At 47.2% G+C, this 106,872-nt stretch overlaps 2 protein-coding genes across 4 annotated transcripts; one reads left to right on the top strand and one right to left on the bottom strand.

The window, feature by feature from the left end:
• The first annotated feature begins 6,135 nt into the window (after positions 1-6,135).
• Positions 6,136-13,162, top strand: Cpxm1 (carboxypeptidase X, M14 family member 1). The gene is made up of 14 exons (XM_028878560.2): positions 6,136-6,378; positions 7,223-7,384; positions 7,498-7,607; positions 7,702-7,841; positions 7,957-8,047; positions 8,644-8,794; positions 8,891-8,979; positions 9,288-9,411; positions 9,493-9,689; positions 9,777-9,956; positions 10,036-10,333; positions 10,504-10,643; positions 12,373-12,475; positions 12,575-13,162. Exons 1-14 carry the CDS (start codon positions 6,231-6,233, stop codon positions 12,814-12,816), a joined length of 2,175 nt encoding a protein of 724 aa, XP_028734393.1. The 5' UTR covers positions 6,136-6,230; the 3' UTR covers positions 12,817-13,162.
• A 21,609-nt stretch (positions 13,163-34,771) lies between these two features.
• Ebf4 (EBF family member 4) lies at positions 34,772-105,328 on the bottom strand. 3 transcript variants are annotated; one of them, XM_028878558.1, is made up of 17 exons: positions 104,544-104,680; positions 93,536-93,692; positions 93,178-93,241; positions 92,989-93,044; positions 91,427-91,500; positions 90,435-90,503; positions 45,369-45,450; positions 44,523-44,640; positions 44,305-44,438; positions 44,086-44,212; positions 42,617-42,705; positions 42,426-42,491; positions 42,159-42,330; positions 41,886-42,071; positions 38,870-39,070; positions 35,762-35,837; positions 34,772-35,564 (listed from the first exon to the last, which is right to left on the bottom strand). In XM_028878558.1, the coding sequence occupies exons 1-16, from the start codon at positions 104,678-104,680 to the stop codon at positions 35,767-35,769; spliced, it is 1,803 nt and encodes a 600-aa protein (XP_028734391.1). In that variant the 3' UTR covers positions 34,772-35,564; positions 35,762-35,766. The 3 variants fall into 3 exon arrangements, with proteins under 3 accessions (XP_028734391.1, XP_028734390.1, XP_028734392.1); XM_028878557.2 differs by adding an exon at positions 105,127-105,328 and having other exon boundaries at positions 34,794-35,564; positions 44,305-44,640; positions 104,544-104,665; XM_028878559.2 differs by having other exon boundaries at positions 34,794-35,564; positions 44,305-44,640; positions 104,544-104,789.
• Positions 105,329-106,872: the final 1,544 nt, after the last annotated feature.

Genomic DNA, 106,872 nt, shown 5'->3' with positions numbered 1-106,872 from the left:
GTAAATGAGAAAATTAGAATTTAGCTGTTCAATTGCCAGTTTCGTGAGTCTGCTCATTTCTGATGCAGCCATTTGCAAGATTGCACCCCTGAACTATGGGATTGAGAGTCACTTCCTGACAGTTCTCCCGAGAGGAAGTCGCCACAACGTAAGGGGTTGGGAATAGGGTATGCGACTAATACTCCTTAAGATTTAGCGTGTGCAAGGTGCTCTGAATAATTTGTAGGGGAATTCTACTTGGCAGTTTTCCCTGTTTATTTTTCATTCAGTAATAATTTATAAAGTGATCCCTGTGTGCCAGGTTTTTCATCTAATGTTGGATTAGGACTCCTAAGACAGACCATGGGCTCTCATACAGATGTTCTCACTGAGAGTTTGGAGTTGTTTTCAGAAGGAAAAAAATTAGGAGATGAGGAAAGAGAAGGGCAGGGTAGAGGAAAGGGCTAACCTAGCATGTGGTCTTGTCTAGAGTCCAGTCTCAGTCTGACCTTGCAGATAGCTCTGAGAACAGTGAATTGTGCTATAGAGTTGATCTCATCATATCAATCAGTCATTGATGATACCTCTTTTGTGAAGGAAAGGGAAGAGGGAGATAGAAGTTGGAGAACTGTAACTTTCCTATCTGCTGAGGGCTTTTGTCTGTAGAAAATCAGACAGTTATGATTTATGAATGACAACACACTGTTGGTAAAGGGGACCTCAGTGGGGAATCAATAGCATCTGGCAGCCTATCTTGTAGTGAAGGACTCAGCAAATCTGGATGATCTATGTCATGTGCATTCATGAAAACAATTTGGCTTGGGGCTGGAGTAGAGCTTGGTGGTTAAGAGCTCTTCCCACTATTCCAGAGGACCAGAGTGCAGTTCCCAGCACCCACATCAGGTGGCTCACAACTGTATGCAACTCCAGTTCCAGGGGATCCAACACCTCCTTCTGGCAACCCTCATACACATGAGCATACATATATATTAAACCTCAAAACTGGTTGGCTCTTGCTGGGCTCTCTAAGGAGCTAGTCTCTAAGTCCTTGGAATATCCTGTTCAATCTAAGTGTCTCTGTTTACACGAAAGTCTTGGGCCACATCAAATAGTCTATGCCAACAATATGATTTTTGTTGGGGACTTAGACCAGAAACTAAGATTACCTTGGCCTCTAGAAGGTTTGGACTAACATCAACCAACATGAGCAGTCAACTGTACTTGTATAACTGATCTCCAAAAGCATTGTGGACACCGAAGCTGCAGTGACTATTTCTTACTAATAGCACTTGGTGCTGATGAGACATGATGTCTCACATACTGCTGGAAGGATTAAGTCCTGGCTACCTGATTCCATTGTCATACAAACAACTGGAAGCTCGTATCCAGCGTTTCCTGTATCCTGCCAAAGTACATGTTCTTATTGTTGGTTTTAATCTACCTGCAACCTTCCTTTGCCACAATCTGTGGCCATTAGTATAACCACTTAGGTAAATTCTCCTGATAAAACATTGAGTTCTAAGAGAATGGTCATGGGGACTCCAGAAAAACATTGGCATCTGAAGTAGGATTCACAAGGACAGCGCTGATTCACTAAAATAAGATGGAATCACGAGTTGAGAGAAAGGATAAGAGGGACAGTCTTTGATTCCCAGATGGCTACTTAGTCACCCACAGCTTGGAAATGAAGCAGCCTCATGATCAGGTTACTGGAGGTCAAAGTTATCAGTGGAATTTATTGATGACAGCTAAGTCCCGATGGAGTTCTTTAGGAAACTGTCCAGAATAACAGAATAATAACCAAATAGAACAATAACCAAACCCCAAAGAAACTAAAAAAAAAAAGTAAACAAAAATAGAGAAATAATATTTGAAAGTTAGTTTTAGAAACTTCAAATAGAAAAAAATCATATTTTTTTTTCTGGTGCAGTGAACTTTACCTATGTTATTCAAGGGAATAGGGCTTCTTAAGTGCCTCCCCCTTCTTCTGAAGGCCTGGGGTGAAAGCTGTGAGAGGAGATGCTAATAAGGTATTGGGGGATGTATGTTGGGGCTTGAGTTGGGAGAGGGAATCCCCAGCATCCAAGAGCCTCACACATCCTTTCATTTTCTTTCAGGTGGGTGGTTCAGGGCTCCTTACTCCTTGGAGGCCACGTGAACCATAAGCTCCACCACCCTGCAGTTGTAGCTGAATTCATTTGTCAGACCAGGAAATGAACTTGACAGAGTTGTTATTGAGAGCAATGCCACCCAGCATCAAAGATGAAAGAGTGGGGGTCACTGCTAAAATGACAGGAAACAGCCTGTTCCTCCCCATATAGCCCCAAATGCCTGCTACAGCTGGGTGCCTGCTTCACTACCTTTTAAAAACAATTTTAAATTTATTTTCTGTGTGTGGGTGTTTTGCCTGCATGTATGTCAGGGTACCAGGTGTGTGCCTGATGAATGAAGAGATCAGAAGAGGGTCCCAGATGCCCCGGAACTGGAGTCACAGATGGTTATGAGTCACTTTGTGGGTTCTGGGAATTTAATCCAGGTCTTCTGCTAGAGCAGCAAGTGCTCTCAACCAGAGTCATCTCTCCAGCTTCTTCACCGTCTTCTCGATGTCTTTGTGCTTGACAGCTTTCTCTGGTGGTAGATCAGATCTACAACACACACTGTGGGTAGGAACGTGGAAGGCCATGCCAGCGAGCTTCCTGCTCGGCTCGTCAAGACCTTGTCCACAGCATAGACGGTGCCAGTGGATGCAGAGTTCATGTTCTAGGTCCCACAACCATCACACCACACTTTCCCAGAGGGGCTATCCATGTTTTGTTTGTTTGTTTTTTGGATGGTGGTGATGTCGTGTGCTGTGGTCATGAGTCCCCCAATGATGCCAAAGTTGTCATGGATGACCTTGGTCAGGGAGGGTAAGCAACTGGTGGTGCAGGAAACATTGCTGAGAATCTTGAGTGAGTGTCATACTTCTTGTGGTTCATTCCCATCACAAGCATGGCAGCAACAGTAGAAGAGGCAGAGATGACGACCTTTGCCTCCACTCTTCAAGAGGGCCCCAGCCTTCTCCATGGTGGTGAAGACACCAGCTGACTCCATCTGTGTTTGGCACCAGATTCACCCTGTTTGATGTGGTCAGGATCCTGCTGCTGGAAGATGGACATTGTTTTCCCACTGATGACAAATTTCCTGTCTCAGCTGACTGTTCCAGGGAACTTGCCCTGGGTGGAATCATCCTGGAACATGTAAACCATGTAGTTGAGGTCTTTGATGGCAACAATATTCGCTTAACCAGAGTTGAAGGCAGCCCTAGTGACCATGTGCCAATATGTTTGACCAATATGGCCAAACAGGGAAGATCAGAGAGCCTAAATCACGCAACTTTTAATAAGCTAAGTGTGGTGGTGGATGCATACCTGTAATTCCAGCATTCTTTAGGCAGAGTCAGAAGGATCAGATGTCCAAGGTCATTCTCAGGTAGAGACCTGTGGTAGGTTGAATGTAATTGGCCCCTATAAGCTCATAGAGAGTGGCACTATAGGAGGTATGGCTTTGTTGGAGTAGGTGTGGCCTTGTTGGAGGAAGTGTGCCACTGTGGGGACAGGCTTTGAGGTCTCTTATGCTCAAGATATACCCAGTGTCTCAGTTCACTTCCTGTTGCCTGCAGTTTGAGATATCGAATTTTTCAGCTCCTTCTCTAACACCATGTTTATTTGCTCGCTGCCATGTTCCACCATGATGATAATGGACTGAACTTCTGAACTCTAAGCCACCCAATTTAACTCTTTTATAAGAGTTGCCGTGGTCATGGTGTGTCTTCACAGCAATGGAAAACCTAACTAAGACAAGACCAAACTGGGCTACATAGAGTCCATATAGTCCTATGACTCTAGTCACGTGAAGTTAAAATTACTGGTGCTTCCTGAACAGAAAAAGAAGACATACATATAAACAAAAAGGCAAAATGGCACCAGAATTTTGTTTATTAATTATATTCTTGGTTTTAATGTTTCATTTTGAGATCAAAGCTTGCTGTCCTGCTCATGCTGTCTTTGAACTCTTGATCCCAGCTTGTCCCTCAGACTAACATCTCCTTCGGATGGGTGCCCCATCCAACCTACAAGGTTGTTTCCTGAAACATATTCTTGTCCCTATGGCACCCAAAGATCTTACATGAGGCTCTTGGAGATAGAGACCAGGCTATATAGGTGACTGGGTAGAAACTTGCCATTGCATCCCTGGGGTCATCATCATTTGACTCTGTCTGGAGATCTCTTGCCTTTGCAACCCAGATACCCAGTGGCCAGGGCCAGAGGTGGTAGCCTAGTAAGAGAGGGCTGTGAGAAGATGCAAAGTGGTCCAGGAATCAAGATGGGCTCTGAGGAAGAGTATGGAAGGAGGGAGTAGGGGCTGAGTCTCAGATGGCCTGTTGTTGCTACTTCTCTCTCCCCTCCTCCCTTTTACAGCTCTCCGGGAAACTTGATTGAGCGCGAGGCTTCTGGTGGAAGCCCAGAAGCCCTCTGCCTTTTCAGATATTGGCCCGCAACTCAAGGAAGCTCTGCGTCCGCTGTCTTCAGATGTGCATTGGCCCTGTGTTCAGAAAGTCTTGTGCCTTAAAGCAATCCTGTTTAGCTTCTGTTGTCAACTTGATACATCAGAGGGGAAAACCTCAACTGAGGAACTGCAGAGATGAGACCGGCCTATGGGGGATTGTCTGGATGGTTCATAGATGGATGAGGGCCCAGCCCACTGTGGGCAGCACCATACCCTCCTGGACAGCTAGCTGGTCCCAGGCTGTATAAGAAAGCTAGCTAAGAATGGACCCGATAGCTAACCAGCAGGGGTTTCCTTCTGTTTCTATGTCAAGTTCCTGCTTGAGTTTTGCCTTGACTGCCCTGGATGAGCCTACACACAAAAATAAATCCCTTCTTTCCCTAAGTTGCTTCTGGCCTGTTTTACCAGAGAGGCTTCCTTAAACTTCTCTGTCTCTCTTTCAGAAATGACCTGGGCCTAGCATGCTGCTGAGGTGGGGGTGCCAAGAAGGGACTTGGTCCCGCATTGGTCCTCGGTGATCACTCCCTTCTCAGAGTTCTCTGCCCCTTTCCTTTGGAGTGTTACAGCTGGACCAGATGGCAGGGCTTACCGGAGGTGGCCTTAGTTCAGGAGCCCGCACGTGTGGCCTCATGCATTTCTACCAGACCCTGGTTCCGTTCATGCTGCCAGAAAGGTGCCACCTTGATGACACGGTTATTCGGTTTGTTTCCATAGACCATGGCTCCGTACCCTTTTCTTAGGGGTCCCAGCCACCGATGTGCGTCACTTCTTGTGGGAATGGAAGCAAAGGCAGAACAAGCACCAGAGTGCAGGCCTTCCTTTGGGGCGGGTGGCTCAGGGGCAGGGTAACCCAGAGGGGTCCTGGGAAAGACAGGGGTCTGAGAACTCCTGGAGGAGGAGAAGAGGGGAAGGAGGTGGAACAGGGAGAACTAGCCTCTCGTTCTTGACGCCAGCCCTCTGGTTATCAGCTCTGGCTGCCTTCCTCGAGTTATGTAACCCCCAAAACGTGGCATCCCAGGGAGGGAAAAAGAGAAGAGGCGGAACACAGGATGGTGGTGAAGAGGGGGAAGCGCCGCCTCTCTTTGCACCCCATGGGTTGTCTTTGGAATTAATGGAGGGCCCCTCATCCCTCACCACCACCACCCCCACGAACCCTGAGCCCTCACCCCCGCTGTATTCCAGCGGATTTTCCCGCTTTGTCCCACCCGCCCTAGCAAGGCACCCGAGGCTCTGGATGGAGTTTCCTCTCCAAATCTCACAGTCCTGCTACCTTGGCCACGTCTACTAACCGCCCCATCCGAGCCTCAGTTTACCAGTCTGTAACCTGAAGTTTGACTGATATTCAGACCACGTGCAAAGCCCCTGGCATAGGTGCCCGCAGTGGGATGGGCGCGCGCCGTCCGATGGACTGTGCGGTGGCTTTTGCAGGCGACAGTGGAGGGTCGGGCACCGGTGAGGCTCGGCCCACCCGAGTCCGCGGCCACAGGGGGACCTCGCGCCTCTCCCCAGCCCGCCCTCCCCTCTCCTGGGAGGTCGGATTCCGGCGAGTGGCTGTGGGCGGGCCGGAGGCTGCAGAGGGGCGTGGGGCGGAGGAGAGCGAGCGGGCGGGCGGGCAGGAAGGGGCGGGGGGCTCCGCGGGCGCCGGCAGGAAGACGGGGACCCACCGAGAGCCTCGGCACCGCGGGCCCGCCGACCCTCCCGCTATGTGGGGTCTCTTGCTCGCTGTGACTGCCTTTGTGCCTTCCGTCGGTCCGAGTCTGGGGGCGCCCAGCGCTTCAGTGCTGGGCCTGGCACCGGGCTCAACCCTGGCCCCACATAGCAGCCTTACACAGCCGTCCACGAAGGCAAATGGTGAGCTCTGGGACCCACGGTCGGTCGGCTGCTGAGCAGGTCAGACCCACTCCCCGAGCTGGGTCCTCCAGCTCGCCCTGTGAACAGGGACACACACTCAGCCCTGTGCAATGGCTGCTGACTCAGCAGCCCCATTCTGGTCAGACCTAGTCAGCAGTTCCAGGGCAGGCCCAGTGGGATGCTGGCCGCCCCAACTCCAGCCTTCTCTGTTCACAAATGAGGAAACTGAGGCCAGAATCTGGAGGAGCTCAAGCAAGGTGAAGAGACGCCAGACTAAAAGGGGCAGAGTGAGCCTGTGTAGGAGAGAGTTTACGGCCAAGGACTGGAGGGGGAAAGAAGGGGTGTTGAGGCTGCGTCGGAGAAAAGGGTCATGGACTCCTGATGGGTACAGGCAGGCTGTCTGGCCTCCCGGCTTCTTCCTGTGGGAAGTTGGAGCTCTGAGGCTAGCAGGTAGGCCAAGCACAGACTTCAGGACAAGCCCGGAGGCCTAGGCTGAAGCTGAGGATGGCTTGGAGGATGGTCGGGGGAGGTGTAAGGTCAGAGGTGGGCGGTAGTATTACTGCAGAGGGAGCAGCTGGGAGACGGTCCAGAGGTTAAAAACTAAACTCGGATCTTTAAAGTGACCAGTTCCTAATGGGTCGACATTGCTCCCCACTGGATCAGAGGCAGAGGGCACCAAGGACGTGACTAAGAAAGGCAGGCAGGGGGTAGGTGACAGGACTTGAAGGCCATGCTAAGTAATTGTAGTGAGAGTCCCAAATGATCCAATGCCTTCTTGGGCTCATTCCATTTGGGTTTTATGACATTCTTCCCTCCCCTGGTACATTGCCTCCCGGTACCCTAGAGACCTCAGAACAGCATGTCCGGCTGCGAGTCATCAAGAAGAAAAAGATCATCGTCAAGAAGCGAAAGAAGTTAAGACAACCCGGTCCTTCGGCGACTGCCAGGCCTTTGGTGACCACCAACCCATCGAAGACCCTCCCTGTCCCTGAGAAACAAGAACCAGGTATCGCCTTGCCCGGGGCCCTTCCTAGCATAGGGTCACACTCAGGCTCATCCCCTGAGCAGCTCCGGTCACTCTCTATCTAATCCCATCTCCTTGTTCTGTCCTTATGCCAGGATGTCCCCCTCTAGGCCTGGAGTCCTTGCGGGTTTCAGACAGCCAGCTTGAGGCCTCTAGCAGCCAGTCCTTTGGTCTCGGACCACACCGAGGACGGCTCAACATCCAGGTCAGCAGCCTTAGGACCTTCTCCTTCGCTTCCCTCGTCCTCGCCCTTGTCTGTCGGCCTACCTGGCTTCATCACCATGACCTTGTGTCCACAGTCAGGGCTGGAAGATGGTGATCTGTATGATGGGGCTTGGTGTGCCGAGCAACAAGACACCGAGCCTTGGTTTCAAGTGGATGCTAAGAATCCTGTCCGCTTCTCGGGAATTGTTACGCAGGGCAGAAATTCTGTGTGGAGGTGAGGCAGGCTAACTATTAGCCTGGAAGTGACTGGTGGACAGACACAGACGTCCTGCGATGGTACTACTTGGGCAGTATCTCTGTGTAATATTTCTCTTTATCGATGTGACCAGGTATGACTGGGTCACATCATACAAAGTGCAGTTCAGCAATGACAGCCAGACCTGGTGGAAGAGTAAGAATCACAGTAGTGGGATGGACATGGTAAGTGACTCCATAGTGACCAGGACCAGCCCATTAGGGTACTGGGCTAGGGTGAGAATTGTCTGCAAATAAAAAATAGATACACACTTAGGCTCCAGGAGAAAGTTGTTTTTTTGTTTTTGTTTTGTTTTTTGTTTTTTGTTTTTTTCCCTGCAGTGCTAAGGCTCAAATCCAGGACTTTGTGCATTCACAGGGCAATTATTTACCCAGCACAAGCTCCTTTAGGATATCCTCATTAACTCCACCACGGGGTGGGTGCTGCAGCCTCTTCCTGGGACACCCTTCTGACCTCTGGCTAATTTACTTCTTGTCTGTTCATGGCTCTGGTTTTCCATCTCATGGACCTCTTTTATACAAGGCTGCAGAATGGATATGTTACTCTAATGAGCGGAGACCATGTCAGAAAACACAGCTGCCCAAAGTTGCCCACCAGCAGGAGCTGTGGAAATGGGGGTCCATGTTTGATAGCGTGCATGTCTCCAGCTGAACCTGCCGGGGAGGCTTGGCTCGTGGGTGTGGGAACCTGAACACTCCTTCCCTGGATCCTGGGCCAGTGTCAGGTCTCAGCATCCTCAGCAAGGACTCCATATGCCCAGGTATTTCCTGCCAACTCAGACTTAGAGACCCCAGTGCTGAACCTCCTGCCAGAGCCTCAGGTGGCTCGCTTCATTCGCCTGCTGCCTCAGACCTGGTTCCAGGAAGGTGCGCCTTGCCTCCGGGCAGAGATCCTGGCCTGTCCAGTCTCAGGTGAGCAGCTGGGCAAAGGCTGGATGGGCAGGGTCTGGCTTCAGGGGCATCCTCCAGTATGAACTTAACTTTTACCTGGAGTTCACTTCCTACCAGATCCTAATGACCTATCTCCTGAGGCCCACACGCTGGGATCTTCTGACTCTCTGGACTTCCGGCATCACAATTATAAGGCTATGAGGAAGGTCAGATACAACCCCTGTGACCCAGGAAGGAGGCCTGCCTATCCCCTTCCTGCCAGGGCAAACTGGCTGTGACTACCCATGAGTTTCCTGGCCCTATGTCCCACTTTTCTCCATTTCTCTTGATTCCTAAGTTCTGTCCAATTACCCTTGCCTTGACACCACCCTTTCTGTCCCTTCCTCCTGGCCTGCTGTGCCTTCATACCACGTTGCTCACATCTGTGTGCACCTCTGACTCTGTAAGTCCTTCCACAGTTACTCATGCTCTGACTTCTATGTGTAACCGCCTCATGCTCCCCTCTGTCTCCCAGTTGATGAAACAGGTGAATGAACAGTGTCCCAACATCACTCGCATCTACAGCATCGGGAAGAGCCACCAGGGTCTGAAGCTGTATGTGATGGAGATGTCAGACCAGCCTGGGGAGCATGAGCTGGGTACTCTTTGACGGCATGGGAAGAGGTGGGCACAGCGCAGGCTACGGTGTGAGCTGGCGCTAAGCCTCCATGTATTTCCAGGAGAGCCTGAGGTCCGCTACGTGGCTGGAATGCATGGGAACGAGGCCCTGGGGCGGGAGTTACTTCTGCTTTTGATGCAGTTCTTATGTCACGAGTTCCTGCGAGGGGACCCACGAGTGACTCGGCTGCTTACTGAGACCCGTATTCACCTGCTGCCCTCCATGAATCCTGATGGCTATGAGACCGCCTACCACAGGGTAGGCCACCCAGCATGAGGGCCTCCCTGTCCCTTCTGCCATGGTACACAGAGCCTGTTTGACTTGAACAAGGACCTTTCTTGGCAGGGCTCAGAGCTGGTGGGCTGGGCAGAGGGTCGCTGGACCCACCAGGGCATTGACCTTAACCACAATTTTGCTGACCTCAACACACCACTGTGGTATGCAGAAGATGATGGACTGGTACCCCACACTGTCCCCAACCATCACCTGCCACTGCCTACTTACTATACCCTGCCCAATGCCACTGTGAGTATTTTGGGGGCAGTGGTGGAGGGCAAGGCTCCCGGTCTCTGTGTGCAGTCCATCTTCACCTACCCTTGTCTAGGTGGCTCCTGAAACGTGGGCAGTGATCAAATGGATGAAGCGTATTCCGTTTGTGCTGAGTGCCAACCTCCATGGGGGTGAACTTGTGGTGTCCTACCCTTTCGACATGACTCGGACGCCGTGGGCTGCTCGTGAACTCACCCCCACACCGGATGACGCTGTCTTTCGCTGGCTTAGCACGGTCTATGCTGGCACTAACAGGGCCATGCAAGACACAGATCGCCGACCTTGCCATAGCCAGGACTTCTCCTTGCATGGCAATGTCATTAATGGAGCCGACTGGCACACAGTTCCTGGGAGTATGTGCCTGAGAGTGGAATTTGTCCTGTCTCCATAACCACCTAGCCCATAATAGTCTTTTTGTAATGTATAGTACTTGTCAATCCCGACCCTGGGTGTCTCTCACGGGCACTGGGAGAGTGGCCTCCTATCCACCCACTTAACACTCCAGTGTCTTTGGTATCCCCAGGCATGAACGACTTCAGCTACCTACACACCAATTGCTTTGAGGTCACTGTGGAGCTGTCCTGTGACAAATTCCCTCATGAGAAGGAGCTGCCTCAGGAGTGGGAAAACAACAAAGATGCCCTTCTCACGTACCTGGAGCAGGTGGGATCTGAATCCCCAGTTCCTGGCCTCCCTCCCTGAGTTACCCCTGGCCAGTCTGCTGCCCAGGAGTTGTACCGTAAAGAACTGGGAAAACCAGCAGTCTTAACTGGCATCAGATTTCCACTACATTGTGGGCCACGTGTGATATCAGATTGCCTTGGAATGATCTAGGTGAGGAAGTGCAATTTGCTAGTAGGGTGGTTTCAGATATTGTAAGTCAGTGGAAATAGAAGCCAGAATCACCTGAGGCTAAACTGGCCCCTGGGATAGTCTCAAACCTGTCATTGTTAGGATAGCTTTTCTCAGAAAAGACATTAGTTAGATGTAAAAATGTTACATCCCTCTGGGACTAAGATCCCTGTGAATGGCTCTATAAGAATAGCATCCATGATTCTACAAAAGACATCTCCCCAGCATGAGATGGCCTGGAGGTAAAGTCACCTGCTGCTCAGCCTAACAGCCTGAGTTTAATCCATGCCATACACGTGGTGGGAGGAAGGAACTGACTCCTACAAGTCCTCTGACCTCCACACACTTGTCCTGGTGTGTATGTCCCCACATGCAAACATAGGCCCACACAACAGAAATAAATGTAAAAAAAAAATATATTTTTAAAAGAGGATTGAAGTTCAGATGCCAGCACCCATGTAACAAGCTGAGCATCCCCAGAAATTCCTGTAACCCTAGCTCTGAGTTGGGTGGACAAGAATTGCTGAGCCTTGCTGGCTTCCAGCCTAGCCAAGTGTGAGCTCCAGGTTCAAGGACAAACCCTGCCTTAAAGAAATAGGTGGAGAGAGATAGAGGACCTTGATGCCCTGTTCAGGAACGCCTGTACATACACAAAGATAAGCTTAATAACAGCCCTACCACACTTCGGAAAGCCCCAAAGTTATACCTTCTTACAAGACCAGGTATAAGTTATCAGTTAGGAGATAATTTTTTAAAAATAAATTTTTATTTATTTTTATATCCCAGCTGCAATTTCCCTTCCCCTTTCTCCTTTTTAATAGAAATTTTGTCACCTAGGATCATAGTAGATCTGGCACCTTATCAAGCTTGCAAGGCAACAGCCAGAAAGTTAAAAAAGTCACCTTTTTTTTTTTTTGAGACAGGGTTTCTCTGTGTGGCTTTTGGAGCCTTTCCTGGAACTCACTCTGTAGCCCAGGCTGGCCTCGAACTCACAGAGATCCGCCTGCCTCTGCCTCCCGAGTGCTGGGGTTAAAGGCATGTGCCACCACTGCCCAGCTCAAAGTCACGTTCTTATGCAAAGGGAAGGTGTCTTTAATTTTTTTGTTTATTTGTTTGATTTTAAGTCAGAGTCTCACTGTGTAGTCCAGGCTAGTCTTTAACTTGAAATCTTACATCTACCTCAAGGCTTTGATAAACTTTTATACAGGCTGAGGTGATTCACACCTGTAATTCCAAAACTTGGGAAGTGGAGGCAGGAGACTCAGGCTCAGGGGTAGCCTGGACTACATATCGAGACTTTACCTGAAAAGTCTTCCGCTGGGCAGTGGTGTCACATATCTTTAATCCCAGCGCTCGAGAGGCAAAGGTGGGTGGATCTCTGAGTTCGAGGCCAGCCTGGTTTCTAGAGTGAGTTCCAGGACAGCCATGGCTACATAGAGAAACCGTGTCTCGAAAACCACAAACAAACAAGCCCCACCAAAAACAAAACAATAAACAACAACAACAACAAAAAAAAACCCACTTAACTTCTGCTACACAGGTGCGCATGGGCATCGCAGGAATAGTGCGGGACAAAGACACAGAGCTGGGGATTGCGGATGCTGTCATTGCTGTGGAGGGCATTAACCACGATGTCACGACAGGTGTGTGTGTGGCCGAGGGAGGAGCTGGGGACTTTTCGACTGGTCAGGAGTTGAAGATCCTTGAACCCCATCTAACCTCCCGCCCTTCACTTCTACCAGCATGGGGCGGAGATTATTGGCGGTTGCTGACTCCTGGGGACTACGTGGTGACAGCCAGTGCTGAGGGCTACCATACAGTTAGACGGCACTGTCGGGTCACCTTTGAAGAGGGCCCTGTTCCCTGCAATTTCCTACTCACCAAGACTCCTAAGCAGAGGCTTCGAGAGCTGCTGGCAGCGGGGGCCAAGGTGCCCCCAGACCTTCGGAGGAAGCTAGAGCGGCTGAGGGGACAGAAAAAGTAATGTCTTCAGCTGAAGAGAGCCACATGCTTGGACAGGCTGGACCTGTCCGGAACTGAGGGAGGAGGATAAGAGGGGGAGGAGGGAGGCACAGGGTAGAAGAAGAAGAGGTGCTCTGCCTTATTAAAGCTTCCTGGTGCCTGGTATTCCTGCCATCTCTATGTCCCAGGTCCTTCTCCAGGCTAGGGCTCAGCCTGCCTCTGAGCTCCTATTCTGCGTGCACTTGTACACACTAGCGCATTATATACAAAGAAGATCCCACCTGAGCCCTGGTCCCAGGGGCGTGGCAGAGCAGCTCACTTCTGTCTGTGATTTTCTGCCACGAGTGCTATTACATTCCTTAAGCATCTGCTTGGTGTCCGGTGTGTGAGCAGTCAAGAGTCAACAGTGTCTGCACCCGGCCTTCTGGGTTCCGGTTAGGAGGGCACAGGCAATCCACTGTGAGGTGTGCCAAGGTGGAAGACAGTTGATTTTGTAGCGCAGACAGGGTGGTCATACACATGGGAAATGCAGGTCTGCAGGGACTCCAAACAGTCAAGGATGCAGTAGAGGTGGTTTTAGGATTTCAGATGAAGTCCACACCAGGCAAAGGATTATGGATAAGGGACTAAAGATCAGTAGAAAGCATCTGAATTTACTTCATCAGCTATTCAGTGAGTACCAATAAATAAATGATAGTTTCTTTCCTACTAAAGGAGGAATTGACTTGTGAACCTGTGTCTTGCCAAGAAAACAACCCATTACAATGATTCTAGACAGAAATTTTAATGCTAGAAATAGTATATAAAATTGAAATTGCTTCATGAGAAAAGGGGGAAAGGGAATTTCACCCAGAAAGCAGGAAGTTAATAACCTTTACTTACTGTTGTTGCTATTTAAAGTTTTATTTCTTTAATGTGGTGCCACATGCTCGTGGAGATCAGAGGACAACTTCTGGGAGTCAGTTCTCTCCTACTGTGTGGGCCTCAGGAATCAAAGGTCATCAAGCTGAACCCTCTTGCCTGTCCCAGCTTTGGTGTTTATATCCATATTTAGTTATGTTGATGATGAATCCAATTAACTTAGCTGTCAAGGAATTTGTAAAATGTAGGTAAGCTTTGGGCCCTTTACAATTCAGAGTAGCAGAGATTCCTCTCCACTGTGTTCCATTCGGTTTTTACTTCATTGGACATAACAGAATCTTAGTTGCAGACGATGGAATCCAATCAACAGCTTAAGTAAAAAGGGACTTGTTAAAAGGTCTTAGTTTATACAGCTTCCAAGAGAACTAGAGACCAGACTTCAGTGCTTCCTATTCTAAACAACACAGCCATTGTCAAGAAAGATCAGAGGAATGCCAAGCCATGTTATAGGAATATCTTATAGGAACCATTTGCTCTCTATTGGCAGCCAAGATACTAGAGACCATATGTTAGAAACTTCTCTATATGTACCAGAAGAACTGGACACTTCCACTACCATAGTCAGAAAATATGCCATCTCCTGTTGCCCAATTTTACACCCAAGTCTAGGGCTATAGCATCTCTTCAGTGGTATCTAGGTTATACGAGTAATATACGAGTAATCCCAGGTAAAAAGAAATCTGAGAGACTTAGCTCTTGGCCTTTTGCCTTTTACAATACAGGAAGTCAAGTTAAAACAAGCTTCAAATCAGTAAGTGAGCTCGTTTACATGTTGGAAACACTGAAGAGGATTTCTGAGCAAGATCACTGTATTGTGCAACATTAGGGAATTGTGTTTAAAGTAAGTCAGTATTAGGATTGGAGAAATATCTCAGCATTTACTTTTCTTGCAGAAGACCCAAGTTTCATTTCCAGTTCACACATGGCAGCTTACAACTTTCCTTAACTCCATTTCTGAGGTATCTGGCACCCTCATCTGGTCTCCAAGGGTACCATGTAGCACACAGTGCACATACATATGTTCAGGCAAAACCTTCACACATCTTTTCTTCAAAACTTAAAATGAGCCGGTAACCCAGAGGCCCACAGAACAACCAGACAATTGCTATTACTCTCGGTTACTCACCAGAAGTAGATGGTAAGGTCCTGTTGCTGAAGATACCACACACTTTGGTTGCAGGACATACAGAAATCAAGCAAACTGACTAGGAAACATCCCCCTCTGCTAGCTAGCTTTCACAGTGCTAAAAGGTGCTATGCAGGTCACTGGGAGAGAAAATACATCTCTAGTCTTTGAATAGGAATCATCTAGGAACTGAAGTTTCAGCACAAAACACTTCCTGGAAGAAAAGCTTTGGAGTCTTCTTTTCATTCTAAGTACCCCAGAACATGTCCTCCCTTTCTGTCATGTGGATTCTGGGTTGATTTCAGATGTTGCTTTTTTTTTTTTTGCTGCTGGGTCATGTCTTCAGCCCACAGGAACAGTTTTCAAAGAGATGTTAACCAAGCATTTTCTAGAACTGACAAAAGACAAAAATTCACAGGTAAAAGAATCTGGGGGCTAGGAGTGGGTGGCCACGCCCACCCTGCAAAGGCAGAAGCAGAGGCAGGAGTACAGCTGTGCATTTGAGGCCAACCTGATGTACAAATTGAGTTTCAGGCCAGCTAGGGCTCCATAGTGAGAGCCTGCCACCCTGCTTCAAAAAAGAAAGAGAGAAAGAAGAAAGAAGAAAGAAAGAAAGAAAGAAGAAAGAAAGAAAAAGAAAGGAAGGAAGGAAGGAAGGAAGGAAGAAGGAAAGAAAGAAAGAAAGAAAGAAAGAAAGAAAGAAAGAAAGAAAGAAGAAGAAAAAGAAAGAAAGAAGAGGTGGGAGAGAGAGAGAAAGAAGAGAAATATGCATCTCATAAAAGAAAGATTACTCAATTTTGGGGAAGGGGGTTGGGTTTTTTTGTTTTTTGTTTTTTTCTTTGTTGTTGGTTTCTCTCTTTTTTATTAAGGAATTTTTTTTATTCATTTTACATACCAATCACAGATCCCCCTCTCCTCCTTCCTCCCCCCCTTCCACCTTCCCCCCCAACCCATCCTCCATCCCCTCCTCCAACAAGGCAAAATCTCCCACGGGGAGTCCACAGAGCCTGGTACATTCAGTAGAGGCAGGCCTAAGCCCCTCTCTCTGAATCAAGGCTGTGTAAGGTGTCCCACCATAGGTAATATGCTTCAAAAAGCCAGCTCATGCACCAGGGATGGATCCTGATCCCACTGCAAGGGGCCCCTTAAGCAGACCAAGCTGTACAACTGTCTCACTTATGCAGAGGGCCTAGTCCAGTCCCATGGAGACTCCACAGCTGTTGGTCTAAAGTTCATGAGTTCCCATTAATTTGGTTTGGTTGTCTCTGTAGGTTTCCCCATCATGATCTTGATGTCCCTTTCTCATAGAATCCCTCTTCTCTCTCTTTGATTGGACTCCTGAAGCTCAGCCTGGTACTTGGCTGTGGATCTCTGCATCTGCTTTGGTTTTAGCCATGGCTGTCCTGGCACTAGCCCTGTAGATCAGGCTAGCCATAAGCTCATCAATCCACCTGCCTCTGTCTCCCAAATGCTGGGATTAAAAGCCTGCACTATCACCATCAAGCATTATCCAATCATTACTTGCAAATACTAACAATTTTTTTATAATTAAATTCATCTTGAAGAATTTTTTGATTATATTTTTTATATTTGAATGCATTCTAAATACTTCTCATTATATTCACTGGTAAGTGTAGATCTCACCTCTCATCAAAAAAGCTACTTTTATTTTTGCACCAGGTAAAGATCATTACAGAAGGCTACAATTAGTCAAAATGCATAGATCAACTGACCATGGGGTGCCCATCCCAAATTAGTACATTTGCAACACAACCCCTACATTTAAGGTTCAACAAACATCATGGAAAAAGGGGGATGAAGAACTGTAAGAGCCAGAGGACCAGGACATCTGCTTAGGGATAGTCTCTTCTAAACAAAGGACAAGAAGTGTTGTTGTTTTTGGTTCTTTGGGGGGCCCGCCACCCAGCTCCCAAATAATCAAACAGGGAGGCTTATTCTTAATTATAAATGCCTGGCCTTAGCTTGGCTTATTTCTTGCCAGCTTTTCTTAACTTTAAATTAACCCATCTGTCTTTTGCCTCTGGGCTTTTCCCTTTCTCTATTTCTGTATACCTTTCTTTCTTACCCCGTTGCTGGTTGTGTAGCTGGGTGGCTGACCCCCGGAGTTCTCCTTCTCTGGCGACTTCCTCTCTCTTCTATTTATTCTCTCTGCCTGCCAGCCTCGCCTATCCTTTCTCCTGCCTTGCTACTGGCTGTTCAGTTCTTTATTAGACCATCAGGTGTTTTACACAGTCACAGTAACACAGCTTCACAGAGTTAAACAAATGCAACATAAACAAAAGTAACACACTTTAAAATAATATTCTACGACAAAGAAATTTTGTGTGTGTGTGTGTGTGTGTGTGTCTGGGAGGATAAATATGATAAAGATACATTATGTGAAATTCTCTAAGAATCAATAAAAATATTATATTTTAAAGGAAGAAAATTCTGACCCACAGTACAGCACAGATAAACCTTGAAAACAATATGCTAAATGAAGTAAGTTATATGACAAATACAGAGCTGTGTGATTCCACTCACATGAGACAGTAAGTTAGATTAGTGGTTGCCAGGGCTGGGAAAGAAGAAACTAGGAATTATTTTTTAATGGCTGTATTAGTTACTTTTGACACAACTCAAAGGAGGGAGAATTTATTTGGGCTCGTGTTTTGAGGGTATGGCATGCAGGCAGCTCCTCTGTGGTGGGAGGCACAGCTGGGACTCTTCCCATCTCACATCCTGGTGGAACAGGAAGCAGGGGGCGGATAGAAAGCCAGGGCAGCTGCCAACCTAAAGCTCACCCCCAACAATCCCTTAATCTTCTGAAAAGTTCTATGACCTACCTCAACTTGATGACACCCATGGGAGGCCTGCCCCTTTCTGAACAGAAACAGGAGGAATGAATTGTGGGGGAGGGGTGGGGAGGGGTGGGGGGAATTCGAGGAGAAGAGGGAGGGGAAACTTCAGCTGGGCTGTAAAATAAATGAATAAATTTAATTTAAAAAAAAGTTCTACAACCTCCCAAAGCAGTGCCATCAACCGGAACCAGGTATTCAAACATATGAGCCAGTGACGGGACATTCCCCTTTAAATCACAGTGGGTACATAGAACTTGAATTTTGCAAGGTGAGAAGAATTCTAAAGATGGATAGTAGTGATATTTGCCTGACTATCTGAGCATATTCAATGTCACTGACCTGTGCCCTTAACAATGGCGATGATGAGCTAGGCATGACAACAGCACCTACAGTCTCAGCTATCCAGGGGACTAAGGAGGGATTGCAAGTTCAAAGCCAGAGCTTAGGGAGACCCTGTCCCCAAAATGAAAGACACACCGGGGAAGTAGTTCAGTGACATCGCACCTGCCCAGCTCACCCCAACGAGACACCATATTAAATTCCCACTACTTCGAGGAAGAGTGGTAAAATAAAGTTAAGATGACAAGTTCTATGGTAAGTATGCTTGGCCACAATTAATTTTTTAAGTGATTCATTTTTATGTGCTGGGTGTTTTACTGTGTGTGTGTGTGTGTGTGTGTGTGTGTGTGTGTGTGTGTGTGTGTGTGTCTGTGTGTGTGCTCCACATAGTGCCTGTAGAGGCCAGAGGGGCTTCTGGAGTCAGATTTCCTGGGACTAGCGCTGCAGATGGTTGTGAGGCACCATGCGGGCCCTGGGAATTGAACCTGGATCCTCTGGAAGAGCAGCCAGTGCCTTCTCTCTGCCCCCTGCAATTAATTTTAAAAAAGAAAACTGAATGGTTATATTTGAGAACAAAGGTTAAAGATGGAAAAAAGAATGAGGCGTGTGACCAGACACAGGACTGGGGGCTAATTTGGAGGTTTCTGTACTGAAGGGAAGAGCTTTTCTTTCTTTTCCTTCTTTTTATTTTTTTAATGATCTATTTTTTATTATTTTAAATTATGTGCGCAAGTGCGAGCATGTGTGTGTGTGTGTGTGTGTGTGTGTGTGTGTGTGTGTGTGTGTGTGCTTGTGAGTACAGGTGCCTGGTGCCTGAGGAGGCTAGAATTGACAGATTTTCCTGAAGCTGGTGTTCCAGGCAGCTGTGAGCTGTCCAACATGGATGCTGTCGACCCAGGTCCTCTGGAAAAGCAGTATGTGCTCCTAACCACTGGGCCTCCTCTCTGGCCCTCTTCCCATCTTCTTTCCTTCCTTCCTTCTTTTTTTTTTTCTTTTTTGGTTTGTATATTTTATTTTATGTGTATGAATGTGAATGGCCCCTATAGGCTCAAAGATTTGAATGTTTGAGCCCTAGTTAGCAAAACTGTTTTGAAGTGGGCAGGGTGTGTGGCCTTGCTGAAAGAGATGGGTCACTGGGAGCAGGCTTTGAGGTTTCAAAAGCTTTAGTTATTCAGTTATTCCCAGCATCTCTCTCTCTCTCTCTCTCTCTCTCTCTCTCTCTCTCTCTCTCTCTCTCTGTGTGTGTGTGTGTGTGTGTATATGTGTGTGTGTGTCCAACTTGTGGATCAAGATGTAAGCTCTCAGCTGTTTCTCTGCCCTTTCTCTGCCATCAAGGACTGTAACTCTCTGAAACTGTAAGCCCCAATTAAACACTTTCTTCTACAAGTTGCCTTGGACATAGAGTTTTATCACAGCAATAGGAAAGTAACTAAGACAATGAATATTTTGCCCACATGTATGTATGTGCACCAGTGTGCATGCATGTATCTGTGGATGTCTGAAGAAGGTATGGAACTGAAGTCCTGAAGTCCTGAATGGTTGTGAGCCACTATGTGGATGATGGGAATCAAACCCACATTCTCCACAAGAGCAACAAGTGCTTTTCACTGGGGAGCCATCTCTTCAGCCATTCTCTTTCTTTCTGACAGGATATGCTGCCCAGAGTGTCTTTTTTTTTTTTTTTTTTTTTTTTTTTTTTTTTTTTTTGGTTTTTCAAAACAGGGTTTCTCTGTATAGTTTTGCGCCTTTCCTGGAACTCACTTTGTAGACCAGGCTGGCCTCGAACTCACAGAGATCCGCTTGCCTCTGCCTCCCGAGTGCTGGTATTAAAGGCTGTGCCACCACTGCCCAGCACCCAGAGTGTCCTTTTAATCCCTGATCCTCCTGCCTCTACCTCCCAAGTGCTGAGATCACCAGCTTCACTACCACAGCTGGCCTTGTATGTTTCCTTTTGTGTGAAGTGTTCAGTGTAGGCAAATCAGTAGATACAGAAAACAAACTATTGTGTAGGGATGGGCACAATTGGGAAGGAGTCTTGAAACAAAAGAATAAGGTTTTGTGTTTGTTTTAGTGGCTACATTTTTGTCTTTCCAAGTTCTAAAACTGAATGTGTTGATAGTGATATATATATCTACAACTATATAGAAAACCACTAAAACTATATAGAAAAGTTTCCAAAAAGCTGGCTTATGCATTAGGAACAGGTCCCGATCCCACTGCCTGGTGGCCCTTAAATACTTTGTGCAGCTTTGGTGCAGGGAGGAGGGGCTTGGACCTGCCTCAGCTGAATGTACCAGGCTCTGCTGACTCCCCATGGGAGACCTTGCCTTGGAGGAGGCAGGAAAGGGGGGTGGGTTGGGGGGAATGCTGAGGGGTGGGAGGAGGGAGGACAGGGGAATCTGTGGTTGGTATGTAAAATGAATAGAAAATCTCTTAAGAAAAAAAAAGACATCTGATATTAAAAAAGAAAAGAAAAGAAAACCACTGAACTGCATTACTGAAATGAATGAATTGTAAAGTTGTGAATTTCATCTAGAAGCTGTTACAGAAAGTCTACACTGGCAGATATACAGTGTATCAAATACAGTTTGTTTGACAAAATCACATTGGAGATGCCGAGGAGTGGAGCGGAGGAGGAGCGGAGTTCCTGCACACTATGAAAGTTGGACAGATGCTGGGATACTGTTGAGTAGTATCACAGTCCCCATGGTAACCACTGAGAAAGTAACTCAAAGGAAATGGCAAAGGGAGAGATGGGAACTTAAGTGACACAAAAGAAAATGTTTTAACATACGAGAAGTTAAAGAAAATGAACAGCAAAGTGGTATGTGCAAATCTCACATCGGTTTAAGTGACTGAATCTCATCCTCTAATTACATAGCAAAGACTAACACAGTGAATTAAAAGACACATTGTGTAGCTGGAGAGATGGCCCAGTAGTTAAAAGCAATGGATGCTCTTCCAAAGGTCCTGGGTTTGGTTCCCAACACCCATGTGGCAGCTCGCAACAGTTTGTAACGTCAAGGGAATCCAATGTCCTCTTCTGGCCTTTGTGGACACACACATGGTGCACAGACACACATGCAGGCAAAAAATACCCTTATACATAAACAATTAAAAGAAACACATTGTGGGAGTGATTTTTCTAAGAAATGCTGTTAAAAGTTTGCCTTTACAAATCAAATGTTCACTCAACCTGTAACCAAGTTAATGCTGTGCTTTGAGGCCATTTAGAACCCTGCATTCTTCTGTTGACATACTGGGTACTTAGCCTGGTTAGAATTAAGTGACCTTTAAGAATAACAATGCAATCAATCTTATTATAATTTGGACTTCCAACATAATTAACTCCTACAAGCTCCACTAAATGCATAGCTTTGATTTTACTATATTCCCCATTTCTTTGTGATCTAGTCTTGCCCCTGATTCAGAACAATGCATGCTTGCTTAAGATGTGGTGCGGAGACCTAAGACCATTTGCTGGAAGCGGTGAGGAACCGAAAGCAACTTCTCCCAAAGATGTTGAAAGCACCAAGCGGGCACAGATTGATAACATCTGATTGTGGCTTTCTGCATCAATGGGTTTGGAAAAACAATTTCTCTCTTTAGGAGACTCCTGCAAAAGTTCCCCATTCTTTCTGTGTGCTTATCTGAAGTATTCATTCTCAAGAAATAAATATTAATGCATTTGGTTTTGCTTGAGGAAGGAATGTGTTTTTCTAAGTTGTATAGAGATTTCATATGCACTGTGCTCAAAATGAAGGCTATTTGAAATCACCAGAGAACATGACGAAGGCAGCGTAAGTCTGTGTTATATGCGTGTCTCAAGCTCGATACTTCCAAGTTAGCAAAGGCAATAAGACCAGGGGCTCCAACTTTAATGCGAAATTACTACCTACTAAAGTCTGCACGCAAGAAGGCTCGGGGAAGCCCAACCAAGACCCGGACCTGGCTCCCCAGGGTTTGGTGAAGGTGTCCTATCTTTATAAAAAATTCAAGTGTGTGGAAGTAGGTTGCTAGTTCAGGCCGAGCCAGAAGAGGCTGCTTTGCAAACAGTGTCCTGGTAGTTGGATAATGGAAGTTCTGGTCATTCCTGTTAGTTTGTTGAGCTCATTGATTTTTATTTTGCTTTGTTTATACCCTTCATTCCTTTGTTGAACCCATGATTATTATTAATTTTATTATTTTTTATTGTTGAACTTTTATCATAACTCGTTTTCAGTTCTAATGTTTTAATTAGCTTATTCATCTCTCTGCTCTCACTGCCTTTCCTTACTAAGGCTGTTCTCACTTTGCTTCAAGTGTATTCATACTCATTTGTCAATCACTTAAAAAACCGTCTCTGTTAGCTATATTAATTCTGTGTTGTATCCAAGGTCTTTTCTTATTCGAAATTCTTTTTTATTTTGAGACAGGGCCTTACTATGCCTGCCTGGCCTGGAACTTGATATATAAACCAGACTGGCCTCAAACTCACAGTGATGCACTTGCCTCTGCCTCCTGAGTGTTGGGATTAAAGACCTGTGTCACCATACCTGACAACTTTATAGGTAGCTTTTTACTGGTGCCTATCATCTGGGGTGGAGGGGCTGCTTTGTCAGATGGAGGTAGAAGATCTAGTTTCCCCAGATGATGAAGGTTGGTTCCTAAGGACCTGTTTCTTTTTACTGATAGGCAAGGGCAGGGTGTCTGGCCCTGTGATCTCCTGTGACACCATGGTGTCAGGGAAAGGCTAACTTTGGGCTATGGTCCTCACCCTTCACTCTAACATGAATCTTAAAAGGTTTTATTAATAGAGACAAACTCAGAGCCAGGTATTGGGGTCAATGCTGGAAGATCAGAGAAGCAGAACAAGCCACAGCTAACCTCGCCTCACCAATTCCTCAGCTGATCCTGTTTTCTCAGATTGGAAGCCTCTGAGTCCTCATCCAAATGGATCTCAGCTGAACTGCTGCTCAAAAGCCTAAAAGCTTAACCAGGCTCTAGTTCCTGGTCCTCATACCTTATATACCTTTCTGCCTCCTGCCATCACTTCCTGGGATTAAAGGTGTGTGTCACTATGCCTGGCTGTTTCCAGTGTGGCTTTGAACTCACAGAGATCCAGACGGATCTCTGCCTTCAGAATGTTAGGATTAAAGGTGTGTGTGCCATTATTTTCTGGCCTCTATATCTAGTGGCTGTTCTGTTCTCTGACCCCAGATAAGTTTATTAGGGTGCACAATATATTGGGGAACACAATGTCACCACACTTCACTAGGCTTTTGATGACGCCAGCCCCAAAGTAAGGCTGAGCAGCACCCATGGCTGCTGAGTAGGAGTGGAAATGCTGGCTTCTTTCTTTCTTTCTTTCTTTCTTTCTTTGTTTCTTTCTTTCTTTCTTTCTTTCTTTCTTTCTTTCTTCCTTCCTTCCTTCCTTCCTTTCTTTTTCTTTTTTTTTTCAAGACAGGGTTTCTCCATGTAGCTTTGGTGCCTGTCCTAGAGCTCGCTCTTTAGACCAGGCTGGCCTCGAACTCACAGAGATCCACCTGGCTCTACCTCCGGCTAAATGCTGGTTTCTTATGTGGTCTTCACTGAGAAGTGAGGACACAGTGTGGGTGGGAGGAGGCTTCACTGGCTGGCATGGACGAACATCACAGGTCTTTACTTAGTCTTACAGGACACTACTCCCTTCAACTTCAGGAGGTGAGAAATGATGCTTTCTACCTGGCCTTTGCTGGTGCAGCAGGAAACAGGACAGTTTTGCCTGTGGAGTTAGCCAGGAATACTGCTTAATTCTCTCTAGGGTTTTGTCTTAGAATCCTTCCTTTCCCATTAGCTCTTCTGCTCAGGACTTCTTTCTCAGCACTTACTCTCCCAGAGCATGCTGTCTTTGTTCTCTGGGCATTGTCCCATGTCTCCTGGGGTCCCCTTCACCTCCTTTCTGTCATTTATATCATCACCTCTATTAATCAGTGGTACCTAGAGCTGCCTAAGGGAGACTGCTAATTAAGACCGCTGTCCCAGCAGTAGAGAGGAAGAGACAGAGTGGGTTCCATTTTCTTGCTTCTGTTTGTTTTTGAGTATCCAAGGACTTGGAGATCAGGACTTGATGTCAAGAGACTCCAGTGAGACTAGGAGACAGTAAGATCACCAGCCCTCATCCTACCCCAGGGACTGGCAGAGGGTCACCTGACCTGGAAGGTACAGGAGAAGGGAAGGGGAACCCAACCTGTGGAAGTGTGATGGGGGACAAGGTTTTGGCCAGCTTTTAGTGATGTAGGTAGCAACAAAAGCTATGGTTCAACAGAACTCGTGTGGACACTGCTGGGTGGTTTTGCCAATTTGACACAAACCTAGATATGTCTGGGGTGAGGGAGTCTTAACTGAGAAAATGTTCTCTCTTTTTTTATTCTTCAGCTGAGACAGCAAGATGATTTATTGTACACAAGTTACACTTGGCCACAAGTGAGAACAGAACAAGTCCAGAATGCCTTGGGTCCAGGGCAGAGGGCCAACAGGACTGTATTGGTTGTAATGAAGTCTCTCAGGCGGTCTCTGCGAGCAGATGGTGATGTTCCAGGTCCATTGAGACTTATACCGACAGTAGCACACAATCCAACAACTTGTACCAGCGTCCAGGCCTACAGCATCCCTTGCTTCTGTCCTTCAGCCTTGTGGGTGCACAAGCTGGCTCACTTGGGCCTCTGCCTCATTTTTGTCTTGTTCTTCAAGCCTGCACATGCGCTTCTTCCTCCACTTGGCTCTCATGGCTCAGGAGTTTCAAGGAATATGGTGCTAAGGCCAAGCAAGAAAACGCTCTTATGAGATTGTCCGTGGGGCATTTTCTTGGTGATTGATATCAGTGTGGAAGGGTCCAGTGTGGGAGGGTGGGCAATGCCACCCCTGGGCTGATGGTCCTGAATGCTGAGAGAAAGCAGGCTAGGCAACAAGACATAGGGAGCAAGCCAGTAAGCAGAACTCCCCTTGCATCTGCTCTGCATCAGCTCCTGCCCTGTTTAAGTTCCTGCCTCAACTTCCCTGAGTTGTGGAATATTCCTTTACACTGTGTGAAGATATATCACTGTGATTAGTTTAATAAAAAGCTGAACAGCCAATAGCAGGCAGGATTTCTGGGCACAGAGAACACTGGGAAGAAGAAAGGCAGAGTCACCAGCCAGACGGAGAGGAAGCAGCATGGGCAGCACAGAGTAAAGGTAATAAAGCCACGAGACAAAAAAAAATAGATTGATAAAAAAAAGGGTTAATTTAAGCTGTAAGAACTAATTAGTAACAAGCCTAAGCTATTGGCCAAGCTTTCATAATCAATAAGACATCTCCATGTAGTTATTTGGGAGCTGCCTACACTTAGTGATGGAATTTGACCTAGGAATTGTAAGTCAAAGCTAACCCTTTCCTCCTCAAGTTGTATTTGATGACAGCAATAGAAACCCTAACTCAAGGGGCTTGAGATAGATGGCTGCTCTTCCAGAGGACCTGAGTTCAATCCCAGCAACCACATGGTGGCTCACAACCATCTGTCATGAGATCTGGTGCCCTCTTCTGGCTTGCAGGCATATGTGCAATCAGAATACTGTATACATAATAAATAAACAAATCTTTAAAACAGCAACAACAACTGACGATTCTTGAGTCAAGTGTTTACTTGCTATCTTTGTCCACTTCTGCGGCAGAGCTCTGCCAGGCTCCTTTGACCCTGCAGGAGGAAGAAGACTCTTTGCCTCTCAGTGGCCTAGGATACATCCTATAAGCTTCACCTGTAGTAGAAGTGGAGTCTTCACTACTCAAGAAGTGGAGATGGCATAAAGGAGGTCCTAACTCTTTTTCCTGGAGACACTGAGCAGATTGGCACAGTGTCTCCCCCAGATCCTCTTTAACAACTGTTTGGTTGGAGCTTCTGGTTAGTCCCTGTACAAGCTGGAAAACCCATCTGCCCTACTTCCTCTAACCCATGCTGCACTGAAAAAAACTCTAAAGAAAGGAATGGCACCCAAGGGCCCGCGCAGGGACCTAGCTTTTGCCCATACTTGGATGCAGTGCCAGCTCCTGGCTGGCAGGTCATCACCCCTTTCCTAATATCTATAAAACCTCCCTGCCTTAGCTCAGGGGTGCAGCTTCTCTGGCCTCATTCTCTGAGACCTGTGAACCCACCCAGGAGCTGCTTTGTTCTCAATAGCCCTGTTGTTATATTTTAATTTGGCTTGATCTGGCTTACTGGGTCAGTAGGGGAACATTATCTGGGGAAACTTATCATCTGGGAAAAAAAAAACATTTCATCTTGGTGCTGAAACCTGGGAGGATTTGAGCCCTCAGCACAGTGGGCCGACCTCCAGATGTGCGGGGAGGCTGCTCCTCTCTCTTTTTCCTTCTGCCTGACTTTCTACTTTTGGCTCTGGGTAAGTCACCCATTTCCCAGCCACCATCTAAGAGGCACCAGGTGCCTCATCCAGGGTCCAGGGCCCTAGGTCCCCTGCCAAGCCTCAGCCACACCAGGGCAAGCCTGTTCCAGAACAGACACAGTCTCTGTTTTGGGGAGCCTTTGGGTTCGGAGATGTCCTTCCCAAGGCTACCCCATGCCTACTGCTCAATTCCAGGCTATCAGAGGGGATGCCTTGCCCTAGTCATTAGTCTCCAGCACAAGCTTGGAAATGGGTGACACCAAATCTAAACCCGATCCTCAGTCATCCTTGGGGTATCTGCTGCAAAATTTATCCAAATTGGGACTATCTCAGACCATACACCAAAACATCTAATTTTTCTTTGTTTTGTGGGCTGGCCTCAGTACACTCTAGATAACCAGTCTAAATGGTCACCATAGGACATTCTTGACTTTAACATCCTCCATGATCCTAAAAAATTTCTATAGGTCCACGGGTAATTGGTCTGAACTACCTTATGTCCAGGCTTTTGGAAACTGCACTCACATTCCTCCCTCTATAGCCAAGGTTCCACAGCTCAGATCCTGCTAGCAAGGACAGTCACACTGGCACCCCTTGCCTCCAAGGACGGACCCCAAACCTGAGACATCTCCCTTGACTGAGCCTCTGGAAACTCTGGCTCCCCTGTTCTCTGTCCCTCCAACTCTCAATCACGCCCTCCCTACCAGCCTGTCTCCTCCCCTCCTTCCACTCCATCCCCTCCAATACCCCAGGCTCCCCTCTCCCTCCTCCCTCTTCCTGGTTTCCATCCTCTCACTGGCCTAAACCCCTTGAAGCATCGACTGTGGCCTCCACATCTAGATAATTGATCTAAATGGCTGCCTAACAGCTCTCTGGATCCTAACTTATTTAGGATCTTTACACCTTTTGTGAGAGCACAGGAAAATGGAAAGAGATCCCTAAGTCTCTGCTTTTTCCTTTCTCTGCTCCAAGCCCTCCCTGAATGCCTCCTGCTCACCATCCCACATCCTCCTTGCTCTCAAATCCTCAGCCCCTCCCCCTGACACTTCCATTTCTGAAACTGGAACTCTGGCCTTCAACCCAGCGGATGACCCTCCCCCTCCTCCCCTCCTTCTCCCCATCAGTTTCATTCCCAACAACCTCCTGCGTTCATCACCCTCCCCACTCCTCCATCCCCCCGGATTTCACCACAGCCAAACAGACTAGCCTCTGTGTCCTTGGCTCTCACTCATCCTACCCTACACTCCTTAATAACAGATCAGCCCTGTGTCCCTCTAGAGACTCACTTTCCTTTGGCTCATGTGTGTGTCCAGGATGGGCGTCCTGGCTCGGCCTCTTAGGGGTGTCCAACCTGAGCCACTGCTTCCTTTGTGCCAGCCACCTTGGGCCACCTTTTTTTTTTTATTTTATTTATTTATTGTGCATACAGTGTTCTGCCTGCATCCCTGCAGGCCGGAAGAGGGCACCAGATCTCATTACAGACGGGGCCACCTTTTACAGAACAAGTAAGGTCTATAAAACCTCCCTGCCTTACCTTGGGGGCACAACTTCTCTGGCTTTGTTCTCTGAGATCAGTGAACCCACCCGGGAGTTGCTTTGTTCCCTATAGGCTTATTGTGGTACTTGTATCTGGCTTGATCTGGCTTACTGATCCGTCCGCAGTTTCCCCAGAAACTTATTATCTGGGGAAAAAAAAAAAAATCACCAACTGCTATACTCACCCCTCCATCTTGGAGAGTGCTGGCTACTAACTTTGTGCACAGCTGTTTCCTTCTTCCAGGTGTTGCCCATGGCCAAATGGGAGCTGCTTTACCCAGGTTACCACTCTGGCAGTCAGCAGCCAATTACCAGGAGCACAGAAATACAGCTGTAGCTTTTCACCAGGGCGATCCTAGTGTGGTGCCCTGCAGCCTCCAGAGCTTGGACGGTGTCAGACTTCCATGGAGATGACATTATGCCAAATTGCCCCCTGCCCTTGCCTTTCTTCAGAGACAACTTTCACGCACATCTAAATCTCTTCAGGCTCTGCTTCCAGGGTCTCCTACCTCAGATTATAGTGCATGCTGAATAAATTATGGACTTAATGGCAATGTAGCACCATCACATTGGCTATGTGGAAGGAAGGGAAGGTCTTGCTGGCTCTTTCTCCTGCTGCGGCAAACCCATACCTGGCACAAGCCTCTCCCCACACCTTTGATGCTGAACTGCTTCAAGGGGAGCTGGATTTGGAGTTCTGTCAACCTTAAGTGGCAGTGATGGGCTCTTTGGTTTTCAGGTAAGACCAACAAACAATGCCTCACTCAACAGGGGCCCAGAGAGATGTCTGACAGCCTCTTCTGGCCTGGCCTGACTCTCCAGCGCTCCATCTGGGGAAGCCGTGGGAGACCAGCTAACAGTTCTGCCAAGTTTGGGCGTTTTCAGCAGCTGCTCCACCACATTTCACCAGTAACCAGTTTGTCTTGGCAAGGTGAACCCCTAGGCCCAGCTTCTTAAGAAGCGCTCCAGGAGTGGCCCAGAGAAACCAGTTTTTACCACAGAAGCCAAGGGTGGTCAGATTTGAATAAGTACCTGTTCAAAATGGCTGGGTCCTCCCCTAGCCACCTGAGAGTGGAGTCGGTTCTGGGTAAGGGCATGGATGCATGGCAGGGAGCAGGCTCATGGTAGCTACCAGGGCCCCATACAGCCAGGGGTTCCCCGCCACCCCCAGACAAGGATGCACTGGGACAGCTTCTATTCTCAGGCTGGCAGAAGACGGGAGAGGAAAGCCTTGGAGAACTAAGATGCTAAAATGCTGGGCCCTGGGGGGTGGAGAGATGGGTCAGTGTTAAGAATGAATACTGCTGTTTCAGAGGATCTGAGCTCAGTTTCCAGTACCCATGCTTCAGGTGGCCTGTAACTCCCTTTCTAGGGGCACCCAACACCTCCGGCTGCCTCAGGTACACACACACACACACACAACTTTCACACACAAGCACACAAGTTAAAAGTAAAATAAATGTTTTAAATACCTGCTATTTGATGACATTTCCCTTCCCCTTTTAAATGCTTGGCTCCTTTGCTCTCAAGGAACAAAATAATCAAAAGGAAAGAGGTCAAAAACAGTCTTGTTCTGTTACTTCCTGCTGGGAAGCCTCCTCTTTATCTTTGTAGTCATTTCCGTTCTATCGCCAGCTGGAACCTCTGCACTCAGAACCCCACTCATCCTCAGGTTCCTGAAGCTGCAAACCCAGAGGCCCTCCTCCCAGACCTTGGGTGCTGACACCCTATTAGGGTGAGCTGAGGACATCTTTGTGTATTGAGTAGATACAGGGGTTTCTAGGCAGGTCACCCACCAGGGCTCTTCTGGATCTCCACGAGTGGGGACCCAGAGCTGTGGCGTCTAGCTGGGCTGGAATCACACAGAATAGGACAGTAAAAGGATCAATCATAGGGAGCTAAATGACTGTAATTTGTTTGTTCTCATATTTTCTCCTTCCTGGATCTCAAGAGGTACCAGAAGCCAGCATGGAAAGAAAAATCGATATGGTATGTAGATTTCTGCATTTTGCTTCCCAGAAGTCATAGAAGCACAGATTTTTATGTGCTGAGAAGTAGAAAGGACAAGAGTAGGAGATGGAGAGGAAGAGAATGGGGCCACATATTAGTAATTAATACACCTGGGCAGAGGACATGTAACATTCCACCACTAAATATGTCGTTCAAGTTAATACAATGGTTTAAAATCAGATATGTAACTAATGTGATTTAGCACAGTAACAAAATAATGCAGAAAATCACTTGATTATCTTAAGAGATTCAGAAAAGTATTTTAAAAAATTTGGAATTCAGTCACAATTTTTAATTAAGAAATTAGATTTAATGATAACTATAAACCAGACAGGATACTTGGTGGTTCAGTGCTCAAAGTCTGCCATCCAGGATCAAGAACAAAGATGTCCACTATCACTACTTTTATTCACCATCAAACTGAAGATTCTAAGTAGTACATTTAGACATGAAATTGAAATTAAAGTAAAAACTGCAAGTGAAGATGTTTGTAGATGAAACAGCCATACACTTAAAAAGATACATACTTAAGACAATCTATTGATAAACTATTACTGATTGAAGTGTGTTGCTGGATATAAAGATATTATTTCTAAAAATCAGTTGTGCTTCTAATTGACATTCACTTAAGTATTTATAATAAATGCTTAAATAATGAAATGTACAATTATATAAAATTCTTAAAGTGAAAGATGTGCAAAACTATCATGAGAAGTCTCTAAAATATTATTTTTTTAATTTAGTTTTTATTTTTTGAGATTATAATAGAATTACATAATTTTCCCCTCCCTTTCCTCTCTCCAAACCCTCCGATATAATGTTCCTTTCTCTCCTTCAAATTCATGGCTTATTTTTCATTAATTGTTATTATGTACATATATGTATATGTATATATATTCCTAAACATATAAATACAGCCTGCTCTGCTGTGGGATGGTCTGTATGTCAAATTGCTCTGATTGGTCAATAAATAAAACACTGAATGGCCAGTGGCCAGGCAGGAAGTATAGGCAGAACTAACAGAGAGGATAATTGAGAGAACATGAAGGCGGAGGGAGTCACTGCCAGCCACTGCCATGACCAGCAGCATGTGAAGACGCCGGTAAGCCATGAGCCACATGGCAAGGTATAGATTTATGGAAATGGATTAATTTAAGCTATAAGGACAGTTAGCAAGAAGCCTGCCACGGCCATACAGTTTGTAAGCAATATAAGTCTCTGTGTTTACTTGGTTGGGTCTGAGCGGCTGTGGGACTGGCGGGTGAGAGAGATTTGTCCTGACTGTGGGCAAGGCAGGAAAACTCTAGCTACACTGCTCAGTCTATATGTTACTTGTATGTTTTTTCTAACTACATTCTAAATATCTGTCCTTATACCTGCAGATGACCGTAGTCTTTACCCTCAACAAGAAAACTTCTCTTTGCAACAGATGGAGACCATTACAGAAAACCACAACCAGTCAAAATGCAGAGTTGTGGACCACATTCCTAACAGATACATCTCCAGTACAACTCTTGCACCTAGTAACAGTTCAGAAGGGACAGAAAGATTAGCAGGAGGATCAGGGAGTTTGCTATGAGACTGTGTCTCCTGGGAATGTCAAAAGCTATGCCCCCATTGGTAAGTTTTAAAGGAGTGAAATCAATGGAGAGCTACAAAAACAATATTCCTAGATCAAAACACTTAAGTTGCTGGTTCTGCATTAATTAATTTAGAAATTTAATGTAACCTCAATGAGAGTCCAGCAGGTTTTCAAAATAGCAATAAACAAATTTTTTGTTTTGTTTTTTTTTTTCGAGACAGGGTTTCTCTGTGTAGTTTTAGTGCCTGTCCTGGATCTCACTCTGTAGACCAGGCTGGCCTCGAACTCACAGAGATCTGCCTGGCTCTGCATTCTGAGTGCTGGGAATAAAGTTGTGTGTAATAAACAAATTTTGAAATTAACATGGACTTGAATATGGCAACACACACACCTGTTACCCTAGAACTTGGGGAACTGAGGCAGAAATATCAGAAACTCAGGACCAGTCAGTAAATCTCTCAGATAGGAAACTAAGTTGGTACCTTGCTGTATGTGCTGACTAGTTTTATGCCAACTTAACACAAGCGATATTCATTTGGGAAGAGGTAACCTCAATTAGGAAAAAGCCACCATCAGACTGGCCTGTGAGGAAGCTGCAAATTTTCTTGACTGATGTGGGCAGCACCGAGCCTGGGATGGTGGTCCTGGGTGCATATAAGGAAGCAAGCTGAGCAAGTGTGGGAACAGGCCAGTAAGCATCACTCCTCCAGTTTCTGCATCAGGTCCTGCCTCTCAGGTTCCTCCCTTATGTTCCTACCCTGACTTCCCTGGATGATGGACTACAAGCTGTAAGATGAAATAAACCCTTTCCTCCCAAGTTGCTTTTGGTCATGGTGTTTATCATAGCAATAGAAATCCTAAGACACGGTAGTATACAGCAAAGCTTGCTATATATCTAAAGCTGTTAGGATACTGTGGTATTGGAGTGACAGATGAAATGACCAGCAGATCAGAACAGAGAATAGAGAACAGGCCGGTGTTGAGACAACTGCTTTGTGATTAATCTCCACTGCAGTGAGATGGAGGAAAGACAGAAAGCTTAACAAATAGAGCTGGGCGATGACTATTCATCTGAAAACAAGTACATTTGATCCTTGGTCACCACAACACAGAAGTTGATTCTAGCTGGGTGTGGTGGTGCACCTCTTTAATCCCAGGACTCAGTGGCAGGCAGATCTCTGTGAGTTTGAGGCCAGCCTGGAATACATAATGAGATTTAAAAAAAACAAACAAACTAAACAAACAAAAATCAAACACAACTAATAATGCTATCGAAGAGAAAGGGAGCGGCGGGATTGAATGGCAGAGTCTAGGGTCCACATTTGTGGTCCGAGCCTCGTACTCATCAGGCTCCCATAAGAACAGTCTTCTTGTAAACATCAGGCCTCTAGGCTCCTTCTGTTCCATCATCCACTGGTTGTGGTTGTCACCACTGAGGTGACAGCAGAAGGCAGAAGCTTGAAGGTAAAAGTGCAAAGGTGTGCAGGGATTGGAGGACAGTGTCTACTCCAGGCAAAGGAGATCAGGACTTCAGAGAGTCACGACCCGTGAAAAGTCTCTTTTCTAGGGGAGAAAGGTGCTGTAGACTGACTGCTTCCTATGTGGAAAAGTCATCTTGGAGCAGACAGGCTTCAGGCTTATGTGAACCACCTCAAACGTGTTTAATACTTGTGCCTTCACACACACACACACACACACACACACACACACACACACACACACACGCAAAGAGAGAGAGATAGAGACAAATAATAATAAAGTTTTTATTTTAAATTAAAAAATTGGTTGTGTCAGTGGGGAACAGACCTTGGAGGTCCCTCTGGCAGAAGGATGCTTATCTTTCCGCAGGGGAATGAGATGACTGTTTCAGATTTTTCGTTCTGATGTATAATCTACCCAGAACTGGTATGTATGTGTGTAAGAGAGGTCATGTAAACTCAAATGGTGCTTAAGTACTGTGATGGGACCACTGAGGGAAGACAGATATCGTATCTCATTTTATATTGAGTATGGCAACTGACCCATTTGGGGGCGGGGACCAGAATGTAACCTCCATCCAGTTACCAGTTGTCTCCAGTACTGAATAGAGTCTGTAGAGGCCGGGCCTTGGAAGGCTTGGCTCGGTAAGCAAGGCTTGTAGCTGAATGAAACAGGCTTGGGGGATAAGCTTTGCTGTAGATAAGCTAAGGGGGCTTCCGTCCGGGACAGCAGGGGAGGTCAGGCACTGAGGGCAGGGGGACACCAGTCATGCATCCCAAGTGAGAGGAATCCTAGATTCTGTCCAAAAACACTAGAGAACAAGTGGTGAGACCTCTAAGGACAAGGCCAGCCCACCTGCTGTGACAAGGATGCTTTCCCAGAAGGCTGCAGGGCATTGCTGTGTGGGGGCAGCAGGGGGTTGGTAAAGACTTGGTTTCCAAATGCCTGAGGTCCAGATTGGGCATTGGACTCACTGGGTAGTGGATTTAAAAAAAACAAAACGAAACAATGGCTTTCAGGAGAGAACCTGACCTTACCTAGGGAGTACAGCTCAGGGTCTGGGAGTCTTCTAGCACTCTGGGTGGATGAATAGGCCAAGGAAATTTTTCACTATGCTCCTTTTAAATTCTTAGATAAAGCCAAAAGGGGGTCTCAGTAAGAGGCAAGAGAGGTTGAAAGGTGATTCAAAGGGGGTCTCCTGGGACCCATAGGCTGCCAAGCCCAGGTAAGTCCTCTAGCCTCTGAAGCTGGATTTCACTTCTGGACTCCTACACATCTGAGTTAGTATGTTGCTTTTGTTTTTAGAGACAGGGTTTCTCTGTGTAACATCTCTGACTCTCCTAGAACTCACTCTGTAGACCAGGCTGGCTTTTAACTCACAGAGATCGCCTGCCTCTGCCTCCCAATTGCTGGGATTAAAGGCGTGCGCCACCACTGCCTGGCTCTAGGTTAGTATTTAACGTGCTCTGCTCTAGTTCCCGGCAATGTCTCAAAACCCTCATCTTGGTCTTGGCCAGATGGTCAGGAAAGCAAGTTCTAAGTTCCTGATCATGTCCCCAGACAACACTGTTGGGATCAAACCCATCTAGAAGGCATAAAGCAGGGGTAATTTCTCAGCTGATCCCTGGAGATGTCTTAAGAGCCTGAGACACAAAGTTGCCCAGGGGCATGGATCAAAGCCACCCTAGGAGAGCTGCAGGGCCGTTGAGAAAAGCAGACCAAGGAAGCAGGCCAGAGAGGCCACGGGGCCACCTGCATCTGGTTTATTGTTCCATTTTGTCCAAACTCAGCGGAGTGTGAGGCCACCAAGGGGCAGCCAGGCTGTTCTTTCTGGCCAGCTAGAGTTGGGTGTGTGGTGGTAGGGGGACAAAATTCACGAAACATCCATTGGGGTAAGAGTCAAATTTCAGGAGGCCCTTCTGTGCATCTTCCATGCCTACAACCCCCCCAGGGAGGTGTGATGGGATCCGCATGAATGTGCTACTCAAAGGACGTGGGGGCAGCCACTGGGGTCCAGTGGCTTGCGGGCAGCTCCATGGGAGCCTGAATGGGCCTCCTGAGACGGCTAGACACCACCTTGTTCACAAGAGAGAAGGTGGGCTGCTAGGTCAGGTGAGACTGCTAGATCACCTCTCCCTGAGATGTCCTCTTTCCCACGGTTCCTAATTCTTGCTCACCTCACCAACGTCTCTGGTCTTCACAAAATCCATCTCTTACAGAGGAACCAACCCAGTGGGTAAAGGCCCGACATCGCAACACCTCCCTCTGATGCTCTCTTGCCAAGAGCATCCTCACAGTGCTGGGCTTCTAATGTGCCCCCCCCAAAGGGAGGTAAGTATGAGGGTCTGTGGGTATGAGGGGGCCTTGAGCGCAGAGGTGAAGGCCTCTCCCTGTGTGTCCCAGGGATTGAGGTCGACCCACAGTCTTGACCCTACATCTGTTTGTGCTGCCACCCCGGGCCATGAATGTGAATCCAGAGGAAGCTCCAGTCCAGCCTCATTGGGGGCAGCACCTGCGGACCTGCGGTGGGGAGAGAAGGGAGAAGAAAGTCTTGGAGGAAGCTTGGCTGCAAGGGTATAGTAAGCCATTTTCTTTCCATGTACTTTAGTCAGCTGTCTAGACAAGCACAAGGAAGGAAGACCTGGACCCCAACTCCCCAACCCTGCCAAATCCATTCCAGGGCCAAATGAGAGAGGAAGACTGAGATGGATCCCTACCGTAATTAAGAGTATGCCAGGCCCTGGAGCCCCCGGGCTGCCGAGTGGAACTTGTCAGTATCTTCAAAAGGCTGGTCTGTGGTCACCAAGGAGAGAGGGAAATAAGCCTTCTGTGGCCTGCTGATCTTACCTGCCTGTTCTTCTCTGGGCTGAAGATAGAAGGCAGGGTATATAACGCTTCTTACAGGCTGTCAATCTATCTGGCACCCCTCTGGTGTCTCAGAATGTACAGCCACATCCTTGATTTCCTTACTTCCCTGACCTCTGGGCTTCTCTTCCAGGCTGATCTCTTCTTCCTCTTCTTCTCCCCATCCCTGTGTGTTACTGTGTATCCGTGTCTGTGGTGTATATATGTGCATGCAAGGGGGCTCACTTGAGCATGTGCGTGGTGAAGGCCAGAAGCTAGCCTTGGGTGTCTTCCTCCACTTTAGAGTCAGGGTCACTCACTGAAATTAGAACTTGCCATTATTTTCCAGGTAGACCCACTGGCCAGTGAGCGGTGGGTATCTGCCTGTCTGCCCCAGGGCTGGGGTTACAGGTGTGTTCCCCCACACTCCGCCCTTGTGTGGAAGTTAGGTATCTGACTCAGCTGCTCAAGTCATCTCCCAGGCCCAGACCCACCTTCTTCAGAGGGCCTGTGCCGAGGTGAGGAAGCAGATGGATGAGGACCAGGACAGTAATGAAGAGGCAGCTTCCAGGAGCGCTGATACACACAGCAGCATCCTGTCCGCCACCCACAGGTGGGAAAGCCATCATTTCACTAGCTCCCACCCCACCGACCCCTTTCCTTGAGCCGGCAGGAGAACTCTTGAGTCCTCTGTCTTCCCCATCTCTCACATTTTAAGCTGCACACGCATGTTAAGAAAAATTCCCCAAAAGTTGGAAATAAGACCAAGAAAAGGGGTGCTGTGTCTTTGGGGACAGGGGGTGGAAGTTGGGAACAGAGTCCTGCTATGTAACCCAAGCTGATTCTTTCTCAGCATCTTGAGTTCTGGGACCCCCAACTCCACCTTCCCGCCATTACAGGCAGGCTGCCAGGCCCACCCAGCATCTGTTTGTGTTCTGGGGATCAGAACTCTGGTCCTCATGTGTGAGAGCTTCAACCTCTGAGCTATCCCCCTCGGTCAGTCCCCATGAACTCTTTGTTGCTGGTTTTCTTTTGTTTTTGTTTGTTTGCTTGTTTTTCTGAGACATGGTTTTCTCTGTGTAGCCCTGGCTGTCCTAGAACTTGAACTGTAGACCAGGCTGGCCTCGAACTCAAAGAGGTCCACCTGCCTCTGCCTCCCTAGTGCTGGGATTAAAGGCGTGCGCCACCACTGCCTGGCCCTCATGCATTCTTTTTTTTTTTTTTTTTCTGAGACAGGGCTTCTCTGTGTAGCTGTGGTACCAGTCCTGGAACTCAGTCTGTAGCCCAGGCTGGCCTAGAACTCACAGAGATGTACCTGCCTCTGCCTCCCGAGTGCTGGGATTAAGATGTGTGCCACCCCCCACCCCCCCCCCCCCCGCTCCTCATGTATTCCTTAAGTCACTTTGTCTCTCTGCTAGCTGATTCATGAGTTAAGTTTTTTACATTTATCTATATGGCTTATCTTCTAAAACTTTGTATATGGGTCCCTATATCCCGACTTCCCCCTCTACACACCTTACTGAGGCCTCCTCCCCTAGAAAAGGAATTAATTCTTCAAACCCTGCTCAGGCAAGGCCTTTCTTGACAGCAGTCCATCCTGTGGATGGCATACCAACCAGTCTTCTAGTCCTCTTACCCTAGATAAAAGTTTGCAATTGGTTGAATCACCATCTCAGATCTGTCTGGAGTGTCCAGAGGAGCAGCCTCCAGAGGGAAAGAACTCATTCTATCTACAGAGTAGGGTAGAGCACAGCAGAGACTTTCCAGATTGCTGCACCACCCTCCACTACAGTCAGTTTTTTTGTGGTCAGGTGGATCTTCTGACTGCTGTGTGTGTTTGTCATCCTTAGTTGTCTTCTCGGACCTCAAGAATGCCACACACTCCTTCCAGTGTGCCCTGTCTCTCATGAAGAGAACCTTAGGGCTCAGAGGCCTTTCAGGGTACTGTCTACAGTTCTTCCAACAGTCACTGTGTGGGGCTGACGCATGACTGTGGGCCTCGTTACAGCAGCTTTACATCCATGACTTTATCTTGGCCTGAGCAAACCACTTCATATTTAGGAAACCACATGGGTGTCTCTACCTAAGCCCCAAAGATATTCCCAGGAACTAATGCCAAGATGATCTCTTTTTAAAATAAATTTTGTGCCAGGCATAGAGCTGCATTCCTTGTCCTGGCGGCAGCTCCAGGAGGTCTCCCTTTCCTTCCTCAGTTCTCCTCTCTCCTTGTCCCGCCTATACTTCCTGCCTGGTCACTGGCCGATCGGTGCTTTATTTATATAGCGCGATATCCACAGTCTGTGTGTTTATTTTATAAGTGGGCTCTGGGACTGGTGGGACTCGGCGGGCGAGCTGGAGAGAAATTCTCCAGCAACACTGTGACTTCTACCTCCTTCCCATAACTATTCTCTCCTCCTCTCTACCGAGTTTCCAGTGACTGTTTGGGTGGGGTAAGTTCTGTGGGCTAAAGTATCTGCTGCCTGTGTGTACAGTGACAGAACAAGCCTTTCGCTACTGAGACACAGGACAGGGACTTGCTCTTAATTCCTAACCTATACGCTGGGAAAGCGGAAGGTAGGCTAAACCTTATCCATGGTCAATGTCCTCTTGTTCATTAGATGACCCAGCATCAACTTGGTACGTCCCTCTCGTGGACACAGGAGAAAGACATGCAACCTGAATGGTTCCTTCAGTTCTTAGGGTTGGGTCTTTACTCTAGGCTCCATTGAACCGGGCTGGACTATTGAGACCTTTTCCAATTGGGATTTCAATCTTCTTGGTCAAGCGGTCAGCTGAGTGGGTCTAGACAAAGGCCTAGCTTTAAGTAAGGAAGTGCGGTCCAGATGGGTCTTCCTGGACCCCCACAGAACCTTTTGCTGGGCACCCTCCAAAAACCATTGGTCAACTGCATGGGACATGGGTGGTGATTAGATGGAGTAGGCCTCCCCTTGGGTCACTCCGAGACAGCCTTGGTTGCTCACCTGGAAGCCCCTCTCTGTGGGCTCTGGGGCAGGCCTGGGATGGGGAGCTGGGTGGACGCAGCACAGGGGCGAAGGCGCTCCTCTGTTTGACAGCGGAGATCATGTTGACAGGCGAGAAGGAGAAGACGCTGGTGGTGGGGGCAGCGGCCGCCGGGAGGGACATGGAGGAGGCAGCCGCCAGCGGGGGGCTAGAGGGCATGACTCCGGGGCGGAGCGAGGAAGGGACAGGTGCAGCAGGGAAGGCAGTGGGAGACACAACAGGGAGACAGCACCAGAGTGAGCAGCAAGACTGGGGTGCCGCACGGGCAGTGAGTCCCTTGTGGACTGTTGACCAGGCTGCGGGCTCAGACCTCCCTGGGGGCTATGACGGTCCTGAGACGGCCAGTACATGATAACGTCTAGAGGCAAAATGGGAGCTTCTGGGTCCTGGGCCAGTCCTTGCCTTTTGAGGAGTTCTGGACACCATTTTCAGGGTTGGGAGATGACAGGATCAGACCCAGTGAAAACAAAACAAACAACAAACAACAAATAAAAACAAACAGTGGGAAGTGCTCTCAACGATGGGAGATAGGAAAGAGATGAAAAGATTGGAATGCCTGCTGAATACCACTGGGATTCGGAAATGCTAAGAAAGTTTATGGGCCTGTGCTGCTGAGACTAAACTCAAGTCCCAGGGTCACAACAGTGCTGGAGGAAGCAGATAGGGAGGAGGTTTTGGTGGGTATGCAGCCTCCTGTGGAAAGCTGCTCTCCCAAGGATGACAGCTCACACATGAACCCTCACTTCCTCTCTAGGGAGCTTTCCTACCCAATGTGCCCTGTACTTCATTTGTCTACCTTCCAACCCTGGGCACCATTTCTTTCCACTTTAGTTCAAGGCCTCTTGTATCTGCTAGGGCTCCTGTGTAGGGCATCTCAGTCCCGTCTTTCTCCATCCTCATCTGAACCTTTTCCCTGCGTCTCTCTTCTAAAGACCAGCAAGCAGGATTTTTAATCTTCTCCAACCAGCAGGCAATGGACAGCAGACATCTTGGAAGATATCTGTGGCCTTTGACATCACAACACCCGTTCATCGACTTTTGGCACAAAAATGACTGCAATAGCTAACCTAGTCTCAATGTCCTTAGCCTGTGGTCACCATCTCCCCGGAGAAAATGCTCAGTGCTCAGGTAAAGCCATGGCCATTATGGAGTGCTTAACATCATGATTATATGTATATGGTATCTGCTGAGGCCCAGAGAAATAATAGCCACATTTTGCAGAGTTATGGAGTTCTAGACTTATCAATAACTAATACCATAGACCAAACAGAGACACAGGCAGCCCTAGACTCTCTGGCTAGGACAGTTCCGATGACATTTTAGGGACACCTTGGCAAACTCAGTGAGAATGACTCCCCGTGCAACTGTGTCACGAGGCATCCTGCACTCAGAGGAACAGTCTGGGTAGAGTCCCGAGTGTCCCTGCCGATGGTGAAGTAGGGTGTAAGTGACTCGGGAAGTTCTGATCTGGTTGACTAGGGTGACCCAGGATGGACTGTGCTTTGGGCAGCTTCTTTCACGGCTGACAGTACTGTTGTGTATCTGGGGAAGGGCGAGAGAGTCAAACCCAGGGGAACACAGGAAAAGGCTGTGAGGTCGCTGTCACTGAAGGAATGTGGAGCAGTGGAGCCCGGCTGAGCCAGGAGAGACTGGCCTTGGGAGGGACACAAGAAGGCCTGTGTGGACTCTGGCTTGGAGGGACGTTGGGTTCCACAAGTTAAGTCAAGGTCAAAGGAAAATGGCGGGCCAGATTTGCAGCCAGAAAGAACAGCGCCCCTGGTAAGGAAAGTTAGGCAGGTGGCTAGACAGTTAGGTAATGAAAAACTGAGGGAACTCCAGGTACAGCCAAAACAAGCTCCTTCGTGGGCAGATGTCACTATTTCTCAGACTCAGTAGTGCCCCGGGCCTTGAGGAACATGGTCTCTTGTGACTGGTAGAGAGGTTTTTGCTGGTGAGAAAGTGTGGACAGAGTCGCCCATACCTAGTTCATTCTCACCATGTGGATTCTAAGTACCTGCCAGGTAGCCATTGGTATTGCAAGGGCCTGACAGGCCGTTGTGAAATGATAAAGCACACAAATCCACACTGTCCATCCGCCAGGGAGCTGCCTTAACCCAAGGTGCCAAGCACTGGGCCTACAAAATCATACATTCTTTCTAAATTTTGTCTGGGTTTCTAGTGGCATATTCAGATAAGCGAGCTACCTGAGGCCGGGGTTGTACTGATCCTGTTTTACTGAAGGGACTTAAGTTCATAGGTGCAACTTGTTGAATGTCCGACAGCTCCTGGCTAAGACACTCAGTCGGGTTCTGATCAGAGGGAATTCTCTTGTTTTGTCTGAACCATCTGGGAGAACCTGAGAGACTGCGCAAGGTACTCCGAGGGACAGGACAGGAATAAGAGTGTCCTGTGGGTGAGAGGGAGCTCCTCCAGAGCCCCGCCACACCCCTAGGGGCCGCCCCACTCGGTCCCACTGTTACCCCGCCCTGCCCCAGGAAGTGCTGCTGAAACCCGGAGCCACACACATCCCCGGGGCAGCCGGGCGCTGGAAGCCCGAGTCTCTAGAGTTTCCTTAGGCTTCCAGCAGGGGCCGCCAGCCTCCTCCCGAAGTCCCGGCGAAGGACCAAAAGGTTGCTGTCCACCAGGTTTCAGCACAGGTCCCCCTAATTAAGGGCGGCTTCACAATCATGGGAGGGCTAGAAGCGATGTGTACAACTCGGGTCAGCAAAGAGGGCTTAAGGTGCAAGAAGTCGGGCCCCAGGATCCCGGGGCTCCCCAGGATTGAGGCTAAGGTCCAAAACCAGGGAGTGGCCGTATGAAAGGAGCACTGAGGGTTCTCCACGGCTAGGCCAAGCACCACCCACATAAGGCAGGAACTGGAAGCCCGCACCCCAGGGTGGGCTGAAGGCAGGGCTGAGTCCATTCTGCATTCCCAGGCTGGCCCCACCCCCTTTCCTGTGGGCTGGGGACACTCACTGGCGAAAGGTGAGGTTGCGGTGGAGCCATTGAGGAAGCTAGGGGACCCGGGCACGCCGAGGCCAGTCACACCCGGCGCCCCGTAGCTGCCGAGGCCAGCTCCAAGGCCACTGCCGTAGCTGCTCTGCTGAGAGCCGGGGCTGGGCGCGAACCGGGGCGACGCGCTGCCGCAGCTGCGGGCATAGCCTGCGGGAGAGGGGCGGTTAGCCCAGCTGGCGACGCTGGGCTCTCCTGGGGCACCGCAACGGAGGGGGCAGGGGTGGCGACACGCACCGGGCTCCGGTGTGGCATCCCCGACGGCGATGGCCAGGGGGCTGCTGAAGGCGTTGATGCCCACGACGGCGGGGTGTGGGTGGCTGGGGGCCAGGGGTCCGAGGGGTGCGGGTGCGCGCGGGGTGCTGTACAAAGCCTCGGCCACGTCCGCCGCACGCTTCAAGAGGAGCTCCTGCGAAGACAAGAACGGAGCACGGCCGGGGCAGCCGCAGGCGCGGGGTCAGAGCCCCGGCCCCTAGTGCTGGGAGGCGGGCGGAGGCACCATACCTGGTTACTGCTGGGCACTCCGTACAGGGCCTCCGCCAAGTCAGCCGCCCGTTTCAGCAGCACTTCCTAGGGCGAGGGAGGAGACAGAAGGACCGAGAGGCAGCCCCTGGGGGCGCAGCGGGACCCTGGAGGGGCTTCCTCATCCCCTAGCCCACTGGACATCCTTATTCCCGGCCCATCCCTCTGAGTACCTTGGGCAGCCTCTCCGGGTCCCCCGGGTGTCTGGGAATGACTTTTTGTAGCCTCTGGAATCCGTAGTCAATGGTAGGCTCATTCAAGGCTGGGGAGAATAGCAATGTTTGGAGGACACCCCTCCCAGAACAGAACTCACTTCCACCAAGCCCAGCCCCATGGTGGCCAAAAAACCCGTGCTTCAATATCAGTGAGCGTCAGAGAAGTATTTGGTCAGAATTAATTCAACAAATATTTACTGAGCCAGGCTCTGTACCGAGCTTGGTATCAACACACACACACACACACACACACACACACACACACACACACACACACTTCTATACTTCTAGGGGCAGGACTCGGGATTTTTTGCATTTGGTCATATCAGTTTGCCATTAAAAAAAAAAAAAAAACCTTAACAATCTTTATTGATCATGGATCAGGCGGCTTGTTGGCGTAACTATCAAGGTTTGCGCCTCAGGAAAGGGACCAGCCAAACCTTGGGCTCTCTGGGGCTCAGCCCCTGACTCTCTCCCCCTTGAGCTCCTTACTCCAGCCTGGTCTCAAAGTTCTACTTTCTTCTCTTTCAAAGCTAGGCTTAATTTCCTTTCCTTTCCCCAAAGCATAAAGTACGAACTTCCTGGGCTTTTTCTAGCCAGTCTTCTGCTACCAACGCCTACCTCCCTATCCCTCTGAGTTACAGCTTAGCCTAGTTCAGCACATACTTCGAGGTGTGGGCTTTCCTCAGGCAAGTCCTCTACCCTGTAACTCACCCACCCACCCAGCCTGTGTTTGCAGCTCAGCCTGCCCAAGTTATGAAGGAACTACCTGAGGCCATCCGGAGCCCCCATGCCTCAGTGAGTATGGGGAGAAGCCAGTGGCCAGATACGAAGACCGGTGAATGAGGATTTCCACCGGTGGTCAAAGTGAACCCAGTTTTCACTACATCCCTTTGAACCTTGGGCTAACTGTTCACCAAAGCGCTTGTACAAGGGTGTGTATGTGTTTGTGAGCTCTCTCTCTCTCACACACACACACACCAGTATGTGAATGTAGAATGCAGCCTGGAAGACCCAAGACACTCAGGAAAGACTTGGAGAGTCGTGAGCCAATTTGGAAGCACCTTTGAGATGAAAAAAAAAAAAAAAAAAAAAAAAAAAAAGCAAAACAAAAAAAAAGAAAACCCTCGAAGAGGTTCTCAACTCCTGAGTTCATGCAAGGAGGGAAAGACTTGAGGCAGAAGTTGTTTCCAAGGAGCCAGAAACTCAGGGCAAGAAACATAGGTCAAGAGGAAAAAAGGACTTTGAGAGATCGCTTAGCAGGCTGCGGGTGTGGGTGAAGGTGTGTGGGGGATGAGGAGCCACTGCTTAGGGCCTGTGGCCACCTGTAGATTTCTGTCTCGCCCTGCCACTGTGTTTGCGCCTTGAGCTCAGAGGGCTATTCTCTGTGGATCTCAGTCCCTGCTTCAGCTGCCCTCCTTCCTTACCTGTGTAGACGAAGCGGCCAGGGGCTCCTTTACAAAACTGCTTGGACTTGTAGGAGAGGGTCACTTCTACCACCCCAGGGATGTGTCGCGGCGGTGTCTGCACCCGGATAGCGTGGGGAGTGATGAGCTGTGAGAGGAGAGGGGGAGGCCTGCAGGTCTAGTCCTGTGGGCAGGGCCTGGCCCTGAGACTCAGAGGGAGACCGGCAGGGGTTGGCCCACCTCGCTCCACAGGAGCACGTTGCCAAACACGACCTGCAACCCGTCGAAGAAGTTGTCGCCGATGATAATGACGGTGGCGCCTCCCGTGGTCCAGCCCTCCCCGGGGCTGATGGCCTTGATGCAGGGGGTGGCAGCTGGGAGGTAGGAGAGGACCCAGGTCAGGGGACTGCACCAAGGTGGAGACTGAGGTTGGCCAGGGCCGGGCCGGGAGTCCTGACCTTCAGAAGGGTCCAGGCGTCGGGCTCTGCGGCCATGTTTGGAGTTGTTGTGTACAAACATGTTGTCAGACACGGCCAGCACGTGTCCGTCCACGCTCACTGTTGTGGACACCACCACCTGTGTGGACAGAGAAGACCAGTCTGGCTGGGGCCCTGGGACATCTGAACAGGCACTGTCAGGGAGAGCTAGCACCTTGAGTTGGGTGGCTGGGAGCTGGAATTCACAATGTCCTTAGGGGAGGGGAAGTTCGGCTGGGTGGGTGGGGCCTGTGCTGGTGGAGTTGAAGCCAGCTGAACCACGTGACACCCTCAGAGGGACTGACCTCTCAGGAGCTACGAAAATCAAAAGCCCAGAAAAAGTTGTAGCTCCTCAGGCAGAGGACCCTCCATTTTCGCACACCCGGGAACACTATTCAGGACCCATCAAATCTGGAGACAGTTTGCCTTCCTAAAGTTGGGCACAGCATCAGTTACAGAACCCATCAACAGGCGCCCCCACTTTATTCTGGGCAGGAAATTGGTGCTGCCTTCTCCCTACCCCCTGCTTTGGGAGGGGTGTGCAGGTTGGGGATGGTGCTAAGGGCAGCTGTTCTCAGCTTCACGCTATGCAAATTACCTGGGTCGTTAATCATGTAAAAATGTCACAATTAGCATCTTCTTAAGTGGGGCTCTAATGAAGCCTCCCTTGGCAGCCAGCATAAGTTGAGATGGAGCTGCCCCACCCCCAGCAGGCACCAGGCCGCGAGGCACTGGGCTAGGCAGAGAGCTGGCAGGGTCACAGCTTTCCCTTCACCTATCGGTAAAGGGTAGATTTGCAGGGGGTGAGAGGGCTTTTCCCAAGCCTACCTGGAAGCGGCGCATGTCTCGGGGATTCCCTGCGTTCTTCAAGCAGTTCTGGTTACATTTGAGAAAGAATTTGAGGAAGAACCTGAAACAGTGAGGTTGGAGGCTCAAGGGTCTGGGGGTTCTGTAAATAGATGAAGAGCATGCCTCCTCCCAGCACACTGACACCCCTTGTTTGCTTACACACAGGTGCACACTCCACATTCCTATCTCAAGCTGTGTACACACGGGGTGCCTGAGATGGACCAAACAGATCCATCACCGGGACTACCTTATTACACAGATGTACACAGTGCTTATTTGTCTATAAAGTGTCTGTCCCTGCACAATGTAGATCCATCACAGAATGTGCTAATAACCATAAGCTCTACGGTATATGTGTGTACCTATTACTCACAAATTATACTCATCACGATGTGTACTTATCACACAAACAACGCATATTCCACATGTAGCATAGACTTACATATACCAAATACCAAACGTAAGCTTTTCACCATGTATCTGTTACAGTCTGTGCCCACCACACACAATGAATCTGTCATACAGCACATCTCTCCCCCAGGTGATAACCACCACCTATACAATATGTACTCAGCATAAACTGTGTCAGTTATAGATGATACATAGGCTTTATTTATTATTACCCACAAGACACAGCCATACCACAAGCATATATTTCACATATGACCTATGCTCATCAAACATAAGGCCGGGTGGTGGTGGCACACACCTTTAATCCCAGCACTTGGGAGGCAGAGGCAGACAGATCTCTGTGAGTTTGAGGCCAGCCTGATCTACATAATGAGTTTAGATCAATCAAGACTATATAGAGAGATCCTGTCTCAAAACAACAAAAACCAAACCAAGCAAGAAACACAGATTATGAGTAGTACAATGCACATGTGAGTCTATGTCCATCATGTGTGTTATGTATCCATCCTACAGGGTATATGCATAGCAAGAATATAAAAAAATATACCTACTTGTATATGATTTAAAAAAAAAAAAACTGTCATTGACATCCCCTTCAGCAGATCCCTCTTCCACGGATTTTATATTCACTATACACAGAAAACTTGATAACACGGAACACATACTTACCATATACACACACACCATGCAGATATGCAGATTAGCTTCTTTGTTTTGTTTTGTTTTGTTTGTTTGTTTGTTTTTCAAGACACAGTTTCTCTGTGTAGTCTTGGCTATCTTGGAACTCTTTTGTAGACCAGGCTGGCCTCGAACTTGCAGATATTCACTTGCTTCTGCCTCCCAAATGCTGGGATTAAAGGCATACGTCACCACTACCCAGCTTTTTTTCCATATAATTGGTAAACAACAAACAACAACAACAACAACAAAAACACAGGATATGCCGTGAAGAGGCCAATCTTCCAGTCTTTCAAATTGGTGGGAAGCCCTGACACCATCAGTAAGGTAACCATGGACAAAACTCTAGCCATTGTAAATGCAAATACTATAATGTGTGCCTTAGCCCCGTGAGACTCTGGGAGCATCTTTGGACATGTCTTACACATAGAGGGCAGGGCTAGGTCCATGGAGGGTCTTGGCATATAACATGGCTTCCTGGGCATCTGGTGGGTTCTTCTAGTTAGTGTTCCCAATTTACTTCCACTTATTTGGGAGACATTTTTACCATGTTGTTTCTTATAATAAATAGCAGATAAGGGTCTAAAATTAGGGCAATACTCTAAAAGAGTACATATTGTAGCTATCTATATACTATTTATACACATTTCTCACTTGTTAAGACATTGTATGGTATAGATGCTCTAGACCCTCATTCATACATAGTCCTCATACATGTCCCACACTCATATGGATAGTGTATCAGCTCCCTAGGCAGAGTCCAGCCTAGTTCATTAATTTTCAGTATCCACCATACGTTATCAGGGGCTAAAAGGAGGGAAACATCTCAGACTGGGACACAGTCCATGTGCTGAGGGGGTTAATGCTAACTCTTAAATACCAACATGGTGGTGGTGGGATGACCCAAAAGGTATCCACACTGTACCTAACACCCAATCCTGTAGAGCTGAGAGGAAGGGTTCCTGGGATGTGGATGAGATGTGGGTACCATGAGCAAGCGCTACCCTGCACACACTCTGTCAGCGGGAGGAGTGTGAATGTAACAGTGGTTTTCAGAAAGCATCAGACCAGCAACACTGCATGGAAACTTGTTAGGAATGCAGAAGCTCAGGCTCTGCCCTAGACCTGCCGAATCTAAACAGTTTTGTCGGGGTCCAACATCTGTGTTCTCTTAAGTCCTCTATGGCATTGAACCTCTTGGAATGTGTGTAGTCTCAATCTGAGATGTACCACAAGTATGAAATACATACTTGGATTTCAAACACTTTGGAAAAAGATTATAAAATAACTCAGGAGTTAGCTAGGCATGGTGGTGCACACCTGTAATCTCAGTCGGTACTCAGTGGGTAGAGGCGGGAAGATCAGGAGTTCAAGGCTAACCTCAGCTACACAGTGAGTTTTAGGCTAGCCTGGGCTACATGAACCCCACTCCCCGAAAAATAAACTTTGGTAATTTTTGATCACGTTGGAACAATAATAGTTTAGATACATTGGATTAAAGAAAATACATTATCACCATTAATTTTGCCTATTCTTTTTTTAAAAGAATAAGTTGTTAACTAGAACATCTTACATGTGGCCTGCACTGTACTCATATTAGATAATACTGCTGTAGAGTGTTACGTCACTAACAATGCCCTGGAGGATCTGGTCCTACTCCTACTCCCAGTGAATCACACACACACACACACACCAAAAAACTGGTAAGATGTAAATGATGCTTGTTAGAAGAAGTAAATAATTTTTTGTTTGGTAGAGAAATTTTGCAATGTTTGTGTCCTGTGGACACTATCTAGCTTTGGATCTAACCTGTCATATTCCAGCCTTTTCACACACGTTCTGCCTTCCCTTTCCTCCCCTCCCTCCCCCTCTACTTCACAGAAATTTCCTCTGGGCCAGTCTGTTACCCCCCTGGTTACAGAGAACGTCAACAGATTCACAGTCATGGAGTTTCCACATTTGACGACTGAGCTTTGACATACTGACTGTGCCACCACCCAGTGTCCCCGCCGCCCAAGGCTGGAGTTGGGGGACTTCTGGTTGGGAGAAGGAGCGTGGTGAAGTAAGAGAATGGGAAGAGGGTGGCAAGGTCTCTAACCCACGTCTGTCGAGGTCAGATGTGGAGCCTGGGAGCTGGGGCAGGGAGGGCTCAGGAAGCCGTGGAGAGGACCGCGGCAGAGGGACCAAGGCACATGGGGAGATGGACCCAAGCATCTCCAACACCGTCAGGGACCCGAGGCAGGCATACTTGTGTTGTTGAGGATTTGTAATCCCTGCTCATCACAAAGGGAGTACACTTCGCCCCTAAAGTTGTGTGTTTTCTGTGCATCAATCCTTGTCCCTGGCTCCGCAGTGCTGGAAGGGAGCTCCGGGAAGCCCTTTTCTCTGACTGAGATGGCCACAGGCTGGGGGAACAGAAGATAAGGCCAAGCCATAGACCCCAGTAGAGTGAGTATGGGACTTTACTTAGTGCCATTCTCACTGGCGGCAACAGATATCTCTGGGGACACAATTTCATCTGGATCTCCAAGAAATCACTCTGAGAGAAAGGCCACACCCCAGGAGCTGCCCTTGGAATTAATGGGAGGAACTACTACACATACAAGTACGAGGTGAAAATAAAATGCTTCATAGAGGGAATGATACAGAACCCTGGGGCAAACCCATTCTAACTAATTATTAAGTGAATGCCTGGGACTCTGCTCAGTCCATCACTTATTATTGTCTCGTTTCATCCTCTCAAAACTCTGAGGCGGTGTGTACATCTGTAATTGTCCCCACTGCACAAACTAGAATCAAGGCTAAGCAAGAATAAGTTATACAGTATGTAAGTCTAAAGCTGGGATGTGAACTTTGGTCTCTTTGAACTTTGGCTGCTGACAAGAGTCCCTGTAGGTGGGGATGTCAGAATCCAGGGTTACCTAGCCACAGCGTGGTGTGGCAGGACTCTGCAGCCCTGAGAGGTGTCCTGTGCAGGGACCAGTAGATCCATTCTATGCTATTTCCTCAGGGTCTCCATTGGCCTGTAGTGTGGTGTGGGCCTTAGGATATTGTGACTGTGGCCTTCAAACGTGCTAGATTAAACATATCTGAACAAGATGAGATAAAATTAATGATTTTTGAAGCCCTCTGAGGCTCAGTATCTTTCTGCTTCTATGTTCAACTCTCTCCATACTAGAAAATGTAATTAAGGTGGGTGATGGTGGTGCATGCCTTTAATCCCAGCACTTAGGAGACAGAGGCAGATAAATCTCTGAGTTTGAGGTTAGCTTGGTCTACAGAGTAAGTTCCAGGAGAGAAACCCTATCTTGAAAAACAAAATTAAAAAAAAAAAAGGGGGGGGGGAGAAAAAAAGAAAATGTAACTGGAAAAAAAAAACAAAACAAAAACAAAACAGAGAAAAGCTGTGAACAGTACTCATGCACTTAATAAAGCATTTAAGGAAAATACCCACCAGGACACAGCTGCCTGTGATTTAAATGACAAGTTAAGAGCAGACATGGTGGCGCACACCTTTGATCCCAGCACTCGGGAGGCAGAGGCAGGTGGATCTCTGTGAGTTCTAGGCCAGCCTGGTCTACACAGAACTACACAGGGAGACCTTGTCTCAAAACAAAAGAAAGCAAACAGCAGAGTATCTCAGACACACCTACCTTCCTACATCTGAACTTAAGTCTGATCTTCCTAATCATTTCTCTTAGGACTTTTTATTCCTTTGAATAAACACAGCTCAAAATGAAATTAAACTGGCCCTTCTTCATCAATGGGTCATTCCAAAGAAGTAAGGCTGGGTTGAGAATGAGTCAAGCACAAACACTGGACTCACATATGGCCTCTTAGGAGGGCAGTGCTGATCAGGAACTCTAAGCCAGCACAGTCTTCATCCAAAGGAGACACTCAACAGAGAGGAAAATGTATGGGCAGTCAACGACTCCACTGTTAAATGTCAGCTTCACATGGGGGCAGAAAGCAGAGTGGGGTGAGCTGCTCTTGAGGCCAGAGTCCAAGGAGAGCACAGCTGGGCAGCACTTGCCTGAATCCCAGCCCCCCAAAGCTGCCCTAACTGTTGGCTGCCCTATTTGTGATTCATCCCCAACTGGAAGCATAGCCTCCATGTCATCAACTCACGGTGAATGAAGTGGATTGACAGTCACTAGACAGATCAATGCTGAGGTGTTCATACTTCAGACCACCCCAGGGCATTAGGAAGTTTGATTTCCTTGTCAAGTTCTTGCCCCTGCCCTACCAGGTCTCCTTTACTCTATTTTTCTTTTCAGCTATCTCTTCAAATAACTCACTTTCACAAAAGTCCCATCTCATGATAAGAAGTCAGGTCCCACAGCTAAGGCTTTCTTTTGGCTCTTCTTATCCTTGCCTCCTTCATCCCATTCTCAGACACTGAGGGCTGAAATTATGGTACCCACTTTCAAAGAGAAAGCTGTTAAGTAACTCAAAGACCTGGGCTCAGAGCCAAGTAGAATTCACCTACAGGACATCCAGGAGCACAGAAGAGTGTCTAGATTTCAGTGCCATCCCACTTCCTCCAGAATGACATCCACTAGCCACACACAGCTACTGAACCCTTGATGTACGGTGACTGGGGACTTCATATTTGAAACCTTATTTCACTTTCACTAACGTTGTTTTCCCATGCAGCTTATGGCTGCCATATTGGATTGTGCAGATCTAGAAAAAGAGAGCGTAATGAACGATGCACCCGTCGGGTCAAGGTGTTCAAAACAACAGTGGAACTCAGGAAAGTCTTGGGAAAAAAGGCAGATTTGGCACCAAAGACAGCATAGACCTGCAGATGTATTTCTAAGTACAAGATGCCACTACAACCTGGGGTGTGGATAGGGGCCCTCTGCTAATTTTTATCCTAAAAGCCTTATATTTGAAATCATGAACCTCAAAAGAAACAGAATAGCACCCAGAGCGATGTTGTACTTGTCCACCCCCAGCTCAAGTTCATACTACAGATGCCGAATAGCCTGACTGAACGTATTTTACACATCTGTCACAGGGGATCTAGAGGCCGACAAGAGTTCTTCCTTTGCTGCTGCCGTTGGATGTGCTGGGGATTGGATCTGGGGCCCCTTGCATACTGGGCAAGTGCTCTACCACTGAGCTCCAGCTCCAACCCCTCACTTAATTACTCAGGCTGGCCTTGAACTTGTAATCTTCTTGCCTCAATCTCCTGAGCAGCAGAGATTATAGGCCTGTGCCAATAGGTCTAGCTTCTGAACAATATTTTAAATAACTTACAGTACATTAACAAGGATAAGGAAACTCAAAGTAAGAGCAATGACTGGTACAAGCTGGTGGTGGGTGTGGCAGGACAGTTTGCCAAGTATTTCCTGCAAGAACCACTTGTTAAGCCTGCCAAGGGTACAAGAGTTTCTATAGTTCTTACCTGCTCTTGAGCATTGGGTCTCAGAGGACCTCGGAGAGAGGCACAAGGCAAAGAGATACAAAGATGATCTCTTCAAAGATCAGTGGCAAGAATGACACATTTGTCCAGTGGTATCTGAGCGCAGCTGTAGGTCAGAGCCCGGGACTGGCTTCAGTTCATGTGTGATGTGGATACTGTGGGCAAAGGAAAGTCCTCACGGGGTGCCTTACTGACTATGACACCTGGAAGAGCCAGTTTGGTTCCAGAGAGAAGCAGACACTGAAGAGATGAGGCCAGAGTGAACGAGGAGGTAGATGACATTAGTTGAGAAATACATGGAGGTGGCTCAGGCTTCTTCCTGAATTTGGTGTGCCATAGTGGCCAAGACAGAGTATCTCTAAGGCCATAGCCACCTGACAGGCCTGGACCTGGTCTCCCCACCAAGATCTCCAACTAGGGGAGAGGTGGCTGCTGTGCAGATGGGCTGCGGGACTATAAATAGCCAGGGCGCATACATTAGCATGCCAATGCACCCGCACCCCATCCTCTATGCTAATGGCCCACCATGCGCCTGAACACCTTCTGTTCCCCTGCATGCATTTGCATGCACAATTAGCATAATCTTGTATAATTAATGAACAGCGTCAATTTTAGCTCCTAAGTAATTTGATTAACATGTTGATGGGGCACTTACTAGGCTCTCCAAACCTCAGGGCTGGGCATGGGGCCTGAGGAGATGGGGAGAGGGGGTGGAAAGATTGCTAAGAGGTCCTCAGCTGTCCATGAAGAGTTGTGGGAACCCCACTTTTCCTGAATAGGGCCTGAGGTGAAAGGAAGTTGAGAGGTTGATAACTGAAGGCCTCTGGGTCCTTCATAGGGAGTTGGGGGACCAGTTGGAGTGCACTGACAGTGGCTGATCTGAACATTAAACTTATTTGTGCCCATATGGACACAGGCACAATCATACATCTCTTACGTGTTCCCCTAGCCTGGAGAATCTTATATGGATGCAAGGATATTGGACCTGCCTCAACTGAATCTACCAGGCTGGGCTGACTCCCCAGGGGAGACCTTGCCTTGGAGGAGGTGGGAGTGGGGGGTGGATTGGGGGGTAAGTCCTGGAGAGTGGGAGGAGGGAGGGTGGGGGAATCTGTGGCTGATACGTAAAATTAAATTAATGATAAAATAAAAGCATTTATAATGAAAAAAGATATTAGACTCTTAATTTCTCCTCACAGAGAAGGAGGGTGAATTTATGGGTAATGTGGGGATATGAAGAGGAAGGGAAGACTTAAGTGGCATGTTCCTCAGCCTTGAGGGTGGGAAGCTGGGCTCTTGAGGTACAAGACTGGCAACTCCTACTTATGAGTTAAGTGAGAGGTAGGTAGGCTGGCAAGTCCAGGCATCTTCTACAATGTACCAAGTAACCTAGGGTAGAAGGAACAGATAGAAGGCTATACATAGTTTCTCTATTTAGAGAGAGACACTCTTCCAGCCCAAGACACACCAAAGCCCTGAGCCAGAGCACATGCTAATGGTCACCATCCTTCTGCTCATCTAAGATCATGGTTAGTTAGAGTCAGGAAGGTCTTTCTTGGCTTTGACTGGATGTTCTTGCTGCTGTCTAGGCTCAGGTGCTTTCACTATCTAGGATGGTCACTAGAGAGAGGCTGGGCAGGAGGGACAACAGGTAAGAAGTGATACTGTGGCAGGCACTGTGTTGGGCACTGGCTGCATACATCTCACTTAACTTCACATGGCCTCTCCTTTTACATCATCGATAATCTCTCCTCCTCTTCCTCCTTAATGAGTATGTGTGTCTGTGTCTGTGTGTGCACACATGCTCGTGGAGGCCAAGGGACAACCTCAGTTTGTGCATCCACTTTGCTGATTGAGACAGGTTCTCTCGTTGATGTGAAGCTTAAGAAGTCGGCTAGGCTGGCTGGCCACTGAGCTCCAGGGATCTGCCTGCCTCTGCTTCTCCAGGATTGAGATTATAAACACATGTCTTCAAGCCTAGCTCTGCTGTGTGGGTTCTGGGGATTGAATTCAGGTCTTTGTGCTTGCACAGCAAGACTCTTACCAACTGAGGTATCTCTCCAGCCCTCCTTATTCTTAACATCCCTACCAAGTGAGCAATCAGTCAGATCTTTTTCACCAAGTAAGAGACTGAAGCTCAGACTAGAGAGGCAAGGCTCAAATCACATGGCCAGACATCTAAAGTAGTTTGAGCCCCAGCTACAAACAATCCTTCTGTGGTGGTTTGGATGAGAATGGCACCCATAGGCTCACATATTTGAAAGTCTGTTTTGCAAGGGCTGGATTATTCAGGAAGGATTAAGAGGTGTGGCCTTGTTGGAGGAAGTGTGTCACTGCAGGTAGGCTTTTCAGTTTCAAAAGCCCATGTCATGCCCAGTCTCTCTGCCACTAACTTGAGAATGAGGTGTGAGCACTCAGCCACAGCTCAGTGCCATGCCTGCCTACTTCCGCCTCGCTCCCCACCATGATGGCCATGGACTAACTTTCTGAAACTGTAAGCAAGCTCCCAATTAAATACTTTCTTCCATGGGTTGCTTTGGTCATGGTGTCTCTTCATAGCAATAGAACAACAGTAAATAAGACACCTTCATTTAAAACAAAACTTAATACTCAAGTTGTAGACAATCAATACTATAGATGTCTATCATGGATCTCTAGGCTTCCTGGGATTTCCAAGGGGAGAGTTGCTTCACGTCCTTATCATTATGACTGGCATTTCAGTCTATATATTCCCCAGGGCAGATAGGAGAAATTTCTCTCAAACTTCTTCTGTTTTTACCTCCCCCAAATAATCTGAGCTGTGAAAAGGATTAGGTGGGGAAAGGAGATGCAGGCTATTCAGGTGAGAGGAGGAAAAACTATCTAAAGGAATGGACAGAATGGGTCCAGACAGACACCCACATGTGCAGCATGACGTGAACAAAGGGGTCTGGCTGGCTGGGAGGGCAGAAGAAGATGGAAGCCACTGTGGGCTTAATTTGGGACCATGGGGCCAGGAGTGCTGCATTTACTACTGTATTAGGAATATGGCTGATTCTTCTGGGCCCTCCAAAGCCCAGGATGTGCTCAACTGAGGGGTTAGGACGTAAGTAGACGAGAGCTGACCTCTGCCAGGTGGCTGAGACACGACCTATCTTAACAGTGTCGATTATAACACTCATTGGGCAGCAGGCACAACCACACAGCAGGAGCCATCACAGCTAACAGGTAGAAGAAGGAAGGATGGCCTCCGGTGGGAAGGGATCTTCTTCTCCAGCCCAAGCCAGGATCGTCCTGGCCAATCACGCAATTGTTCAGTCTTAGAACTGTGATCTCTGATATAGCATCTGTATGTGCTTATTTAAATCTGACTGACGCAGGGCTGGAGAGATGGGTTCCCAGCCAAAATCACTTCCTTCTCTTGCAGAAGACTTGGGATCAGTTTCCAGGACCCACATAATAGCTCACAACCACCTGCGATTACAATTCAGGAGAGCTGATGCCCCCTTCTGACTCCACAGACACACACACAGACATACACACACACACACACACACACACACACACACATACACACACACAAAGTTAAATCTGACTTAGTTATAACCAAATATAATTAAAACTCAGTTATTGGTGCTGGAGAGATGACTCAGGGGTTAGGAGCACTGGCTGCTCTTCCGACCCAGGTTCAATTCCCAGCACCCGCATGGAAGCTCACAACCGTCTGTAACTCCCATTCCAGGAGATCTGACACCTTCACACAAATGCACATAAAATAAAATTAAATAAATTATTTTTAAAAAACTCAGTTATGTAGTCACAGAAACCAATTTCAATGTCTGTGTGTGGTGTTGGCTACTATGTTGGGTAGTGCAGTCTTAAGATCCTATATTGCTCTCTATTTCCTCTTTTAAATTTCATCTAGTTATTTGTTTGTTTGTTTGCTTATTTGTTTAATGTGCATGGGTGTTTTGCCTACATGTATGTCTGTGCACCATATCCCTAGAGGACCGAAGAGGGCATTGGACCCTCTGGAACTGTAGTTACCAACAGATATGAGCTGCTATGTGGGTGCTGGGATTTGAACCTGGGTCCTCTGGAAGAGCAATCAGAGCTCTTAGCCACTGAGCCACCTCTCCAGCCCCTCTCTATGTCCTACATTATGTAGTATATACAACTAACTTGGTTTTAAGTTCACTGATTGTCTTCATTATTACGAAATGTTTAACTAATTATATTTTGTCTCTTCAGCGGCTCTATTGGGGCTTTCTGGAGGCGTGGATCATTTGTTTAGATCTCCCCCCCCCCAAACACTTATCATAGTGTCTGCCTCACAGCAGGTGCTGGCTTATGATGGAATTAAAGAGTCAGAAATTAGCCAGGCAGTGGTGCCGCATGCCTTGGGAGGCAGAGGCAGGTGGATCTCTGTGAGTTGGAGAACAGACTGATCTACAGAGCGAGTTCCAATTCAGCCAAGGCTATACACAGTGAAACCCTGTCAAAAAAAAAGAGAAAAAAAAACAAAAAAGATTTTGGGGGCTGGAGAGATGGTGCAGCAGTTAAAAGCACTGGCTGCTCTTCCAGAGGACCCAGGCTCAATTCCCAGCACCCACATGGCAGCTCACAGCTGTCTGTAACTCCAAGATCTGACACCCTCACACAGAATATATGCAGGCAAAACACCAATGCACATAAAAAATAAAAATAAATTATTTTACCTCCCCTCCCCCCCCAAAAGAAGCAGAAATTGCTGTAATGGAGCCTGGGGAGATGGTTCAGTTGACAAAACTCTTGTGTAAGCATGAGGACCTGGGTTCAATCCCCAGAACCCACACTGAAAAAAAAAAAAACACCCCTAGTCTCAAAATAACAAGCGGAGGGGGGTCAGTTGGAGAGAGCACTTGCTGCTCTTACAGAGGACCCAGGCTCGATTCCTAGCACCTACATGGTAGCTCACTACCATCTGTAACTCAAGCTCCAGAGGATCCAATGTCCTTTTCTGATCTTTGCAGGCACCAGGCACACAGGGGATGCACATACAAACATACAGGGGAAAGTCATACACATAAAATAAATAAATATATAAAAAATGCCCGTGCCACTAATCCAGCATCAGCAGAGCCAGCGATCTCTTGATTGAGCACCGGTACCAATGACAAAACAAACTACACAGAAAATTCTCAAAAAAAAAAAAAAAAATAACAAGGTGAATTGCTCTTGAGGAAATGACCCTTGAGGTTGTCCTCTGTCTTCTCCATGTACACACCATACATACACAATCCCCCCACATACACACAACCCCCCCCCCCACAACTCTGATAAGATGAATGTTGGTCCAAAGTCCCCAGTCACTTTTAATAGGAAACACTGTAAAGTTGTATACTCAGGTTAAAGATGCCCACCACAAGGACAGGACTATTGAGAACCACAGAATGTTCCCACAAGTCAGTAAAAGCAGTGACAGAAATAACCACAATCAACTTTTTCAAAACTCTGGGTTTTGTTTGCTTCTTTTGTTGGGGTTGTTCTTTTTTTGAGACAGGGTCTTAAATAGCTCAGGTTAACCTTGAACTTACTATATAGCCAAGGATGACCTCGAACTCCTGATCCTCCCACCTCTGCCTCCTAAGTGCTGAGGTTATAGGTTGTGCAACATCCTGCACAGCTAACATTTTCACAACTCTGAAAAGTAGTACTTTTTGCAACATTTATTCAAGAAGAATGTCTGAATTTTATAAGAACAAAAAGTTTGGCAATGTTTAAATAGCCCTATTCAGAAGCCTCACAACTATGGCAACCAGAAGAGTGGCAGCCAGCCAGGAGCAGGTGGGCTAGCCTCTGACAAGCTGGCTTCCCCAGCAGTCGTCACTCTTTGACCAGTCTGGTGGCCCCTAACAGTCCTAACCATAGACCTTCACTCGATTCAGAACTTGTTCTGTGAGCAGCCCTCCCCTAACAGCTCTAACCATAGACCTTCACTCGAGACTGTATGTATATATGTTGGTCTGTGAGAAAAAAGGCAGGATGTTTGCACAATCAGCTGTCTGGGGAAAGCAAATTTAAAAAAAGAAAGTTTTTTAAAGGGAAAGGACAGGGAAAATAAGAGGTCTACGGGGGGCTCTGAAAAGTTCCAGCACATTCTGAAGGTCTTAGAAAGCCATGCCTGTTGTGGGAAAGGTATGGTCTGGGAGGGTCCTAGTCTCATCTCTGGCATCCTGCCCAAGCAAGAGGAGACATCTAAGGCCAGAGTGCCACTTGCTAGAGCAACAAAAGTGTGCCCTGGCGCACACGGAGCCTTTCAACAAAAGGCAGAAAACCTGCACACATTGAGTGTGATTTCATTGAGTGATCACCACACATCATAGAAAAATACAAGCTGGAGAACTGATCCAGAAAAGTTACAAAAAAACACCAAATAAGCAATCAGGATAACAAAACATTAGGGATGTGCTTTCCAGAGGTTCTACATTGTATGACCAAAATGACCAATATATGAACAAAGAATTATGATATTTGCAAAATGATAGGAAAGTGAGACTCATATGTAAATAGAACTGCCCCTGAGGAAGCCCATGTTAGACTTTCTAGACAAATAATTTAAAACATTACTATTAATGCATATAGAACTAAAGGAAATCATGTATAAAGAATTCAAGGAAAGTATGAGAAAGATGTTTCATTCCAAAAATATATCAACAAAGATAAACAAATGTTTTTTAAAATGTTAATTGTGGAGTTGAAAAGACATGATTGAAATGAGAAATTCAGGTGAAAGAAAGACTAGCAGTGAACTTGGCCAGTTGAGACTGTCTAGTTCAGGAGAAGAATAACAGGAAATGAACAAAGCCTTCGAGACTTACGGAGCATCATCAAGCACGGATAATATATACAGTGTATTCTCTCTGAGAGGAGAAAAGAAAGGGGAGGGTTAGAAAGAATGCGTGAATAAATAATGGCCTAAACATCCCAAATTTCATGAAAAACTTTATTGAGCACATCCAGGAAGCTCAATGAATTCCAAGCAATACTTACAGACCCCACAGATGCGTCAGATTCAAACCACCCCAAGGCAGAGATGGAGACAGAATCTGAGAAGTAAATAGAGAGAAATAACTCCCCCTGGGCAAAGGTTCCTAGAAAGATTAACATCTGACTTCTCAGCAGGCAAGTTAGCAGCCCATGGACACGGAGATGATATGTTATGCTGAAGGGAAACAGTTAACCAAAAATACAGGCAAAATTTCTACTTCAAATATGAGGAGAAGTTGAGGCATTTTCAGATAAACAAGAACTGAAGATTCATCATTAGCAAATTTGTCATGCAGAAAATATTAACAGGAGTCCTTCACTTTGAAATGAAAAGTCACAAGACAGTAGTAATTCAAATTTACATGAAGAAGAAAATAATAGATAAATACAAAAGACAGCACACATGTAACCATTTTGTTTTTTACCTAATTTAAAAGACTGGTATGGGGTCAGGGTTATAGTAATGCCTTGGTGTGCATACATGTGGGAGAAGGGGTTATAGGAACGTCCTGGAGTACCCTTGTAGAGAAGCAGGGTTATAGGAATGCCCTGTGTACCTTGTATAGAGCAGGGGTTATAGGAATGTCCTGTTGTACCTTCGTATAGAAGCAGGGGTTATAGGAATGCCCTACAGTGTCACTCCTCCTCCCCCTCCTCCTCCTGCTCCTCCCTCTCCTGCTCCTCCTCCTCTTCTTTTTCTTTTTCAGGAAATCTCAGGTCCAGATGCCCCTCCTGCCCCCACCTCCTGAGTGCAGAGAGTGCAGGCGTGTTCCACTACAGCTCTTTTATGTGATGCTGAGGATCAGACCCAGGGCTTCAGGCATGCTGCTGAACTACACCATCAGTTATGCAGTAACACTTTACTACAGCTGTTCTTAAAATAAGGTCAATTTTTTTTTTTTTTTTTTTTTTTTTTTTTCAAGACAGTTTTCTGTTACTTTGCCTTTCTGAACTCACTTGGTACCCAGTGCCTCGAACTCACAGAGATCCGCTGCTCTGCTCTTGAGTGGATTAAAGCGTGCGCCACCACCGCCCGGCAAAATAAGGTCAACTTTTAAATGAGATTTTATCTTACTGACAATGGGAGACTGAAAGAGGAGAGAGAGCATGAGACTATACCAGGACACTGCTATTAGTATTACAAACTGGTTTGCTTTATTTATCTGTTTGTTTTGTGGGTGTGCATGTGCAAAAGCCATTTCTCTGGTCTTGGAACTTTTTTTTGTATATTATTATTTTAGTGTATAAATTAAGTTGATTGTGGCTAAATTAGATTATTCTAAATTTAAGATATTTAATTATAAATCTTAGAGCAACTGTTAAGAAAATAACAGCAATAATAACTACAGCAGAATTAAAACAGTTCATTGGAAAAATATACATTTAATACAAAGAAAGCAAAAGTGGAGGAACAGAGAAATAAAAAAGATAGAAAACACATATCTGGACCTGGTGGTGCAAATCTTTAATCTCAGCTGTTGTGGGTTGAAAGCAGGAAGACCACAGGGTTACGGTCCACTTAGGCTATAGAGTAAGTCTATAGGAGCCAGGGCAAGGTGGTATGATCTTGTCTCAAAACGTAAAGTAAGAAGGGCTAGAGAGTCAGCTCAGTAGAAGACCATTTGCCTCATATCAAAAGATCTTACACTTAATCCTCAATATCAAATACAAAAAAGTGCAAAAATCACTACATTAAATATAATGTATCAGTAACTATATTAAATATAAATCAATTAAACACCCCAGTTTAAAGGCAGAGATTGGCAGAATGGATTAAAAAAACCCACGTGATCCAACAATATGCTATATATGTGAAACACACTTTAGAAAACAAAGGATGGGAAAGACAAATCATACAAATTCCAGCCAAAAGAGAGCCAGAGAGACAGTTCCAATACCAAACAGACTGCAGGATAAAATTGCTGTGAGACACAAAGAAGGCCATTTTGTAGTAAATGTATAACTGTTAGTAGAAATAACAATTACAACATACACAGCTCCAAAATACACATAGGGGAAAAATGGAGAAGAAACAGTCCAGCAATAATAGTTGGTGACTTCAGTTCTGGTTTCAGCAATAGATAGAAGAACCAAGCAGAGAGCTAACAAGGAAGCAGAAGACACTGTAAACCCCCAGACCTAAAAGACCATCTGCTAAGCAGACATTCTTCTCAAGTGTGCATGGGGCAAACGATAAACAGACATTCTTCTCAAGTGTGCATGGGACATACGATAAACAGACATTCTTCTCAAGTGTGCATGGAATACAATAAACAGACATTCTTCTCAAGTGTGCATGGGGCATACGATAAACAGACATTCTTCTCAAGTGCACACGGGCTCTTTTTTTTTCTTTCTTTAAGCATACCTCATATTAGGCCATTTTAAAAGCCCCATAAACTATTAGAGATCAGTACCCTACAAAATTTACAAAGTATGTTCTTTGTCCACAATGGAATTAAATATAGAAATTAATAATAGAAGGAAGTTTACAAATATTGGAGTGAAATAATATACTTGTAAATAACCAGGGAGTCAAGGATGAGATCACAAGAGAACCCGAAAATCTTTTAGCTAACAAAATGAAAACAGAACATACTAAAACTTATGTGATGTTGCTAGAGGAATGCTTAGGTGAAATTTTGTGTAATTTATGTAATCTACATGAACTATAGTTAAAAAAAAATAAGAAAACAGATCTCAAATCTCTGACATTACCTTTAAAAACTGGGAAAAGTGGAAACTACACCCAGTGTAAACAAGAAAAAGGAAATAAATATTATGGCAGAAATGAATGAATTAGAGAATAAAAATAGAGATAATTAAATAAAAGTTGGTTATTTTTTTTTTTAAAAAAAAGATCCACAAGGCTGGTAGCGAGATGGCTTATCAGGGAAAGGCGCCTGCCAGACAAGCCTGAGGACCAGAATTCCATCCCCAGAACTTTTAACCAGATTCGAACAGAAGAATGACTTGACCCAGGGAAAAGTAGATAAAGTGCTTGGTTTCTCGTGTCACACAACTACTGAAGGAACCAAGGAGCATGCCGCAATGCCACCCAGGATTAAGCTTTTTACCAAATTCCCTTTTGATATGGACTACAGCATCCTTTTCTATGTTAGGTTTCTATGGACCACAGCATCCTTTTCTATGTTAGGTTTCTATGGACCACAACATCCTTTTCTATGTTAGGTCTCTATGGACCACAGCTTCCTTTTCTATGTTAAGTTTCTATGGACCACAACATCCTTTTCTATGTTAGGTTTCTATGGACCACAACATCCTTTTCTATGTTAGTTTCTATGACCACAGCATCCTTTTCTATGTTTTTCTTACCACATCTTTTTCTATTTATTTCTATGACCACAGCATCTTTTCTATGTTAGTTTCTATGGACCACAGCATCCTTTTCTATGTTGTTTCTATGGACCACAACATCTTTTTCTATGTTAGGTTTCTATGGACCACAGCATCCTTTTCTATGTTAGGTTTCTATGGACTACAGCATCCTTTTCTATGTTAGGTTTCTATGGACCACAGCATTCTTTTCTATGTTAGGGTTCTATGGACCACAGCATCCTTTTCTATGTTAGGTTTCTATGGACCACAGCAATAGTTTTCTATGTTGTTTCTATGGACCACAACATCTTTTTCTATGTTAGGGTTCTATGGACCACAGCATCCTTTTCTATGTTAGGGTTCTATAGCCTGAGTAGCGCACTCCACCAGTCCTGTGGCAGCTCCTGACATGGTAGCAGTTTTGACCACTGCCTTCCCAGTGTACATGCCAGAACATGGTCACCACGAGCAGGGGCTGGCTGACTGCTACCTTCTCCATGGGGAGGGGCTGGTGCTACTCAGGCTGCCAAGAAGATAGGGTCTCAACAGGAGCCGGGGTGCAGCTAAAGACAAGGTCTCATTCAGTAACCCAGAGAGAGTTCAGTTAATGCCTATCAAACAATTGCAGTCAGAAGTCTAATTATGGTGGTTAGCAAGGTGTAAGACCATCATGCATGCTTTATTAAGTCACTTTCCTATAGCATGTCATTTATTTTCTGTGTCCCGTAGGACTTGGCTATTGGGTCTTAAAATCAGAGAGAATAAAATATATAAGTTCGTGCAAGCAGCAACAACAACAACAACAAAAGTGGGATGAGAGACTGGGCTACACAAGTTATCATCTGGCCGCTATTCTTGCATGGTGGCATGTGTATCCTAATCCCAACAGTAAATTTAAAAAAATAAAAAGAGTAACAAAGTAATAAATATCCAACTGACAAAGAGAAGAGAAAGATCCATGCTGCCAAAATTATGACTAAGAGAGATAATATCATAACCAATCTGCAGCAGTCGGAACTGTGGGGGGGTGTTATGGACAACGGCTCACTAGACAACATAGATGAAATGGCAAAACTTCAAAATGACTCAGCAGGAAAATAGAATTACGATGACATGTTGAATTAGCTCTTTAAAAACCTTTCACAAAATCTCAGGCCCAGATGGCTTTACTGCTGAGTTCCATCAAATATTCAAAGAAAAATATCAATCCTTTACAATTCTCAACAAGACTAGAAGTTGGACCCCTATTTCACATCTTAAATAAAAATTAACTCAAGAGGCTGGTGAGATGGCTCAGTGGTTAAGAACACTTGTTCACCAAGGAATTCAACTCCCTCCTCTGGCCTCTTCCTGCACCAGCCATGCATGTGATACACAAACATGCATGGAGGCAAAACACTCATACACATGAAATAAATCAATCTAAAAAACACATAGACAATAATAAGTATTGATGAGAATTCAAGAATGTAGAGCCCTCGTATATTAGTGATGGGGCAAAAGCTCGTATACTTGTTTTGGAATCAATTTGACAATGTTTCAAAAAGCAAAACAGAGTTAACCTATAACTCAGCAATTCCACTTGAGTTAAAAATACTTGCTATGTACATAAAGCCTCTTAGTTTTGTTTATATTTTGGAGCTAAGGTTTCTCTAACTTGACCTGGAACTTGAAGGTCTTCTGCTTTGGCCTCACAAGTAGCAGGAATTATAGACATGAGCTACTGAACCCATCCATAAAACTTAGTACACAAAGCTTCATATTACACATAATTCACAATAGCTCAAAGCAGAAACAGCCTGGCTCTCTACGCACTGATGAATAGACAAATAAAAAGTAGACCTTTATAGTGGAATGGTATTTGGCAAAAAAAAATGGAATGAAATGCTAATGTAAATTATAATCCATATGAACCTTGAAAATACCAGGCCAAATAAAAGAAGTCGGTCACAAGACACCATGTACTGGAGCTGGGGAGACAGCCAGGTAGATAAAGGCATTGCCACATAAGGACTTGAATTTGAGTCCAAGAGACCCCACATGAAGATGAAAGGAGAGAAGTGACTCCATAAGTTGTCCTCTGACCTCTGCACAGGCATTGTGGTGTGCACATTCACACATCCACACAATGCACACACCACAACAGTAACACCCATGTACTGTGTGATCCCACTTATATGAAGTATCCAGAACAAGGAACCCACAGACACTGAACATAGATTAGTGAATGCTAGGAGCTAAGGGCAGGGAAAATGAGGAGTGACTGCCAAAGAGTGTTAAATTTGTTTTAAGAGCTACGATGGTTAGTTTTGGCAACTACACACAAACTAGAATTACCTGGTTAGAGGATCCTCAGGTGAGAAACCGCCTCCATCATAGTCCCACGTGGGTGTGCTTGTGGGGCATTTTCTTGGCTAATGACTGATATGAGAGGACCTGGACAGGTCCTGAGCTGTATAAGAAAGGAGATTGAGCAAGCCATGGAGCAAGCAAGTAAGCAGTGTTCCTCCATGGTCTCTATTTCAGTTCCTGCCTCCAGACTCCTGCCTTGAGTTCCTACCCTGATGTCTCTTCATGATGATGGACTATAAATGGTGAAATAAACCTTTCATTCCTTAAGGTGCTTTTGGTCATGGTGTTTATCACAACAACCAAAATCAAACCAGAAAAAAGAGTGATAGAATAGTCTAAATGTAAGCAGTGCTGATGCTTGTATGATTTCATTTAAAAGAGTGAATTTTTGGTAGGTTAATTATATCTTTTTTTTTGGAGCTGAGGACCAAACCCAGGGCCTTGCACTTGCTAGGCAAGCACTCTACCACTGAGCTAAATCCCCAACCCTGGTTAATTATATCTTAAAATATATAATTAAAAACTCATTTGCAATAGCATGGGTAAGTGTTCCTAGGATTACAATAACAAAGCAAAAACCAACAAACAAACTTGGCCAGTGACAAAGAGGCAGGTGGAGAGCGACACTCCTGGCTTTAGTCCCGCTCCTAAGACCTCACCTTCATATTCCCAGAATATGGGAATATGAAGACCCATCAAATCGCAAGCAGATGGATACCTGGGTTCTGCACCAACTCCATGTTCTAAAGGGGACCATAGACTACAGGGGTTTGCTCCAGTGGGAGAGGTATTTAGTAGCAATGGGCAAAGGGAAAGTTTATCCATAGAAAAGTGAGAGTGACCAGATGGGGTATGTTCCTTGTCTCTGTGTCCACATTCTTCTCTGTTTGGATAGAAATGTCCCTCATGGGCTCATGGAGGCTCAGTCTCCCGCTGTGGGAAGGTCTAGACACATTAGGAGGTAGGGCTTAGCTCAAGAAAGGAGGTCCCTGGCAGTATGTCCTTGCTGGTTGTATCTTGTCCTGTGCACTATTCTTCTCTCTCTCTCTTTCTCCCTCCCTCTTTTCCTCCCCTATCTCTCCTTTCTGCCTACCATCATGTGAATAGCACCTTCCTCCATATGCTCCTTCTGCTAACAATGTTCTACCTCACCACAGGCCCAGAAACAATGGAGGCAAGTGACCAAGGAATGAACACTCTGAAAACTAGGAGCTCAAATAAATCTTTCTCCTTTAAGTTGCTCTCTCAGGCAAACCAGGGACAGTGACACAGAAGTAAATAATACACTTCCTTTGTTTTCGTGACAGGGCTCTTTGACTTATCTGGGTTCAGCAAAGTCCACCACAAATCTACCTTCCCCAGCTCCCCTTGCAGCAAAGCATGTCCATATGACTATGTTCTGACCAATGACATGAATAGAACTGTGGTGTGCTCTTTAGATCATATCTGAACCTTCTTATAGTGTGTAGATGAAGGTGTTAGTTTATGGGAGCGCTGAGGACAAATAGCTCCATCTTGGATAACTGCGGAGAAGAGCCGCCTAGAATAGCTACATCTAGACTGTTCCACGTAAGAGAAATGAGTACTCAAGCCTTTGTATTCGGGAACTTTGCTACAGTAGATGACCAAATTCATGGGGGCCTAGCAGGGAACACTGAGACAGGCTGGACACAGAGAACAAGCATCTCTCCAGCAGAGCTGCATACTTCTGTGTCCTGTTCCACATGATAAACCGGCTGGGTTTAGCATGCCATGTGCTCAGGAGCCTCATTAGCAACTAAGAGGTTAACAGACCCTCCAGGGGATCTCAGGCAACTTACTGGCTTAAGATTTCTTGTATAGATGTCATAGATAGATCATTAAGCACTTGATCCAATCCCTTTCTCTAGGTGCAGTGTGGTGAATGTCTCACCACCCCCAAAAAGTATAACCACATTCCACTACCTGTAAATGTGACCCTATTTTGAAAAAGAATCTGTCTTAGTTAGGGTTTCTATTGCTGTAAAGAGACACCATGACCATGGCAACTCTTATAAAGGAAAACATTTCATTGGGGCTGGCTTATAGTTCAGAAGTTTAGTCCATTATTATTCATGGCAGGACATGGCAGTGTGCAGGCAGACATGGTGCTGGAGAAGGAGCTGAGATTTCTACATCTTGCAGGAACAGGAAATGAACTGTGACACTGGCCATAGCTTGAGCACAGGAGACTTCAAAGCCTACCCCTACAGAGACCCACTTTCTCCAACAAAGCCACACCTCCTAAAAGTGACACTCCTAATAAGCTTATGGGAGCCAATTACATTCAGACTTCCGCAGGATCTTTGTAGATGTTATTAAATTAAGGATCTTGAGATGAAATCACTGTGAATTATCTGACTAGGCCCTACATTCAATGACAAGGATCCTTGTGACGAGAAGGCAGAAGATACACAGGAGAGGAGAGGATCCGCAGCAGTGAGGCCACAGCAGTGCTGGCAGACACCTTGAACTTCAACAGACAGACAGCAGGACAGGCTGGCTCCACCAAGGCCTTCATTCTAACCTGACCTCTAGAACTTGGAGAGAATGGATTCCTTCCTAGTCACAAAGCTTGTGGGAGGTGTTATGAGGTTCCAGAGATCAACCTACTGGGTCAGTGTACTCAAAACCAGCTGCGCCTCCCCTGGAGATGCAAAGAGCCACTCCACCTAGAAATGTCTGATGATAATTCCCCTACCACAAGTCTAGCTTGCAGCCTCTGACTCACCTGTTCTCCCGAGCTGCCAATGCTAGTCCAGGGCCTCCCCCACTCCAGAGTTCCCGGATGGATGAGGCTGGAGGCAGACTCCAGCTTCGCCCACATCCTTGCTCACTGGCTCCCTGCTTCCTTCATTCCACTAGCAGAAGAATCCGCCTCAGGTTGGACCTCTCAGAAGACTTGCTGGCTCATAAACAGGAGAAACTACTGCTGCTTATGTAAGACGTGAAGAGGATTTTCGTTTGGAGGGGTCTTAGTTTCCACTGAGGACTGAATTTAGGTACAACAGAGTAGATCCTGTTACCTGGCAACAAACTGAAATAAGCTCATGACCCTGAGCTCATTATTTGGTTTTATAAGGAAAAGTGGGAACATTCAGGGTGTCTTACCACCCCCCATCTCAGTTCAGTTGAGCTTCGAAATAACTATGGAGAAACTGTAAAGAGTCCTCTAAAGGTAAAGAGCAAGAAATTGATCCTGAACTGATACCTGTCAGGTTATCAAGAGACTGGGAAATGGCTAGCTCAGTTCAGGCTCTGAGCAGGGCTGGGTGCTGGAGATACCCAGGGACCAGGTGCTCTTCCAGAGCTTGTCAAAGAAGGAAGATGCCTTTCCATCAGCCAAATATGGACTTCTTGAGGATGACTAGCTGTAAGATGTCATGGAAATGCACTCAAGAAGGACTAAAATGTTGTTTTTAAAGGAATGAGGGCAATAGCTCTACATCGGAAGGTCTTAAATTCCTTAACTTTTTGATATTTTTGGTGTTATGATCCCCATTAAATCTAGTCTCAGACTAATTTTCCATTGGTATAAGACAAAATACACAGGATTATAAATGTAGTTATTAATACCTGGAATGGTAATGTGGCTATATACTTTACTAATTGAAGATATAACATGATTATAACAATGGTCATGATTTTGAAGCAACACTGAGTATCAAAGTTTAAAGTATTCTCAGCCCCTCTATATTATAATGTGAAAACTGATTATTTGGGGGGCTTGGTGGGTAAAAGTTTTTGGGGGTGCTGTACAAACTTGAGTTTATCCTAAGACCCACAGTGGAAGGAAAGCGCCAACTCCTGAAGGTTGTACACACACACACACACACACACACACACACAGAGAGAGAGAGAGAGAGAGAGAGAGAGAGAGAGAGAGAGAGAGAGAGAGAGAGAGAGAAGAAAGAGACTATTGTGGAGATGGTTATCCACAGTGCAAACCTTCCAGAGTCTGTTGCTTATTCCTTTCATTGAAGTAAACACTAAAGTTTAGCAAAAGGTTTACCAAGCTAGAGGCTGGATAAAATACAGATAGAATTTTCTCAACCAAATTTACCCAGAATTCTATCTCTGGGCCCATAGAGTTTCTTGTAGAATTCAGGCTAAGGATTCCTCCAAGGGATGAAGAATTAACAGCAGGAAGAGGAAGGCCTCTGGGGTGTGAGAATAAAGATTTCTGAGGGACACAAAGTTTATCCACAGTGAAAGACTGAGTTGCATATTGTAACCAGAAGCAGGAAGGCCACCCTGTCGCCACAGGACTGTCTTTTCTGTCCCAAACCTCTTTAGCTTTCTACCATTTCAATCACGGTGCTGACTCTAAACTACAGGTGAGAGTGGAAACGAATGTAGGAAACGAGACCCTTTGTTCTGTAATTGCTTCCTCAATTGAAACACACCCCCTCCTCCGGAGGCAGAGAATTGAAACACACCCCCTCCTCTGGATGCAGAGAATTGAAACACACCCCCTCCTCCGGAGGCAGAGCCTCATAAGACCAGGGAGCTCAGAAAGTTATACAAATCACAAGTCTTTCTCTGTTGTATAAGCAGGTAACAATTGCTGGCATACAGGATTCTCTTTACTATACATACATATATGTATCTCTTTACAATACACATACACACATATATACATAGACACATATATGTAAACACACATATACATACATTTTATATCTATCTATCTATCTATCTATCTATCCCTATATATCTATCCATATACCTATAGATAAGATAGATAGACATGCCCCCAGCATGCAGCTTTCTTGGACTGTCACCCACACTGGGCACTGGAGATGAAGTCGTCTTTGAGTCACTCATGCCTCCGTAGATAACCCAGGTAAACTCACTGGTCCACCAAGCTAGACTTGAGTAGATCTGTGTCTCTGCTCTTTCCCCAGTGCCTTATCTGTGGTCAGGTTTGGTGGCATCTCCCCAGGAAAAGTCACAGAACCCAGGAGTCTGTCGTCCAACAAGCAAAGGGGAAATGAAAACCCCCAGTCATATTTTAAAAGACAGAAGAAGGGAGAGGTGGAAGTTTGTCTCGGCTGCCGACTTGACAGGATCTACAGTCACCTAGGAGACAGACCTCTGGGGATTTCTGTGAAGAAGTTTCTAGATTAGGCTAGCTAGGTGGAAGATTCACCCTAAATGCAGGGTGTACAGTAGGTACAGCAGACTACAGACAAAGAAGAAATTGAGATGAGTATCAACACTCATGTCTCTCTCCGCTTCCCACCTGCATATACAGTAGGAGCAGCTGCCTCCAGCTCCCGCCATGATGGACTGTTTCCTTGAACCGTGAACCAAAAATAAACCGTTCCTTCCTGAAGTTGCTCTTGTCTGGGGTTTTGTTCCAACAACAGAAAAGTAACTAATACAGGGGGACAGAAGAGCCAGTACACAGGGGAAGTAAATGTCAAGACAGTGAGACCCAAAGCTAACCATGCCAATAACCACACCAAGTGTGAACAGTTCAAATACCCCAATTAGAAGGCAGATAGTGCTGGCATGGTGTTGTCATGCCTATAACCCTAGCACTCTGAAGGCAGAGGCAGGAGGATGCCCTGAGCTCAAGGCTAGTCTAGAGTTACACAGTGAGACCCAGTTTTAAAAAAAAAAATCCAAATATACAACAGGCAAGTATTATCATAATGGAGTTTTTAAAACACCCAGGTTTCTTTATAAGCCATGCACTTTAGGGCTGGCAAAATTATTCAGTGGGCGGAGGTTCTTCTGTGCAGTCCTGAGGCCCGAGTTCAATCCCTGGGCTCTACAGGGTGGCAGGAGACAACCAACTCGCAGCTGGTTTTCTCTGACTGCCACAGACATGCATGGCACATACTCAGATGGAATGGAATAAAAGCTAGCATGACCATCTAGTGTCAAAGCGGATTCCATGATATGAGCCAATGAAACAAGAGGACTTAATAATCTCAAATCCTGCACCTAATAAATTGTCAACCTCTAGGAAACAAAACTGACAGAAACCCAAGAGAAAGAGAACACACAGTAATAATCAATGACTTTATTTTATTTATTTATTGAATTAGGGCCTTATGTAGCCCAGGCTTGGAACTTACTGAGGATGACCTTGAACTTGTGATCCTCCTGCCTCCACCTCCTGAGTGCTGAAAGATTACAGGTGTGCACCACCACACCTGGTTTCGGCACAGTGCCTAGGAGGGAACCCAAGGAGACATGCATGCTAGGCAAAGTCTTACCAAATGAGCTATGCCTGACTAGTCAGTGATTTTTTTTTTTTTAAATTGTTTTTTATTTTATGCATACAGGTGTTTTGCTTGCATGTATGTCTATGCACAACATGAATGCCTAGTGCCTGTGGAGGTCAGAAGAGGACATCAGATCCCTGGAACTAGAGTTACAGATGGTTGTGAGCCACAATATGGTTGCTGGGAATTGAGCCCATGTGTTCTGAGAGAGCAGCTAGTGCTCTTAACCACGAAGTCATCTCAGCAGGCCTGTCCTGTGATCTAATAACCTCCTTTTAGTTATAGAATAGGCAGAAAATCATTGAGGATATGAGTGTGGTATTGTATTCCCCCAAATACTGTGCATGCTAATAAACTTATCTGGGATTAAAGGCGTGATGAGTCACCATGCCTATCTGTATCTTTGAACACATGGATTTCTGTCTCTGGAATGCTAGGATTAAAGGCGTGTGCTACCATTGCCTATCCTTCATGTTTAATATTGTGGCTGCTCTGTCTCTGACCCCAGATAAGTTTATTAGCATGCACAATATTTGGGGGAACACAATACCACATGAGCCTTGTGCAACTATGTCATCGGCTTTGACTTGTTCAATATTTATTCAACTTTATCCATCAATAACATGATACATGCTGTTTGCATATGCAAACAAGACATTTTTAAAAGGTATAAAATAATGCTTAACAAGTTCAAAAGGATTCAAGTCATACAAGGTATGTTCAACTGGAAACTAATAATGGGAGGATCCCAGGAGCATTTCCATGTTTCTATTTTTTACTTTTTAAATTGCATTTTTTGTGAGTGTGTGTGTGCGCGCGCGCGCGGTGCTCACACAGCACACGCCAAAGTGAATATGTGGAGCCCGGGGGACAGCTTGTGTGTTAGGGATTGAACACATGTTGTCAGGCTTAGCAGTCTTTACACACTGTGAGTCATGTCACCAGCTATTTTTAGATCATAGATAACATGTGGGTCAGACAGATCTCTAAAGGAAAATTAGAAACATTTTTAAAAGATTTATTTTCATTTTATATGTATTATTGTTTTGCCTGCATGTATGTATGTGCTTGGTGCCCAGACAGTTGTGAGCTGCCATGTGGGTACTAGGAACCACATCTGGCTCTTCTGGAAAAGCAGGCAGTGCTCTTAACCACTGAGCCATCAGATTCTCCAGCTCCATGGAATTTAAAATTAAAAACTGAGTGAAAATGAAAACAAAACTTAGCAGAATGTTTGTTTGGTTTGTTACTAAAGGAGTATTTAAGGAGAAATTCCTAACTCTAAAAATCCACTTTAGATAAAATGAAAGGCTTTAAATCAGTGACTTGGTTTCTACCTTAAGAAACAGAGCCAGGTGGTGGTGGCACACACCTTTAATTCCAGCTCTTGGGAGGCAGAGGCAGGCAGATCTCTGTGAGTTTGAGGCTAGCCTGGTCTACAGATCAAGTTCTAGGACAGCTATGACTATAACACAGAGAAACCCTGTCTCAAAATAAATAAACAATAAAATAAATAAATAATAAATATAAAAAAGAAAGAGAAGATGGAGCTGGAGAGATGCTCAGTGATTAAGAGCACTGGTTGCTCTACCAGAGAACCTACTAAGACTCATAGCATCCACATGGAGTCTCATAACTTTCTGTAACTCCAGTACCAGGGATACTACGCCCTCTTCTGGCCTATGTAGGCACTGCACACATGTGGTGCACAGACACATACATGCAGGCAAAACACCCACACACATAAAATAAAAAAGAAAGAGAAAGAAACCAGAAAAACTACAGAAATTTAAACAGAGGTAAGCAAATGAAAGAAAATGCATATCAAAGTAGAAATCAGTAGGATAAGAGCTGGGGTTATAGCTCAGGTCACCTTACCTGCAACTACACACACACACAACACACAACACACACACAACACACACACAACACACACACACACAACACATACACACACACATACACACACACATACACACACACACACACGACACACACAGACACAACACACACACACACACACACACACACATCACACACAACACACACATCACACACACACACACACACACACACATACACACACACAACACACACACACACACACACACAACACACACACACATCACACACACACACACACAAGAAATAAAAACAAAAAGCAATGGAGAAAATCACCCAGAGCTGGTTCTCTTGGAGCAATAAGACAGGCAAATCTGTAGCCAAACTGATGAATGGAAAAAGAGAGAGACCACAAGTTGCCAGTCTCAGAAACGAGAAAGGTGATGTTACTATCAACAGTAGAACATTATGAACAGCTTCAGATCAACAAGTTGAGCTATTGTAAAAAATGAAAAAAAAAAAATGTGTTAAAAGATCATTCATGAAGAAATGGATACATTCTTTTTTAAAAATAAACTTGTTTTGTTTGCATGTATGTGCAGGTGCATGCGCAGGTGTGTGGTTTGGATGAGAATGCCGCCCCCCCATGGCTCCCATAGGTTTGAATGCCTGGTCCCAGTTGGTGGAACTGTTTAGGAACGATTAAGAGGTGTGGCCTTGGTGGAGGAGGCGTGCTTCTTGGGGTGGACTTTGAGTTTTCCTTCCCAGTGCGTTCTCAGCCTCCTGCCTGTGGGTCAAGACAAGGGCTTTCAGCTGTTCCTACTGCCATTTCTTTACCTCACGAGTGCTGGGGTATGTGCCACCACACCTCGCCCAAAATACATAGTTTGAAGAGAAAAAGAGTACCATGAAATTTAATGTTGAAGACAAGGCTTGTGCTGAAAGAGATAAGGTGATTAAGGAGTGGCCTGATCCAAAATGGAATAAAGGGAGGGATGCCCTCATGTCAAGACCCCACCCAGCCAAGCGTCCTACTTGTGAAAGAAAAGGCCTAGGAAATTTTCTGCTAAAAACAAAACAAAAAACAAAAAACAAAACCAAACGAAAGCTGTTGCAGATGGATTCACAGTTCCATGGCAAGCTGGCAGCCAAACTTGGCAGTGTCATTCATGTGGGCTCTATAGTCCTGGAGGATACACTAGCAGAGGGCTTGTGGAATCTTCCTCTGAGGCTCAGGAGAGCTGCTGAGGCCAGGCAATGGGCGGCAGGGCAGTCCCTGCAGGAATGCCCTAAGAAGCCATTGTGTGATGCTATGAAAGTGAACTCTGTACTGCACTGGAGACCCTCACATGTTGGAACTGCCAGAGCTGTGGGATCCCTGCCAAGGAAAGCTGCAGACAGGGGGTGGAACCAGCCCGAGAGAGAAAAGTGTTCTGCAGTCAGCAAAGCTGCAAGGGTGGAGCCATCTAAGCCCTGACACCAGACATGGAGCTACAGGATTTGGAGTTTACCTTGCTGGGTCTTGGTCTTGCGTTAGTCCAGTATTTCCTCACTATCCCAATTTCTCCCTTTTGGAATAGTCACATATATTTCTGTGTTACTGTGTGCTGGACATATGCAATTGCTTTTTGATTTCTACAGAGATTGCCTTCAGTCTCAAAAGAGATTTGGATTTTGGATTTTAAGGCAGTGTTGAGACTGAAAAACAATGGGGACTTTTGAAGTTGGACTAAATGCATTGTGGATTACGATACAGCCACGAGCTTAGGGGGCCAGGGAGGGGAATGTGGTGGTTTGAATGAGAAGAGTCCCACCAGAGACTCACGTGTTTGAATATTTAGTTCCAGGTGGTAGAACTGTTTCAGAAGGATTAGCAGGTGTGGCCTTGTTGGAGGAGGTGTGTCACTGGAGAAGACTCCTACCATTCCCAGTGGCCCCCACTTCCACTTGCAGATTAAGATGTAAATTCTCAGCTGTTCCTGTCACCGTGCCTTTGCTCTGCCAGCATGGACTCTAACCCTCTAACACTGTCAGCCCAATGGAACACTTTCTTTTATAAGCTGCCTTGTTCACGGGGTTGTGTCACAGTGATTGAGAAGTAACCAAGTCGGCAGGCCAAGGCTGACGTCAGGCATCTGCCTCAACCACCCACCACCTTACTTTCTGGGTCTCTTGCTAGAACTTGGAGCCCACTGCTTCTGCTAGCTGGGTTGGCCAGAGAGGCCCAGAATCCCCGTCTTTGCTTCTCTACGGATGGGGCTACGAGCTTGTGCCATCAAGTCCTGGTTGCTGTTATTTGTTCATTTCGCATAGACGCTGCAGAGGCAACTCAGGTCCCCAGGCTTCGGTAACAAGGACTTTACCAACTGCTCTACCTCCTCAGCTCCAACAAAAAGATAAATCCTTATGTCAACTAAAGAGAACCTCAGGCTAGGTGGCTACACTGGTGAGTTTTGTCAAATACTTACTGAAGAAGTATTATCAATTCTACACACATTCTTTCAAAAAAATCAAAAAGGATGGGCATGCAAGATAGCTCACCGGTAACGGTACTTATTGCCAAAGCTGACAACCAGAGTTTGATTCCTGGAATCCACATGGTGGATGGAAAGAACCGACTCCCACAAGTTACTCTCTGCCTTCCACTTGTGCACACACACACGTGCACTCATGTGCGCACACACACACAAATTAATAAGTGTAAAATTTGTTTTTAAAAACCAAAGAGGAGAAATACTTTCCAATGAACCCAAGGGATATCAAATATGCATATGATATTCAAATATTACCCTAATACTAAAAACAAGCAAATAAATTACAAGAAAAAAAATGTAAGTATTGATCATGAAGACAGTTGTAAAAAATTATAAGCAGGGCTGGGGATGTAGGTCAGTTGCAGAGTGCTTGCTTTACAAGCATGGAGCCCTGAGCTCAGTCCCAAAGGCCACACTGCCTGGGCTTGACGGCACACACCTGTACACCCAGCACGTTGGGAGGTGAAGGCGGAATGATCTGGAGTTCAAGTTCATCCTTGGTTACATAAAGAGTTCAAGGCCAGTGTAGGCTGCAAGAGACCATCTCAAAACAAAGAAAGGAGCAAACAAATTAATGGGGCTTTAGGGATGGCTCAGCTGTTACGAGTCCTTGCTGCTCGTTCAGAGGATTTGAGTTCAGTTCCTAGAACCCATGTCTCATAACCACATGTAGCTTCACTCCAGGGAATCTAATGCCCTCTTCTAGCTTCCATGGGCACCCACAAACATGTGGCATACTAATACACAGACACGCATACACATAAATAAAAATAGATGCTTAAAATTTTTTAAATTAAGTATTCTAAACAAATTTTATTAAATTGAATTCAAGAGCATATTAAAATGTGATACATATTTTCATACATACAAGTAGAGTTTATTGGACAAAATGTAGGGTTATTTTAATATTAGAAAACCATCTAACGTAGTTTAGTATACTAAAGCAAAAATTTTAAATATATGATGGCTCAGTGGTTAAAAGCACTGCAAAGGATTCAGATCCTAGCATCCACATCAGGTGGTTAATAACTAACAGTTTCTAGGTGACCTGATGACCTCTGGCCTCCTTGGGCACCCGCACATATGTGGTACATATAAATTCAAGCAGTCACATATACCTACATATAATTTTTTAATCATGAAAGTATGATAATCTTAATAGATGCAGAAAAAAAAGTATTTGGCAAAAATCTAATATCCAATGTATTTTTTGGTTTTTTTGAAAGAGAATCTCACTATGCCCTTGCTGGCCTGAAATCACTGTGTAGACTGTGCTGGTCTCAAACTTGCAGGGACCCTCCTACCTCTGTCCCTGAGTGGTAGGATCACAGGTGTGTGCCACCATGCCCAATCCCAACACACCTTCTTTTTTCTTTTCATTTTTATTACAGTTTTAGATGTGTGTGTGTGTGTGTGTGTGTGTGTGTGTGTGTGTGTGTGTGTGTGTACATGTCACAGGGCACACGTGGAGGTCAGAGGACCACTTGTAGAAGCCAGTTGGCTCTGTCCTCCCACCATACAGGTTCCAGAGATCAAGCTCGGGTCATCAGGTTTGGTGGCAGGCACTTTTACCTGCTGACCCATCTTGTTGGCCCACACCACCCAATCTTCATAAAAATGCTCAGTCACTAAAAACAGTGGGGGCTCCCTCAACTTGATAAAGGTCATTTTTGAAAAACTTACAACTAATGTAATATATACGGGTGAAAGTCTAAATGTTCTCCAACCAAGATCGATACATACTCATTCTCACCACTACTAATCAGCTTTATTTTTGGAAATAGAGTCAGAATAGTCAGACAAGAAAGAAAAGCCAAAGGTATCTAAATGAGAAGTAATGAATTAACTTTATTTTCAAATGGCAAGATTGTCTATGTAGAAATCAGACAGATTCTTTCAAAGGCTACTAGAAGTAAATAAATGACTTTGGTAAGGCTGTAGATTATTAAATCAATAGACAAAAATCACTTGTATTTAGAACTGGAAACTAGAAACTTAAAGTAGTATTTACAGTAAATTAAAATAATAAAATGGAAACAAATCGTAACAATGTAAATCTAAATATCTAAAGAGATGTAAAATGTCTATACTTCAGAGTGCAAATATTCCCAAGAGTAGGGACGATCTAAATAAGTGAAGAAATTACCTGTGGGTACACTAGAAAACTCTTTATTGTCAAGATAATAATTTTTCCCAAACTGATCCAGAAATCCAATATGATTCTAATCAAACCACTGGGCCTTTTTCTCTTGGAGGGGAAAAAAAAAGATAAACCAGGTCTGTGAAGACAGCTTCATGGGTAAAAGTGCTTGCTACACAAGCCAGAGGCTTACATTCAACCCCTAAAGGCACACACACACACACACACACACACACACACTCTAGTAATAAAAAAATAATTTTAATTGGTGAACTGATCCACAAGTTCATTTGGAAACGCAGAGAATGGAGACTAGCCATACAAATGGGAACAGGAAGGGAAAGGGCTGGCAAGAAGGGTCAGTGGGTGAAGGGGCTTGCCACCAAGTCTAATGGCTTGACTTAAATCCCTGGGACCCACATAGGGAAGGAGAGAACTGATCCCACAAGTTGTACGACCTCCACAAGTACACAATGGTTTGCATGCGTGTGTGTGTGCACACACATACAGTAACAGAATTATTTTAAATTATATGGAGGACTTACTTTCCCCAGCTGCAAGGGTTATGGACCAGGGATGGAGCTGAATCGGCACAGTGCTTGTCTGGCATGCATGACGTCCTGGATTTGATCCTCAACATGTATTAAACAGGGGTGGTGGCATACACCTGTGATCCCAGCACTTGGGAGGTAGAGGAAGAAAGATTAGGAGTCATCTCTGGGTCCACAGGAAATCCAAAGCTAACCTGGAATCCATGAGACTCTGGCCTGTGAGGCAAAGGCAGGAAGATCAACCTGAGTTCCAGACCTGCCTTGTGTACATAATGAGTTTTAGGTGCCAGGCCTACATAGCAGGACCTTGTCTCAAAGAACAAAAACAACAGGCATTATCATAAAGCAACAGTAATCAAAACAGGGTGAGACTGGCATGAAAGAGAACACTAATGGATCAACAGGACAGACAAGAGTCCAGAAATCAGCCGAGACACATAGAAATAAGGGGGTGTGTCTGCGCATACGAGCAACGAAGAGCAAAGGCAACGTGCCAGAGCAGAGAGTCTTAAATAAACAGTGCTATAACAACTGAATATCTCCTGGGTGGAGAATGCAACAACAACAAAAAGAAAAACAAAGGAAAGAAAAAAAAACTTAACCTACCCAATCAATCAACCACAACCAGTTTGAACCAAGACCTCTCTCATCATCTATGAAAATTAGGGGCTGGGGCTATAGCTCGGTGGTAGAGCACATGCCTAGCATGCACAAGGTCCTGGGTTCTATACCCAGCATTGTAAAGATTAGATTAGGACTGGAGAGATGGCTCAGTGGTGAGAACACTGGCTGCTACTGCTGTGGACCCGGGCCTGTTTCCCAGCACCCATGTGGCAGCTCATAACCATCTGTAACTCCAGTTTCATGAGATCTGGTGCCCTTTTCTGGCCTCCTTGGGCACCAGGGATGCATGTGGTACACTTATATACATGCATTAAAAACACTCATATACATACAATATAAATAAATAAATCTTTAAAAAATTAACTTAAATGGATCACAGATTTTTAAACATAAAACCCAGGCCCATAAAATATAGATGATCTCAGCTAGGACAACAAACACACAAACCACAAAAGGGAAGAAAAAAACAAAAAACATGTATTAAACTGCCTTCGAACAAGTAAAACGTCTGTTCTTCAAAAGGCAGTGCTATGAGATTAAAGACATAAACACTGACTGAAAGAAAACACTTGCCAAGTGCTTGTCTGATGAAGCACCCGAATCTACAGTGGATGGAGAACTGCCCTGATTCAATGCTAAGAAGAGAATCTGCCCAGTTAAAAAGGAGGGCAGGGGAAGCAAGCCAGGAAGCAGCATCCTCCACGGTCTCTGCATCAGCTCCCGCCACCAGGTTCCTGCCCTGTTTGAGTTCCTGTCCTGACTTCCTTCAGGGATGGACTACAGTTTGGAAGTACAAGTCAAATAAACCCTTCCCTCTCCCCACCCCTCAAAAAAGGAGGGTGGTGATGAGGATTTGAACAGCAGCTTACCAGGACACTGAGGGGATGGCAGATAAGCACAAGAAGAGAGTGACGTCATTAGCACTTAGGGACACACGGATTAAAAGCACAATGAGATTCGACTACACACCTATTAGAACAGCTAAAATTAAAACTAGCTCTCTCTAAGCGTTAATGGGACGTGCAAACACTAACGACAGGGATGTAAAATGGTCCAAGCACTCAGAGACAGGCTGCCGATACCACACTAAATGCACACTTGCCATGGGACTCCCGTTCTGATTTTAGACACTTTATCCCAGAGAAACAAAAACATTTGTCCATATAGAGTTGCATGTGAATGTTATGAAATTTTATTTGCAATACTCCCAAACTAGAAACAACTCAAAAGTCTACCAAATGGTGAGCTGACAAACGTTGTCAAATTCATACAATGGAATATGACTCGACAATATAAAAAATGAACTATTGATGTATGCCACAATAGGGATAAATCTCAAAAATTTGAAGCAAGTAAAATAAACTAGACAAAAAAGATCACATATTGTACTCCTAGACTGGCTTTGAACTTGAGGCAATCCTCCTGACTTAGCCTCCTGGGTGCTGGGATTACAGACATGTGCAGTACTTGGTGAATTGAATACTACGTATGCCTTTTATTGTTTATCATTATTTCTAAGTAAAACTATTTTTAAAATAAAGAATAAGGAAACATACTTCTAAGGTCCCTGTAATAAAAGGGAAATCATAACAAAAATTGAACAATACTTAGCACTGAGCCAGTCACAGTGGCCCTATTTCCCCAGCTCCTGGAAAAGCATTTTAAGTAAATGACTTAACTTTAAGTGATCGTATGAATAAAGAAAATGGTAAAAACTAACAAACATCTGACTTAAGAAGCTAGAAAAGAATAACAATATAAACCCAATGAAGCAGAAATTAATGTACTGAAAAGCAATACACATTAGGAAAAGATTGACAAGGCTAACAGCTTTTTGGAAACAATAAAATGGCTGGAGAGATGGCTCAGTGGTTAAGAGCACTGGCTGCTCTTGCAGAGGACCCAGGTTCAATTCCCAGCACCCACATGGCAGTTAGCAACTGTCTGTAATTCCAGTTTCAGGGGATCTGAGGCTCTCTTCTGGCCTCCATAGGCAGCAGGCACACACGTAACTCACAGATACACATGCAGGTAAAATACTCAAAAACCAAACAAAAGTATTAAATAAAAATAATTTTAAAATATTTTCTTTATTCTTCTCTCATACAATACATCCCAACCACAGCCTCCCCTCCCTCCCCTCATCCCAACCTCCCCTTCCCCCCAGATCCACTGCTCCTGTTTCTCTTCAGAAAAGAACAGACCTCCCAATGGTATCAACCAAACACGGCATAAAAAGATGCAAAAAGATTAAGTATGACTCTCATATCTGGATGAGGCAACCCACTAGGAGGAAAAAGGGTCCCATGAGCAGGAAAAAGTGTTAGAGACACCCCCACTCCCACTGTTAGTCTAACAAAACCCCCAAGGGTGTGGTAGGGAATCACATAGCTTGTATGCGGAGAACCTAGTGCAGACCCACGCAGGCTCTGTGGTTGCCACATCGGTCTCTGTGAGCCCCTATGAGCCCTGAGACCCACGGCCAAACATCAGGCAGAGCTCTGGGCACCCCAGCGAAGAAGGGGAGGAAGGCTTATAGGAGTCAGAGGGGTTGAGAACATAACTCACAGAATCAATAAAGATTTAAAAAGAAAAAAAAAAAAGAAACAGAAGTATAGGGAAGGGCAACATACTTCTACAGTCCCAGCATTCATGAGGTTGAGGCAGGAGGATAGCTACAAGTTTAAGGCCAGCCTGGACTACAGTGTGAGGATCAGAAGAGTCAGGACTGCATAGCAAGATCCTGCCTCAAACAAATAAACAAGAAATAATAAGCACATAATGAAAATGTTGATTTGCCAGAAAAACTTAAAAACTTAAGGACAGAGAGAAAAGGTTCACAGCCAAAAAAGCAGATTTATTATTTAGAGATAGGGTTCTCTATTACTCTGGAACTACCTATGTAGACCAGGCTGGCCTTGAACTCACAGAGATCCACCTGCCTCTGTCTCCGGACTGCTTGGATTAAAGGTATGAGCCACCACGTCCAGCCAGAGAAATTATAAAAAGAACATTAAGAACAACTTCTGTGGCCGGGGTGGTGGTGGCGCACACCTTTAATCCCAGCACTCGGGAGCCAGAGGCAGGCGGATCTCTGTGAGTTCGAGGCCAGCCTGGTCTCCAAAGCAAGTTCCAGGAAAGACGCAAAGCTACACAGAGAAACCCTGTCTCGAAAAACAAACAAATAAACAACAACAACAACAACAAAAACCTTCGGTGAAGGGAAATTCAAAAACGTAGCAACGGTGCGCAGATCCCTTTAAGTGTAAGCTCCTGAAAACGGTGGGAGGGGCCTGGGGTGCGGCTCAGTGACAGGGCACCCGCCTGGTATGCGTGAGGCCTGGGGCTCAGTGGAAAGAAGCAGAAGGCCTAGGTAGTTTTCTGATCAGTGAAAACAGAGTCAAACTTGAGACAAATGCTAACGAAATTTCACAGAACAAATCCAAACTCGTCCAACCAACAATAAAAAGAGACCAGAGCCCCATTGAATTATTTAATGCTGGCAAATCATAGGTCAAAAATCACACAATAAAAAGTAAATTATAAGACATTTACAGATCACAGATGAACATAAAAGCAAGCGCCTTAAACATATGATCGGCAGAGCAGCTAGCATGGCAGATGGAGGTAGTGAATCCTCATAGGCTCGCTACACCATGAGTCACGTGGTATTAAACTTCATTGGCATTAATGGAGATGCTCAGTTGGTAAAGTGCCCGTAAGCATAAGCATGAGACCTGGGTTTGATCCCCAGCATCCATGTAAAAAGGTCAGAGGTCATGGACATCTGTGACCCTAGTGGAGGGGATGGAGACAGGCAGATCCCGGAGCTCACTGGCCAGTCAGTCTAGTCAGTCTGCGCATATCAGGTTCAGTGAGATACTATCTCAAAAGGTAAGGTGGAGGAGAGGGAGAAAGACGTCAACCTCGACCTCTAACTTCCACATGTATGCACACAAGCAAAAAAACCCACAAAATCCCATTAACGTAATTCAGCACATTAATGGGTAAATAGATTAAAGGAGAAAAGTTACATGAGCAACTCAAGAATGTAGAGAAAAGCAACATTTTAAATTCAACATCCATCCATGGTTGAAATGGAAAGCCACCTTCCTTCACCCGACGGAATGTAATCCACAGGTAGGAAGCTGAAGTTAACATTCTTTTATGTTGTTCCGAGAAAGGGTCTGATGCAGTACAGGGCAACCTAACCTCGAACTTGCAATGTAGCCAAAGAGAGCCCTGAACTGCTGAGCCTCCTCCCAACTGTGTGCCACTGTACACAGAGCTGGGCCTAGTGGTACAGGCCTGTGATCCCAGGCACTTGGGAAGTGGAAGCAGGAAGACCACAAGTTCAATGCCTGTCTGAGATACTGAATGAGACCAAGGCCATCCTGAGAAACTTAGTGAGACCTTGTTCCAAAATAAGAGGTAAAAGGAAGAATGAGGAGTGAGTGAATCCTGGGAGGAAGGAGGGAGGGGAGAGAGGAAAAGAGGGAGGACAACCCACTAAATAAAAGAGCCAACCAAATAAATAAATATGTTGTCTACATGCTGAGTAGCCAGGACTACACAGCAAGACACTATCTCAAAACAAAACAAGAATGCCCATTACAAGCAAGGCATGGCAGCTTACTCCAGCACTTGGGAGCTTAAGGCTGAAAATTCACAAGTTTAAAGCTAGCCTGGTTTATATAGGGAGGCCCTGCCTAAAAAAAGAGCCAAAGTAATGTCCATTATAGTGCTTGGTTACTTTTTTTCTTGACAGGTTGGCTTAGAACTGTTATATAGACCAGTCGGACCTCAAAATCATAGAATTCTGCCTGCCTCTGCTTCCTGAGTGCTGAGATTGAAGATGTACACCAGCATGCCCAGCCAACAATGCTTATGGTACTCAAGGCTGTACTTGTAGTCCCAAACAGTGCAATAAAAGTCACACACAAAAGGCCTGGATAGTTAAAACAGAGGTTCAGAGTAAATGGCGTGTGCACAGAAAATTAAATCAAAGCAAAGCAAAAGATCACATCTGAAAATCAGTTGCACATCAACAAATGATATGTGGATATGGTGGCTCTACAGGAGGGAATTTCATGCTTGGTCAAGAGTCCATGGGTGAGGCTGGAGAGATGGCTCATCAGTTAAGAGCACTGGCTGCTCTTCCAGAGGACCTAGGTTTGGTTCCAGCCACCCACAAGGTAGCTTACAATCATTTGTAACTCCAGTTCCAGGAGATCTGATGCCCTCTTCTGGCCTCCACAGGCACCAGCACTGGTGTGTGTGTGTGTGTGTGTGTGTGTGTGTGTGTGTGTGTGTGTGTGTGTGTGTGCAGGCAAAATACTATACACATTAAAAAAAATTAAAAAATGTAAAAGTCCATTGCTGGGGAGGTCCCAGGCTCTTGGGTAGAACTGGTTATTGTTTTGCTAAGTAGTCATACTGTCAAATTCCTTTTACATATTTATGTTTTCTCCCTTAGACCTAGACTGCTTTCAACCTTGGTCAGGAAGCTGCTTGATACAGTGGGTAGTAGTCAATGCAGCATGATTGATCAAAGTGCTGAGAATAAGAAACTGAACATTCAGTTCTAAATGTCACATCTTTATTAATCCTACCACCAGGGCCAGGGAACATCATGGAAGAGAAAGCACAAAGAATGTAAGAGCCAGAGCAGTGGTTCTCACCTCGAGGGTTGTGACCCCCATCAAAGATCACTAGAAAACATATTTATATCACAATTCATAACAGTAGCAAAATTACAGTTATGAAATAGCAATGAAAATAATTTTATGGGGGGGTCACCACAGCATGAGGAACTGTCTTAGAGGGTCGCAGCATCAGGAAGGTTGAGAACCACTGAGACAGAAGATGGATGGGGGCTAATGCTCTGGAATGCTGTCTTTGAACAGAATACAGCCATTGTCATCACGAACTCACAGCAGCGATGGTTACCTGCACAAGATCAAGCCACCCAAAATTCTAGCACAGATAGGGCAAATGATCTCCAGGCCCACCCTTTACTGAGGAGCTACTGGTAGTTGATAGGTGCTGGGAGAAGGAGAATCATTTTTTTTTTTTGATGATTGATGTGATTCCCATGCCCCAGTGCATGACCCCACACTGGTGTACATGTGTTGTTAGTAAGCTTTAAAAAAAAAAAAAAAAGACACGATTGGAGTGGTGCTGGTGCTGGTGCACAACTTTAATCCCGCATTCAGGAGGCAAAGGCAGGTGGATCAAAGCCAGCCTGGTCAACAGAGTGAGTTCCAGGACAGCCAGGGCTACACAAAGAAGTACCATCTCAAACAAACAAAACAAAAACCAAAAAAAAACCCTATGAAGTTGGGGAGATGTTAAGAGGATATGGTTGGGTGTGATGAGTTGGGATGGGGAAACCAGGGGTAGATATGATCAGATTTATTGTTCATGTGTATGAATTTCTCAATAATAAAGAAAAAATTAAGGATATAATTTTCATGGGAATAAAATATGTAAATGGTCATGAGAAGGTATGTATATCTGAGTGGCTCATTCCTTCATCTCTTGAAGTCCTTCCTCAAATGCCACATTTCCAGTTAAGTCAACTGTGACTATGCCATTTAAAACTGCACTTCTCTATCAGAATTACTCACTTGTCCCTATTTACCAATTTCCTTCTTAAAGACTTAAACTTTATATAAGTAGATTCAAAGATTTACATGAGAACACAGCAGGGCAAAATAACCAACATTTTCTTGAAAATTATTATTACCTAACCCCCTGCACTTTCTCTTTCCATGGGGACAAGTATTTTTGTCTGATTTGTTTATTCTTTTATATTTATATATAAAGCCTAAAACTGTCCCTGGGGTCTCTTGGTTCTTGTCTTCTTGAGAAGGAAAAAAAATTCAGTCAAGACTGGATGATTTAAGCAGAAGTTTATTTAACAAAGTCAGCAAAATAAACACTCTGAAAAGAGATTGTAGTGGACCGCCTCAAGACAGGGAGCAGTCCAGGAGGTTCTGCATTTGGATTTTTAAAAAGGTTTTCATGTGTATTATGAGATTAAGTGGTAGGTTCCTGACATAAGGTAACTCTCCCTCCCAAATCATGGTGGAACAGATCTCCGTTTTAGAGCACTGGTTCCCATGCTCCTCTAGAAAATCCCACCAATAGAGAGTGTCAGAGCACAGTATGGGGCTGGAGAAATGGCTAAGAGGTGACGAAGAGCTCTTGTTGCTCTTGCAGAGGGCCCAAGCTTGTTTCCAAGCACCCACATGGCAGATCACGACCATCTGTGAGCCCAGTTCCAGGGGACCCAATGCCCTCTTCTGACCTCCTCTGGCACCAGACACGCACGCTGTACACATACATCCATGCATGCAGGCAAAACACCCACACACATTAAACGAAAAGCCACAATGCAAGTAATAGTATAATGATGCCAGGTCTTTTGAGAACGTAGACCCCCTGTGAATGCACGTGTGCAGAATGCCCCCTGGCATCTTCATGTCCAACAAAGCTGGAACAACGTTAAGTGCATTTTCAAGGATGTTTAACCGCAAAGGCATTCTGACTGGCAGGAGACACAGTTGCCATGATGCAGCTGCAGTTTTCCTTGGTTCCTTCATCTCTAGCTCCTTGTCTATCTGACTCTGGTACGTACACTATTTACCCAGTGTCTGGTACACAGTACTGTTCAACAACTATTTACTGAATAAGTGAATGAGTGAAAACACTACGTACATGTGGCCTTGGAAAATTATACAACTTTACTGAAAGGCATTAAAAGCAGCTGTGTAAATGGACAGATAGACTGTATTCATTGCAATATTACTCAAAGGATATTATTACACACTAAGTAGGTGTGTGTGTGTGTGTGTTGTGTACATGTGTAGACTGATGTGAGAATCTATACAAGCAGATTCTAAAATTTGCATGAAGAACACTAAAGGTCCAAATGTCCAGTATTCTCTTGAAAAGATATTTAAGGAAAGTGAGCACTTGCCCTATATACTTTTTTCACATCATCATCATCATCATCATCAATCTATAGTGATTAAAACACTAAGAGGTCATGAAAATCAACTGGGAGCTGAGTGTGTCAAACATCTACTGTCCCAGCACTGTACAAGGGAGGAGGCAAGAGAATTACAGGTTCAATGGCAGCTTGGGCCACTCAGTGTCTCAAAAACTATAAATAACAAGTAGGTAAATAAGTAAATAAATACATAAACAAGAAAAAACTCAATAATTGAAAAAAGAAAAATGTAGGCAAGGCGTGGTGGTATATGACTTTAATCCCAGCATTTGAAAGGCAAAGGCAGGCAGATCCCTATGGGTTCAAGGCCAGCCTGGTCTATATATCTAGTTCTGGGCCAGCCAAAACGACACAGTCAGACCTTGTCTCAAAACAACAGCAAAACAAACAAGCAAACAACAACAACAAACACAACTCTAACTACACAACATATTATTTAGCGATTATACAGTCCGTGGTAACTTAATTTAGAAATAATGAAGTCACACGCTCATCTTCACAAGAGGACTACACAATGGTATAAAACAAGAAAGAATTGGTTGCAGTGAGATTTTTAAGTTTTTGTGGAGCAGGGTTTCCCTGTGTATCCTAGGCTGGTCTCATATTCACCCGTCATGTGGAATGTTTCATGATTTTTATTTTATTGTTCTTTGGTATATATCACATAGGATATAACATTTTTGCTTTAAGAAGACTTTAAAAAATAAATCACTTTATGTGAGCGTTTGCTTAAATGTATATACATAATATCACATGTGTTCCTGGTACCCTAGGATGTCAGAAGAAAGTGTTAGATCCTTGAAACTGGAGTTATTGATGGTAGTAACCATCATGTGGGTGCTGGGAACAGAGCCAAGGTCCTTGCAAGAGCAACAAGTACTCAATCACTGAGCCATCTCTCCAGCCCCATAGGATAAACTTTAAAAGTCATCTTAGGGATGAAGGTGTAGTTCATCAGTAGAGTACCTCAGAGGCCCTGGGCTTCACCTTTAGCATCTCCAGAATAAAATAAAATAACGTTAATATAAAAGCCTTTCTAAACACAACAAAAGCCCAGAATATTTTTTTTAAATTGAAAGACCAGACAAACTTCATCACAACACCGTTCAAGACAACAGCCAAACAGAACAAACACGTACAGCTCAGAGCAAAAGACCGAGTTCTTTCAGATAAGCCACCACGAGACACCAGTCTTAGAGAAGACTGAGCACAAAACATGAACAGAGCGTTAAAAAGGAACGTGAGGGTGCGCTCAGCGGTACTCAGAGAACGAGAAACGGAAGTCGCTGGGACACGACTGCCGGGTTACCGATGGAGACAGGAAGTCGGGGAGCCATTGCTCGCTGCATCCGTCCATCAACCCCACGCTTCCTGTCAGTCCTTGGAGCTTTCACTACTGAATCACTATCTACAATCCCGAATGCTGCTTCTGTATACATACAGTCCTTGATGATTTCAGTATCAATACAGATGTTTTTTCTTCCGATACTCTCTCCACCCCATTCCTGGAGCATTTTCTCCTCTGTTGACATTGCTCCCCTCTTTGGCTGGCCTTGTGGCACAACATTTAACACAAAACACTCCCACCTCTCGGCAGTCTACTCTCCAACCCCCTTCTCACTTCCTGCCTAGTCACTCATCTCCAGCAATTCCTCAGCCCCATCTGGACCTACATCCCCCCTCCTCACTCCTCAGTCCATGTGAGTCCCATCTCATCTCTGTAACGACATCTTGCCCATGCTTTCCACTCCTTTACTACCCCAGCTTCCACTGTGTTCAGATGGCAACCCCTCCCCTGGGGTTCACATAACCACTCACCTGTTCTGCAGCTCTACCCGTATGGCCCAAGATGGCCAGAGAAAGCTTTCTCTACATGGATGACCACAGAACTCAAGCAGGCCCTACCGCTGCTTGGTAATGGCGTGAGATTTCCCCAGAGCATTCATTCTCCTAGATAACCATGTCACCCCCCTAGTGTGTCTCTCTCCATCTTCATCCTCAGCTGTCCACCTTCCTTCTTCACTGAGAAAACAAAGCCGTCATAAAACAAAGCCAAACGGCAATCAGAAGGGAGTATCAGCAAACTCCCCACGGACCCACTTCAGAGTCCACGTTCTCTGTCTTCCTCGTTCCTCCCCCGGCCCAATGGTCAGTGTTCCCGGATGAAGCCAGTGCATCAGCTGATGCACTAGAGCCTGCCTTTCACTAGCTGTAGGGCAGCAGCGTAGAAATCCTCCCTTCTCTTTCTTGCCTATACTGGATGTCACACTGGAGTTCTCCTTGTTCTTACATTGTTCCACCAGCCTGCTTCTCTGACCCCTTCAAGGTTGTTCTGCGGTTTCTGAACTCTACAATCCTATTCTCCTTGTACACTGTAGGGAGCGAGTTAAGTCCTGACTGTATGTATATTGTTGATCTGGGCATCAAAAACTCCAGCAGCTCAGTCCCACAGGAGGGGCAAAGCCTTCCCCAGGTGAGGCTGAGAGGGACGGAAAAGCCTTCCTTGGGTCTGAGTTCGAAAGCTGACAGATGCGCAGACCCGCCCCACCCCCACCCTCCAATGTTCACATCCCGGAGACTGCTCCCCTACAGAGATTGCTCCTACTGCGGCTAGCTAAACCTACCTCCTCGTGCAGCTGTAACAACCCCCACTGCTTGTTTTTATCTGTAGGTAATAGCCTCAGCCCCTTGTGCAGCTGTATGCAATAACCCCACCTCCCTGCTGAACTGTACACGTTAAACACACTGAGCTTCTGGGATGCCAAGGCTCCTCTGAGATCGAGCACAGAACATCCAATCCCAGCTTTTCTGTGTGTCCATGGGTTTGTCATCCCTTCCTTCCCTGGCTGCCCCAGTTAGGTCAATCCCTGGCATTGTACAAGGGCTCGGCAATGCACCTCAACTCCACTCAAATATTCCTGTTGAGGTCACCAACGTCTTTGCCACTGCTAAGTCTAAGGATCAGTGTTGAGCAGTATTGGTTACAGTTGCCTACTGCCTCCTCCTTGGGGCATTTTTTGACGTACACTCCAGGGCACAGCACTGCCTTGGTTTTTCTCTTACCTCACTGGCAGCTTCTATTCATTCCCCTTTGCTTGTTCTACGCCTCCATGACATCTAAATACTGGACACCTCAGGTCCAGCCCTTGGAACTCTCCTGTTTTCTATCAACTCTCGTTTCCCCCATCCCATTTATTCACATTTGTGTCCACGGCCTACATCCTTCCCTTAGGACGCCCACTTGTGTTCTCAGCTTCTTCTTAAACTTCCCACCTGGGGGTTTAGTTAGCCTCCCAAACATGGTATGGCTACCACCAAACTCCTGGCATTTCACCCTGCAAACTTGCTCTCTTTCCCCCAAATCTCCTTTCTAATGGACTCCCTCCATTAGATCCAGGTTGATCAGATCTGCAACCTTGTGGACATCTTTGAATGTCATTTCTCTCTCTGTGTCTTTGACCCTTGGCTTCTCTCCTTCTATAACAACATCCAGATCTAAGACGGGTGTGGGAGTGCACAGATGTGTTCCTAGCACTCAGGAGTCAAGTCAAACAGCGCAGGGCACCAGCGCCTTGCCCACAGCCACCCCACTCTCTCTCTCTCTCTCCTCAGATGCTCTTCCCCATCCTGTCACATCCTTGTTCTTCTCTGGTTCCTTTGCTAAAGGATCTGGGGACTGCAGCTCCAGAAAGCTCGTCAGAGGGACTTCTCTCAGCGGGCTACGGCTGGCACTTCCTTGGCCCCTTAGGAAGTCTCACTGGCCTCAGAGCCACCCACACAGCACCCTAGGGAACCTCTCTGCTTCCACCTTTCTGCTGAATGCTCAGTGGCTCAGTCCAGGCCCCCTCCCCAAGCCTGTACCTGTCAATAATGACTGGATCTGAAGGTGTCTCATTCCGGTTACCACAGCTCTTGCGGTCACAGCACCGACTGAAGAAGAGATGAAGAAAGACAGAAAGAAGAGATGAAGGAGTGTGAGAGGACAGGCCCAGTGAGGGATCAGATGTCCTGCTCAGGGTGTAGAATGCCTATGTGCAGGGGATCTCTTCCAGGGACTTGAAGGAGAAAGCCAGGAAGGCTCTCAGCAGGACCCTTGGCAGCCCAGTTCTAAGGATGAGGCTGGCTGTGAAATCTTTGTGCCACCAAGCAGTGGGTCACCTACAGGGTCTCCTGGATGATCACAAAGTGAACCTGCCCCTGTAAGCAGCACCCTGACCTAGACATGCCCAGTGCCCAGCACTCCAGAGGCCTTCTCTAGCTTTTAAAAATTATTATTATTTTAATCATTTCCCTTCCCAGGGTGGCCACTGTCTCAACTACAGGTTTTTAAACATATTTTCTTTTCCACATCTTAGGAACTGTCTCCGAGGCACAGCAGGACTGGTATATCCAGGGAAGCCCTGCAGAAAATGTTAAGCTCTAGAGTAAAGGGAAGGGAGAGCTAAGAGCTATGTCCCCCTCCCCACCCCCAACTTATCTACCAAAGAGCTGCCCAGCATTTCTCACATCTAAACAGCTGGGTTTCCTCCACCAGGCCCCTAAGCAAATCCCAGAGGCCTCTGTGTTGCCCAAGCCAGCCCTGTGCCCATCTTCCCAGAGAGCTACTCCCTGGAGCTTCATTAGTTAAGCTTCCAGAAGCAGTAGGAGGCCTCTCTTGCAAAAACACTTAGAGACGTCACATAAACAGGCCAGGCTAATGGGGCCTCAAGGAGTCTCTCCCCTGTCCCTGCTTCCCCAGGGGACTGGAGGTGTTGTGAACTAGGAGCAGGGCTTGACAGGGACCCTGAGCTACATCGCGACAAGGTACATTGTCTTGCCAACACCAGGGTGCATCCTGACACTGCCCATCTTACCTGCACATGATCTCGTGAGTGAGCAGCACTCGGCACATTTCAGGATTCTTGTCCTGCCCCTCATAGATGATAGCCTGGGGAGGAGGAAATGGCAGGCTCGCGGGGGAGGGAGGCTCCTCTCAAGGCCCCGGGGCAAGCACAGGTGAGCCTGGTGTCGGCCAAACCCAGGCCCAGGAGAGGTCCCCACCCCAAGAAAGATCATGCCCTTTGCCCTGATCTGAAGGGTCCATGGGTGCAAAGCAGGGTCCATCTGAAGCCTGGCTGCTCAGATGGAGGAGAGCCTTCTACCCTCACATAGGACCATCACCTAGGTGGCAAGAATGGCGCCAGCTCTGCAGATCCCCTGCCGGAGGAGCCAAGAGGCTGCTGGTCCCACCCTGCATCATGCTCGAATCCTCAGCCACGCCTGGCATCTTGTCCTGTGCAGGCTGTTCTGTGGGTACGGTGGGCTCCTGCCTCTTTGCTCACGTACACTGTCCCTCTCTGCACTGAACAGGCCACTGAGCTGCCTCTCCCCGCCTCCCTGTCACTTCCCCAGCTTGGACCTTTGCCCTTGCACCATTGTATCCCGTCTTCCCCAGTCTCCCAGGTCCACCCCCCCCCCAGAATTGAGCTTCCGGAACTGTAAATCTGGCTTCCTAGTCCCCTAGCCTCTGGGCCTTCCAGCCTTCCTCTGTTTGTAGGTCCTTTTCTCTCTAGGCTCCCACATTGCCACCCAGTACCACTGCCCCTGCTTGGCCTGCCTCCCCTGTCACAGTGACCGAGAGCTCTCTGGGCATAAGCCACTCTGCTTTGCTTTGGGACTAGGACTGGGTGGAGGCCGCCGGAAGCACCTGTCCATACACGAGCTGGCGAGCAAGTTGCCATGTTTCATTCCAGACCCGCTAATCTGGCCCGTTTACAACTCAAGCTCCTTCTCCCAGCATGTTTCTGAAAGCCCTGGGACCTGGGCCGCCTCTCACAGGCATCAGGTTGGTTTTCCTGAGCTGCTCGGTCAGCCCCAGCCTCCTTCCTGGGACCTGTGGGACGCACACAGGAAGACCCAGTGTGCCCATCCCCCTTTACAGTTGGTGATGACACCAGAGGATTTTCTCTGGAGAACTGCTTTCAGTGGAGTTGCCTCTACTGTGTGCTCTCGCCTTCGGCACGGTCCCCAGACAACGGCTGATGGACAGAGGATGCAAAATGCTCCAAGGGCACCAACTCCAGTGCCATTTCTAGCCCAGGGATGCCTGTGGACTGGGCTAAGGCTGGACTCTACCTGAGACCACTTGCTTCCTGGGTATCCCCCTGCCCTGCTCCCTCTCCTCTCCTCCTGAGGAGGGTGTTCTCTCCTCGCCAATAAACTGCACGCCCCTGATTTTGTGCTGCTAAGGGATAGGACTTAAGCCAGGGTCTTTTCATAAATACTTTCTTTTCCCGACTGGAGAGACAAAGCACCATCTTCTTGCCATAGGCAGGGAACTGGGAGAGCCAGAGCAGCGGGAGGAAAGGTACAAAGGAGGCCGAGAGGGGTTAAGGATGTTTACTCAAACAAGCCTAGGATGGGCCGGAACACTCACCTGCTTCGACATGGAGTCGATGAGACGCACGTAGAGGTCTTGCTCTGTCCGAAGTCCTAGGGTGGGAAGGTAGAAAGAACTTGCTGTCAGGGGAGGATGAGGGTGCCTCAGATGACTAGACCCACACCCTTCCCAGCCCTGATGAGGGTGCTATGTGCCTCAGGGTGCTGCAGGCTTCAGACTGCTTACCATTGTTATACACCAGCCGAAGGCGGTAATGGATCCCATTGTTCGTCTTTTCTGTCCCAGGCTCCTGCAAGGACAAGACAGGAGGATGTTCAGGTGCTCAGGGCCTTCAAGCTCCTTCACCCATAGCCTCCTTCATCCCTACCCTCCGCCCGAATCCCATGGTCCTTCTTTGCCTTCCAGCCATCGGCCCATGCTTTCCCACTCATTCACCACCTATCTATCCACTCAGCGCCCCCAGTGTGCTTGTGTGTGTGTGTGTGTGTGTGTGTGTGTTCTCGTGCGTGTGTATGTGGCCAGGTCCCTGAAACCCCTCCATCACCCCCAGTGCTAGTCCCAGGCCAGCCCATGAGCCTCTCACTCGATCCTTTTCCACGAAGTCGATGAAGGCTGTGCGCTCCACCTCCACGGGCTGCCCCTGCCGGTCGTACATGGCCAGCACGAAGTGGAAGAAGTTGGACTTCCTGAGGTTGGAGGGGGGCTGCTTTTCAAAATGTGCTCTTGCCAGGCCCACGCCACTGTGGGAGGAAAGGAACTGGAAAACCACGGGAAGGGCCCTCCGGTGAGCAAGACCCCAGTGGTTCCGGCCAGGTAGGTGGCTGGCCAGGAGTAGGCTTGGACATGCCAAGAGGTCAAGTGAGATGGGCCCTTCCATCCTGGACAGGACCACATCAGTTCCACAGAGAGGCCTCCAGCACTGAGGCTACCCCAGCGTGCTTCTTTTAGAAGAAGGAACACCACAGTGCTGCATGAAGGCATCGGACAGGCTCTCCCACTGCAGGCTTTTCCTTGGGACCCATATTTAGGAAGGCTTATCTCTAAAATGGTGTATAAACTGTAAACCAATTCACTGTACTATCCAGAGGCATTTAGGAGTGTGTACTAGGGCATCAGGGGGCACCTTGGAGATACTGGAATGAATTTCCTACTGCACCCCAGCTTTCAGCTAGGGCTTCACTGAGACGATGGCATTGCCTGGGACATGATGTCCATCAGACTAGCAGGGACACTGAGCTGGTTCCAGGCTATTAGCCTGCTCATCGTAGACCTTGGACTATAGATGGGCAATACCCTTTCCGGGTACAGAGGGCATGACTCCAGCTTCAGGACATCATGGCCTCTGGGCAGGAGGATCTCCTAGTTTGGCCTTAAAAAAAGGCTTTCTCCTGGCTCATCAGAAACTTTGCTCAGAAGCAAGGAGGACGAAAAGAGCAAGGCCTCGTTTACCAGATTGCCCATAAACTCCAGTGCAGCACTAAACTCTGGACCATGCAGCACAGCATGTAGCACTGGAATTAAGTGCCTGGAAGAGGCGGGAATTCGCAGGCAGGTCAGAGTGTGGGCACCCTAGTCCCAAATATGTCACCATGTAAAAAGAAGCAAAGGAGGAACATATTGCTTGGGGGTTTCTTTTTGTTTGTTTGGTTGAGTTCTTTGTTTTGTTTTGTTTCGGGGTGTTTTGGTTTTGTCTTGTTTTATCCTTGTTGTTTTTGAGATAGGGTCTCACTCTGTAGTCTAGGCTGGCCTGGAACTCACTATGTAGTTCAGGCTGGCCTCAAACTTGCTGTGATCTTCCTGCCTCAGCTTCCCAAGTGCTGGGATTATGATATGAGCCACCACACCTGGCAAAAAAAAACAAAAAACAAAAAAACAAAAACAAAGGATAATAATTCTTTTTGTGGGATATGGCGGAGGCTTACAGAGACTGCGGCTGTCCCGCCACCCCAGGGAGTAAGTCGAAACTCAGCAACCGGAAGAGGCAAGCGAGCAGAACAAACAGGCCCAGAAATATCTGTAAGGGCAAGTGTCCGTGGAGCAGATTTCAAAAAGTGGAGCACTGGGTGAGGGATGTAGCTCAGTTGAAAAAGTGACTATTGCCTGTGGTGAAGGAAGCGCTGGCGTCCATACCTAGTGCCATGTAAAACCAAGATGGGTGGCGCACACCTGTAATCCCAGGACTCTGGAGGTGGAGACAGGAGGACTGACTGGAAGTTCATCCTTGGCTACATAGTGAGTTGGAGGTGAACATGAGATACAGGAGACTCCGTCTCAAAATAAAGAAAGAGAGAAAGGAGGAGAAAAAATGAAAGGCAATGGGAATAAGTGGACCGTGGCTGGGGAGTCAGCTCCGTGCTTAAAGCACTTGTCATGTAAATAGGAGGACCTCAGAGACCCAGAACCCCATAAATGCCGGGTGGCTGTGGCACAGCTAGGAAGGCAGGGACAGGGGTACACATAACAAGCTGGCTAGCTAGCCTGGCCACATGGATGAGCCCTGGGTTCGATGGAGAGACCTCACCTCAGTGAGTAGGTTGGAGAATGATCAAGGAAGACTCCAAGGCAGATATCCACCACAGGCTCCACATGCACACATCTGCATGTGCCCCCACACACGCCAAGATGCCCGTGCACGCGCCCGCACACCACATAGACACATTCATCGGGGTGTAAAGCAAGGAGAGAAAAGTTTGCATTGGAAGTTCCTGCCAGACTGTATAGGAATATGAACACCAGGAACAGTTTAGACTTTCTTCTCCAGGCCAGGCAGGCATACCAAAGCATGTTTCTTACAGGTTTCCTTATCTTCTCCCTAGAGAAAAGTGCTGTGGCCACACTGCTGACTCACAGCACATATGGGAGTCTTTGAAGGCCTTTGGACACCCTGTAAAAATGGACTCCACTTCAGTTTGCTCAGGCTAGTATTCCCCATGCATTAGGTACCCAGACTCCAAGATGATGGTTCCCAAGGATTCTGCCTCTTGATACTCATGTGCTTAAGCAGGTTCCTCTCACAATGTGTTCCTGCTGGTCCGTGTGGTCAATAGAATATAACAAAAATAACAGCACATGACTTCCACATTTTAGGTCCTGAAAGCATCGTAACTTCTCTCTTGTTCTTTTTCTTGACCCATCCCACAGGAGAAGCCAGCTGCCATTAAAAACCAGTGCCCAGGACTGGGGACGTGGCTCAGTTGATAAACTGTGTGCTTTATAAGCATGAAGACCTGACTTTGGACCCAGAGAACCAACATAAAAGCCGAACAAGGTGTCCTATGCCTGCAATCCCAGAGATGGCAAGATGGGAAGCAGAGATGGGCGATCCCTGGGCCTTGCCGGCCAGTGGGAGACCCTGTCTCGAACAGAAAGTAAAAGGAGCGTGAGGAATGGCATGAGACTGTGCTCTGACGTCCCTGTGCACTCCACACATATGTGCACTCCATGCATATGCACCTATAACTGAAAACACACGCGTGTGCGTGCACACACACACACACACACACACACACACACACACGCACATGCACGCATGCACGCGCACACACACACCAGCATCCCAGATGCCCATCAGGCATGCTTCCTTGACAATGACTACCAAATGCATTGCTGTTTAATATTTTCTCCCACATAATTTAAAATCGGGAGCCAGTGAGCCGGCTCATTGGGTAAAAGGCTCTTGCTGCCAACCTGAGTTTGATCCTAGAAACCTACATGGTAGAAGGAGAGGACCAACTCTCACCTGAGCTCCATGGTACATGTGAGCACCTCCCCCCCACAAACACACACAGTTAAATAAATACAAGTAAAAAAATCAACTTACTGTTTTCTTTGGCTTCATACTAGGCCACAGTATCTAGGCTGTCGGGGAACGAGGCGATTGCTATGTTTCCACTCATATAGAGTACAGCAAATAAAAAGTGAACTGTTCTTTCTCCTGGATACATTCTTGGGAGCCACAGTGGCCATGGGAATGGGTGATCTAGGAGACAGATGTCTTGTCTCCCGTTCAAGAGGACAAGAGGCGCCCATCACTCTTCCCTACCAGAAGTACCCTGCTCTGGGGGTATTGTCCTCTCTCCATTCTTTCCCATTCCCTCCCTTTCAAGTGGGGACTTGACCACCCTCTGTCAGCTTCTCAACCCAGCAGAGAGGCAGGGAAGCCTGAGGAGAGCTTTTGATCGCAGCGGGTCTCTGATTACTATGGATGAATATGCTAATGAGACATCAACTCTGAGCTCCACCCTCCTGCTTACAAGGCCAGCTTAGCTTGAACTCTGCCAGGGGTGGCTTCAAGAACCACCAAGTGGAACAGATGACCGAAGGGGGTGGCCTTGTAGAGCAATCCCATCACTGCTGTCCTATATTCCTGTGCTGAGTCTGGTAGGCTCTCAGACAGTGGGGAGGAAATAGAGAGGAAGGCCTTGGCAGAGGAGAAGTGCATGCTGAGAGAGTGCAGAATCCCCAGGCCATTCAATAGGGCTTTTCTGTGCAAAAGCCTGATGGTGACCCGAGTTTCCCTTCCCACCCCAGTCCCCTTGACAAATGCCAGTCAGTCCAGAGTCCTGTCTCTCCCCCGATTATGCTGGTCTCCGAGAGACTCAAACCTGGGAGTCTTCCCTAAGCCCTAAGCCACACCCCCCTGTGCTGGGCCTGCCCTCCCCATGGACAGGGTTGTTTGGGAGAGAGTACAGAGATCAGGGAAGGGGAAAGAAAGCAGGTTCCTCTAGGGGATAAGCACCAGTATCCGGTTCTAGAGTGTGTGCGAGGCATAGAGAAACAGAGCCGCCTCACAGGCCCCACAACATAACCTCACTTAGCCTAGCTCTATTCCTCCTAAGGCAGCCGAGAGTAGCATCCAACCCTCCACCCTGCTCGGGCTCACAGGCTTCTGTGGGGCAGCATTGACTAGTTAACATTTCCACTACCATGAACTACCACAGAACAATATTAATGACAGTCTTAGCCCCCATCAGACCAAGATTCGCCAATAGAATGGGAAACCCCCTGTTAGGGGCAGCCTCTGCTCCTTGCCTGGGAATTCTCCAGTTTACCTCAGTCATGACTCAGCCAGTAAAGTGAGGAGATTGAGATAAAATGAGAAAAGATTTTGCTGGAAAAAGTCTAGTATTTTTATGTGCATGATTCACAATAATACAAAGAATGTGCTGTGCAGAGGAACAGAAAACCAAAAACCAAAACAAAACAAAAAAAACAGAAGCAGGCTGGACCGTGTCTCCCTTCTCTGGTTGTCCTCGTGGCTCTTGTCCCTGTAACTGCAAGAGGGGATCCACACCTGTTAGGCTGAACTGCAAGCTGCAAAGAGAGAAACCTGGGGAGGAGGAAGGAAAAGGCTTTTTCTCTTCTCCCCGTGGGAGAAGCTGCTGCTCTTGTGATGAGAAAACAAACCATAGTTAAAGAACAGAAACAGAGACATACTGGAACAGTGCACAAAGTACCCAGTGATCTGAGAGTCCCCATGGCCACAAGCTGGGCACAGGCATGGGAGCTACAGGCCGTATTGAGTGCTTCTCCGCTCAGAACAAAAAAAAGATGGAGGGATAGGAAGATCGGGCCCCTGAATGCTGGAGAGGCAAGGTGTCCTTTATGTTCTAGAAGCAGAGAAACTCCCTGTGATTAAAAACTTAACTATTAACAGCGTATTGGATTGATTCAGGGAGCTTCAGGAGTGGGGTGTGACAGAGACAAGAAAGGCAACCCAACAAGCTACCACCGTACGCAGCTGAGCCCAGGTCTACGGAGAACTAGGAAAACACAGAGGATGAGTACTTCAAACTCACCCCCACCCCCAGTACCGGGTCAGGGACTCGGTGTGTCTGGCACTGCCACCTTTTAAGCCACGACCTCCTCCTCCAGATTTTATTTGTGTGTATGTGCATGTATGTATGCGGAGGTGTGCCCGAAGAGGACAGAAGGAGGTATCAACTCTCTCGGAGCTGGAATCCGGTCTCTGGTCCTCATGACGGAGAAGTACCACTAACTACTGAGCCATCCTTCCCAGCTCCCGAGGTTGGCCTTGTTTGGTTGCTGCTCTCCTGCCTGCCGAACGTACTTGCAGGAAGAACAAGCCCTGGCCTCCTTAGCAAGTCTTCAAGCATTAGGAAGCAGATGCTGGCTGAGGTAGAGCTTTGCCAACCAAGGGTACTAAGAAGGTAAGCGTGGGTTCCAACTGCCAGCCACCCAGAAGCACCGGGTACGAAGGAAGCCGGCCGAACTTTAGCCCCTGGAGCCCGAGGGCATCTCGGCAGATTCCGGGTGTATGATGAATGTGAGCGAGCACTGGCCTACTCAGGATGTGTACTGCTGGAGCCCACGGTTGAGTGACATTTCATTCTCTTAGCGTCATAGGAAACAGAGCATGTACCTTCTTCAGATAAACGCTGCTGAGTGACAACAACCGTCACACCAACCGTTTTTTGTAAGAATCCAGATTGGCCAGGCAGCGGTGGCGCACGCCTTTAATCCCAGCACTCGGGAGGCAGAGGCAGGCGGATCTCTGTGAGTTTGAGGCCAGCCTGGTCTACAGAGCTAGTTTTAGGACAACCAATTTGACACAAAGAAACCCTATCTCAAAAAAAAAAAAAAAATCAAAAGAGTTTATTCCCTCAGTTTCTCAGAAAGGTTGTTGCAAACACAATGTCCAAACACTTTCCTCTCAGCTCTGGAGGGTGTTGAGGCGGTAGAGAACTCGTTCCTAGTCTAGAGAACCCAGACTTGGAAGCCTTCATGCCGGTATTTCCCACCATGTCCCACCTTCTGTTCTTACACAGGCCCAGGCTTAAAGGGGACTTTGTGAGACACCGGGAAGAACTTAGTCTGCACAGGTACTCTTTGGACAGTAGAGTCCCGCTGTGCAGCAAGCTTTGGTATGCCTAGGCTCCCTGAGCACTGGGTCAGGACTTGGAGGTGAAATGAACAAGGACAACTTGACCTTCTTAGCCCGGGCTACTGAGATGAACTGCACTCCAGAGCACACGGGCATGCTAGTTGGCATGGTAGGGCAACAGAGTATCTGGTTGCTATTACTGAGCCCACCCAGCAGGCCCCTGGAGATATTCCCTTGCAAGGCTGAGCAAGATGCCCCAGGGCGCTCTTCTCCTGGCATTCAGAACTCTCTAGTCGACAAAGCCCCTGTTGCAGCCTCTGTCTCTATTTACAAAACGCTCACGCTTGATCACATACTTACTATAAATAGTAATTTAACAATAACCACCTGCATCCCCTTACAAGGCGCCCCTGGGGGCTTCGGCCTTCTGGTTTCCTGCCAAATGTTAAGTCTGGCCTACCTGACAGCCCAAGATGCTGAACAGCAGCACTCTGGCTTGAGCCTTGACCCATCTTCAAATCTGAGATGTTGAGTTAAGGGGACACACCTTGAAGTCATCAGCATTGGAAGCAGGCTCCGCTGACCACCCTCTACCTCCAGCACAAAAATGTAGGCCTCCCATATCTCATCGCTAGTCTCAGATTTGCCTCAGTTTCTCCTGCTGTCTTGCTATTCTCTTCCCTCTCCCGCCAGGGCTGCCGAAGTCCCAGGTTCGTTTCTTCCACACTCCTCTCCCTTTAAGCATCCCATTGGTGCCCAAGCTCTCCCTTAGGCATTCTCTGTGCCCAAGGACGGATCGTGATTGTCATGCTGTGTCTGCCTCCAGCCAAGATCTCTTGGCTTAGCCCTGCCCAGGCCCTGAAGGGCTCAGAACCTAGCCATGATGCATAACAAAGAAGACAAAAGTAGTGACACACAAGGGCACACCCACCTCAGTGGTACCCACAGAGGGAAGGCCTGGTAGCTCAGGGCAGCTGCCCAGAACCTGTGTGGACGAATCCGCTGAAGAAGAGGTTTGGGTCAGTGGAGGTTTCAGAGTCCCCCTTTCCACTACTCAGCACAATTCTACTTAGTGACCCATGTCTAAATGGCCGGCAGGGGACAGGAGACCCTCATACGTGAGCTCTAGTGCTTTCCCCAGCGTCCTTCAGTTCCACCTACCGACTGCTCACCTCGTTTTTTTCTTCTGCCCTACCCTCTCACCATCCACCCACAGGCCAGCCTGCCAGCCAGGTTCCAGGATGAGGAGCAGCGATTAATTATTAAAGCAAACAAAAGCATTTCCTAGCAGGGAGGCTAGCCTGCAGCTGCTTACAGGAAAGACATCCCCAGCAGCCTTTCTTCTCTCGGGCCTTACTCCTGGGCAGAGACTGCCTGAGTCCTGCAGGGTAGGGCTGAGCAGACCCCTCTAGACTCCCCAGCCTAGGAAGCACACCAGAAGGACCACCGTGCTGCCCCTGGGCTAAGCCCACCGGCAGGAAGACCTGTCTAAGGAGGAGGATGGAGAATAGTCTGCGGCTAGGTCTCAAGAGAGGAATTCCTATTGGTGCAGGTCAGGGGCAGTCACAGCAAAGGCCAGGGGTCTTTGAGCAGACATCCCTATTAGGGAGCCCCCAGCAGGGAGAGGAAGCCTCTCCCCCAGCCTCCCCTCCCCTTCCTGTGAGCTGGGCATTCAAGTCCTCTTCTTTCCCTACTTCCCATGCTCAGAATCTTCTTGGGGTAGGCAGAGCCCCCCTCACTGATCTTAGGGAGGCCTTCCAGACTTTTTTCTCCTCATCCACTTTCTTCAAAATCTCGGCATTTTTGTAAAGTCTAAGTTGTAAAATTGGAGAGGGTGGCTGGAGGATGTAGGGCAGTTGTTGGAACATACTGAGGTGAAGAGAGGCGCCCAACAGGGAGGAAGCTTTTGGAGACAGCTAGGTGGACTACTTAAGCCAGTGGGTGCTGTAGAAAGAAGGACGAATGGGCTGCCATCTTTGCCCCACAGGAAAGCCTCAGCTGGCAGGGCCAGTAAAACAGGGACAGGCAGAGGACGGCAGAGCCTGGCCTCTAGTAAACATCTTTATGTAACATTAGGAACTGCTCTCCAGGGCAGGGAGGCAGGGCATACACAGAGCCAGGTGCTGAGGTGGAGTCTGGTCTTCGAGGCTGGCTGAGGCTCTGTTCAGTGGGTGTGTGATTCTAAGGGCTTGAGGACTGTGTTAAGAAAAAGCAGGTCTGGCAGTCTTGCTGGCTCTCCAACACCACAGGCCACTGTCATATGGAAGTTGGGAAAGAGAGCTGGGTCCGACTGTCCTGAATGCCAACTATCTGGAAAATGGTGATGTGCCAGGGACAGCATCCTGTGGTGACCATCCTTAGCCCTAAAAACCGTCTGGGCAGGGTGGGGACACAGGACACAGACAGAGGCGTGCCGTAAGGGAGTGGGGTACTTTTCCTTTCTTTCATCAGGGCAAGGACATGATCGGAGAAAGGTGCTTTGAAGCCTGGTGTGGTGGTGTGTACTTGTCATCCCAGCACTTGGGAGGCTAAGGCAGAGTTGGAGGATAGCCTGGGCTACATAGTGAGCCCCACCGCCACCCCAAGTACCTTGGAAATGTAGCTTTGGTGTGTAGAGCAGGGAAGCTAGTTTGGGGGAAGGGGTGGGTCAGAGTACAGGACCAGGAGTCTCGAGTTATCCTTCAAGCCAGGGAGGAATGGGGTCTGGCGCACAGGAGTTTAATTGTTAAAAGTGGTGTTTGGGGACATTGGGATTGAGACTGGGGACAACGCGTTTGGGTGCTTTGAAAACCAGGTGGTTGTCGCTGAAGGTGAGGAAGGCACAGACCATCCACACCGAGCAACCTTGCAGGAGAATGAAACCAGGCAGGGAACGGAGATGAAGGGGAGGATGGGAGATGGATTTTCTTGTCATGTTGTGGGATGGGAAGACCCGAGCAGACAACTGACTGAGGGAGAAGATACACACCGGAGAAATGACGAACATTGTGGAGAGGAATGAGAACCGAGGATTAGCTTCCCTCGAGAACACATTTGAAAACTCTCAATCTATGTCCTAGAGCCCGGGTTTCCAGACTGGGGGGAAGCAAGCTCAGGCCTGAAGACTATTCTGTTCAAACTTCAGAAGGCTTTGGGCTTCAGTTATGTGGCCTTGGGGACCCAGAACAGACACCACTCAAGAACCTTTCTCTGTGTAGACAACACTGTTGGTGCGTGGGGGAGGGGTGATATTGAAAGTCTCATCCCCAGATTTCTTGCCCCTTCAGGACATCATCTCTGTTACTCCTGCTTGCCTCTCATTAACCTGCTGGCCCTGGGCAAGCAGAGAGCAAAGTCCGAAAGAAACACGAACTTCCACTCTAATATACTCAACTACGTAACTTCCCACAACCACTTCAACTTAAAGAAAAAGCCAGAACCAACAGAAAGGGGGGCACACAGAGTTATAAGCACAGCACGAGACGACGTTAGAGGGGGAAATGGGAAGGAAATAGACTATCACGCTGATAGCAGTTGTGTTAAACAACTGTGATTTGTGTTTCTATAATCTAGTTGGATCACTCTAAAAACTTACTGGATTTGGCTCATCTGCAATATCCATTCCTGTCCTGGAGAGATCACTCAACGGAGAGACCAGCGCTCTCCCTGAAGGCTGTGAAGACAGGTGTGCAGAAAGACTGCATCCCTTTGCCCACAAAACAGTCTGTGTCTACTATGAGGTGAGGTTGGGGAGCACTCCAAGTGATGCCTGAACAAGTTTGGATATGTGAATGGGAGTGGCACAACTTTGGATATGTGAATGGGAGTGGCACAACTTTGGATATGTGAATGGGAGTGGTGTGCCAGCCCCGGTCTGCTTTGACAATCTCTAGCCGACGTCCTTCAGAGGATGGGTAGCAGCTATTTAAACTTCCAGGAAACCCAGTGCCCACCCTGCCCTGGGTCTCCAGGGACAGTCCCTACCTAGCGCTAGGCTCTATGTGCTCCCCATCCGATGTATAGCCTCCAGTCCATGTTGTATGATTGGAGGAAGTGTTAGAGACCAAGTACCAGCGGCTGCAGAGACTGGGTTAACAAGCCTTTCAAGTCCCCATCCAAATCCTGGAGTTGATTCCTTACCGAGGTCTCCTGCCCAAACCCCTATGCCTTCCCCTGAAAAGTAACCAGAGTAGATTCTGCTAATTCCCAAGAGCTTCCTGCCTCCCTCGGGATCTACCCAAAACCACCCAACAGAGGAGTTCGGGCCCCATTCTCAACCCCAATCAATTCTGCAAGGTCAACTGCCCACGGGCTTAGCCACTCTTCAGCCCCACCCACACCTCTGGCCCTGCACACCACCATTGCTCCAACTCTGAGGAGCGTGGAAAAGAAAAAATGAGGCAGAGTTTCTTGCCTTTCTTGTCGGGTAGCCACGGAACTGGACAAGTGGAACAGTAGAGACTGCCCAAGAAGAAGGGACTGGACATCTCTAGACGGCTAGTAACTGTGGGTCAAGGCTCAAGATGTGCAGCGGAATGCGACACCTCCTCCAGAGCTCTGGACACTAGTGAGCAACCTCGCCCCATATTCTCAGGAAAAAGTCTGTCAGACTCAGAGGGTGAACAGTAGACTTCGTCGGGACGGTCAAGTGTTAAGACTCTCTCCATCCCTTGCTCCAGTAGCTAAGGCACGCTGGACGAAGGCGACAGGAAGCGGTACAACCAGAGTGCTAGGTCAACCAGAGTGCTAGGTCGGGTGGGGCTCTTACCTCTGCGCCGCGGTGCTGGAGTCCAGGATGCCCGCGCTCTGCATCCAGGAGCGCACCGAGCCCAGGCTGGAGGGCAGCAGCGGCTCCTCTTTCAGGTGGAGCCCACCGCGGGGCAGAGCATCCTGTGCGGGGAACATAAGGACCCGCAGTTCGTGGGCGCCCCCCACTGCCAAGGATCGCTTCCCGCCGAGGCTGTGGGCGTCGCAGCTCAGCCCGACCCGACGGCACCGGGAGCCTCCAGGAGCGCAGCGCTACACGGAGTCCTGGAGCCTCAGTGCACGCTCGCCTCTCCGGGGCTCTCTCAGTCAAAGCGGGTCCCTGGGCGCCGACGCTGTCCCCTCCCCTCCCGGGGAGCGGGGCGGGGAGATGGAGGGATTCCCCCGCGGCCTGAGAGCCGGTGAGCAGACTGAGAGCGGAGCCCGCACCCGCTCCGCACGGAGGCGCCCCAGAGGCGCGCTCTGGCGGCTGCCCAGAGCCGCGGTCGTCGGAGGGGGGGGGGCGAGCGCCCCTCTAGCTGCCCGCCCTTCCCCCCGCCTCGGTCTCCCCCCGCCCGCCCGCGGCGCCCGCGCGGGGCGCTGATTACCATCCGAGAGGGGGAGGCTGCGGCCGTAGAGCTCGGCGGCGGCGACGGTGGCGGCCGGGGTGGCAGCAACAGCAGCAGTCGCGCGTCCCGGGGAAAAGCAGGGCCGGCGCCGGGCCAGCAGACGCAGCCGCCGCCAGGTCCCCGAATGCCCCGGCGCCCCGGGCCTGCCGCTGCCCCGGGCGGCAGCACCTGCAGCAGGAGCAGCAGCAGACCCGCCGACTCCCCCCGGGGCCCGGTCCCCGGGCTTCCCCGCCGCGGCGGCCGCCGCCGCCCGCCGCTCCCGGGGGCCTGGCCGCGGGCCCTGGCCATCCCGCCGCCGCCGCCGCTCCCTGGGGAGCGGGAGCCGAAGGGAGGGAGCACGGGCAGGAGGAGGGCTGTCGCAAGCGGGTGGGCCCAGGGGACTCGGGGCCAGGGGAGGCGGGGGCGGGGCGCGAGGCCGGCCGAGGGGCGGCCAGGGACGTGACATCATCGGGGGAGGAGCGGCCGGGCTGGGGCCGCGGCGGCGGGGCGGACCCTGGAGAGTCGGTAGCCGGGTTGGGGGCCACGGCCGGGGAGACGCAGCGGGAGGGCGCCGGGAAGCTGGCCCTGGCCGGGGAAGGCGAAGACCGGGCGGGCTGGGGGCTGCGCGGCGAAGGAGCTCAGCTTAAGCAGTTCAGCTCATCACGCTGCGCTCGGGAACCACCACGGCCTCCCGGTCTCCACCAGACGAAGCTCCAGCATCTTTTTGATCCCATCTCCTTCCCCTAAGTGTGCGCCGCCCTCTCCTCGGCCAAGGCTTGATTCCGGGAGTTGCTGCTCCATTTGGTACCTTCTGACTTTTCACTGGCCCTCCCGGCACTTCCCTCAGTGAATCTGACCCCGGCTTAACCTCTGGTTTAGTGCTCAAGGGTCTCTCAGTGTGTAGCAGGTTGCGGGCCCCAGGTCAGCTGAGCTACCTTAGTCGGGCATCTCCCATCCTTATTCCTGTCCTTGGGTTACTTAAACTCAAGTTTACATTCCCAACTGCGCCTTTGAGAAACCTCTTGACTTTTGATGGCAAGTTGGACACGTGGGACTCAGACTTAGGGTTAAGAGCCCAGCTCACCTCCCGGCCTTTGACCTTGTGGCACAGCCTTTTCTGTGTGTCCTGCGGGCTGTCAGGAAACCTTGGATCGAATTCAGCAGTTTTCTGCAGAACAGCAAAGGGGGACGGAGGGGGTGGCTTTGCCCTTGCCCTCTCAGATCTCCATCCTCCTGGGGGTGGGGCACGCTCCAATCAACCCTTAATATCCTGCCTAACGCTGACCCAGAGAAAGGATCCCAGGGACGCTTTGGGGTCTTGTGTCTCCCCAGAGTTCCTCTGCCTCTTCTCCTGACCTCTTTGTTCTTCATTATCCCTTCCCCTTTATGCCCAATTTTCCACCACCCGTCACCTCTGAAAGAGGAGGAAGAGACACTGCCACCCAGACCTCTCAAGGTCTCAGCTTTTACCCCAGGTGGAATTATCGAAAGCGGGTCTTTCAAAAGGAATTCTTTTCCAATCGCCCTCCACATCCTTTTAGCTGACTCTAAACCTTGCCTCTCATAGTATGTATAGCTCCAGGATCACCAGCATCGACGCTGGTAGCTTGTTAGAAATGCAGACTTGAAGGCCCTCCCAGACCTGTCAAGTGAGAGCCTGCCTCGGAGAGCCGAAGTGCTGGGATCACACTATGTATGTGTGGCTAAGACTTCCCATTCTTAAAAAACCTTCTCCTTCTCCCCACC

This window comes from Peromyscus leucopus, chromosome 4 (assembly GCF_004664715.2).
Source record: "Peromyscus leucopus breed LL Stock chromosome 4, UCI_PerLeu_2.1, whole genome shotgun sequence".
NCBI lineage: Eukaryota > Metazoa > Chordata > Mammalia > Rodentia > Cricetidae > Peromyscus > Peromyscus leucopus.
This window is presented reverse-complemented; position numbering and strand designations above follow the sequence as displayed.

Bases quoted from the DNA above. Each gene is read 5' to 3' on its own strand.
- Cpxm1 (XM_028878560.2), top strand. From the start codon at position 6,231: ATGTGGGGTCTCTTGCTCGCTGTGACTGCCTTTGTGCCTTCCGTCGGT. The intron at 7,608-7,701 runs GTCAGCAGCCTT...TTGTGTCCACAG, and splicing joins GAGGACGGCTCAACATCCAG to TCAGGGCTGGAAGATGGTGA. The intron at 12,476-12,574 runs GTGTGTGTGTGG...CACTTCTACCAG, and splicing joins TAACCACGATGTCACGACAG to CATGGGGCGGAGATTATTGG.
- Ebf4 (XM_028878559.2), bottom strand. From the start codon at position 104,680: ATGTTCCCCGCACAGGATGCTCTGCCCCGCGGTGGGCTCCACCTGAAA. The intron at 44,213-44,304 runs GTGGGCCAACCC...CTCCTCTCACAG, and splicing joins ACGTGCTCCTGTGGAGCGAG to CTCATCACTCCCCACGCTAT. The intron at 42,492-42,616 runs GTACTCAGAGGG...CCCTCGCCCTAG, and splicing joins ACCCGGAGAGGCTGCCCAAG to GAAGTGCTGCTGAAACGGGC.